This window comes from Hypomesus transpacificus, chromosome 19 (assembly GCF_021917145.1).
Source record: "Hypomesus transpacificus isolate Combined female chromosome 19, fHypTra1, whole genome shotgun sequence".
NCBI lineage: Eukaryota > Metazoa > Chordata > Actinopteri > Osmeriformes > Osmeridae > Hypomesus > Hypomesus transpacificus.
The window spans coordinates 11,257,535-11,361,102 of record NC_061078.1 but is presented as its reverse complement, the minus strand read 5'-3'; the positions used below and the strand labels follow the sequence as shown (position 1 = coordinate 11,361,102).

General features: G+C 46.5%; 6 protein-coding genes and 1 long non-coding RNA gene across 15 annotated transcripts in view; 4 read left to right on the top strand and 3 right to left on the bottom strand.

The window, feature by feature from the left end:
- LOC124481496 overlaps positions 1–5,212 on the top strand; it is a 5,280-nt gene extending 68 nt beyond the window's left edge. Inside the window, exons 2-5 of one of the 4 annotated variants that reach the window (XR_006957658.1) lie at positions 3,367–3,427; positions 3,674–3,711; positions 3,956–4,057; positions 4,273–5,212. This is a non-coding gene — a long non-coding RNA (uncharacterized LOC124481496). Of the gene's footprint in view, positions 1–2,086; positions 2,099–3,366; positions 3,712–3,955; positions 4,058–4,272 lie in introns of those variants that run through there. The other 3 variants (XR_006957657.1, XR_006957655.1, XR_006957656.1) reach the window with 3 other exon arrangements.
- Positions 1–7,282, bottom strand: part of dok4 (docking protein 4) — a 34,070-nt gene extending 26,788 nt beyond the window's left edge. The window contains exons 1-2 of one of the 2 annotated variants that reach the window (XM_047041456.1): positions 7,218–7,282; positions 6,377–6,712 (exon numbers count right to left, since the gene is read on the bottom strand). The gene's annotated coding sequence lies outside the window, so the exon portion shown is untranslated. The remainder of the gene's footprint in view (positions 1–6,376; positions 6,713–7,217) is intronic. The other variant, XM_047041455.1, reaches the window with a different exon arrangement.
- A 9,758-nt stretch (positions 7,283–17,040) lies between these two features.
- Positions 17,041–50,777, bottom strand: ccdc102a (coiled-coil domain containing 102A). The gene is made up of 10 exons (XM_047042504.1): positions 50,630–50,777; positions 35,583–36,042; positions 34,431–34,808; positions 32,630–32,847; positions 32,346–32,454; positions 31,412–31,528; positions 30,749–30,958; positions 23,754–23,924; positions 23,520–23,623; positions 17,041–19,356 (listed from the first exon to the last, which is right to left on the bottom strand). Exons 2-10 carry the CDS (start codon positions 35,919–35,921, stop codon positions 19,227–19,229), a joined length of 1,776 nt encoding a protein of 591 aa, XP_046898460.1. The 5' UTR covers positions 35,922–36,042; positions 50,630–50,777; the 3' UTR covers positions 17,041–19,226.
- Positions 50,778–51,731: 954 nt separating this feature from the next.
- mcee (methylmalonyl CoA epimerase) lies at positions 51,732–53,628 on the bottom strand. The gene is made up of 3 exons (XM_047042547.1): positions 53,548–53,628; positions 52,691–53,037; positions 51,732–52,471 (listed from the first exon to the last, which is right to left on the bottom strand). Exons 1-3 carry the CDS (start codon positions 53,573–53,575, stop codon positions 52,319–52,321), a joined length of 528 nt encoding a protein of 175 aa, XP_046898503.1. The 5' UTR covers positions 53,576–53,628; the 3' UTR covers positions 51,732–52,318.
- mphosph10 (M-phase phosphoprotein 10 (U3 small nucleolar ribonucleoprotein)) lies at positions 53,251–58,009 on the top strand. Its single transcript, XM_047042546.1, has 11 exons — positions 53,251–53,768; positions 54,002–54,629; positions 54,764–54,936; positions 55,058–55,247; positions 55,358–55,499; positions 55,799–55,866; positions 56,073–56,210; positions 56,627–56,737; positions 56,998–57,105; positions 57,252–57,482; positions 57,603–58,009. The coding sequence occupies exons 1-11, from the start codon at positions 53,680–53,682 to the stop codon at positions 57,750–57,752; spliced, it is 2,028 nt and encodes a 675-aa protein (XP_046898502.1). The 5' UTR covers positions 53,251–53,679; the 3' UTR covers positions 57,753–58,009.
- Positions 58,010–58,247: 238 nt separating this feature from the next.
- ano5b (anoctamin 5b) lies at positions 58,248–80,279 on the top strand. Of its 5 annotated transcripts, none has more exons than XM_047041845.1 (22): positions 58,248–58,556; positions 63,313–63,360; positions 65,941–66,008; positions 68,798–68,905; positions 70,687–70,755; positions 71,129–71,227; positions 71,449–71,634; positions 71,804–71,923; positions 72,273–72,388; positions 72,743–72,877; positions 73,072–73,177; positions 73,739–73,799; positions 74,144–74,295; positions 74,642–74,716; positions 75,299–75,527; positions 75,678–75,853; positions 76,140–76,237; positions 76,454–76,584; positions 76,775–76,980; positions 77,195–77,397; positions 77,635–77,740; positions 77,971–80,279. In XM_047041845.1, exons 1-22 carry the CDS (start codon positions 58,481–58,483, stop codon positions 78,193–78,195), a joined length of 2,793 nt encoding a protein of 930 aa, XP_046897801.1. In that variant the 5' UTR covers positions 58,248–58,480; the 3' UTR covers positions 78,196–80,279. The 5 variants fall into 5 exon arrangements, with proteins under 5 accessions (XP_046897801.1, XP_046897802.1, XP_046897804.1 ...); XM_047041848.1 differs by lacking the exon at positions 58,248–58,556 and adding an exon at positions 61,350–61,877; XM_047041846.1 differs by lacking the exon at positions 63,313–63,360 and having other exon boundaries at positions 58,249–58,556.
- A 938-nt stretch (positions 80,280–81,217) lies between these two features.
- Positions 81,218–91,468, top strand: slc17a6b (solute carrier family 17 member 6b). Its single transcript, XM_047042852.1, has 12 exons — positions 81,218–81,700; positions 83,361–83,616; positions 84,096–84,214; positions 85,781–85,895; positions 87,288–87,375; positions 87,525–87,611; positions 88,116–88,258; positions 88,712–88,861; positions 89,069–89,201; positions 89,489–89,599; positions 90,327–90,454; positions 90,780–91,468. Exons 1-12 carry the CDS (start codon positions 81,627–81,629, stop codon positions 91,116–91,118), a joined length of 1,743 nt encoding a protein of 580 aa, XP_046898808.1. The 5' UTR covers positions 81,218–81,626; the 3' UTR covers positions 91,119–91,468.
- Positions 91,469–103,568: the final 12,100 nt, after the last annotated feature.

Here is a 103,568-nt window from a genome sequence, read left to right as displayed (position 1 = left end):
GCATATTTATTGTCTAAAATAAAGTCATGAGAATGATATTCAGAAGTATTCAGACACACAAGTACGATGTAACCTTTATATGTAAGGTGCAGGAATTTGGAGGATTGAGTTTTGAAATTACATGTACAAAGGAATGAAAGTACATTAAGAAGTGCGCAGACACACAGGTCCTGTGTAATACTCAACATGTAAGGTGCAGGAATAAGGAGGACTGAGTTTTGAAATTACATGTACAGAGGAATGAAAGTACATTAAGAAGTGCGCAGACACGCAGGTCCTGTGTAATACTCAACATGTAAGGTGCAGGAATAAGGAGGACTGAGTACTGTACATGAGAAACAAACTCTCATTCAGTGATTGTTCTTTACATCTCAGATCTCCAAAGAGATGCCATGCCAGGCTGAGGATGTGGACGCATGCGGATCCTTTTCAGGCAACACACTAGAGGTAAGTTTCATCTTTTAAGGCATATTTATTGTCTAAAATAAAGTCATGAGAATGATATTCAGAAGTATTCAGACACACAAGTACGATGTAACCTTTATATGTAAGGTGCAGGAATTTGGAGGATTGAGTTTTGAAATTACATGTACAAAGGAATGAAAGTACATTAAGAAGTGCGCAGACACACAGGTCCTGTGTAATACTCAACATGTAAGGTGCAGGAATAAGGAGGACTGAGTACTGTACATGAGAAACAAACTCTCATTCAGTGATTGTTCTTTACATCTCAGATCTCCAAAGAGATGCCATGCCAGGCTGAGGATGTGGACGCATGCGGATCCTTTTCAGGCAACACACTAGAGGTAAGTTTCATCTTTTAAGGCATATTTATTGTCTAAAATAAAGTCATGAGAATGATATTCAGAAGTATTCAGACACACAAGTACGATGTAACCTTTATATGTAAGGTGCAGGAATTTAAAGGATTGAGTTTTGAAATTACATGTACAAAGGAATGAAAGTACATTAAGAAGTGCGCAGACACACAGGTCCTGTGTAATACTCAACATGTAAGGTGCAGGAATAAGGAGGACTGAGTTTTGAAATTACATGTACAGAGGAATGAAAGTACATTAAGAAGTGCGCAGACACACAGGTCCTGTGTAATACTCAACATGTAAGGTGCAGGAATAAGGAGGACTGAGTACTGTACATGAGAAACAAACTCTCATTCAGTGATTGTTCTTTACATCTCAGATCTCCAAAGAGATGCCATGCCAGGCTGAGGATGTGGACGCATGCGGATCCTTTTCAGGCAACACACTAGAGGTAAGTTTCATCTTTTAAGGCATATTTATTGTCTAAAATAAAGTCATGAGAATGATATTCAGAAGTATTCAGACACACAAGTACGATGTAACCTTTATATGTAAGGTGCAGGAATTTGGAGGATTGAGTTTTGAAATTACATGTACAAAGGAATGAAAGTACATTAAGAAGTGCGCAGACACACAGGTCCTGTGTAATACTCAACATGTAAGGTGCAGGAATAAGTAGGACTGAGTTTTGAAATTACATGTACAGAGGAATGAAAGTACATTAAGAAGTGCGCAGACACACAGGTCCTGTGTAATACTCAACATGTAAGGTGCAGGAATAAGGAGGACTGAGTACTGTACATGAGAAACAAACTCTCATTCAGTGATTGTTCTTTACATCTCAGATCTCCAAAGAGATGCCATGCCAGGCTGAGGATGTGGACGCATGCGGATCCTTTTCAGGCAACACACTAAAGGTAAGTTTAATCTTTCTAAGGCTTATTTATTGTCTAAAATAAAGTCATGAGAATGATATTCAGCAGTATTCAGACACACAGGTACGATATAACCTTAATATGTAAGATGCTGGAATTTGGAGGACTGAATTTTGAAATTACATGTACAGAGGAATGAAAGTACATTAAGAAGTGCGCAGACACACAGGTCCTGTGTAATACTCAACATGTAAGGTGCAGGAATAAGGAGGACTGAGTACTGTACATGAGAAACAAACTCTCATTCAGTGATTGTTCTTTACATCTCAGATCTCCAAAGAGATGCCATGCCAGGCTGAGGATGTGGACGCATGCGGATCCTTTTCAGGCAACACACTAGAGGTAAGTTTCATCTTTTAAGGCATATTTATTGTCTAAAATAAAGTCATGAGAATGATATTCAGAAGTATTCAGACACACAAGTACGATGTAACCTTTATATGTAAGGTGCAGGAATTTAAAGGATTGAGTTTTGAAATTACATGTACAAAGGAATGAAAGTACATTAAGAAGTGCGCAGACACACAGGTCCTGTGTAATACTCAACATGTAAGGTGCAGGAATAAGGAGGACTGAGTTTTGAAATTACATGTACAGAGGAATGAAAGTACATTAAGAAGTGCGCAGACACACAGGTCCTGTGTAATACTCAACATGTAAGGTGCAGGAATAAGGAGGACTGAGTACTGTACATGAGAAACAAACTCTCATTCAGTGATTGTTCTTTACATCTCAGATCTCCAAAGAGATGCCATGCCAGGCTGAGGATGTGGACGCATGCGGATCCTTTTCAGGCAACACACTAGAGGTAAGTTTCATCTTTTAAGGCATATTTATTGTCTAAAATAAAGTCATGAGAATGATATTCAGAAGTATTCAGACACACAAGTACGATGTAACCTTTATATGTAAGGTGCAGGAATTTGGAGGACTGAGATTTGAAATTACATGTACAAAGGAATGAAAGTACATTAAGAAGTGCGCAGACACACAGGTCCTGTGTAATACTCAACATGTAAGGTGCAGGAATAAGGAGGACTGAGTACTGTACATGAGAAACAAACTCTCATTCAGTGATTGTTCTTTACATCTCAGATCTCCAAAGAGATGCCATGCCAGGCTGAGGATGTGGACGCATGCGGATCCTTTTCAGGCAACACACTAGAGGTAAGTTTCATCTTTTAAGGCATATTTATTGTCCAAAATAAAGTCATGAGAATGATATTCAGCAGTTATACATTAACTTTATTTAAATCTGAATTCATAAGAATTGCATTCAGCTGTGTATAGATTCACAGGTTTTTGTTTTTTTTTGAGATAGCAATTGAGTGCTTATGCAAACAGACATCCACAGTTGGTTTGCGTTCTACTCGTGGGCCTCTATGAAGTCACATACAAAGATGGCAAAGGGTGCCGTATGCCAATTAGATTTTTCAACGTTTCCTGGCTTATTCTGTGAAAGTCTGCTTTTGTCCAAACTTAACTGCATGTGCCAAATGACACATGCAGTGACATGACATGGCAAAGGTAACTTAAGTTAACCAAACTTTCTCTGTAATACTCATCTTTATTTCTATGTATGTAATGAAGTATATTATATTTTATTACAGGTTGTGCAAGAACTGTTGATGGTCGGGCAACCTGTCGAGGAACCTGCGCCATTATCACAAGGTTAACTCTTATCCTCAGTCTACATGTCACCTTCTTTGATTGCTTTTAGGCTATGAAATAATGCATTGTGGATTCAGACCTTCTTCACTCGTTTCAATGTTGTTGTCACGGCAACAGTTCAGGTAAATGGGAGGCATGTAAGCTAAATTTCAAGTGATGTGAATGTAGATTACAGAAGTAGTAGCTTTAACCGATGACCAGGAAATTATTTTCAATCTAACAATGAACTTTTTGAATACATTACAGTGCAACAAGGAACATATAGGCCTGGCTGCTGCTCTTCAGTACGCACGACAGCAACGACAGTGCCTTCAAAATAAAAGCACTTCTAATCATATCATTCATAATGACAAATCAACTTGGAAGCAAATAATGTTCCAGCCTAAGCGCTTTACAGTGAATGTATTTGTTATTTATTATTCATCCATCAGTTGCTTGAGCATCTTGGACTTCACCGTATTTAAGGACCCTACCCTACAACAAATAAATGCTCATCCATTGTTATTTGTCTTTATTTCTTCATTTCAGCACAAAGTCAACACACAGATGCTAAGGGGGAAGAACCCAACAGAAGACTAAAAAAGAAGGACAAAGGGCCCAGCAGAAAAAAGAACACGAAGAAACATTCTGGTAAATGCGAAAACACATACTCAGTCACTAAACACCAAGTTACTTAAGTATAACTGAAGAATGATAAAAATAAATTATCCATACCACCCAAAGGCAATATGATGACCATTCTCTTCTTTCTGCGCGATACTGTTTATACTACTACTACTATTCCTTATTTAAAACATGTTTAAAGTGGAGTTGGTTTTCATTGATTTATTTGTCTTTTTTTCTAGTATCTCTGGAAAGTGCCAGGAGAGCAAAAAAGCATCTTTGGTCTCCCATGGAGGTTGCCGCAGTCATGAGACATTTTGGCCAACACATCAAAAAAGGGAAACTGGCCACTATGATTGAATGCCAGCAATGCAAGAAGGCTGAAAATCTTGCTCTGGCTGGTCGCTCTATCCAAAACATAAGAGATTTTGTAAGGAATCGGGGCGTAACTTTGAAAAGAAAAGAAAATCCTGGATAGATACAACACCCTGCAGCAGAGCTGGAACATATCCAACATCACATCCTACATCACACCCAACATCACATCCAACATCCCATCCATGACATCTAACACCATACAGCTACAGTACATCACATCCAACATCACATCTAACACCATACAGCTACAGTACTTCACATCCAACATCACATCTAACACCATACAGCTACAGTACTTCACATCCAACATCACATCTAACACCATACAGCTACAGTGCATCACATCCAACATCACATCTAACACCACATCCAACACCAGGCCTGTTGTAACTGGAACACTGTTAGACATGCATTGGTCTAGTAGACATGCATAATTTCATTTTGACATTTATAAATGTTTTCCTTTCTGTTCACAAATACATTTCTGTTGCTCTGATATGTGGTCAAGGCGCTGTAAAATCCAGTCTACTTCTTTCTGTTTAGTCATATTCCATTTATCCATGTTTGGCCTTTTTAATACACATAAACTTCACGTTTGTGTATGTGTATGGCTATGGTCCTGATAAAAAAAGTTGGTCCTGGCAATTACTGTTTGTGTCATGGGCGGAGCTAAGTACCTCATTATCTTGTGTCCTCTTAATACAGCATTCCGTCAGGTTCTTGTATCTTGAGTTCTGATGTGTGTATCTAACTTTTGAAGTGAGATTTGTGCTGTATGGCTCAAATAAAATTTTTGAAGATTCACTACATCTTTCTAGCATAAGTGGAAAGAGGTGTCCGTTTAGTGTTGCAAAAAACTGGTTTGAAAAAATTGTCCCTCTAATACATATGGACCTGTATAGGTGTGTGTGTGTGTGTGTGTGCATGTGTGTGTGCGTGTGTGTGTGTGTGCGTGCGTGCGTGCGTGTGTGTGTGAAATACAGGATACACGTTTTCGCCTAATAATCTCCAGCAGCCTCGTTTGAATTAACGGGCAACCGGTTAATGAGGTCTCAGCTATGATTCTAATCGTGAAGCGGTTTTAAAACCAACATTGCTAACTGGACAAAAAAAACTATCTCCACGCGTCCATCCGTCTCCTCCACGAGATTTGTCAGCTGCGGAACCGACTTATCAAACTCATTCATTACCCGCTTTAGAGACGTCGTTTATGGCCAGTGAGATAAGAAATGACGCCGTTTCATTAGCTGGGCGAAACACCCGTTAATCAGAGGGAAAATACAACAAAGGCGCTATATTGCATTTTAATTAATGATGCCTAGTAGGAGAGTTTTACATATGTGCAATTTCATGTCATTCACAAGGAATCAAGGCTATCCACGGACAGTGTGATAATGTGGAATGGTTGTAGCCGTTTGAAAGGATAATTAGATGTAGGCTAGACCTAATTAAAGCTATCCTATCAAATACAAATGTGGCAATAGGTTTCCAATGACAGTTCCAACTGAAATGTAGTCCAATACTTTCAGTACAGTTTTGTTTCTCAGGCTTGTTTAGGGAAGTGGCTTTATATTCACAAACTATTCTGTTCAACCTGTGAACTGTTCAGACTGAATCTACACTCTCATAGCCTATACCGGCTCGTACGGGCTATGTAATCCCCCGAGTAAGATCAAGTTGTTACGAGGCTCCACGAAACATTATAAATCTACAACCAAGTTTAAATATGTAGCCTCCTCGTAAAAATAAAGTTTGGTCTAAAATGTTCCGTCTTGTTGCTCACTATTTCAGCTGCTCTGTCCCTTTACAGGACCATTGGTTAAAATAATCAAATTATAATCAGAATATAGATGACCCCACATCTTATCCTTAAAACACATCCACCAAAGACAAATTTAACTTTCGGAGGTGTCTAACATTTTTTCAGTAGCAGCCTGTTCAATGATATTACACCATCAAAACATTTACCTGGATGACGAGCGACCGAAGGGGCGCGGTGAGGACGGTCGCTGAAAACGGGATCCTAGACTCCTCTGATAGAATTTTTGCTGCGTTTCCGACCTTCGGCTTGGATGTAAAACAGGCTAAACTAATGTAGTATCTCACGCTCTTGTAACTAAATACTGTATGAACTAACTGATGGTAATTCCATGGATCGCCGGTTTGTGCCGTTAGAGATGTGAGGTTTATCTTTGCAGTGACTGCGCAGCTGCTGTCCGTTCCCAACTGAAGGCTGGCGGCGCTCTCTGTCTCGTGCAGTCCGACTGGCGCTACTGTGCTTGAGGCCGCCCAGACAGAGCGGTGCTGGAAACAAAACAGACACAGCCAGCCACGTTACAGCGGCCCCCTCCCTCTACCGTAAAACTCCTAAGAGATTTGGAATCAACGCTAATGCTCATTTAAAGGGCAGTATAATTCTTACACCATCGGCATTCCACTATGACTTGTTAGCCTACCAGAAATACCCGATTCTTAAACTGATTTTAGAAATGAACGTAGGGCCTGCGAAGTGACCAGTCGAACTCAAATCCACAAGTCAAAACTTGGTGGGTCAGTCTATTATATAGTCTCATTATTCATCTAGTTAAATATTGAAGCCCATCTCTCTCCTCACTGTAGCCCAGTAACCCTATTGAGGGTTTGAATGGGGTCACCTACAGGACTCTGGGGAGGGGGGGGGGGGGGGGGGGGGGTTAGTAACTGAGTATGTTTGTCAGGGATGATGGATGGTTCCGGGAAGAGTAAACTGGCCCAGTTGTTACTGTAACTGCTGATAGGGTAGTTCTGTGGTGATGCTTCACTGCATTACCTTGGCGACATCCTGCTCATCATCACTCAGGATGAAGGATTATACCCAATCAGGTGATGGTGATCCGTCTCCTGCCCAATCAGGTGAAACTATGAGCAGACGTGCAGAATGGTGACTGAATTCTGACAGGTTATTTTAAATATGTTACGTGTGTGTTATTTGTTCTATTAATACATTTTTCCAAGGACACATATTCAGTCAGATAACCCTTCCAAATAAAATACATAGACAGATAGGCAGGCAGGCAGCATAAAGGCTGACAAACCAACCAACAGACAGACATGCAAGCACCCAGAAATACAGGCAGACCAACAGACAGGCTGACAGATAGCTAGACAGTCAGACAGGTAGACGGCTTGACAGACAGACAGACAGACAGAGAGAGAGAGAGAGAGAGAGAGAGAGAGAGAGAGAGAGAGAGAGAGAGAGAGAGAGAGAGAGAGAGAGAGAGAGAGAGAGAGAGAGAGAGAGAGAGATGACAGAGATTCACCTTCATTCCAGAGATGACCAGACAGATAGATCCAGATGATAACTCTTCTTCAGTCAGTGTAAACATGGGCCTCAGTTAAACACACAGCCAGGGAAGCCACACGGGGGGAGGGGCTGGATAACCCAGGTGTTTGTTCATGCTGTCCTACTGTTCACCTTCTGTTGGTTTGACCCTACAGCACAGACAGAGAGGTGGAGCAACGGGAGTAACACATGACGTGTCTGAAGGTGTGGTGCGTGTTGTTGGGGAACAGGTGGCCCGGAGTCAGGTGGCTGAGCGGTTAGGGAATTGGGCTAGTAATCTGAAGGTTGCCAGTTCGATTCCCAGCCGTGTTAAATGACGTTGTGTTCTTGGGCACGGCACTTCACCCTACTTGCCTCAGGGAGAATGTCACTGTACTTACTGTAAGTTGCTCTGGATAAGAACGTCTGCTAAATGACTAAATGTAAGTGGGACAGTGTCAGATGTGTGTCCGACTGAAGGGGTGAGGCACAGGTCAACTAACCCAAATGTGCATGTTGTCAAAACACATTGTCAAAGCCAACATCGTGTCAACCTGCTTCCATTTTGGAGTGTGTACTGTGCGTGCGTGTGCGGGTGAGTGCCCGTGTGTGTGTGTGCGAATGTGTGTGAGTGCACGGGTGCTTGAGTATGTGCGTGTATGTGCGTGTGTGTGTGCCCGTGTGTGTGCGTGTATGTGCCCGTATGTGTGCGTGTAGTAGGACAGGATAGTGATGACACAGTGGAAAGTCTTGGCAGTGGAGACGCAGGAAGTGATGCGCGGCGGAGTCTCACGAGCTCAGAGAGGAAACAGGGCTCATGCTCGCCCCGCTCACATACACACACACATTGTGACATTCACTACCTCTGCTGAACTGAGTGCATCCTCTATGGATTCATGGCGAGGGGGGAGGGGGGAGGGGGGGTTTAGAGAATGATCTGTCCAGAGAGAGAGAGAGAGAGAGAGAGAGAGAGAGAGAGAGAGAGAGACAGAGAGAGAGAGAGAGAGAGAGAGAGAGAGAGAGAGAGAGAGAGAGAGAGAGAGAGAGAGAGAGAGATAGATAGGCTGGTGCAGCAGAGATGATAAGCTCCTGTGATAACACAGACAGAAGAGATGTCAGCGGACAGAACACAGATGCCAGGACAGGCACGGACAGGCCCTCACACTCTGACACACACACAAACACACACAAACACACCCGCACAATAACACACGCAAAACAACAAAACAATCACTAACAGGCACGCCCTGTTCAGATACTAACAAATCTTATGTCTGTACACACCAGCACATAAACACTAGCATATGTACACAAAACATTTCTTTATATTATATAAAGCATGAGTCATGAAAGCTACTGCATGAGATCTCGACCTGTGTCAAGTAGAAGGGATGACTTAGTGTGTCCTTAGGACAGTCTATCTTTATCTGTCCTACCCTCAGCCTAGCTCAGTACTCACCCACAGCTGGCTCCATGGTGTGTGTGTGTGTGTGTGTGAGTGTGGCATGTTTTTGTGCGAGTGTATGTGTGTGAAGAGAAACTGCTGGAGATTCTTTCATCTGTATTAGCAACAGCTACTTCCCCCCCGGGGCTAACCGTGCATGTTTCACACTGTAACCTTTACAGAATAGCTCAAGAGGAACACATGCATTACACCCCCCCCCACACACACATACACACTCACACACTTACACACCTTAATTAAGTGCAGAGGACAAACAGTGTTTGAGCCCAGTAGCACAGCAGCAGTGGAGCCATCCAATGTGGTACGTTCGTAACTGGTGGTAATGGAGGCCATATGGCACTGTTAGAGAGATGAGGGAGACTGGGTAGAGGGGGGGGGGGGGGGAGAAGGGAGAAGGGGGAGGGTGGGGTGGATGGGGATGAGAGGGGAGGGAGGATGAGAAAGGGAAAGAAAAAGAGAAAGCCAGAGACAGAGATGGAGAGAGACAGCGAGGCAGAGTAAGAAATGGGGGTGAAGAATGGGTTAGAGGAGAGGAGGGGGAGAAGGGATATAAGACTGTCTCCTTCACATTTCACACACCGCTGCATGATCAGCCCGCCAGCCCCGTCAGAGTACCCCCGCACCACCACACACACATACACACACACACACATATTCAGTTCACACGCAAAAAAACAGAAATGCACATGCACATACACACAAACATACACACGCGCATTGTTTACCTCTAGACAGAGTCTGTTAGACTGTGTACTGTTTATGTTCATGTAAACATGCAGTGGACTGGGAAACACACTGTTTATTTCATGAGAACAGAGAGAGAGAGAAAAGAAAGGGGGAAGGGGGGAGAGCGGGAGAACATGAGAGAGAGAGGGAGAATGAGTAGGAGAGAGAGATAAACACAGTGAGGGAAAAACAAAGACATGCAACGATGGAGAGAAATACAGGAATAAGTACAGAAATAGAGGGAGAGCGAGAAAGTACAAGATTAAAATAACAACTATCATAAACCAAAACACTTGGACAATTTGTGACCTTGTTAAAACAGGCCATGTCATTACTAAGTCAGAATAAGCTTTCTTTATTTAATAAAATGTTGTGAACAAAGGCAGTCATTCAGCACAGGGCCAGCTAACAACAGGCAATATAATGTAATCTACAGAAAACATGCATTGCAGACACCAGAATGTACACACACACACACACATGCACACACACAGCATAGTGTATGGAGACATTATCTCCATCGTTGGCACCATGTTTGTAGAATGAAAAATTGAAGCCCCAAATGGTTTGTTATTACACTGTATTTATGTAGTAAAATATAAAAAAACAGAAATGGGATTGAGTGGAAGGGGAGGTCTTAGAGACTAGTACAATGTGTGTGTGTGTGTGTGTGTGTGTGTGTGTGTGTGTGTGTGTGTGTGTATGCGTGTGTCTGTGGGTGTGCGTGATGGAGATTGTGAAGAATGCAACAGAAAGGGGTCTATGTCAGTGGTGTGTATTAGCCACAAATATACACTGATAAACAAATCACATATTCATGCAGAAAATAGGAAAATAGGAAAATTATTGAATTCCACACATACACACGAACACCCTGACTTATCTCTCTCATACATACAGATTAGAAAGAAGACAAATTCATCATGTCCACTTTTCCTCTTTTCTTTCACGTTGCGTATTTTCCATTCTCTATTTTTCTCTTCATCCATCCCTCCCTTATGATGTTTAAGACAATGTCTCTCTCCTCTTCTCTTTATCAACCCTTCCCTCTCTCAACTCATCTTCTTTGCTTGCGTCCTTAGATCAAGTAGCATGTGTCAATGAGAGAAGTTTCCAGAAACCCCCCATCTCCACTCCCATCTCTCTCAGAGTGTAAACAAACTGTGAATGGAGCAGAATCAATACAGGGCTACTCACCCTCTGTGTGGCCCTCAGGGCTCTGGCTCTGTCTGTCTCTCTCTCTGTCTCTCTCTCTCTCTCTCTCTCTCTCTCTCTCTCTCTCTCTCTCTCTCTCTCTCTCTCCCTTTCTCTCTCTCTCTCTCTCTCTCATGTTTCTCTGTCTCGGTCTCTGTCCGTCTTTCTATTTCTTTCTCTGTCTCTGTCTCTCTCTCTATCTGTATTTTCCTCTTTCCTTGTCTCCGCCAGTGTGCATGTGAACCACAATAATTTCAGATGTCAGTTCAGGAACATGGAGAAATATGGAAGCAAGTCTGACCCCAAAAATCTGAGTTCATCTTTCTCTCTGCTACCTGTTATTTGTTGGTATCCTGTGTGTAATCTTGTATCAGGGACGGGGGTGTTGTTCTGGGAAGATAACTGCATCTATTATCTTTAGAATGATGGATGGAGGAAGGGAGGGAGGAAGAGCTAGCCCTGCAGTATTCTGAAGCAAAGAACCTTTTGGCTGCAATGGTTCTCAAACTGCCACTGGAATTTCAAACTCTTCTTCCCTCACCCTCCTTCTCCATGCATCAGAGTTGATCTTGTGTAATCTCCCTCTCCCTCTCCCTCTCCCTCTCCCTCTCCCTCTCCCTCTCCCTCTCCCTCTCCCTCTCCCTCTCCCTCTCCCTCTCCCTCTCCCTCTCCCCTCTCTCTCTCTCTCTCTCTCTCTCTCTCTCTCTCTCTCTCTCTCTCTGTCTCTCTCACACACACACACCTCTGTGTTATAGTTCCCCATCACTCATCATCAAGTCACACTTCTGGAACTCACACCAAAGTCACAGGAGTCAACCGTTTGTCATCTCTCTTCTATATCCCACATCACTTCTCCAGCTCTCTTCTCCCATCCCTCATTCCCTCCTCGCTCCTCCCATCCCTTTCTCAACCCTCGCTCCTCTTGCATGAAGGGGATGTCCTGAATGACAGCCACAGTCAGAGATTTGGACCATTTGGGAAGTTGTCCTGGAATAGAGATATGATGTGTGTTGTGAGTGTGTGTGTGTGTGTATGATGACCCAGGCACCATGGAAGTGAGTAGCTCAGCTATCTAACAGACTAACATGGAACAGCTCTCACTGGACTCCACACTGAGAAACCAGATATCCAGACCTGTGGTCACACACACACACACACACACACACACACACACACACACACTCACAAACACATCCTCTCACGCACAGACTCTTTCTCTCTCACCCACACAAAGACAGCCTCACACACCAGGCTGACAGTGACAACTTAGTAAAGTAACACTTATTTACAGTATCTGTCACATCCAATATCTAAACACAAAAATGATGCAACATGTCTTGTGAACAGGCTCAGTTCCAGTCAGAAAGGGAGCTGTTGACAAGCTGTCTGGGGACACATCAGCCTTCTCCTCCACCATTAGAGGGGGAGGGGGAACCGTGAATATATTTCATGGGCCCCCACTCTTCAGCGGTCACGGGCATTCACACTGTTAATGATCACTCTGGACGAGACTGGGGGCCAGCGGGGTGGGGGGGCCAGCGGGGTGGGGGGGCCGGGGGGGGTGGGGGGCCGGGGGGGTGGGGGGGCCAGGGGGGTCTGGGAGGAGAATGAAGCGGAATATACTGAGACACTCGCAGGGGTAGTGTAGGTAGTGGATGAGAGGAGAGGAGGAGTGGAGAGGCTGGAGCAAGGGAAGGGTGGCAAAAGAGAAAGAGATAGATGCCGAGAGGTAGGAGGTTGTCGTTGTAATTAACCCACGAGTCAGGGTTCAAACAGACAAACCGAGAAGTCTTCCCTTTTGCCTCGGTGGTAAAAGTTGAATTTACCCTGTCAGCAGGTTTTTCTCTCTCTTTTTCTTTCTCCAATCTCTCCTTTTTTATGCTCTTTCTTTCTCGCTCTCTCTGTTTTTGTAATCCTCTGGGACAGGGTTCTGTGTTCTGTATTATTATCTTGCTCTTTATCCGACTCTCTTTTTGTATCTCTCTCTTTCTCTCTCTCTCTCTTTCTCTCTCTCTTTCTCTCTCTTGAGAATCCTCCAGGACTGAGTTCAGTTATAACCCTAACCCTGACTCCAACTCTAAATCTGACCACAGAGATTACCTTCTGGGCCAAAAGGACCCATCTTGTTCTGATGGTTGATGTCTAGCAAGTGTGGGGTTCCAGTGTACTCCATGGCGACTGATCGTTAACACCTCTCCTCTCAGGAACAGGAGCACTAGCCTCCCCTGGGATATTCAGAGATGTCAAATGTAAGCTCCGGACCTGGGTCAAACGCACATTTCTAACCTCGTAAATATTTTAGGTGCCTTTCATTTAGTCTGCCTCGCATGCACTTTTGGGACCATTCTGCTGGTTCCCGGGAGCCTCGCAAGCTGAATCAAGCACACCTCAAATTCAAATGTTTATATTAGGTCTGACAGGACTCATAAAGAAAAACAGGAAGTACATTTCCTACAAATACAGTCTCTTCCATTATCAAGTTTCCCTTTATTATGGTGCCTTGTCCTAAAGTAACTTTTGATTATTTATTTTAACTTCAGCTAAACTTTAACACTAACAATTGAATACACACACAAACACACACACACACATACAGACACAGTAGCACAATGTCAGGCTAGTAAGCAGCCTCGCAGCTCTCCTAAACAGCATTTTTACGTTTTTATGTCAGACAAGTTGCCACGGTAATGTTTTTATTTCCGTACCAAACGGAGCGTTGACGCACCACTGGGCTGCTCTGACCATCTGTCACTCCTCCGCCTGGGCCTCTGCTCAGTACACACACACACACACACACCCATACACTCACACACGCACACACATACCCAGTACACACACACACACATACACAGTCAGGCTGATAGCTAGGGCAATGGCCTGGGCCTCTGTTCACCACACACACACACACACACACGCTAACATACTCACACACCCAAAGAGTAATGGGCTGATAGGAATAATGGTCTAGACGTGGGGTCTTTCAAGTAGGCTGGGTTGGGTCTGAGACGACATGTTATGAAGACATAAGTATTTTTGATAACATCTCCTGCCTGAGAAGCTCTGGTCTTTTCCAGGAGACGTGAGGTGTATATACAGTATCATCTCTCATCGATCTTCCCTCTGACAAGCTGCACCGAGGTCATGGGAACATCGATAGGCAGGCGTGATGCACTACCAAGGAGCTCCCTTGGTAGTGCACCCCTTCAGTACCCCTTCAGAATCAGAACATGACCACGGAACCCCTTCAGAATCAGAACATGACCACTGAACCCCTTCAGAATCAGAACATGACCACTGAACCCCTTCTGAATCAGAACATGACCACGGAACCCCTTCAGAATCAGAACATGACCACTGAACCCCTTCAGAAACAGAACGTGACCACAGTTGCCTTCCGTGTCCATATCCACTCATGTTGCTTCCCAACCGGGTGGACAGGTCTGATCGGGACACGGTCATGGCTTAGTATGTCATGAAGCTGGCACACCCCTGGTCAGACCCCCCCACTATGATAAGATCCTGCCATGTATCAGAGCTCACTCATAAGAGATCCTCGCATGCAAACCTTGGGGGATGAAATATAGATGTAGCAGTGTCCTGCATGTCAGCGAGACCTTGCATGTGCTGCCTCTAGACCCTGGGCTGACACACATGCACACACACACACACGTACACACACACACATACACATGCACGTAATACACATAGGCACACACACACTCACGCGCGCGCACACACATCTACACACAAGCACAATATGATCTGAGGCATTGGAATCCATTCTTCACTGGAGAATTCCATCTCCATATTAATGCTGCATGAAGGAGGAACAGAGGTGTGTAGGCATGTATGAAGGTCATAGGCAGAAGAGACTCTCAACCCTGCAGCCTTGAAAACATACCATGTTCTCTCCTCAGTTTTAGAGAGGAATTGAAGGACATAGAGAGAAATAGAACCCTCCCTACCTCTTTGTGTGTGTGTGTGTGGCAGGGCGGGGGGGGTCAGTGCTGTGATTCTGAGCACTAGTCCTACGTGATATGAAATCTCGATGTTCAACTGTGCCCTAAACTGACCTTCTCAGCCCTTACACCCACACACACTCTCATCCGCTCTCCATTTCACTCCCCCTCTCTCTTTCTCTCTCTCTCTCTCTCTCTCTCTCTCTCTCTCTCTCTCTCTCTCTCTCTCTCTCTCTCTCTCTCTCTCTCTCTCTCTCTCTCTCTCTCTCTCTCTCTCTCTCTCTCTCTCTCTCTCTCTCTCTCTCTCTCTCTCTCTCTCTCTCTTTCTCTCTCTCTCTGTCTCTCTCTCCCTCTCACTCTTTTTCTTTCTCTTCCTCTCCCCCCTATTTTCTCTATCTGTCTCTGTATCTCTCATCTCTGTCTCTATCTCTCTCTCTCCCCCTTCCTCTCATTGCGATATGATGTGACCTCTTGACCCACAGACCCTTCTAGAGCCATGCTTAGCTACAAGGCCCTTGGGCCGCGAAATAATTGGCCTGATATTCTAATGCCTCTGTCCTCATCTCTCCCTCTCTCATTCCCTCTATCCATCCCATGTATCCATCCATCTCCCTCTTCCCCCTTGTAGTGTATACTCTCTGCACCATCGTTTACTCTTACTCTCTCCTCTTCTCTTTCTCTACCTTCATCTGTACATCTCTTCCTCTGCCCATTCTAGCCCCTCTGAGTCTGGCCTTGCTTTATCTCCAGTCAGTGGCAAACACAGCCCAGTATCTCCCCAGTCTCCTGGCTCCTTTCATACCATTTAGCTTGATAACGAGAGAAAGAGACCAAGCGATGATTCAGAAAGAGAGACAAAAGTGGTAGAGAGTAAGAGAGCAGGAAAAAGGGAGGAAGAGAAAAACAAAAGGAAGGGCGAGAGATAACAGAAGTGTGAGAGGGACACAAAAGAAAAGAGAAAAAATTGGGAAACACTAACGCACACAGTGGCACACTATCACACACAGACACACACACTGAGGCATGAACAAATGAAGCCATCAAACAATCAAGGGGGATCCTGGGAGTGGGAGGAGGCAGTTGGAGAGGAAATGAGAGGCAGGATCCATGTGAATGTGAACTGATAATCAGCTTCATCAGCATGTCGCCAACATTCCTGAGGCCATTAGCACTGCCGATGAAAAGTAAACACACACACTTAGCTGACACCCGCACCGATTTGACACGCACGCGAGTGCACGCACGTGCTAATGCGCACAACAGACACACGTTCATGCATGGGCATGCACACACACACTCAGACACACACACACACACAAAGAGTGAACCCAGAAGGCAGAGCCTGTTTCTCAAGCTCAGGGGGGTAGTGGAACCTAGCCTGCTACACAGAACAGATGGCTCAATAACATCACTGCTCTCAGCATCAGTGGACAAGACCCATGGTTTGTAGGAGTACATGGATGTCTCAGGAAAACTAGAAAGACAAACACAAACATACTCACACACACACACACACATGCTGACACAAACACACACTCTCACACCCACACATACATGCTGACACACACATAAATAGGAGGAACACCCTGAGTATATTATAGTTTGACAGCCTCTTTTGTTTGTGTGATCTGTCTGTGTGTGGAACAACATAGAGTGTAATGGCAGGGTTGTGTGTGTGAGTGTGTGGAGGGGGTGCGGGTGGGTGTGTAATAGAGGGTTTAGGGAGTCAGGTGACAGGACCTGTAATTACGAACAATGAGCAGACACGCACACACGCTCGCACGCACACACACACACCGCACGACGATGGCAGAGCAGACCCTCTGTCTTCAAGTATGAGAACTAAAAGCAGCTGTTTTGAAAATTCTGAAAATCAAGACCGTCTGGTTCCTCTGCTTGTTCCTTGGCTATCACAGCCATGTTTAGAGCCGTAGAGAAGAATACAGTGGATTACAGCAGACTTCAGTACAGTGTGGTACAGTGCATTCATGTTTAATGTGATACAGTACAGTCTGTTGTAGTGTAGCTCATTCAAGTACAGCACTACATGGTAGTGTTCACGATACAGCACAGCATGGTATCTATAACAGTATAGTGTGTAACAAAATAACACAATATATTAACAGTATGAGTTTTGTTTCTTTTAGAGTAGGGGAGAAGGCTGTCTGAGCGAATGTGCAGGTGTGTGTGCTTAAGGGAGAAGCATGTTAGAGACATCGCTCTTTCAAACAGGCAATTCACTCTTTCCCTGTTCATCTCGGTTTCTCTCTATCTTCCCTCTATTTCCTTCTCTGTTTCTCTCCCTCCTCTCCACTCTCCATCGGTATTTCTCTCTCTATCTCATATGTCTATCAGCATAGGAGATGTGGCTTCTTTCATTTTACTGTGTCATGAATGTGATCAAACGTCGATACCCCTCCTTACTTCATTCTGTCCTCCCTCAATTTTTTCCTCTGGAACTCTGATTGGCCCCTTAGCAGGGCTGAGCAATCAGCCTCCACTGGAAAATGGGCTGAAAAAGAATGTATATATAATTTTAAATGTATTTCCCTGGTCACATCAATCTTAAGCTTTACAGTACCTCAGCATCCATTTTCATATTCATGTGCTCGAATAATTATTCATATTTCAGTAGGTTAGATTGCTAGATTTCTGTTGCAACATACTAAAGGTAATCCCCAAATGATCTCCCTTTCTCTTTCACTGGCTCAGTGTATCTCTATCTTTTTTCGACTGTCTCTCCCGGTCCTCCCTGCACTGTCCTTGGTTCCAGTACCGCCAGATCAGGCCCAAAGGCTTGACTCTGAGGCGAGGCCTGACCTATACGTTTTAAACAGTACTTCTTTCTCTCTCTATCTCCCTCATACACACACACACACACTGTATCCCGAGACAAAGGAGCAAGCTCTCATACGCCATTAAACGATACATATACAAATAGTACATTGGAGAGTGGAACATAAAAACGATTAACCAGTCAGTAACTCCTTCGGTAGATCCAACCCCAGAGGAAATATCTCAACGATCTTATCTTATCTTTCAATAGGCCACTCTGTCCCACAAATATACTGTCCTCTGGTCATCATGCTATGTTTGTGAGACTATTGGGGAATCAGTCATTTGAAGAGGCCATTTTCAAGCAAATGGTGAATCAATGAACCAACCAACTACTGTAGACCATGGCTTCATCCACCTAGAAAACACACTGAAGAAAAGCATTCCAAAAGCTGCCAGGCCGGTCTTAGGAGAATGATGTGTTTGGCTGGTCTGGGATCTTAATGCCGCTAACTCCAACCTGTATGGAGCTGAATCAGACAGGTAAAGCATTCATTAAGTCTCTGAATGAAGCACAGACACACATGCTCTCCAAACACCCCTCCACATATACACACTGACAGACACACACACTGACAGCCAGACACACACAGACAGACACTGCTATAATTAGTGGTGTGCTGGAGGCCAAGCCTGAGTCCAGTGTGGGCTAGAACAGGGAGCTGAGAGCCAGGAGGACGAGTTATCACTGCTCTGATTCTCTCTCATCACAGTCTCCAGAGAGCTGCCATGGAGACAATCCCCCTCCCGTGAGCCTGTGTGTCAGAATTGGGAGAGACAGGGAGATGGAGACATACAAAGAAAAGGAGACAGAGAGAGAGAGATTGTCCATGTAAGTTTGTGTGTGTGTGTGTGTGCTTTAGACAAGCAATAATAAAGAAAGAGCTAGACCATTAGGTTTATATAACATTTTAGTAACATTTATTTAAGCTAAATACAAAACAAAAACACTGTGGTACAGATCAATTATAAAAACAGAACAATAACAATAACATAAATATGTGATGACCGGTAGAAACTGCTTGGTCCCCTTGTGTCTGTATGTAGGACTGTGTGTGTGTGTGTGCTATGAGGTGGAGCTACAGCCCACCCTCATTCTCTCCGACATGGGGGGGAGACAAGGGGCTGCTGGGGGTGAGGAGCAGTGGGCAGAATAGGTGAGGGAGAACAGGGGTAAGTGTGATAGCTGGGCAGTGGGGAGTCATGGACAGAGGAGAGACCTATCTGTCAATACATCTGACAGAGCTCTGTGTGTTTGGAGGGGAAAGGGAGGAGAGGAGAGAAAGAGGGAGAATAGGAGTGTGTGTGTGTGTGTGCGTGTGTTTGTGTGTGTGTGTCTCAGGGGATCTGTATCTGCAGCTCCTCCTCCTCCTCCTCTGGGTCACTGGCCGGGCCGTCGGGGTGGTCGGGGCTGAAGCGAGCCGACCTCATCTTCCCAAACAGACCTGGGTTGTGCTGCCGACGCAGTCTGGAGAGACATCAACACACAGTCCACTACTGTCAGTCTGTACAGACACACCAACACAGTCCACTACTGTCAGTCTCTACAGACACACCAACACAGTCCACTACTGTCAGTCTGTACAGACACACCAACACACAGTTAAGACAGTCTGAACAGGATGGAGGAATCTATCACTCATAAGAGATCTTCCTTGAAGACAATAGAGTGAAAAGATGAAGAGGAGTGACAGAGTGATAGAGTGAGTAAGACCACCAGAGTGACAGAGTGACAGATTGACAGAGTGACAGGTAAAAGGCTCTAGTGTGTCATCTCTGCATGGACACGATATCTGGCTGCAGCCAACCAACAGTGTCTGAATGATGATTGGTCTAGAGATTGGACTAGCCAATCAGAAAACAGAAGCTTATTTTGGACTATGGAGAGCAGGCTATAATAGACAAACATAGAACATATCTCTCGCTCCAGCCACACACATACACACACATGCCCTCATCCACCCACACAAACACACACACACCTTTGAGATAAATTATACAGCAGCACTTAGGAATTGAGCTCAGCCAGTGCTGAGAATGTGTCACTTATTCATACATATAGAGGGGGGGGGGGGGGGGGGGGGGGGGGGGGGGGGGGTAAGAGGGGATTAGGAGGGAAAAGGTGAGGTGTGAAGAGAAAGAGATGAGATGGAAGGATAGCAGAGAGAGAAGGAGAGACCAACCTAGACAGAGAGAATGAGAGAAAGACAGACACAAAGACAGAGTAAGATAGAGAGAACCAGAGAGATGGAGAACGTCTGAAAACAGACAGAGACAGAGACAGAGAGAGAGAGAGAGAGAGAGAGAGAAAGAGAGAGAGAGAGAGAGAGAGAGAGAGAGAGAGAGAGAGAGAGAGAGAGAGAGAGAGAGAGAGAGAGAGAGAAAGAGAGAGAGAGAGAGAAACAGAAGGAGAGGAGAGATTATGCACCAGGCATACTGACATCATTTATCAAATTCTGCAGCAGTTGCTTCTCTCATCATTCTCCACAAAACTTGAGGAACTAATAGAGGACTGCAGCAAACAGGCCAGAAACCTCCCCGGGGACAGGTGATGGCTACTACGTCCTATAATTAAGAAGGAATGAAACTTAAAACGAGAGACAGATTGTTGACACTCCTCGGGTTCCGGCAGAACAGGAGAAGCCACTTATCCTTGTTGTGTCACTAACATTCTAATAAACGATCTAAGAATCATACTAGCACACTACTATACACTAAACCACTATGTATTGAATGCATTATAATTTTTTTAATGATCTATCTCTGTCTCTCTCTCTCCTGTCCTCGTCCTTTCCTTTCCTTCCTCCTGCTTCTCTTCTCGAACCCACCTGTTCTCTTCCTGATTCTGTCTACTTCTCTCCTTTCTCCATCCTCCCATCTCCACATTCTTCTCATTTTGTCTTTATCTGCCTCTTAGATCACATTACAGCCTCAGCACCTCTGCTCCAGTAAACCCACATACACCACACACACCCATCCACCCACATCCACCCACCCAAACACACACACACACACACACGCACACACACACACACACACACACACACACACACACACACACACACACAGCTGTCAACATTGGCAGCTTTAAACCACAACTTTGAGCTCTTACGTCCTCAACAGGGAACTGTGGAAGCTGCATACACACACACAAACACACACACACAAACACACACATCACATTTGCAGTCTGAATCGGCCCCTTGATTGTGCTAAAGAGACAAAGCCACTACAGCGAAGGGAAAATCAATACACAACAACCTCCTTTATTTTTTCTAGTTTCTAATTGGTTGTGGAGGCCAGAGCATTAGGGGCTTACCAAATGCCGGCTGGCCAAAGAAACACACACCCATCAACCTCCACACACAGGTAAATATGAAGATACACACAAAAACATTTTACCACAGTGCACTTGTAGACCATCAACCTGCCATTCTCAAGACAAGCCATATAAATGTCTTGGTTAATGAGGGCTCTTATCTTTAAGGCAGGAAGACATGAGTCTCACTACACTATCATACAGCACACTACCTAGATACCCTGACACATAGAGAGAGCACAAGAGAAAGAGAAACAGTGAGAGAGAGAAGCCAGGAGAGGTAGAGAGGGAGACAGAGGCAGAGAGAGAGAGAGAGAGAGAGAGAGAGAGAGAGAGAGAGAGAGAGAGAGACAGGCAGACAGACAGACAGACAGACAGACAGACAGACAGACAGACAGACAGACAGACAGACAGACAGACAGAGAGAGAGAGAGAGAGAGAGAGAGAGAGAGAGAGAGAGAGAGAGAGAGAGAGCATTAGAAAGAAAGACAGAGAGGAGGAAAGACCAGATGGAGGTCAACAGAAACTGTGAGAAGGAGACCAAACAGACGTGGAAAGAGACACAGAAAGAGAAGAGAGTCTGCTTATGGGCCTCCCCTTGTGTTGCTTTCAGATCATTACACACACATGCCTCAACCCTCCTGGTCGGGCTGGCACCCCTGACCTCAGCGCTGTTATAAGCGCCATAACACTCAGAGGTCAGAGGTCCTGAGAATGTGTGTGTGTGAGAGAGAGTGTGTGTGTGGGTGTGACAGAGTGTGTGTGTGTGGGAGCACAAGAGCCAGACAAGTTAATCCAGTCCACTGTTGAACCTATGAGAAGGAAAGACTAACAAGCCACAATAAAACCCCTATTTGCTGAACCAATGATCTTTCTCTCCACTTGTGCACACACACACACACCCTCTGGTGCTAAGGGGGAATTCCTGAGGGACAGAGTCTTTCCCGGATCACCTGTCTGATTGTGCAGTATTGATTTAGACATCAGCTTTATGGTTATAGACTAGGCAAGCCTGGTAGAGCGCACCACTGTACAGCCCTGGGGAAGAGGAGATGAGGAAAGGAGAGAAGAGGAAAGGAGGAGAGACAGAAGAGATAAGATGATAGAGAAATATGTGTAGAAAGAGTCTCACCCAGGTCTACTAACCCAAGTCTTACTCACCCAGATCTAACCCAAGTCTCTTAACCCTGGTATAACCCAGGTCTACTAACCCTGGTCTAACCCAGGTCTACTAACCCTGGTGTAACCCAGATCTACTAACCCTGGCCTATCCCAGATCTACTAACCCTGGTCTAACCCAGATCTACTAACCCTGGTATAACCCAGGTCTACTAACCCTGGTCTAACCCAGGTCTACTAACCCTGGTCTAACCCAGATCTACTAACCCTGGTCTAACCCAGATCTACTTACCCTGGTCTAACCCAGGTCTACTAACCCTGGTCTAACCCAGATCTACTAACCCTGGTCTAACCCATATCTACTAACCCTGGCCTAACCCAGGTCTACTAACCCTGGCCTAACCCAGGTCTACTAGGACAGGTCTACTATCTTAGGTCAACTAAACCAAGTCTCATCTAGGTCTAACCTACAGATCAGACACACACTCACACATATATACTTACACACACACCAAGAAGACCTGTGCATGGACAAACTATGTGCCAGTGTGGGGATGCTTCGCCATAGCGACGAGCGTGTCAGTGCTGTGATGGCCTGCAGGGGGCCGGCACCATTTAGCAGCACAGAGACTCTTTGTTACTACGGTAACCTGCAGCTAAGAGGCTTGCGATTGGCTGTTGGGGGGCATGAGCTGGAACGCGGGCAGAATGATAAGGTATAGTGAGTGGGAGAGAGAGACAGAGAGAAAGAGAGAGAGAGAGAGATGGCAGAGAGGAGGGGGCAGTCAGAAAAAAGGAGAGTGGGCGAACTAGAAAGGGAAGAAAGGCAGGAGGGTAAGAGAGAGAAAGAGGGAGAGACATATGCATTGTCAGAGAGAGAGAGAGAGAGAGAGAGAGAGAGAGAGAGAGAGAGAGAGAGAGAGAGAGAGAGAGAGAGAGAGAGAGAGAAAAAAAGAACAGAAAGAGCCGGTGGTGGTTAAGCTGGGTGTGTAGCTGATAGACTGACTCTACGGTGAGAGCTAGCGTGGCTGACAGGCTGACACACCAGCCCCACAGTGAGCTAATCTCCTGCTCTACCTCCCATCAGTAGGGCCCAGCTGACACACTGCTACACTGCTAGGGACTGGACAGAACTTAGCTCTTACAGAGTCCTGACAGCAGTGTGGGTGGGTGGGTGTGTGTGACAGCCCTACCTGGACTGCAAGTGCTCCAGTTGGACCTGGAGGTTCTCTGACTGTTCCACCTGCTCATCCAGAGATCTCTGCAGCTTCCTGGTCTGGTTGAGGGCCTCATCCAGCTGGCAGACACACACAAGACACGCACGCACACAGACTCACAATGATCCAACTGTCTTCTTGGATTTTTACCATGCAGAAAGCGTCTAATACATCATTCTGCCTGCGTGCGTGTGCGTGGGCGCACCCCACCTCGTCCTCGGCCTGCCCCAGCTCCTTCTTCAGCTCCTCCACCCTCAGACGGAGCTTCTTCACCTCGGCCTCGTGCTGCTCCACGCGCCGGTTGGCGTGTGCCAGCTCTGTTGTCTTCTCCTGGTACTGCTTCTTCAGCTTGGCCTGCACATGCCGCATGTCTGCCAGCTCCTGAGGACGGGAGGGGGGGGGGGGGGGAAAGGGGGGAGGAGGAGGGGGGGGAATGGGGTGGGAGGAGGAGGGGGGGGAGGAGGAGGAGACAGAAGGGGGGGGAGGTGACAGATCGTTAGGCCATTCCACGTCGCCGCAAATCAGTTTGACGGTAACAAACGCTGACAAAGCCGGCTGAATGTATTTTCTTTGTTTTTCCAGACTCCAGGATGGGATCCATGGAGCGCTCTACCAGAGGGTCAGTCTCACAGTGTGCCACCTTCCTACGGGAGGTAGAGCGCAGAGGTCTGACAGAAGACAGTACTGTACTGTACTCTGCGCTGTAACATTGTCTTATGCAACAAAAATGCTCTTCCTCCTATCATTTGTGTTGTGTCAGTGCCTGATGAAAACATGAGGGCCAGACCTTCAGGAGTAGTCCTGGTGAGAGAGCCTCTCAGGAACACTTGATAGTACACTGAGCACCTTATGAATAATAGAGCTTGCTCTTCAAGAGCACTTACTGCCCATTCAGCTAATAGCCAAGAAGCTCCAATCACTGCCACGGAAACACAGCAGCTCCCTGGTTGCTGCCAAGGTCCTCCATTAGAAAGGCTTTTTCAAAGCATTTTCAGGAACCGTGAGCTCGACAACAACAACGTTTAGCGTGTTATTCTCTCAGCCCTAATTCCTGCAGTCTGAAGACCAGGAGGTTGTATGCAGGCTGCCACGCAGCCAGACAGGAGAGCATGCCTCAGGCCAGAGAGGAGGTGAGAGAAGGACACATATTTCGGTGTGATTACCTGACGTGTTCTGTTTTATTCGTCACATACTGGCCAACCTGGCTGGAGTGAGCCCCCCCGAAGAGAATCCCTGAGAGAAGTGTGATTTCCTTTTTTTGTCAGTCTGAATATTGTTCCCTTTCGTTAAAAGAAACAACAGGCAGTGTTCTTTTCTGTTATCTTTCTCTGAGTCTCTTAAATTGAATGTTTCTCACTCACTTGTGACTGTCAAGGGTTGCTACATCACACACACATGCACCTGCACACACACACACACACACACAGACACACACACCTGCCCACACACGCACACACTTGCACACACATCATGGTTGATAGTGTGTGTTGATATCACAAGGGAAAGGGTTCAAAGGAGACTTCTAAAGATATAGGCTGATTCTCCAACAGAGAGAGAGAGAATAATTCTCTGTTTAAACCAAAAGAGTGGGAGGATGGGAGGGTGAATACAGAAGGGGGATAAAAAAGGGGGGAGGGGAGAGGAGTACATGATTGAAAAGAGAGAAAGGTGGATAAGGAAAGGAGAGGGGGGTGGAGGAATGAAAAGGGGATTGAGGGAGGAGAGGGGGGTGGAGGAAGATGGCATAAATATGTCCAGGACAGAGATGCTGAATAAGAACAAAGGAGATTAAATCAAATGAATTATAAACATGCTAAAGAGGGGAGAAGAGGAGAGGAGGAAGGTAGTTCTGAGCAGCCCCTGGGGTCAGGTCTAGTTTACACCTATCCATACAGGAAGGAGTGCTTAACCTCTTTTGTATGATGGAACAAAGGACATGCATTTTTCAACAAACTGAAGGAACCCATCCCTGTTGTGGGTTTCACCCCCCCTCCAGCAGCAGCAGATCTCCCCCTAACCCCTAACCCACCACAGAGAGGAGAGACAGCGCCTACACAGAGAAACATACCAAGGGACACAGCCAGTGTCCTGAGTGTCAGAACAGAGAAAGAGAGAGAGAGAGACAGAGCGAGAGAGCGAGAGAGAGAGAGGATAGCAGGGATAGAAGGGTGACAGACAGAGAAGAGAGTGTGGGGGGGGATGGTAGGAGAGATGGATTCACAAGCGGACAGTGGTTTCAATAAAACATGTGAGAGGATAGACTGAATGATCTATGTTGAAGAACACGCGCGCGCGCACGCACACATTTCTGCACACTTCAACACACAGGCATGCCACATAATCACATACCTGAGTTTTTATTAGAATGACTGATTTAAGCACATTTGAAAGAGTGTGTGTTTGTATGCAATAATGTGGATACAATCAAGAAGAAGTAAAAGGAAGGAAGGAGTCAAAAGAGGGAGACACAAAAACTGAAAATTGAAACTGTCATAGATAACAATACAATTACACTGTTGCACTATCAACCCCCTTCTGAGACATAGTTAGACAGGGGCAAACACTGCCATATCATCTCTGTAAATATATAAAGAGGGCTAGTTTGAGTGGAGAGTGTGTGTGTGTGTGTGTCACGTGAGACAGGCTGTTAAATATTTCTCCTTGACTGGACAGACCCTGAAGTCTGCCACAACATCTGCTCCGATGAAACAAAGACACACCACACACACACAAATCGCTCAAATAAGTCAACATGTATGAGCAGTTAGAACAGCCTGATCTCCTCAGGGAAGTACACACAGACCAAGTGAATAACAGTATCCTACAGTGCATACTACATACATGTACACTATATACTACATACTGTACACGCAGAAAGAACCAGAACTGAGATTATATATTTTTATATCTTTTTTTTCTTCTTAAACCCTCATATTCCCTCACCCCTTATTGGCTTTTTCATTATATTGAACGTGGGTATAATTCATTCAATCCCACACGCGTACACACATGCATGCGGACATACAGACACACACACACACAAGGAGCAGCTTTGAGCGGTATAACTGGGTTGATTATGAGAAGGCCTGGGGGAGATAGGCCTATTACACTGCTGCAACGGGATTGGTCAGGAACTGCTCAACCCTATGAAGACTGGATGCCAGAAAGATGGAGGGGTGGATGGAGGTAGGAGGGGAGAGGGGGAGGGATGGAGAGAGGGGGAGGGATGGAGAAATTGAGGTTTGGAAAGAGGGAGAGATGGAAGGGATGGAAAGATGGATGGGAAGGAGGGAGAAGGAGGGATGGAAAGATGGATGGGAAGGAGGGAGAAGGAGGGATGGAAAGATGGATGGGTAGTACGGAGGGAGGAGCGGGAGGGAGAAGAGGATGGAGCAAGGAAGGAGATTTGGAGGGATGAGGAGGAGAAAGAGTAGGTAGGAAAGGTAAGAAGAGAAAAAGGAGAGTAAAGGAGAAGAAGAAAGGAAGAAAGGAGACAAAGATGACTCTAGTGAACAATGACAGATATCTAACAGTTACTACGGTTATTCATCTGGTCAGCTCTCTACCGTTCTGAACACATTCACAACAAATGCACTTAAAGACAATATCAGTATTCAACAACAGAAGGAATACATTCAATTTAAGAAGCTACAGAACCAAAAAGGATTTGCCAGTACCTTGAAAGGACAAGATTTTATTAAGAAACACAAAGTTAAATACCTACTAATATCACATATGTTCCACAAATATTTATCACTAGTATATACACCAATATATTACTACATATCACTAGTATGTGTACCTTTACAAGTTAGCCCCAGGCTAGGTTTGTTTGTGAGTCAGCAGAGCAGTTACAGGACAGGACTACCAGCAGTAATTGGCAGAGCAGGTGAACAGCCTTGGGGTTGCCCCCGGCAACTACCGGCAATTTCCCGCCGCACCTAGCCGCAGGGCACCCTCGTTACCCCAATTGCGACACCAGCAGACAGACGTCACTTCCACACCACACAGGAACTCACAAGGCAGAGGTTCCCGGGGCTGCTCCTCATTGGCTAATCCACACAGGAAGTGGGCTATTCTCTCTGGCAGGTACACCCTGCCTTGTCCTCTGACCTTCACTTCTCCTGTCTCCCTCTCCCTCTCCCTCTCCCTCTCCCTCTCCCTCTCCCTCTCCCTCTCCCTCTCCCTCTCCCTCTCTCTCTCCCTCTCCCTCTCTTTCTCTCTCTCTCTCTCTCTCTCTCTCTCTCTCTCATGTTGCTGACATACAGCACACTCCCTCCACTTCCTCTCTCTCTCCTGTCTTCTTCTCCACTCAGAGGATTAACATCATCTTTTCAGAAAGCGGTGGAGAATGTTTGAAGACTTAAAACAGACTCACACGTACACACGCACACACACACACACGCATACGCACACGTAAACACACAGTTATCTCAGTGGTCCAGCCTCCAATGCCTGTTGCCTTCAATTAGCTCAGCTCCTGACTGGAATCTGGATAAGTGCCTCTCTTTGCAGTACAGGAACACTTACAGACTTACTGTAGCAGCCACACACACATAAGCACACGCACACGCATGCACACACACAGAGAAGAGCACACACACGCCAACACATGAAGAAGGGCACACACACACACGTGCACACTGATTGCCTACATGCTACCTCTGCTTGTAGGAGTGTGTTTGTGGCACTGCTCTCTGTTGTTTTCCATTTACAACCTGCTGGGCTTCTGAGAGCCTCTATGTGTGTGTCTGTGTGTGTCAGTGTGTGTGTTTAGGAACTGCATGGGTGTCTGTGTGTGTATGCACCGACACCCATGTCGGTGCATACACATGTTTGTGCTCTTGTGTGTGTGTGTGTGTGTGTGTGTGTGTGTGTGCTGCAGCGTGTGTCAGGAGATGTTCATATATAACCCAGTGGGTAGGTTGTCATTTACTCCTCCCAACCACACACACTACCTGCCTCTAATAGGCCCACTTAGACTGACGAAGGGCACAGCTCTATCACACACACTGGCACACACCAGCAGACACACACACACACACATTGACTCACAGTAGGCATTAAATGGAAAAAAAAACAAGAGAGAAGCCCAAGCTATAATATCATTTCACACCAACTAACCCCAGATGTTGCCAGCACACACCAGGAGAGCACATTTGCATACATACACACACCCATACCCACACACACACACACACACACACTTATATGCATAAGTCTTTAGAGTCCTAATGAACATAGCTAATGTGACCTGTTAGTCATAGGCATCAGTTTGAGTGGCTCCATCTGTCAGGCAGAGCAGCCGAGCACCGAAGAAGAGAGCTCTCTATGGCCTCATCCATCAGAGAGATCTGTGATCGGCTGCTCAGGCCTGAGTCCTGGGGACAGTGGTGGTGGTGGTGGGGTGGGGGGGGGGGCTGTCAGAGTGCAAGGGGAGCAGCTGTGTGTCTAATGTGGCTGTCTTGGCTCTGGGTGGGTTTATCAGTATTAATGGGATGTGGGGGGCAAAGGGGTGGGGGGCACGGGTGAGGAGGGGCGTGGGGGGGGGGGTGGCAAGGGGCAACAGCTTCTGGAGTAGCAATGTATCTTGTGCACGCCTTCATGTGTACAACCATACGAGCATGAACGCATGTGCAAATACATTAGGGCTGGGGGGGGTGTGATCCTGTCTTTGTGACGTTGAGGGTGGAAAAAATATGACCTGTCGTAAACTGCCATCGCCCTTTCCTCATCAAACATGCTCTCTTTCTCACATACACACACACAAACACACCCACACACACACACCCATCTAGGGTGACTTCAGCCTGCATTACAGTAAATGTATGTGTCATGTGTGGCGGTGACTGTGCGTGGCAAACGTAGAGTGGTAGAAGACATCAGGATTTATAGCTGGGCTCCTCTGTCACCTTCAGCACACTCCCAGACTGATGCAGGGGAGAGACAAGACTAGGAAAGCACAAAGAGGTCTCAGAATGAACTACACTGACACCGCCCCACACACACAGATGGAAGAACAACGGTGGGGAAAGGCAGATCTCTATGGGGATGCTGGCCACCGTGTGTGTGTGTGTGTCTGTCTGTGTGTGCGTGTGCATATGTGTGCGCGTGTGTGTTGGCTAACTTGGCATATAGAACCAATGTCACACACTGTCTCCACCAACCACGTCCAACTCTTAGACACACACACACTCACAGAAAGATACACACACAGACACCCACACACACACAGAGAAACATACACACACACACAGAGACACACACACACAGACGGACACACACCACCCCCAACAGGCGGTGGTGTGTGTGCTACAAGGCAAAGGAGAAATGGAACAGAGAAATCCTGATGAGAGAGACCTCAGAGCGAGCTAACGCTGTTAGCCCTTCTGAGAAGGCAGGAAGACGCAGCTCTGCCACCAGCCTGGAGAAGACGCCACGAGGCTGGGATTGTGTTCATGCATCAACACCTCTCCATGTAGTTGGGCCCGCGATGACACTCATGTATCAATACCTCTCTCTTTTACCAGTTCAATCGATTGGCTTGGGCTCAAGATGTCTTCCACACAACAATAACACAAGTTAGATGACACACAAGATGACAGACCGTGCACAAAGAGATACTGTGGGTGACAATAAAGAGTGAACACACACACACACACACCAGACACATACACACACACACACATACAGCAGTCCCATTCCCTGTGTTCTCCCCCAGGCAGTGTGTATTACTGAGGGACAGCGAGCATCAATCTCAGAGTGGACCATCTTGCCCAGGGTCTGGGCCGGGCTGGGCCGGGAGATGATTCTGGTATCAATCACACTTTGGTGTGTGTGTGTGTGTCGGCACAGTGTCTTAATCCCTCGGTGTGTTTCCCTCTCCGTCCCGATCAATAGGCTGCTCTCAACGCCACGCGGAGACAGATCCATCACATACACTCTCCGTGTCCACCACTGTGGCATAACAGGCTGTTTGTCGTGGAGTGAGGAGAGGAATTGAGCCTTATAGAGGATTTAGAGTTGTATAGAGCTTTGAGGAGTAGTGTGTGTATAGGAGGGTATAGAGGAGTTTAGAGGAGGATAGAGGGGTGGAGAGGTGAGGGCTTTAGAGTACACAGTGGTATAGATGAGTCTAAAGGGGTATAGAGGGGTATAGAGGGGTATAGAGGATGTGTAGCATGTTAGCGGGATCTGACCCTCACCTTGTTCCTCTCAAACAGCTCCGTCTGGATGGTCTTGAGGTCGGTGTCGAGGGCGCTGGCGGCCTGGCGGCGTTTGCGCGCCAGCTGTTCCTCCAGGTCCTCGGTTTGCGCACGCAGCTTCTTATTGTCGCGCTCCAGCGCCAGCTTGTCCGTCTCCAGACGCTCCCGCCGGCCCCACTCCGCCGCGTTCTCCACCTGCAGACGCTCCATCTAGAGGGGGGAGGGGGGGGGGGGGGGGGCGGGCGACGAGGGAGGAGAGGGACCAAGAAGGAGGTGAGTAGGGGAGGTGGGAAGGGAAGGGAGAGAGGAAGACACAGAAAAGAGAGACAAGAGAGATTTGTTTTTAGCTATGCACGGACTTTCATCAATGGCAAACAGATGAGATGAGATGAATAATTCAAGCCAACAGAAATCAGGCAATGACTGTGAAAGGTGCCAGAGGTGTTCAGAGAGAACTCTGAATCACGAACTGTTCTGGACTATCTCACCTTCAACTTTAAAATTGAAGGGGTGCTGGGGGGCTCCAGACTGTCATAAGAAAATGTTTTAAGTCCATTCCTATTGGTGTTACCCCCCTCCACACACACACACACACACACACATACACACACCATCCACCCTTGGAGTCTGTCCAGACCTCTAACCCGTGGGAGCGCTGCTCACCTCAGCCCGGAGCTCAGCCAGCTTCTTGTCCATGCTGGTTCTGGCCCCCAGCTCATCCTCCAGGTCCTCACACATCCGGCCCAGCTCGTCCTGGTGCATCTCCTTCAGCAGGTTCACCTGGGGCACAGAGTCCCAGCGTCAGAGAGCGTGTGTGCTTGGGTGTGTTTGGGTGGGTATGGTGTGCGTTCATGTGTATATTTGTGTATGTATTGGGTGTCTTGTGGGCTAACACAGGGGCCAGGGTTCAATTCCGGCCTGGGCCATTTCCTACATGTCTTCACCTCTGTCTCTCATTGTGTTCCCACCTCTCTCTCCAAATGTATGATAATTAAAACCGAAAAAAGCAAGATATTTGTGTGCACAGTGTGTTTGTGTGCGTGTGTGTGCATGTGTGCGTGTGAGTGTGTGTGAACACCTGTGTGGGCCACCTTGTCCCAGCTCAACCTCAGATACTTTAACTTCAACTCATTTCGGATTCACCTGCCCTGCTGCCCTTCACTTCACTCCTCGTTTCATTAAACAGTCATCACTGATCGCTCTCCATCCATCTTATCTCCCCCCTCTATCACCCCGTCATTGCCCTGGCTCTCGCCCCCTCCGCTCGGCAGCCCCTCTCTTGTGCCCCTCAGTCCCATTCAGGGTGTTTCTCCCCCGGCCTCCACAGACAGACAGACCAGCCCTGCACGAGCGTGGGCCAAGCGTGCCTGTCTGTCTGCTGGCTGATCTCAGAGCTCCACCTAGAGCCTGACTCCTGCTACTACACCCTCTACGGGAGCCGGGCGAGAGGCGGACAGAGAGGTAGAAAGGAGTACGGAGGGGTTTAGAGGGTTATAGAGGAGAATGAAATGGATGTATAGGAGTATAGAGGGGTTTGAAGGGGTGTAGGGGAGGATAGAGAGGTATAGAGAGGCAAAGAGAAACATCCAAGCCTTGCCTGTTTAAGGGTCTCCTGCTTGGTCTTGTTTAGCTCTTCATATTTGAGCTTCCACTGGCTCAGCTCTGCCTCCAGCTTCTCTATGTTCTTAATGAGGGCATGTTTATCTCTGGAGAGAGGGAGTGAGGGGGAGAGAAAGAGAGAGATTGGGGTATGGGTTACTTTGAGGGCATGGCGAGAGTCCAACAGGTAACGACAACATTCTCAAACACAAACTGCATCTTCCAGTCTCTCCCACCCTTTCTTTTTTCAACTTTCTCTCTTTTTCTCTCGCCACCCCTTACTCTCGCTCCTTCAGCAGGACCTTCTGTGACTCGTCGAGGCGTAGCTGAAGAGCGTTGAGCTTGCCGGAGTCTTCCTCCAGCGTGCTGATGTCGTCCCAGAGCAGACGACTCCGGTCCTGACGACTCAGCGGCGAGCGCAGGCTGTTGGCGCTGCGGGCGTCCCACGAGTCTGGACCCTCCCCCTTGGACCGCAACACTGACTCTAACAACTCCAAATCCTGGAGAGGAGGAAGGGGGGGGGGGGGGAGGGGGACAAGAAGAGTAGGAGGGGGGAGGAGAGCAGGTGGGAAGGGGGAAAAGGGAGACATATGTGTGTGTGTGTGGGGGGGGGGGGGGGAGTACAGAGAGAGAGGTTGCATGATGTTAGGTCAGAGTTGAAAAAAAGCACATGAATACTGCAGCTGTTCACTCCCACCAGCAGATGGCGCCAGAGGCTTTTTACAGCACTGCATGCTGGCTGCATCTCCATACTGAGCCCAGGCTGAGCCACATGTGGAAGCACTCAGAGCGTGTCTGAGGCTGAGAGGAACAATGCAGGAACAGGAAATGGATGTCGGAGAGCGGCCCCTCCTGTCCAGGTCACAGCACTGTTTATCTAACCTGATTTACTACACATGGCCGTCTGAGGGGAGGTCTGCAGTGGGTGTGTGTGTGAGTGTGTGTCTGCTCCTCCAGGTTAGTTCGTCATTATTTTCCATGTTCTCTTTGGCTCCTGGACGAGAGAAACTGAGAAGTTATCACCATAATTACCCATGCCCGCAGGGTAGCCCTCCTGGTTACACTCCTGAGCGGTGTATGCAATGGGGTGTGTGTTACCATGGAAACCACAGCCCCCACTAGGTGAAGGTCAAATCTGATTGGTAATGACACTGATCTGTATTCACTGCTGCTTCAGCCAAACCTTTGCAGCATTGGTTAGCGGTGTGTGTGTGTGTGTGTGTGTGTGGATGTGTGTGTGTGTGTGGATGTGTGTGTGTGTGTGTGTGCAAGAGAATACAACTAAGCAGTGAGAGCTCCTTGCCAGGAAGCACAGGAGACACACCCATCCTAAAAACAGAAACATGAATCTAAATTGTGTTCCACTCTGGACCCGAATCTGGATCTCAAGTTTCTGGACCTTCTTCTAGATCTGGAGTCTCTAGACCTGCACCTGGATCTAGACTCTGGACCTGATTCTTGATCTGGAGTCTTTATATCTCTACCAGGTCTCTGCTGTGGGGATTCAGTAGCTGTAGCACTGCAGAACTATCTGTCTGGGAGACCCCAGGGGCAGACCATGATATGTACTGTGTGTGTGTGTGTGTGTGCGTGTGCGTGTGCGTGTGTGTGTGTGTGTGAAGGGATTCTATTTTAGGACCAAATCCCCTCCAGAGTAGCTAGTCTCTATTCCGTTTTATTCTCTTCTCTGCTTTTCTCTTCTGTTTTGTTCCCTCCAGTTAAGAGACCTCAGTGTGACACAGTTCTAGGCTCTGCAGGGAACCACACCTGCTGGGCTCACATCGACATGATGTAATGTGTGTGTGTGTGTGTGTGTGTGTGTCAGAGAGAAAATGTGTGAAGGACAGAGAGAGATTTTCATTTAGATGATGAAACACTAGTAAGTGAATTTGTTCTTTTGAAGTCATGTGACCTGGCTAGCACTGCTGGATCTGCACCACTTTCATCTACAAGAACAAAGTTTAGCCCAGTCCAGTAGCTGGGATTTGGTTTAATTTGTGACAGATTCTGATCCAGGAAGCTCTGTCAGAGAAACTCGGAGAGGTGTGTGTTGTAGGTTCTGTGGTTCTAGAATGTGACCCACCTTTTGTCTGTCTAGTTTGTCTGTCCCCACGTCTCTCACTGGCTCCTGTTCCGGCGAGCCAGGCCCCTCCCCCACCCTGCCAGGCCCCTCCCCCTCCGTAAGCCCCACCCTGTCCGGCATACTGTCCGCAGCGGGCTGTGAGGAAGAGGAGGACGGGGAAGGCGGGTTTGAAGAGGGCACGGGGAGGGCGTGGGAGGGGGAGGTGGAAGAGGCGGACTGGTCGGCACGGAGACGCAGCGCGTCCTGTCGGAGGGTCTCGTTCTCGGAGGCCAGTTCCTGTCGCTCTCGCCGTGCGCCCGTCAGCTCCTTGGTCATGGCGTCCAGCCGCTGGCGGAGCTGGCGCACCTCGTCACGGGCACGGTTGCGCTCCGAACGCACCTGAGGGCGGGACAAACTCGGGGTGTCAACAGTGTCTGTCACCAGAGGGGAACGGGATTCTCCTGTACGAGGAGCAGGTGGTGATGAGGAGGAGGAGCTGAGGGTGATGGCTATTGAGCCTTCTGTTTAGCAGGGAGACGCTGCGCCCTGTACCCCGCTACGTGGTGTCCCCAGCCTCCCCATCGTCATTCTCTTCATCAGCCTCATTATCGCCATCCTCCTATTTCACCTCATCCTCTATCATCATCATCCTCTATCATCATCCTCTATCATTATCATCATCATCATCATCATCATCCTCTATCATCATCATCATCATCATCATCATCATCCTCTATCATCATCATCATCATCATCCTCTATCATCATCATCATCATCATCATCATCCTCTATCATCATCATCATCATCATCATCATCATCCTCTATCATCATCATCATCATCATCCTCTATCATCATCATCATCATCATCCTCTATCATCATCATCATCATCATCATCATCCTCTATCATCATCATCATCATCATCCTCTATCATCATCATCATCATCATCATCATCATCATCTCTATCATCATCATCATCATCATCATCCTCTATCATCATCATCATCATCATCATCATCCTCTATCATCATCATCATCATCCTCTATCATCATCATCATCATCATCATCATCCTACTCCTCATCATCATCACCACCATCATTTCCATCATCATCATCATCATCATCATCATCATCTCCACCACCCCCATCATCATCTTTATCATCCTCACCTTGCTCCACTTCTCCCTCCAGTTAGCGGTGCAGTCCGACCACCACCTCATGGTCTTCTCCATCTGGGCCGCCCTAGCCCTGGCCTCCTCCAGCTCCCTCAGCCTCAGCTCCTCTCTGCTCTCCCAGTCTCCCCCCGCCTCCCCCAGGCCCAGGCCCAGCCCCGGGGACAGCAGCAGGGGGGGGCTGGAGCTGGGGGTGCCCCCCGTGGGGCTGGGGGTGTGGGTCAGGCTGTCTGGGGAACGGACCCCCCGGTCAGGGCCCAGTCCCAGGCCACACAGCAGGCCTGAACCCCCCGACTTGGAGGCCTCGGACAGGTGGGGGCTGGGGGTGTGGTTCATGACTGAGCCGATGGTGAGGCCGAGGACGATGAAGAGGAGGATGAAGATCAGGGGAAAGAGGGGGGATCTGAGAGAGGGTCTGCTCTCAGGACTGCATGGCCCTCCTCTGTAGACCTGCTCCCTAAACAAACACACAACAACAACAACAACAGTTAGAGTCTAAACAAATCATCCTTCATCAGTCCTCCACTCGTTGTTTTCTCTACCTCTTCTCTACCTTTATTCAGCTATCCACCCATTCCTCTTTCATTAACATGACCTAGACACTATGGCCTCAATGAGTAACTAGTTACTGCTATGCTGTACAGCGGTCTGCTCAGTTCTTATCAACTGGTCTGATTTCAGTCTGGTCGGGCTGAGTCCAGTTGGGACCTTTATCTCAACCCTGATCCAGGACCAGCCCCAGCAGCCTGGAGAGGAGCAGTCACATGGATGAGATTACCAAGCCCTCCCACATTCTGATGGAACTTAAACAAGCCAATTATGAGTGAGGCATCTACCAATACCATGACAACTGCGTAAACCTAATGACCTGAAGCACGTCCATTCACACCTCAGTCTGACACCATGGCAACCAGGAAATCTAGAAGCACTCACACAGCAAAAGCAGACCAATATACTGTGTGAGTGTGTGTGTCTTTTTGAGTGTGTGTGGTATGTATGTGTGGTTTAATAGAACCCATGCATGACTGACCTCCAGTTTAATTACTTTCCCCTGCTTCAGGGAAAGCCCTTTTCAGTATAATTCAAACAAGAACGTATCTTCAAATGAAACAGACATACACACAAACTCACGCACATTTAAACACACACATAACCATCAATACAAACAAACATCAATAAACATTTTAAGCAACAAAGGATCCCATCTGGACCACAGACAGTGGCTGCTGTCCTCTACACACACACACACACACACACACACACACACACACTCACACACACACACACACACACACACACTCACACAGACTCACACACTCACCCACACACGCACACACACACGCACACACTCACACACACACACACACAGTCACACTCACACACACACACTCACACTCACACTCACACTCACACTCACACTCACACTCACACTCACACTCACACACACACACACAATCTCAAGGAGAATAAGAAGCTCCAGAGAAGGAGAGAATGAAGGGATGAGAGAGAGAGAAGATGAGGGGACGACCAGACAGTAACCTGAGCTGAAACAGGGTCAGACACAGTAGAAACCAGACCTGGAACTGGGGAGACAGAGAGAAGGAGGGGGGGGGTGATTAAAGATGGGAAGCAGGGGGAAGGGAAAGCATGGAGAGATGGAGGGAGGGAGGGAAACAGAGAGGTGAAAGTAGAACATGATGAAGAAAGGGGAGGTGGACAGAGAGAGAGAGAGAGAGAGAGAGAGAGAGAGAGAGAGAGAGAGAGAGAGAGAGAGAGAGAGAGAGAGAGAGAGAGAGAGAGAGAGAGAGAGAGAGAGAGAGAGAGAGAGAGAGAGAGAGAGAGAGAGAGAGAGAGGAAGAAGGAGAATGTCAGGCTGGGGGGTACAGCAGAGTACATGGTTCTGGTTAAGTGTGTAATCTGACCCTCATCAGGGGCTGACAAGAAGGTAGGGAGAGTGGGAGCGTGAGAACAGAGACATGGCAGAATGACTAGGAGGGAAACAGCAAGACCAAAAAGTAAGGGAGCATGTGGAAGGACGAGGGTAAAGAAAGGAACAAAGAAGAACAACTAAGAGACGAAAGACAGAATCCGAGGGAATATGTGAACAAGGAATTGGAGTGGATAATGAACACGCACACTCATACCAGTCACTGGCTGTCCGCATATACACACACTAAACATACACACTTAGAAACACTCTATTTAGCCAACGCTACGAACAAACGTGGAACAGAGTGAAAACAGACAGTGTGTTTCTAAACTAGGACAGATAAACCATATAGTCTAAGAGATGACCGACTGAGAAAGAGGATGAGGAACACTAAAGCAGCTTGTCTCCGTCTGGGAGCTCTTTGCCTGTCAATACAATCCTCTCCTAGGCCGTGGCCCCATGCGTCAGCGACCCCAGAATTAAACGCTTCTATAAATAAGATGGATTCTTCCAGAAGGCTCTCTCCGCTAACCAAGCCCATCTGAAGGAGCCGCGGCTGGGCAGCCGAGCCAGGACACCCTGCATGCAGGACCTCCAACAACGACAGACGGAGAATCTTGTCAGAACCAGACAGGCTCGGGGGCTTACGGGTTATGAGTGTGTACCACACAGGCTGAGGCCTGGGTTTGATCCCTGCCCGGAACATTTCCTGCAGGGGTTCTCTCTGCCAGAGCAGCACAGTGCTCTATTTTACCAGGATAATATACACTGAGGTATGGGAGGCGATACTCTACGTGGTTGTTCTCTACGGTTGCTCTCGCGGGCCCAGCAACACCTGCACCAGGAAATGAGGTAATGTTTGGCTCTGGTCGGAATTGGTCACATGATCACAGGAAGGGTATTGGGATCATGAGCCAAGGGAACGTTCTCCATCCACCCCTCCACCCCTCTTTCCTCATCCCCCCTCCCGTTTGGGTTAGAGTATGCAGGAACAGGCTGAGATGAACATTTGTCATTGCCAGTTCATTCCTCTGGTGAGAAACGAATGTGGCCTACATTCCCAGCTGGTATCTAGGTCTTCTTCTATCCACTACATTGAGAGGGAGGAGAAGGCCCCTGCCCTAGGCTAGTCCAGCCTCCGCAACTGACAGAGGGGGACAAAGACAGGGTCTGACCAGCAGGACAGGGGCCAGGGGTCAAGGGTCAGGGGTCAGGTAAGGGCCACTCTGGGGTCGCACTCCTATGGAGAGGAAGTGAGAGGCACAGGACTGCACAGCTGGTAAGCTGCAACAAAGGATAGTCAAGTTAACGTTTATGTGTGTGTGTGTATGTGTGTGTGTGTGTGTGTGTGTGCGTGTGTGACACACATTGGCCCACACTTTTCAGATGACCCAGTAGAGAGACCGTGGCTCATCCACAGTCTCACTTCAGGCTAACACGAGGGGGCAGTAGTGAGGCAATTTGCAGTGCTGCCCTGCAGGCAAACGTGCATGATTAAAGAGATGAGTGTTAATTAACTCTGATGCTAATCTCGCTAAAGCTAATGGCACAGCATCATGCCGCTGGGCTCTATGAGCCTACAGGCACAAGCCGTCTTCCAATTCCACCAGTTATCAGAGTTGTCCCCTTCTATTCCTGCCCCTCTCTACCTCTCTGTCTCTTTGTCCTTTCTCCTGGCTCTCTATGCCCTGTCCTCTACAGTGTATCACTGTATCATCCTGTCACTGTTCATAGGACAGAAATCCTCTGGACAGCTGGCACAACCCTGGGAACATCCCGAAATAGAACACACACACGCCCAGTCACCATTAAGACCACAGTCCTTTCACTGGAAACTGTACTACTGCAAAAGAGGTTACTGAGAACACATTTGTCTATGACACCAATAACCTGGATATCTCCTGATGGAAGACTGGAGATGAGGGAGGTGGGGAGGTGGGAGGGAAGTGAGGGAGGAGAAGAGGGGAGTGGGAGGGCGAGTGAAGGAGGAGAGGAGGAGATGAGAGTTTCTGAGAGCAGCAGATGGCAGAGGTTTCCCCTCTGGTGATAAAAACACGCAAGCTGGCTGGCTGGCTGATTTACTGCCAAGTCGGCCTACCATCAGCCGTGTGTACAAGCACACAAACACGCACACATCCACACAACAACCCAAGTGATTTACTCTCAGTCCCATTGGTAGAGAAAAGGAGAAGCTGTTGAATAGGACAAGAGATGGAAAGGGAGGGGGAGACAGAAAGATGTGGCATGCGTGAGGACCAGGTTTACCTAAACATGTAGGAATGTGTGAATGAATGTGTGAGTCACTGCAGCCAGTGGCAACAGGACCGTCATGAGGAAACACAGAAGCTGTCTTAATTTCAACACCATGTTCTATCACTTCCAGGACCTTGGACAATGTGTGTGTGTTTGTAGTCTGAGTTTCTACTGTATCATTAATAGATGACGTGACAGTTTTACCCCTCTGCTGAGATCAAATGGAGCATGTTTGGCACCAGTCGCCCCAGAACCTGAGTTCTGGCCAGCTCTGTTCTCGGGATCGACACCAGCGGAGGGAAATAGCACAGATCATGTGACCCGTGAAACAGACCCTGGCAAGAAGGAACACAAGCCCATGCCATGCTGGAGAAAGATGGTGGTGTGTGTGTTTGTGTGTGTGTGTGTGTGTGTGTGAGGGAGAAGGAGAAAGAGAGAGACAGTGATATAGTCAAAGAGAGTGAGAGAGAGATATTTCTAGATTTCTAAACGTTTTTATTGGCCAGTCAAAACTGGTAAAGAGATAAAGAGATAGTAACTCCCTCCAGGTTCCTCCAGGCTACCATTCACCTCAGTATTAATGAGTCAATCAGTGAACAGGGTACTGGGATGCTACAGCGCTGCTGCATGAACAGAACTCCTGCTCATCTATTCACAAACCACATGTGCAAGAACAGGCATGCTCGACAGAGCACATCAATATCTCTCTCTCACACACACACACACACACACACACACACACATACACACACACACACACACAAAGAGTCTCTCTTTCTCAAGCTCTAAATCATTTACTCACTCAGATGCAAGTACACACACATACGTACACACATGCCCAGACAAACACACACACTCACGATGCACCTTCTCCCCACCCTTCCCTTCATGTGAGAGCAACATGCCTACCAGGAATCCACTTGTTTGAATATGACTAATCCCTCTCTCACACACACACACTATCTTTCCTCCTGTCTTTTCATTTAAACTTCACTGTATTCCCAGTATTACACCAAATGGTGTTTGGAAATCTCTCTCTGTCTCTCTATCTCTCTGTCCCTTACCATTCCCCTTTGTCCCCCCCCCCCCCCGCTCCCTTCCTTCTCCCTCTCTCCTGCCATCCCTCCCAAGCTCATAAACTGCCCCCTCGCTCCCCTATTGGATAATAAACTCATTGACAGGCACATCTGTCCTCCGTCCTTGTGCTCGGCCTGGGCTGGGCCACAAACACACCCAACGGCAATCAAGCAGCAGCGAGCCAGGAGGGAGAGAAGCCCCGAGAGTTCTGAGCGACGCGTGTCATTTTGCCCATCTCCCGACACGCATCATCCATCCGTCCCTTCACAAACTGCTTTCCCCTTTAATTGTCTCATCCTTTACTTCTGACATCCCTCCACCTCTCCTTCTCCCGGGATTCTCTTTCTCCCCGTCAGATTCACGCGGCTCACACACGCACACATGTACACACAAACTCCACAGAGGGCCAGGCCCACAGTCAAGTAAGGCTCTGTCTCCCTCTATGCACACCCAGAACTCAGGACTGCTTATCTGGCTAAGATTACAGTAGAGTCAAGGCCTGCTTAGACGTCAAAGTCATGTGGGTTTGTAGTCAGGGTTACACACACAGTCATGTGGGTGTGTATTCAGGGTTACACACACACAGACACACACAAGTGTGGATACATACAGGCCTACAGAGATATGTATGCATGCCTCTCCCCTTAACAGCTCTTGGCTTCAACCATGAGACCCAGTAGGGTCTGACATTTTGATGACACAGGTGTAAACCAAAATTGGAAAATAAAAACACACACAGAAAAGGACATCTCAGGGTTAAATGGTTGTTGGAGCAGTGTGAGAGATGCTGTATGTCTACAGTAAGTACAAGGAAAGGGGAGGGAGTGTGTGGGAATGTGGTGAGAGCTGATTGTAGCAGAGCTCTTTCACAGGATTTCCTCAATCACACACTGAAAACCTTTCAGTGAGAAGCAGCTCTTAGGTCTGGAGCTCTCTGAGGTCGGGGAGCGGGGGTGGAGGGGGACCATGGTTGGACCACAACCCTCCTCCTTCTCCTGAGAGCACCCAGGCCTGGATCGTATCTCAGGGGCAGGTCTTGGGTTCTAGAACGGTTCCCCCAACCGCATGAGTCAGCTGGGCGGGAATGCACCGAGTCCACCGAGTCTGGTTAGTACTTGGTGTAACCATGGAGACCGGTTAGGCCCTGGTGTAACCGTGGAGACTGATTAGGACCTGGTGTAACCACGGAGATTTGTTAGGATCTGGTGTAACCATGGAGTTATACTTCTTAAATCAAGTCTGTTATAAGTTTAATGATCTGGAATATGCATCCATCCTACATTTAAGACAGATTCAATTTAAAGTTTCAACTTTTGAAAGCAAATCAGATACATTTGTGAACATCAAAGGTTTGCATTAGAGGAAAAAACAGATACCAAAGATTCGTAAACAGAGCCACAACTCAGAGCCACAACTCTTCTCACCAAAGACCCCAAACACACACAAACACACACACACACACACACACATCCTAGTCCCAGACACAGGCACTAGACTGACTCATAACTCTGTCAGCCTCTCCTCCTCTGTCCTCCTCCTGCGGCTCCTTTCTCCTCTCTGGAGGGCAGAGTCCCAGCTTGAGGAACGTTCAGGAGTTCAGAGGGCAGATATGAGAGAGTAAGCAGGAATGCCTGAGGACAGGGAACAACTAACACAAGTTAACACAAGCTAATACAAGCTAACATAAAATACCACAAGTTAACACAAGCTAGCACGACTTAATAAAAGCTAACAAGCTAATCGGAAACAGGCAAACAAAAGCCAACAAAAACTACAACATTCTAACACCAATGTTTCTGGACTGACATCTGCTTGTGACACTGGGCCCCCACCCTCTGTAATGACTGGTAGTACTGGTGATCACAGGACAAAGCAGGGGAGGCCAGCTGAAGTTGTTTGCCAGACCCAGGAATGGACTAGTCCTGCGACTTCTCTGCTCTAATATGTATCTGTCAATCCCAGCTGACTGAGAAGCCCATCTTCCTGCTCTTACCCAAGACCCAAAGACAGCCCAACATGTCCTTTCATCACAAATTCCTTTCTTAAAGCTTGTTATTATGGTTACACGATGTTAACAGTGAATCTACAATAGTTTCCTGCACACTGTCTGTCTCTGAAGCAGAAAGACTCATTTTCCCAGAGGGCCCTAGTGTTGAGTGACTGGTGAGGGGGTCTCTATCTGCCATGTGTAATAGTACTGAACATTCCTGAACTATGACTCACCGGACACACACACGTGCGTGCGTACACACACACGCGCGCACCCACACCAACACATCCTGTTGTCACGGCGGACAGAAACGTACATCCATTCACACTCTCGATAAAACATGAAACGCTGTCCTGTTTTTGAATGCACATACTAAACAGAACACACATACTGTATACAAAAATGCTAAGACCCGTCCACTCCGCTCCGTGGGAGGTGGCTGAGGATGACAGTAGATTAGCAGGTTGAGGATGACATTCTAACCCTGGTGCTAAACTGCCAGACAGGAAGTGTGAAATGCTCTTTTCCTTGGTTCTCCCCCCATCATTCCTCAGCCTGTTCTCCCAGAGCTTCTTTACACACAGGGAGACGAGAGAGGGAGCCATTTACAGACAGAGGGAAGGGTGGGATTTACAGACAGAGGGAAGGATGAACAAATGGAAAAAGACTTGCACGCTAGTTCTAGACATGGGCTACAGTATGGAGTTCCATTATGTATGACATGTACCCTCACATGCTGTGGGCGCAATGTTGGTATGTAAAGATTACAGTTAACTCATAAATAAAATGCAATAAACTAATACTCTCTCTCTCTCTCTCTCTCTCTCTCTCTCTCTCTCTCTCTCTCTCGCACACACAAGGACAAATACACAAACCTACAATACACACTAGCACACATACACACACATTAACACACACACAAAACCATGACTCAGGTCCTTGTAACTACTAACAGCCTGTTATCAGCCACATTAAAGGTCTCTTTAACAAGATCAAAGACCTCAACAGGAGAGCAGAGCTGCAGTGAAATTTCAACCGAACACACAGGCAAGCAAGCAGAGTATAAACTAGGTCTAATTAAAACAGTACAACTGCAGACATAGGAATGTGTCTAGTTCTCTCCTATCAGATTTTCAATCTCTCTAAATACACACACAAACACACACACACACACACACACTTACACAAAGACCCATACACACAAGAACGCAGTCCTGTGCAACCTGCACAGTAGTGCGTATTCAGCAGCACAGCAAGACCTTGGCTAATTATATGTGCACAAGACTGTGTGATGACATGTATTCTGTGTGTGCGTCCGTTCACATCTGATGCATATGTTTCAGTGTGACATGGCTCCGGCTCCGGCTCAGGGTCGTATTTCTGTCGAGCTAGATGTCCATCCCAGGACAGCTAGCAGGCGCTGCAGAATCAGATAGCCCTCATTTATTTAGGAGCACAGGCTCAGCCAGGCAGGGATGGAGGGATGAAAGAGAAAGGAGGTGTAGAATGTCACTGTTTGTTTCTCAAGCCTGCTGGGGAAGCTGAAGAATAGAGGGAGGACCATTGAGGTGGAAGGATAGATTGGAGGTATAAATAGAGGGAGGGATGGAGGGGTGTAAATACGTTTGGATGGCAGATTTTGCTCAAGTTGAGCTAAAACAGGAACAGGTCCACAGGGCTGAAAGCTTCAAAGACTCAGAAACAAATGAATTCATAATTCAGCATAATTACCAGCTCTAGAGGTAAATCAATTTGGTACAGATGTTCCATGGCACAGACACAGGGATGCAGCAGAACTGCTGAGGAGATAAGAAAAAGCAGGCTGGAGTGAGACAGGCAGGTCAGGGTGAGACAGGCAGGCCAGGGTGAGACAGCCAGGTCATGGTGAGATATACAGGCCCACCATGCACAACTAGTCAGAGCCACAACATGGCTTTGACTACCAGGAAGAAAGAGAGGAAGGAGAGGAGATCTTACTTTACACAAGTTGTTTGTATGGCCATTAATCAGCTAAAGCCTACAGCCTCACACACTCAAACACACATTAGTAACTGAAGTGATCTATCCAGGCCATCTGGCCAACTGTCCAGACCTGGGTCGACAGGGTGACAGAAGGCCCAAGACTGAGCTGTGCCCCCCCCCCCTCACCCCCCAAACACACACACACACACACTTATGCACACTAATACACGCACACTCCTAGAGAGAGAGAGATGGAAAACAAAAGAGACAGAAAGTGGTGTAAGTATATGACACCTTCACACCAAAGAGGAAAAGGATGCTGATTCGAGGACTCTTAGAGAACCTCTCGGTTTGGATATTTCCAACAATCAGAGTTGTAACTTGGACAGGGGTCCAGGCCTATTAACAAGGCATCATGGGTAAGGATTTTCTGGTGTTGAGGCGGGGGTAATTGGGCGTTAAAGCCCAGTAAATCTGTCAGCTAATGGGCTGAGGGATGGAGCGGGGCGAGGGGGCCACAGCATCAGACGATGTGACAGATTTTTCTAGGGGGACAGATTTGACTGTCGCGCCTGCTGCCAAAAACGGAGGAAGAGAAATGGGCAATTCCACAAACAATTCCAGCCCCTAAACCTCTCTGAGCACTGGAGCAGAGCGGAGAGGAAAGGTTCAACAGGCAGAGGACTGGGCCATTAGCTACGCCTACACAATTATAGAATCAAAAAGTTCCAAATAGGGCTTTGCACCTCCTTCATAACATTAGAAAATGATCATTTTCATTATCTTAGATATCTATCTCTCTGATCATTTTCATTATCTTAGATATCTATCTCTCTGATCATTTTCATTATCTTAGATATCTATCTCTCTGATCATTTTCATTATCTTAGATATCTATCTCTCTGATCATTTTCATTATCTTAGATATCTATCTCTCTGATCATTTTCATTATCTTAGATATCTATCTCTCTTTCCCGAAATCTCTCCTAGTCTGACTCTTTTCCACTCACACACACCAAGGAAGCAGAGCACCCATAAAAGACATTACCAGCATTTATGGGCTCATATAATATCAGTATTGTTTGGCGATGTTAAGACACCACATATTATCAGACCAAGGCCAGTGGTAGCACTGGCTTCTGGTAGGAGAATTATCTCTTCAAATCAACCAGAAAACTGATACAGTATTTTAAACTTGGGTTTATTGTTCACTTTACAAGACTGGCATGTACAATAAGCTCCTCAATCAGACACATGCAGACATTACACCGACACAAACATACACACACACTTCTTACACACAGACCACAGTCACCAGTAGTAGCTGGGATGGCTACATCTGGCTAACTGCTTACAGAGGGCCAGGGAGAGACCGTTGACGTCACCCAGCGGTCCAGCCCTAGCAGGAAGGTCACATGCTGACTTACGGACACTTCCTGTGGATAACACTGACATGCATTCGCACACAGATAGTCTTTCCTGTGTTCTTATACAAAGTTCCCAGTCTATTTTCCTCAGACCACAACATAAGTTACTCTGACAAGCTCACGTGTAAACGCAGCACACACACAGAGAAACAAAAGATTTTTGCATCGACAAACACTCCAGATCGGCCGATAGTGAAGCTCCATTGACAGATAGACTACCAGACCAAAGGCATTCCTCTCCTTAGCCAAACACACACTAACTGCCAAGTGTAGTTAAAAAAGCTAAAAAAACTAAACTAAACAACCCTGCATTCACATCCATTTTGTCGCAACTGAATGAAATGAGTACCGAATGCTGCTGCACCAAGGTCTCAATCTGCAACACTGCTAACCCCATGTGATGAAGCCCCTGGCATGGAGAGTCAGTCCCTGTCATCAGGTTGGTGTGAGTGAGTGTGTGTGTCTGTTTGTGTGTGTGTGTGTGTGTATGTGTGTGCGTGTGCGTGTGTGTGTGTGTGTGTGTGTGTGCGCCCGAGGCCATAGCCACAGCAGTCAGGGTCAACCAGTGTGCAGCTCCCTGCTTGGCCCTGTGATCCCTGCTGTAACAGCCCAGCCTGGAGATGCCAGAACATTCCTGTCATCTGAATAAACCAACAGATATGTCTCCCTTCTCCTATTGTTTCATATTCTATCCTTGTACATCTCTCCTCTCCTTTTCTTCTTTCCCTCTTTTTCACTCCTGTCCCCTCCCCTCTGCTCTTCTCCTCACCTTCCTCCTCCCTTCCTCTCTCCTGTCCCCTCCACTCCTCCTCTCTGCTCCTCACCTCCTCCTCTCTCCTGTCCCCTCTTCTCCTCTCTGCTCCTCCTCCCCTCCTCTCTCCTGTCCCCTCCCCTCCTCCTCTCTGCTCCTCATCTCCTCCTCTCTCCTGTCCCCTCCACTCCTCCTCTCTGCTCCTCCTCCCCTCCTCTCTCCTGTCCCCTCTCCTCCTCCTCTCTGCTCCTCACCTCCTCCTCTCTCCTGTCCCCTCTTCTCCTCTCTGCTCCTCACCTCCTCCTCTCTCCTGTCCCCTCCTCTCTTCTCTGCTCCTTACCCTCACCCTTCTCCTCTCATCTCCAATGCTGATCTGAGCAGATCCCACTAGATTCTGGCCCCAGCTTCTACGTGAATAAACAAAACTGTTGTGGAAAAGCCCTTTCATTCTGTTCCAAGTGTGTGTGTGTGCTATGTGTGTGAGAGAGAGAGAGAGAGAGAGAGAGAGAGAGAGAGAGAGAGAGAGAGAGAGAGAGAGAGAGAGAGAGAGAGGGGGAGAGAGAGAGAGAGAGAAAGAGAGAGAGAGAGAGAGAGAGAGAGAGAGAGAGAGAGAGAGAGAGAGAGAGAGAGAGAGAGAGAGAGAGAGAGAGAGAGAGAGAGAGTGGTGGAAGAGGGGGAATGTGTATGTAGGGAGCATTGTTTCTGAAACTCTAACCCTACTAAAACAGATTATGTTACATTGCAATGGTGTGTTACTGTCACAGAAATGATATCACCTATGAATTCAAATGATGACTAACATTAGCCACGGTCAGAATTTAGAAGGACCTGATTGACAACAGAGATCAGGAACAGGTTGGTAAAAGAGAGGCCAGACTGGATTGACTCTTCCTTTCTGGTGGTATCTGACAGTCAAAGATGGACAGAGCCCTGGTTGACAGCAGTTAAATCCCGAAAATGAAAAAGAGAGAGAGAAAGAGGGAGAAAGAAAGAAAGAGGGTGGAGGAAGAGAAAAAGGGAGAACACGAGGGAGAAAATATAAAAAAGAGAGGGGGGTTGAAAGAAGAGCAAACAGTCTTGACAGGGATAAGGGTTGGGTGTGGGAGAATGGAATGTGTTTAGCCAGAATGACTGGAGGTACACTGTCAATGTGGCATGTAGGCTATGTGCCATTTCTTCTTGATTGCACCAAAATAAACAGACAGTATTTATCCTCGAAAATTCACTAAGAGGGTGGTATGTCTATGGCCTACCATGGTACCATTCAACTACTAACAGTATACAATGTGCTATATTTGAGCTCAGCGTAGCAGTCGAGAGGGTGGAGAGAAAAAAGAGGATGTTGATATTCCACACAGGAAAAAAGACAAAGGGGAGTTCTACTCCAAGCCAAAGATTCAGGCTACATATAGCCAACCACACACAGACACACACACACACACACACTGTCTGCACGCCCTCACAAGCAGATGGGTCTCTTCCCCTTCCGAAAAGTCTGCGTTGCCATGACAACAATACTCAGGACTCATTCGCTAATCCATGTGTATGTGTGTGTGGGTGTGAGTGTGTATGGCATATGTGTAAGAAAAAGAGATACAGAGGTGCCCAGCTGAGATGTTAATAATGCCAGCGTGTCTGTCTGATTGTCCTGCTGACCACTGTATCGGCTGGATAGCCCTGTGCCAGACCCAGCACCTCTTAGAGATAGAAGAGGGGTTTGACCCAGATGTGGGTCAGATGTGTAGGAGGGTTAATCATCAGGACAGGAGAAGGAGACTATTCTACATTACTACAGAAATGTTCGACTGGAGTAGTTCATATCTATTCCACAGGTACACGTTCTGAGTCAGAGTAGCCAAGACATTGGTGGACCATTGTATGTTTCCACCCACAACATGGTGAGAAGGAGACAGGAGGAGAGAAGGAGAAGACAGAGAGAAGAGAGGGAAACAGGAGGACAGAAGCACACAGAAAGAGATGACAGAGAAGGAGGTGAGTGATGAAGACACAAGGGGGAAGTGATGACATCAGCAAGGCTTCAGTTTCCAGATGTGAGATTTCAGAACTTTGATCATTCCAGAACAGGCTGCCCATTCTGGAAGAATAGTAGATCTACACTGCACCTTGGCGATGAATAGTAGATCCAGTAGGTCTACACTGCACACAGGCACCTTAACGATGGGAAGACTCCTTCTTTTAATATGGACTCTCTGGAGTCAGCCAATGAGTGTGTGCCCTTGTTATGCAATGCACAAGATCAACCAGACAACTAACAGTTTCTGTCCAACTTTTGTTAAAAAGAAAAGAAAAAAAGAAAAATAGATCTGTCTCTCGGAAGATGGTGCTTTAGCCAATTGGAGGACATGGGCTAAACCTCTGAGCCAAAAGCCACACATTTGCTGTGATGATGTGCAGTGTGAGCAGCAAGGACGTCACTCGGTCCAAAGACACCATGTTAAACCCTAGGACACGCTTCCATCTTGTCTTCGAAGGGCTTCGTGTATAAGGGCTCAGATGATGTTATGAGGTCATTCACGATAACCCAAATCACATCATCACATTTAACTTGCTCACTGAAAAGGAAGACACTCTCTCTAGTTATTCCAGAAACCCGATCAGTGGTTCTGATTGGATGAGATCCCTCCCAAGGTCTTAAAGCACACCATCTATTTTCCTGTAGACATGGGTGTCTGTATGTCTGTGTCTCCACCCAGCTGTAAACCCACCCAGTTCTCCTCCCAAAACATTGATAACAGGGCCAGACGTGAGTGTATAACCCTGCCAGCACCTATACACTTATAGACAGCAGTGTTTTCACACAATCATGTGTTGGTAAAAAGGGGTACTTTAAGCAAATGGGCTTCCACCACAGTAGGGTATGCTAAATTGTAGCCTTTGCCAGACAACAAATGTAGTATATTAAATAGTAGCCTACCCCTAATCCTAAAGAATCAAACGCCCGTGTTATTACCAAGGAATAACCATTTTACTGGGGCGTTGCAAATCGTCTTTGAAGTCGACGTGTGTGTCCCCAAAAAACTGAATATACAAACCCGTGTTACTCTATCACCAATATACAGAATCAATCAATGCAACATAACGGTCTGCTGTCTGGGCAGTGGCAGACATTTGGTTTCATAATGTTGCTCTACTTCAACTCCATTCATTCTACAAAGACTTACGCCACCACACCAGAGCACGCTAGAAATGTGAATAAGCATGCTGAATCCATTGTTGTACATGCATAAGAAACATTTGTTTAAGTTAGTTTCATTATAACTCTAAACTTTAACTAAAACACCCCCTATTGGTTGTTTGGTCAATGAACAGAGTTCTATTGTATCAACTTTGGATGTATCGCAAGAGCCTTAAACACCGTGTTTAGCAACAATGTGCCCATGCCAAGTTTGTCAAACAAGTACCGTAAGGATTGTTCCCCAGTCTGCATTAGACTACACAACTACACAGACCGATTGTTTGTCAACTTTCAGCTCATGCACACTCAAGGACGTTCAGGGAACAGACGGGATTTTCCTGCATGGAATTCTGCCGTGTTGTCTGTCATTTGACACCCTTGCCATCAAGCTGCTTTCAAGTGAAACTAGCTGTCCGCTGCAGAGTACAATAGTATATACATCATTACGCACACGCACCTTGAAAATTGTGAGATTCCTGTCTTTTTATAAGGTCTCTCTGAAATCCGACTCGCTAGTATTCCTGTCTCAGACACAGTCGTCCCGTTTTGCTTTCTGGAGGAATTTTTGCCTGGGATTCGGAGGCATTGCTCGTGGAACAGAAGACTTGGAGTGAAAAGGGGCGGGACTCCTGTTTAAACAGAAGGCGGCGCTTCAGAGCATCCATCAACTGACAGCAGAAATTGCTGAAAACGCTGATCAATAAATGTCCTCCTCACCTCCCACACTTAATTGTACATACATTAGAAAGACAAAATCACGGTAACGCACCTAATCGTTGTGATTGCGATCAGCATTGACATAATGTAGCCTAGCTAAAAAGTGAAATTTAAGGTAATAAGGACGGCGACAATGTTGTCAAAAAGTAATGTCCAAGGTCAGACACACATTTCACACGATTCTTACATTCATTCGAATCCTTTTCAACACTGTCTTGCAATTGGAAAGTGTTATGAATAGTCAGGATGAGTGGGATTTTTTATATTTTCATGAGTATCTGTGCCAAACATACTTGCTTTATTTGAAACGTTTAGAATCTGTCTCAAGTTCAGTGTTAAGTTGTTTTACCTCCTCTCCAGTCTCACATCTTAAATGAAAGGCACTGTTGTCTCTTAAACTAACACTCAGTATGGGGCACCTGATACATAGAAAACTGCTAGATAGATTGATAGATGATGACAGGCATGGACGACTCTGTACACACACATACCCACACACACATACCCACACACACACTTATATCCACTCACAAGAGAACAGAGAGCCGGCTGCCTGCCAACGTTACTCTGTCTTTCCTCATCTCTGGGAGCCTGTCCATCACTGCGGTCTTCTGTGAGTCTGCTACTAAGGTGGGTGTGTGTGTGTGTGTGAGAGAGAGAGAGAAAGAGAGAGAGAGAGAGAGAGAGAGAGAATGGGGTGTGGGAGGTGCTGAGCAGTAAGTGAAACCAGAGGAATAGTCCATGCTGGACCATGACAGATATATTGTTCTTTCTTTAAAGGCACAGTTCGCTGATTTCATCCTCAGCCAAATCCTCAGGCAACCAGGAACTGACCAGTGATGTCTTGGCAGTGGAAAATTGATTTATTGAACTATTACAGTAAGTTGTTTATCTGTCTCAACTATAAAAATTTGTTAATTTGTACTGGGATTTGTGAAACGTGTAGAGGGTGAGAATTAAAAAAAACAGATATGATTATAGCAAGCTCAAAAACACTATTAAACCATTAATTCAGAACACAGTCAGAGGTGAGCAAATCTTGATGCCATACAAAAACAACTACGTTTACGGCAGAAAAAACACCAGAAAATATCATCAAGATTAAATCAATACAAGGTCCCACATCTCTCCATGAAAACCCATGTTCACTGTATAATGCAAAACCAAAAGCAATCAATAGCATATATAAACTGCAGAAAGTGAAATGGCACAGTTCATTTCCTAGCCAGAGCTACAGAGTCTCTGAAGTAGCTACAGGTGCTCATGCAACAGATGAAACCAAACAGTGTGTTCTGCACCTACACAGGACCAACACAGACAGATAGACAAACTTTCAGTTTGAAAGTTAACAATTCCAGGCCATTTGATGTTCATAAAAAAGTCTCTTGTTTTATTGAAATGTGTTGTTTGAATATAGCTATTTGAACACTCAGGCTTGTTCCAGCTCCACCAGTACCCCGTCACAGTCTTTAGGGTGCAGGAACATGACTGGTTTCCCGTGAGCTCCTATCCTTGGTTCTGCTGAGAGAGTCCTGATCTTCTGGGCCTTCAGGTGCACAATGGCAGCATTTATGTCATCCACCTAGAACACAAGACAAAGAAAATGAATCATAATGTAACATTTGCCAGTACTATACTCATAAATCACTCATTGTATCACGTGCCACTTCATTCATTTACTTTCAAAGTGGAGTGAGCAACAAATTATTGAGTTATTTATTTCTGAACATGCATGGTTTATTAGTAAACGATCAAGGAAAAATAGTGAAAGTCGGGATGAAGGGAACATATAACCTATCACCTCTATGCAAATGTGATGCATTCCTCCAGCCTTGTTCTTCTGAAGGAAGCCAGCAATGGGACTCTTCTCTCCTAGAGGGTGCAGCAGCTCCAGCTTGGTGTTCCCCAACTCCACAAACACGGTGTAGACGCCATGCTCAGGCAGGGGCACTTTGTCACTGACCTGAGCCCCAAGTACATCCCTGTACAGGGCAGTGGCTTTCTCCATGTCAGGAACAGCGATGGCTATGTGGTTCAATCTGCCTAGCTTCCATACTGACCCTGGGACTCCTTGGCAGAGTGGAGTGGTTGTTGAGTGGGTTCTCAGCAAAGGCAACGTGTGACGGGCACACTTCGAAAGACCTGTAACTGAAGATGCACTGATTAATTTATTACAGATCAATCTTAGATATATGTAATGATTATTATCACAGTTCTCAGAGCAGGCTAAGACAGGCTTTGTTTGAGAATGGAGGGATTATGTTTGCTTGATAACATGGTTTAGTCACAACAGCCGCTAGTGGACGCTGTTGGCAGCTTTGGAGACCTTAGAGACGACTGTTATTATGGGCTCTTTGGGTTACTCAATTCAACTTAACTTGAATCAAGTTGAGCATCTCTGCCAAGGATGCCAGTCAAATAAAGAGAACATTATAAAGCAAGAGGAACAACCGATGAGATAAGAGGTTGCAAACAAAGAGGTACATGTGTGGGACTTCGAGGATGGCTCCTGTCAAAATAGCAGGAGAACGCCTGGTATTGTTAGCTACCTTAGGTACTTAACTAACGTTTATACTCGCCCGTTACATTGGCATAAGTATGGTTTCCAAAGAAAATATGTACAGATTAGAGCTTAGAAGACAGAAGTGGATCTCTTACTTGCAACCTTCAACACGGACGCAGCCATATTTTCGAAGAAATGTGTGACGCTACCCGGAACTATATAGCAATGAAAAGTATTTCCGGTGGGACATATTTACACGATACACATAGGTCTCCATGTGAGACAGAATGATGGCTAACGGGGATGTCGGCAACACGTTGCATGGGTGTACTAACATCTTAAGTATCAACACTATCCATCCAGAACAATTTCTAAGGTAAGGTTGACATGTCGTAGCTTAGCTTCATGGCTACAGCAATGAACAAGACTTGTTTGCGTAATCGGGTATTTGGTGCTGGTAGCTTAGCTTGCTAATGTGTTCGCGAACGTTAGCTTACAGCCAGCAGACACTTTTGGTACTGCGAGCTCCAAAGATCACTCGCCTTCTACCTTGTATGTCTACTATACTTGCGGCTTTAAACTGTGTTGTGTGTGCTCTTGTCTCAACAGTGTTCAGGATGCTGCAGCAGCAGAGTTTACCTCTCTTACTAAGGCCCTGTATGACCTGCAGAAGGGCCAGGAGTCTGCGGACTGCCGAGGCAGCCCGCTGTACCAGCTCGTGGTGGAGAACTTCGACGAAGAACAGATATGGCAAGAGCTCGAACTCCAGAACTCTGCTGTGCTTAAGCACTTTGAGACTGCAGTCCAACAGGCTGTCTCTGATGACACGCTGAGTATCGTACAGGAAGAGGAGGATGATGAGGTGGAGGAGGGGATGGGAGATGAGGAAGATGCAGGAAGTTCCAAAGCACTGTTGGCTGACAATGCAGAGAATGTTACAGACGACGACTCAGATGTCAATTTTGACGTAGACACCTTGGAAAAAAAGGTTCAACAAAAGAAACTGCCTGCGAAGAAAGCATCCAAACAGCTGGGTGTTCCGTCGGAGGTGGACGACAGGTTCTTCAAGTTGTCAGAGATGGAGTCCTTCCTGGATGATATGGACAAGCGGGAGGGTAAGGAAGGTGTGGGGGAAGAGGACGTTGATTACTTCCAGGACCTACCCTCTGGGGACGAGGAGGAGGAGGACCTGAACTTTGAAAACTTGCCCCCCAAGAAACACAACAAAAAGAGCATGGTATGTGTTCTGGTTGCGATTCTAATATTATATTTTATGTTTTTATTTGAGTTAATATACATCTGCTTCTAATAAATGTGTAATATAAAGTGTATTGGGTCTTTTTAAATGATAACTGTTATATTTGATTGTAGGTCAAAAGCTCCAGGAATCTGAAGTACAAGGATTTCTTTGACACGGTGGATGGTGCACCAGCCAAGACAGATGACATGTCAGAAGACGAGGACAGCATGGACGGCATGCAGGAGGGAGAGGAAGAAGAAGAAGAGGATGATGATGATTATGATGATGAGGACAATGAGGACGAGTAAGGGCTCAGATTTTGTGGTAGTAAAATACAAGTTGCTAGATATCCTTTTCTTGTCCCTCCATATTTCCTCCGACATTGTCAGGTTTTGACCATCTGACATGTGGCTGTGATTTTACAGGGACTTCATAGAGGACGGGGAGGATGAAGAAGGGCGGCAGGCAAAGGAGGCGCTGAAGAAAGTGTCCTTTGATCTCCCTGAGGATGAGGAGGAGAGTGAGGGAGAGGACATGGAAGACATATTCGGAGGAAAGGCTCAAAAAACAGAGAATCCGGAGCCCAAGTCGACCTTTGAGAAGAGACAAGAGAAGGTCTGTACAAAACGTTGTCCCTGACAACCTACTCTTCTGTATCAAGATAGAGAGTCTGTAGTTTAACCCCGATTGTCATTATCAAGTGTGACACCCTATCCTTCTCCCAGATGAGTGATAGGATTGATGAGCTGGAGAAGGCGGCTCTGGGAGACAAGCCCTGGCAGCTGACAGGAGAGGTGTCGGCCCAGACCCGCCCAGAGAACAGCATGCTGGAGGAGAACGTGGAGTTCGACCAGGCCTCCAGGAGGGGTAAGGGGAGAACATCCACAGTGTTCAACTGTTTCTTTGTATATATCGATTTGAGCCTAGGAGAGCCAAACAAATGAACTCTGTGTATAGATTTCTTTATATAAAGTTGACGTTTTTGGCGTAGGTGTGCCTCACCTGTACCTGGGTTTGTTTCTTTGTTAAAAAGTGAGGGAGTCAGGTGGCTGAAAGGTTAGGGAATCGGGCTAGTAATCAGAAGGTTGCCGTTTCGAATCCCGGCCACGCTTCATGTTGGGTACCTGCTTGTTTTTTCATGTTGGGTACCTGCTTGTTTCTTCCAGCTCCTGCTGTCACAGAAGAGACCACACTACAGCTAGAAGACATCATCAAACAGAGAATCAAAGACAAGGCTAGTACACACTCTTGATAATATGTTAACACATTGTTACTGTTATTATGACACCCAGTCTAGAACTGAGAAGCCCTTTCACGACCTTCAAGACCAGAGCAGAGTCTACTGAGAATCAAACCATGTGTTGTGATGCACAGTATCACCCTGTACCTGGTCCTCTGGTTTCCCTGTGGCTTCTCTCTAACGTCTGACTCGTGTCTCAGGTGTGGGACGACGTGGTCCGGAAGGAGAAGCCCAAGGAGGAGGTGTTTGAGTACAAGAAGAGACTGACTCTGGACCATGAGAAGAGCAAGCTGAGTCTGGCCCAGGTTTACGAGCAAGAGTACCTCAAGAAGACACAGGTGAGTCCAGTCGTGTCCAACAATGCAGTTATAATGAACGTGTTTGCCTTTTTGCCCCAACTCTTCAAAGTTAATGATGACGACACTTTGCCGTCAACTTTTTTCATCCCCCCCAACTCTGAATGACAAGCTTTACATTAACACTGCCCATGACAGCAACACACACATGTCCCTATACCAGTGGTTCCCAACCCTGGTCGGTCCTCAGGGCCACCCCTGTTCTGCTTGTTTAGATGTTTCCCTGCTCCAACACACCTGCTTCAGATCAATGGGTCATTATCCAGCTCTGCAGAAGCCTGTTTATGACCATTCATTTGAATCAGGTGTGGTCCTGAGGACCAGGGTTGAAGACCACTGCCCTATACCATTTTGTGGTTGGTGTTCTATCTTTGACGTTGTTAGTTTCCTGTCCACAGACCAAGACAGAGGAGGAGGAGAGCCCGGCCCATGTAGAGATCCAGAAACTGATGGACACTCTGTTCCTGAAGCTGGACGCTCTCTCCAACTTCCACTTCACACCCAAGCCTGTGAGTTTTTAAAGGATCAATCGTGGTTTTGATTCAAAATGGATATGTAAATATCCAGTGGGATCAAATATTTATTTGGAAGGGCCTGTATAGATGGTGTACTGATTATTATTATTGACTATATCTAACTTCTAAAAGTGTGATAAAGGTCAGGGTTATGAGATACTTAGCTGAGTGTCTGATATTGAGTGGAATTTTCTCCTCAAAGTGCTGCATTAGATTGTATAGAATGGTGGTACTAATGTGTGTGTGTCCTTCAGCCTGTACCAGAGGTGAAGGTGGTGTCAAACATGCCATCCATCACTATGGAGGAGGTGGCTCCTGTCAGTGCCAGCGATGCCACCCTGTTGGCACCAGAGGAAGTCAAGGTGGGTCACCATGAGCTCAAAATGATCCATGAAGAGATGAAACCTGTGTGGGTGTGTGTGAGCCCATGTCTCTGTGTATGTTCATGGTGTGTGTGTGTGGTTTTAGTTGGATCACGTGTTGCATCACTGTTGTCTCTCTTCCTCAGGAGAAGAACAAGGCAGGAGACATGCTGGGAGACTCTGAGAAGACCTCCACAGACAAGAAACGAGAGAGACGCAAGAAGAAGGTGGTGAAGCGTCTGAAGATCAAGGACAAGGAGAGGAAACAGAAGCTGAAGGAGGCCAGCCAGTCTGGGGAGAACAGGAAGATCTCCAAGGCAGAGGTGGCTGAAAACCTGAAGAAACTCACCAAAGGTGGCAAAGCAACATTGCTGAAGGTGAGTGTTCATTTACAATGCATTTGTACAATTGGGTCATTTATAGAATAAAGTTTGATACATTTGGAGTAGTATTTGTAGTATGTATACGGTTTGATGTGTGCGTGTGTGTGTGTACAGGACGAGGGGAAGGACAAAGCTCTCCGGTCCTCCCAGGCCTTCTTTTCCCAGTTGCAGGACCAGGTGAAGAGCCAGATCAAAGGAGCCAAGGACCAGGCCTCCAAGAAGAAGAAGCACAAGGAGCTCTCAGCCTCTAAACTCAAACTGTAAACTCAAGCTGTAAAATAAAATCCATGTTTTCTTATACCGTCAATATTTCTTTGTACAGATTGTTTTAAGATAAAAGGCTGCAATATATTAAAAAACATTTCTGAATAATGTAATTGTCATTCAATAAATCAGATGTCTCGATTTTTGGTCTGTTATAAATGTATTATATCCTTTTGTTTTTCAATTAAGTCTGATACTGATGTTGACTGTTAGATGCAATATAACGTTTTACCACTTGATGTCCTCGTCTACTTTCATTTAAGTCGAGGCTTCCATCAAGGGATTGTCGATGGAATGTGGCAAGAGGTCAATTAAATGAATATATCATAGGCCTACGTGTGTTTAAGTAAATTAAGATTGTTTAATTATAGTGAAAGGGACACGAAAACAAATAAATTAGTGCATTACTGAATGAATCTATCTAAATTCATTGTAGGGGGTAGATCTGTCCCATTCCGACTACGGGCTCACGCACATTCTGCCGACATAAAATGAGTCTTGGTTGACCACTCCCCTTTATCAACCTAGGTGACAACATCTTAACATAACATAGTTTAACAGATTTACCGGGGCATGTATGTCAGAATTGGCACTTTCGGCGAGGATCCTTCACTGCGACGCGATATTAAAGTGGCGTATTTTCGGCTTAGAAAGATTCGGGGTTCATTAGGGACCGTCAAGTCCACGCGCTTTTCAATCCTTGAAAGGGCGACAGTCCGTCGGCCAGGATGAAACGGATAACGGGAAAGGCGAGGGATGAAACTTTAATAGAGATGAAGAGCGCGACGGATTCCCAAATTGAAGGTAAAGTCGGCGAGGTTCAGGCGAAGCTACCTTGCTTATGTGTTCTTGCATTGGAAGCGTGTGGACGGTGAGATCAAAGCAATCTGGTTACTGTGCTAACGCAATTCAACTGGGATTCAGACAATCCTCTTATTTTGTAATCGTATCTATCATGCTATAAACCCAGTAACTTTTGAACATACAGTTAGCTTTGATAAATAGGTGTTATTGAAAGCATGCAATTGCATGCAGCAATGTTAATACGCGTACTTTTAGGAAAGAGTGATGTAACACGTGTTGGATACTTTCTCCATCCTATTATAACCCCATGGAATGATTCGATTAAATACGCATATCATAGTCTAAACCAGGTGACGTCATGAGCTGTGACGATATAGTTTTTGTATTCTAGCTCCGTCTGCACTGCTTACTGGTACAATGTTGACACACTCAAATATTCACCCCTCACCCCACTACAATAGGCGTACTTGTAATAGCCTATTTGATTTAGGTATATTGCGTGTGTTCACTATTCATGATTACATGTGTTCCAGGTGTGATTCAAAGTCCTAATGATGGATGGCTCCAGTTGATGTTAATGTTGCTGATACTGGATAGTCGTCACTTCTCTGCCCACCGTCCATCTATTCACAGAAATTATGCTATTCCACACGTTAGTCTCTCATCAATACACAGGAATGCTGCATGAAGCCTGCCTGCACTGGGTCTACAGCGAGGCCTCCCCTCTAAAGACAGCCCTGATTAGTACAGTGTAGATCACTTTGCTTGTTCTCCCTTGTTCCTGCTAGGACTGTCCACAGCACATTAAATAGCATGAGCCTCAGCCTCCATCGGGCACCCAACTCATAAACTCTTTACAAACTCCTCTCACTTTTCAGAGAGAGGGAAAATGACAATTAAGAAAGGGCCTGTCCTAAGCATAATGGGAGTCATAGAATTGCAATATCTCCAAACCTGATTATCCATGAGTTCCGCAGGGAAAATATTATTGAGCCATGAACTCATTAAGAATTAATGATGGTACAGTCACCCCGACTTTTACCGCAGTAGTTGTAATATGGAAATATGATCCCAGTTTGCAGTGCATGAAGATAAATTGGAGAGCTTCACCATTTTACCTCTCTGACCACACCCTGGTCTCTACAGCAGTCTCATCATGACCCTCGACACACCGTAACCAGCTTTCTACAGCTTCTATGACGGATGTTTTTCTAACTGCGGTCATTGTTTCAATACCCTTTTAGTAACATCTTTGTGTTTTCATAGCGAGATTGTTTGGGTTTACAATTGAGGATCAATTATTCAAACGAGTTCAGCATTGTGAAACAAATAATCTTTTCTCACATACCACTAGATATGAGTATGTTGTTGTTGAGTAATTCTCACATGACTACAAATAACTAACATTTTAACTTGAAGCAGAAAGCTTATCCAGATGACCTTTTTAGCAGAATGGAAGCTACAGTATGTAGAACAGCCTGAGGTAAATAACAGTAAATAACCCGAACCCTAACCCTAGCACTCTATCTCTCTGAGGAGAAGACCTGTTTTTCTTGTCCAGTGATAATGGTGACATTTAGTGAGAAGTAAACCAAGCAGGTTAATTTAATGACAATCTTTCCTCGGTTCCTTTGTGTCCCTTTCTGTTAAAGTGTCTCGGTTAGTGCTCGTGTTAATGAGGGTTCCCTTGTTACTAAAGGCCTTATGTGATGTTTACAGAGTAGCCTCTCCTTCCAGCAGCCTTGTCCAGGCTGTTATCAGCTCTGCCCAAACCGTCAGGCTCATGAAGGGGGTGGGGGGGTGGGAGGGAGGGTGGCGTGCCGGGAAACTGTTCCTTTGCTCACCTCACCTCGTGTGTGTGTGTTTGTGTGTGTGGATTGTCTGGCTGACTGTCACCTAAGGACTTGGCCAAGCCTGCAGAGGGCTCAGTGCAGCCAGGAGAATAAGTAATCTTTCAAAGCCACTGGGTTTTCAATAATGACACATTTATGTCGGAATTGGTTACATTTCATGTTAGTTATCAACTAATACTACAATCACTTTAAGAACTCTTGTCTTCAACAGCAAAATTACTCAAACTAATTAACCCTTGTTCTGCCTTCGGATCACACTGACCCAACGACCCATCGTTGTGCTGCGACAACTTTACCCAAATACAAAACCAAATAAAAAGCATTTTCTTTTAACCTTCGCGCTGTGGGGGACAGCCCGACAATTAAAATAAAATGCTTCACTTTATTTCTGTCTGAGGTCTCAATGACTGAAGGGTCACAATGACCCGAAGATAACACAAGGGTTAAATACTAAGTGGTTTGGTTTTCTGTTGGTGGCTCAATACAGAGTGCTCCACCACAGAGTAGGCTATGACTTACGATCTACACAATGACTACACTGAATAGGCTCTGAGTTGGAAGAGCTGTCAAAGTAGTGCTCACTAATGTGATGGTGAGAGGGGTGTAATCCTCCACCTTCACTCTGTGTCCCCTGGTAACATCAGCTATTCATTACGCCTAAGTGCTATCAACCTCAAGCTCCCTGCTCGGAGATTTACTGAGAGTGTGCGTGCAGTTCCCATTACCCCATTGGTCAACTTAGACGCACAAACCAAGGCTAGCATGCACATCATGTCTTTTCATTTCAGCGCTTACTCCACATAAGGCGATTTAAATAAGAGTTTTCTCTCCGAGGAAGTTTGGACCTCCTTGTTTGGAGCTCTCTGTCTGGGTTGGGAAGGAGGTGAGGGGGGTTGGAGGGGAGGGAGGGGAGGGAGGGCGTTCAGCTTTGGCTCACTGTCTAGGGGAGGGCCGGCCGTTGCTATGGAAACTGGCACTGTAATTGTAAGGTCTCTTTGATAGTTGGTCCATGCAGACAGGGTAGGGGAACGCAATCTGAATATAGACTGAGCTCTGCACGGGACAACCCAGGGACAACCCTGGCGCAACCATGGTACAACGATGGGGAGGCCTCAGAGAGAAAGAAGGATCTCGAGAAGGAAAGTGAGAGAGAGGATAGGCAAAAAAAGAAGGAGGATACTTTGTGGTGTGTGTGCATGAGTAGATAAAGTATGAGCTGTCCTATCTAGCTGCTCCATGACCTGTTGAGTCCCGGGGAGCTGCTGGAGCATTGCTGCTCAGGCTTCCGGACCTCGTCAAGACCCTGGGCTCCACTGGGACTGTGGGATCCTGGAGATAAGGAGATAAAGAGGAGGGCTCCGGTTCCTCAAGAGAAATAAACAGCTATTGTGTGTATGACGGAGGCGCTTCACACACACCGTTTATGAAAGCAAGTGGTTTTGTAGAAGTTTGATTCTCTCTGTGGCAGGTAAGATGTCTTTCCACAGTGCTCTGGTGACAGTCAAGATAAGGGGAGTCAGGTGGCTGAGCGGTTAGGGAATCGGGCTAGTAATCTGAAGGTCGCCAGTTCGATGCCCGGCCACACCAAAATGACGTTGTGTCCTTGGGCAAGGCACTTCACCCTACTTGCCTCGGGGGGAATGTCCCTGTACTTACTGTAAGTCGCTCTGGATAAGAGCGTCTGCTAAATGACTCAATGTAAATGTAAGATGTCTCCTTTCATTATCATGTCTTTATTCATTTTTCATTATGATATGCTTCATTTGTATAGGTTAGGAAGGAGGCTCAGCCTTTCCTCAAGAAAAAAATGTGTCCGGCCGGAATGTTCTTTTTAGTTTTGACTTAAGCTGTACTGAGAAGATAAAAATGTTAGCAATGAAAGGTCATTTTGCGTCCAAGTATAGTGATACCAGTGTGCTTGTACTGGATGGCTTCCAGTTCAACTTGAACCTTAGAGCAGGACCTTGACCTCTGCTCCTGATCTGTCCCTCTCTGGTCAGGTCTCAGGTCGTAGGGGTCACATAGACCTGCAGGGCTGGACACAGATTGAGATCAGTCCAAAACAATGTCTTTGACTGTGTCTTTTTAATTGGAGAATGGTCTTGTAGTTCAACGTTCAGGCTAATGCGTGGTCAGTAAAGCGAGTCATAATCTCGTCTGATCCTATTTGTGATTTCCATGAGTGTGCACAATGTTAGCATTTCCTCAACCCAGTGGTGAAGAGGTCTGATTATTCGTAGTTCGACTCATTCTGATGTGAGCAGCGTGACTCGGGTCTTGAGTTAAACAATGATGCTATTTATAGTCCAGGCTGCCTTGTGGGTCCTTCATTACAGGAAGCAGAAACGTTTTCTTCGAAAATGATGAAAGTTACAGTTCTCCTGTCTGACTGCAGCAACTCCACATCAACAGGACTGAGCACTACGACCACGCGTGGTTCTGTTTGGTACCATTGTTTTCCTGTGCAGGGACATGTGACTGTTGTGTTTGAGGGCAGCAGGGCAGGTGGGGCTCTCTAACAGGATCAGACTTGGTTTCTCTCGACCAGAATGAACAGCTCTGTTTGGGACACGTGGGATTCTGGTCTCCGCTGTCTTGTGTGCACAGCTGACCCACTCCCTCCAACTCCCCAACTTGCCGTGTGTGTGTGTGTTTGCGTGTATGTGTCGTCTAAAGATGGAGTGTGCCGTGCTGACTAACTGTTTGTATCTCCCTGACTTTCTGTGTGTGTGTGTGTGTGTATCTCCTCTAAAGAAGGAGTATGCCATGCTGACTAACTCCCTAACCTTCCCTAACTCTATCTGTGTGTGTGTGGGGGTGTATATGTGTCTCTTCTAAGGATGGTGTGGCTGTGTTGACTAACTATATCCCTAACGTTCTGTGTGTGTGTGTCTCCTCTGAAGATGGTGTGGCCGTGCTGACTTCATTCAGGATGACCCCCCTCTCCTCAGGTACAGCCAGGTCTGAGGCTTCATGTGACACCTGTCTGGCCGAACCCTTCATGTCATCCTCTTCCCCTCCTTCTGTCCTCATCTCATCCCAAGCTCTCCTACTTTTGATGGACTTTTATTTTCCCTTTTCTCCTCTTTACCTCTCATTTTGTCCTATTCTCTTTCTCTTGTTTTCATCTATTCTCCTCTGCTGGTGTCATAGTGTGTTACTGCTGGTGTCATAGTGTGTTACTGCTGGTGTCATAGTGTGTTACTGCTGGTGTCATAGTGTGTTACTGCTGGTGTCATAGTGTGTTACTGCTGCTGTCATAGTGTGTCACTGCTGCTGGCCTAGTGTGTACCTGGACTTGCTCAGTCAAGTGTAGAATGCTGGCTGGTTTGTCTGGTGCTGGCTGGGTCTGGCCCGGGCTTGTCTGATCTTGCTGGAATGTCCTGCTCTGAGCGAGTGCTGTGTGGTTTCTCTACCATCATCTCCTCTATGAAGCAAGACCCTGGCGAGCCTGTGTCCTTCCAACCCCCTCTCTACCCTCCTCCCACACACCTATCACCCATTGCCCCCCCCACCCCCACCTGTACTGCCTACACTTTACCCTGCTGAAGACTCGCTCGCCGTTGAAGAACTGTGCATTGTTCAATGAGCTTATTGTTCTCCATGTGGCACAGTGAAGGACATGATTAGCCTACACGTTCCTGCTGATTCACACTGTCATGTCAAGTACTGGAACTTTAGTGAAGTTGGTGTGTGTGTATGTGTGTGTGTTTCTAATGTGCAACTGTACACTGGTCTCTTTTTTTAACTGATAATGGATGAGTTTACTGTTCCCTCCCTCATCAGGGGCTTAACAGTGTCACCTAGAGCAGTATGGAGCTGGCTGACTGGCTGGCTGGAGGTGTGTTTACTGTAAGTGGGTGTTTCACTGACGTGTCGATCACAAGCACCTCTCCTCCAGCTGGGCTTCATGTCAATGTGTTCCAGTTTGGGACTAAGGTGGTGTTTTGGTGTTACGTCATCATCATCATCACACAGAAGTGTGTGTGTGTGTGTGTGAGCCCCACTGCAAGCCTGTGTTTTATATGGATCCTTTAATGGAGACGCTAACAGAAGGCTGTGTGTTCATCTGCCTCCACTCGTGCGTGTGTGTGTGTTTGTATTCATGTTTGTGTCTATCTCTATTCACATGTGTGTCTCTCTCCATTTGCAAGAGCGAGAGAGAGAGAGAGAGAGAGAGAGAGAGAGAGAGAGAGAGAGAGAGAGAGAGAGAGGAGAGAGAGAGATCCTTGACGCTGCCTGGCCTGGGCTAACAGCTGGTCTGGTTAGCAGGACGTTCATGGTCATTGGGCCCACTGGCCATGATATTTTGTTTGCTTTGCTTTGCAGCAGCAGCAGCAGCACAGTCAACATTACCTCACACAGAGAGAAAACCCCCTCAGCCAGCTCTGCTCTGCTAACGCAGCATTCCACCAGGCTGAGTCTCTTTGCCTTCCTCCGTACTCTGGAGCTGGCCAGCCAGCCCACACCCTCTGGACTCTCATTGGCTCAAGGTGGTGTCCGTCACACCTCTGGATTTTAAACTATGCCCTTCATCCAATCCCAGGAGAGCTGTTGTTTCTTAAGGGTGAAGTGTGTCCAGTCAGGGGAGGCCTGGCTGCACCCCCTCCCCCCTTTTCTGCATGTTCCCATCCTCCCCCACAGGAAGTGCTGCTTCCCAGAGCTCAGAAACAGGAGGAGAATTACTCTGAGCAGCCCCTCTGACACATGAGAACATTTCCACTGCCAGACTGGGGGAGAGAACTGCAAGAATGCTGTGTGTGTGTGTGTGGTGTGTGTCTTGCTATGTAAAAGACTGAGTTAGGTATGAATCTGACATGACTGTGTACTCCAGGTTTCAGTGATTCAACCTCAGAGAGATTACAGAATTCATAAAATGATGATTGTGTCATCCGTACTCGGTAGTACCCATCTCTCTCTCTCTCTCTCTCTCTCTCTCTCTCTCTCTCCTCTCTCTCTCTCTCTCTCTCTCTCTCTCTCTCTCTCTCTCTCTCTCTCTCTCTCTCTCTCTCTCTCTCTCTCTCTCTCTCTCTCTCTCTCTCTCTCTCTCTCTCCCAGCCTTACTCACAAGTCATCCTCAGTGTGTGGTATTAACCCTGCGGGGGGCGTGTCTGTTTCCTACCCAGATGAGAAAAGCGGTAACCTCTCTCTCTCTCTCTCTCTCTCTCTCTCTCTCTCTCTCTCTCTCTCTCTCTCTCTCTCTCTCTCTCTCTCTCTCTCTCTCTCTCTCTCTCTCTCTCTCTCTCTCTCTCCTCTCTCTCTCTCTCTCTCTCTCTCTCTCTCTCTCTCTCCCAGCCTTACTCACAAGTCATCCTCAGTGTGTGGTATTAACCCTGCGGGGGGCGTGTCTGTTTCCTACCCAGATGAGAAAAGCGGTAACCTCTCTCTCTCTCTCTCTCTCTCTCTCTCTCTCTCTCTCTCTCTCTCTCTCTCTCTCTCTCTCTCTCTCTCTCTCTCCCAGCCTTACTCACAAGTCATCCTCAGTGTGTGGTATTAACCCTGCGGGGGGGGCGTGTCTGTTTCCTACCCAGATGAGAAAAGCGGTAACGGGATCAACAACATGGCTGACCGAGGGAACATGCTGCCTGGACACACAGAGGTAAGGAGACCTTACACACACACACACACACACACACACACACACGTGTGTTTAAAACCTCTGCTTCAGGAATACATGTAACAACTTCATACACACACAGAGGCAAGAAACCCTACACCAAAACACACACGCATGAACACACACACAGAGCCAGAAGCAAGGACTCCCTACACACACACACACACACACACACAGCAGGCCTGCACCTCCAGTCAGACCCCCTTCCCAGCCCGTTCCACAGCCCCAGACCCTGCCACCTCTGCAGGCTAGACACCCACACAGCATCCCTCATCTGACCTGCAGGCTTATCAGCAGCACTGATTTCATCATGATGTCATTTCCTCTAGGAGTGTTCATCTGTCTTCCTGTTTCACGACATAGACTTTGTTGACCCACTAGTGCCTGACTGGCTGGCCCTTAATGACATTTCAACAGCAACTAAAGCACAGAGCATGCAGCTTATTTAGCCTGCGTGATAAGGTCTAGGGTTATCATGGGAGCTGTGAATGAACCATTGCCCTCAAGGTTCTGTGTCAGTGTGCGGAGGGAGTGATTGTCTGGCGGAGGTTTAACTCTTGCTCCCTTTTCAACTGGGATCAATATGCCCTACTGAGGCTTCTGTCGTGATAAGGAGAGCTGGAGGTACAGCAGGAGGTTGTTTTGCTCTGCGTGTGTTTGTGTGTGTCTGACATCAGACTCTTGAAACACTGCCCTGCTCAGTCAGAAGATTGATGTGTCTCGTGCGAACTGCTGTCGTGGCAACATTTAGCTTTCCCCATGGTTACACCCAGACTGACAGTTACACTGCCTCTCTGGAACCTAATTAATTATTCATTCAACGGATTTACCCTTTCGTATTTAAAGCTTAGATGTATTTCATATATTTATACTTTCTCTCACTTGATCGTGTGAGTCATTTAGTGAAGTTGGTGTGTGTTTCTGAAAACAATTACCAATTGTACACTGGTCACTGATTAAGTTTACTGTTCAGGAGAGATATTCACATCTACCTGGTCCAGGAGTGTTAGTACCAGAGGATGGTCTGGGCCAGATGATGTGTTCTTACAGGACAGGTTAACAGTGTCACCTAGAGCAATATAGAGCTCACTGACTGACTGACTGAATGGAGGTGTGTTTACTGGTGTCTCACTGACACGTGTATCACAAGCACTTCTCCTCCACTCTGTATTTCATGTAAATGTTGAACCACATTTTGCGGCTTGTAATCAGCTTCCTACCCACTTCCTTCCTGTCTGAGAGTCATGCTGGGGGAGCAGGTGCAGAGGGTCTCTCATGTACACCCATGGAGGGGTCTGCAGGCTAGGAGCTGACTGACTGACTCATGGTCTGACTGACCATTCTGGTCTGTAGGCTGGGTTATAGCTGGGTGGACTTTTTCTTTGTTTGGTGTTACATATCTGGCAACCTTTTAACCTGGCAACCCACTTCCTGTGATATAACCTTAGTTATTTTAAAGGATATGACTATAGGCCTTTCCCCCCTCCTGTGCTCCACCCTGCGTTCTTCAACAACTTGTATGCTCTCCTCTCTTCTTTTCTCCTCTCTTCGTTTGCTCCACTTGACTCCTCAGCCCCTACCCTTTTGTTTGGTTTCCACTTCTCCTTCTCTCCTCTTTGACCTCTCTTCATTTCTAGACCTCTCTGCTACAATCTCTGCTATTCTTCTCCTTTCGTTCCCTCCTCTTTCCTTGTTTCTGTCTGAGGCCCCTTCCTCCCCCCTCAGCCCAGGCTCAACCTCAGGGAAGCTGCCAATAAACAAATGAACTGGCACAGTGCGGTGTGTACCTCGCTGTGGGCACCCACACAAGAGCACTGTCCTGCAGTGTCTAGGCTGTGTGTCGGCTGCCACATCCAGAATGTTAAGTGGGGGGAGACAGGAGGGAGAGTGTGGTGACTTCTGCTAACAATGTGGAAGGGGATGAGGAGGGTGGAAACGAAGTCCAAATAGCACAGATGTTGTTAGCTGCTAGCTAGGGGAACTCGAGCACCAGCCTGTGGCTGTTTGTTTCGGTTTCTACCTCCATAAAAGCAGAAACCAGATGCCAGGCTGTGGGAGTGTTATAGGAGTGTAGACAGATACTCTGAGACCACATAGCAACCATGAGAAAGGCAGACTAATGCCTCCCTCTGGCTCCCTCTGGGTCCTGGTCTGACACCCAGGCACCACAGGGAGGAGACATGCTCCTCAGCCCAGGCTAAGGTCACAGCCAGTCCCCAGTGGCTCGGTCAGTTGGGCAATGGGAGTTATGCTGCTCTTGCAAAATCTAAATCCAAACTTTGAATTCTTTCTGGTTTGTAATGTTCAATTTTGTACGATAGCTCTGTAATCATGGTATTGCATGGCTCTTTGAATTAAAGAGCTCGCTATGGTAGGAGTTCATATATAGATGGTTAACAGTAAGGCCAAAACAACATCATTTCAGACTCTGGTTCTGTACTGTAAGTCCGATTGTGCACCCTAGTCTTGGCCAAGTTTAGTATAATAACAGGCCTGGCCTTTACCAGTCACTGGAGGGAGTCCAAAAGTCACTGCCCGTGTTTGCTTCGGTTGCTTCAAAATAACTATGATCTCGCCTCCGCTCGCTTTCTAAACACACATATCTTTCAGACTAAATCAAACATTCATGTAACTTGAATCTGTGATTGTGTGTTAGTGTTCGAGTGGTGTGTGTTTGCTTCCCAACTCGTGTTTGTTGACGTGTGCCAGGGTTAGTGTGTGGGTGTATGTGCTAGTTCTGTTTGTAACATGTGATTGGGACTCCCCTGCAGACAGACAATCTGAATCAGAACAAGGACACAGTGTTCTTCAGGGACGGAGTCCGCAGGATCGACTTTGTCCTGTCCTACGTCGACGACAGGGACGGAGAGAAGAAGCAGGTGAGCACATGTGACCACCGTCACACTCGTGTCACAGCTGATGGTGACCCACGACCCTGGCACTCATCCCCCTCTGACACTTCAAACACTGCATCACCCTGCTGGGCCTCAATCTGAGCTGTTCCTACGCACGAGCGGGACATCGGATACTTTATCGGGACATGAGATACTGCTCATGATTAATAAATGTGCTGTCGTGTACATGCTTATGTACGTCTGCCCTTTCCAAGAACCAGCGAGTAAATAGTTAACCCCCCGGAGGTCTAATTTAGCTAATACACCAACACACAAAGAGACAGACAGCCTTGTGTGTACACAGAGACCCAGGGCACACAGAATGGAGTGGAAATAAAATCACCCTGTGGACTCTGACAGAGTTCATATGAACATGATATAACCCAGGGACAGGCCTTAGCCAGGGCAGCTGCTGGTGGACAGAACAGTCTGCTGACCTGAAAGAGATAGAAATCATGCCGGGGCTAAACTGTAGTCTCTATTGAAATAGAGTGGCTGTCTAGGAAAGGGATGACTGCACCTGGGAACACCCCACCCACCCACTCACCCCACCACACCACCATAGAGCAGGCCCAACAGGCTACCTTCCTTCCTCTCTTTCTTTAAGAAACCTCTTGAGAGGAAACTACAGAATGTTCTCTGTGTAGATTGCAGTTGTGTGATTAGATCTGAGATTCTAAACTCAAGCACAGCACGAAGACTCAGCTCTGTGTCATGTGATGCCAAGTCACATATTCTGAGGTGACTCACGTTCAGGGTGGAGTAAGGGCGGCAGGGAGGAAGTGGTTGACAGGAAGTTGTCCTGAGATGCGCTATTGCATTCGTTTGGCTGGTTCAGCTGATTTTGGCTTGATCACATGGCCAGGCTTTTCCACAGTTAACCTAGTTCCTGGGCACCATTGCAAAACCCACCTCAAAGGCCGTGACTGAACTGCAAGACCAACCATCAGTCTCAAAGTATTGAAAGAACAATTCATGAATTGACTCAAGGAACTCACAAAGATACAATAATGTGGGTCAGTGGGGGTACGAGAGAGTAGCTAGGTAAAGATGTAAGGTGTTTGAACGGATAGAAAACAAAAGGCCAGCGCTGCCACACAATCAAAGGGTGTTGAGTGGAGCAAGCTCTTCCTGAGGTAGAGGAAGCCAGGGACCGTGACCTGGCCCCGGAGTGCCCAGCAGCACTGGCGACCTCCTCACCTCCCCTCACCACCCTGCCAGAGGAGAACAGAGCATGCAGCACGGCACACTGGGAGGCGGCGGTCACAGAACCACAACACTTCTGCTTTCATACTCAGTCTGCCACAATGTGACTGGCTGGAGACAGTTAACTGTAGCAGGAGAAGGAATGAAGATAGGATGGAAGAAGAGAGAGATACAGTGACAGATTGCCTGGACTCAGAGGGCAATGCATGTTTGCCTTGGCACCTAATTTGCATTTAATCATTTAGCGGGCACTTTTATCCAAAGCGACTTACAAAAAATAACAAAAGGAGCATAGGTCAATGATCATAAACAACGAGATAGTCAACGAGATAGCCAAAACATGAAGCATACATTGTGAGAAGCAAGTTCACAATTTCAAACAAGCCAATGGGAAGAACCACTAGAGCATGTAGTTAAACAAGTTGCAATTAAACGACATGATCCTCGAAAGTGCTAGAGTGTACCTGGAGGAAAGCAAGCAACAAAAATAGAATTCACAGTGAGTACAAGTGATAAATGTGTGTGTGTGTGTGTGTGTGTGTATGTGTGTGTGTGTGTAGGAAAGAAGGAAGCAGTTTGAGGCCAACCTCCTCAAGGCAGGGCTGGAGCTGGAGACTGAGGATAAATCGGTAAGCAACTCAACTGTAGTGTTCTGGCGCCCCCTAGTGGGGTGAGTGTGCAGGTACAGCCCTTTCCCCTAAACACCTTTAAAGGGGAGGACCACTCATCAGCTCTTCATCTCCGCAATTACTAATCTAATCTCATTTCATTTGTATAGCCCTTCATAAAAGGGCTTTGCTTATGCTCAAAGACATCAAATGTGTGTCATCATCATCCTACTGCAGCTTGTGTCGGTTGGAACCTAAGAGATCCCTAGCACAATCTTTCTCCCCCTCTTACTCCCACTCTCTCCCTCTCTCTCCCTCTCTTCCATCCTCCCTCCCCCCATCTTTTCCTTTCTTCCTGTCTCGCTCCCTCCCCCTTCCCTCTCCCCGTCCCCAGGACTCTGATGATGGGAAGACGTACTTCCTGAAGGTCCACGCTCCGTGGGAGGTCCTGGCCACGTACGCAGACGTGCTGAAGATCAAGGTCCCCTTCAAGGTAGCCCTGTTCACGTCCGCGCCTGGGCTCTCCTACACGGTGTACGGCCAACCTTCCTGGTCACCATTTCATTTCCTTTAGGATTTCATTCATTTAATTTTGCCCCTTTCATTTAGGAAATCAAATGCCACAGTGGTCATCAACACAATGTACGTTTGTCCATCCATGTTTAGATGTTTATTTCAGATGAATGTTGAACTTGTGACCCCCCCCCCCCCCAGGCCAGCGACATGATCCACACCCAGGAAGTTCCCCTGGAGTGGCTGTCCCGCCCCTTCCGCCTGCCGGAGAGGGTGATGCGCCCCGAGCCCGACTACTTCACCTCGCCCTTCGACAAGGGCAAGATCGACTTCTTCCTCATCAACGACAAGGAGACCTTCTTCCCTCCCTCCACGAGGAACAGAATAGTGAGTACTGCGACGGCGTCCACGTGGAAGGTCAGAGGTCGCGGGTGTTTTCCACAAACACTGTCTGCCCCTCTTCCACTTCCCCCCCCTCTCTCTCTCTCTGTCTCTCTCTCTCTCTCTCTGTCCAATTGATTTGTGTTGTCAACCAGTGATGTCACTTCCTGTCCAGGTGTACTACATCCTGGCCCGCTGTCCGTACTACAAGGAGGACCGCAAGGAAAAGGACAAGAAGGGGATCAAGCGGTTACTTAGCAACGGGACCTACACTGCCGCCTTCCCGCTTCATGATGTAATAAAGAAACTCTTCTGACCTGAACTTCTATTTCTACTTTTCTTCTATGTTGACTTTTTAGCCCTTTTTTGGGCGGACACTTATGTAAACCACCTCACAATTTGTAAGTTGCCGTTTGTCATGAGTAAGTGAACAAACTATATTCCAGTCATCATCTGTGAAGTCTTCTGAATAAGAACAAGTGGCACAAGCAGTCCCCTTCCTCCCATGCACATACACATATTCATATCAGGAAGGAAATGGGCCCAAGACAGTGTAAACTGTGTTAGGGGTCTTTTGAAATACGAACTTGAAACTTCACAAAGCTACGTTTATGAAATGCTACCTTCCTTTCCTGTGTTCCCAGTGTCGATACTGGAAAAGGGCGAGGAACACGGAGTGTGAGAGTGAGAGATACAACCTGTACAGACACTGGGCCGGGTTCCTCAGCTTCTACAAAGAGCAGCCTCTCAACCTCATCAGGTGACACAGCATCACAGGGGTCACCGGAGGGCTGGATCTGACCTGAGGTCAGATTGACAGAAGAAGTACTACCATGGGTTTGTTTAGCCATGCACTGAGTCAGTGTATGGCACCCATCAGAGAGCTGTGCTAATCTGCAGATCTATAGCAGGTGATTCACCTCAGGTGGCTCAGTGCCTGGGTGGAACCATAATCATGGTAGAACTTCTACTGTCTGGACCTGGACGTTTCCAGCTCTCCATCTAACCTCCATCGTGACTTAGTTACTCATCCAGTTTAAGAGAATGGATCATGTCTCAAGACAAAGTGCCACTCTAAACCCCCACTGCTGTCACCCATATGTGCTGCCCACAGGAAGTACTACGGGGAGAAGATTGGGATCTACTTTGCGTGGCTGGGTTTCTACACGGAGATGCTGTTCTTCGCTGCGGTGATGGGTGTCATCTGCTTCACCTATGGAGTCCTGAGCTACGACGACAACATTTCCAGGTCAGAACCACCAGGGGGCAGAGTTGAGCAGCTTTTCAACTGCTAGGGATCATTTACCACAACAGACTGGCTTTCTCATCATCTCACTTTCTTAAACACACACAAAGCATAAAGAGACTATATATACACACAACCCAGTATTACTGGAGGTCTGTAAAAGTGTTGTTTTCCCAGTTCTGTTCTTGTCACCCCAGTAAAGAGATCTGTGATGCAGACATTGGAGGCAGTATAGTGATGTGTCCGCTCTGTGATAAGAAGTGCAGCTACTGGAAACTCAACTCTACCTGCCTGTCTTCCTGGGTGAGACCACATGGGCCCCTTACCTCACAGGCACTCAGCCCCTTTCCTCACCACCCTCATCCTTTTGTCTCACCCCTCCCCTGTGGAGGCAGCACATATCACCCTCCCCCATCACACTTTACTCTCACCCTCCTCCTCCCCCTCCCCTCTCCTATATTCCTCACCTCTTTCAAACTAGATGCTATCAAACAGTCAAATCAAGGGGCAGATTGATTGGATGTTTTATTGAACAGTGGATCAATATGATTGATTCCCACTCCTGATATTATATGAATACAATTTCAACATCAATAATCATACAATATTCGGCATATAATTCGATTTTTTTGTGCTCTAAATGAATAGCCCATGTATTTGCCTTCTCCATGTTATCCATATTTCTCAGGACAACTCTGATAGAAGTCATTGTTGGAACCGGACCTGTCAATCAAACAGCCCATAGAGACAGTACATGCTGAGACTGCATGCACTGTCTCGCTCCCTGTTGCCAAGCCACAGCGTGTCACTTCCTCCGGGTTGCTAAGAAACTCACCCTGCTGTCCTCCTTGTTCTCTCTTCCAGCAATCCCATCTGTTTGACAATGAGGGAACGGTGTTCTTTGCCATCTTTATGGGGATCTGGGGTGAGTGTGTCTGCTTCCCTGTCTGGGACCGAGTTGAACCTGTTTAAGAGAGAGGAGGCAGCCTGCTCTGGGAGGCAGGCAGATGGCTGCTGGGAAGACTGCTGCACAGCACAGCCTGGAGCCTCCTCCTGGTCCCTAGTGAAGCCCTGAAGCCTTCCCAGAGCAGCCCCACAGAGTATACTCTTTAATCAGTCTCCTCCAGGCTGTTAAATGAGTGTAACTGGCCTGTTCTGATGCCCCCCTCGCCCTCCTCGTAGAGAGTGTGAGCCCAGCTCTGCAGGGAGGGTGCTAACCTGTGTACTGTATCGTCCGTGTGTGTGTGTATGTGTGTGTGTGTGGGTTAGTGACCCTGTTCCTGGAGTTCTGGAAGCGGCGACAGGCCCGGCTGGAGTATGAGTGGGACCTGGTGGATTTAGAGGAGGAGCAGCAACAGCTGATGATCCGGCCCGAGTTTGAGATCAAGTGCACCGGCCGCAGGCTCAACCGGATCACGCAGGTACCAGCAGTCCTCCCAACCAGGCCCAGGGCCTGTCGCTCACCCAGGTACCAGCAGTCCTCAGGCCCAGGGCCTGTCGCTCACCCAGGGGTCTAGTCTGCATGTGCTGTATGCCCACGAAGACCAATCATATGCCCACCATCAAATGATGGCTTGGTATATAGTCAGTATGCTCACTCCTAAACAGTCCTAGACTACAGCAATGCTCTCACACCGAATAGACTGTATTGAATGAACTGTTTATGTTCGACCGCTTTAATTTGATTGCATGTGACGATCTTTAGATGCTACATTTGTGCAACAGTGGGTTTGGATTGCCTTTTAACTGAACTTCTTCTTTGAACAGGAAATGGAACCATATCTCCCTGCCACCAGCAAGTGTGCACGCTTCTGTCTGTCTGGAGCTACCGTCCTCTTCTGGGTAAACTACTACAATACATGATACATGGTGTGTGTGTGTGTGTGTGAGTGTGTTAGATATACCTCAGTGAGGTTCCCAGTACATTGTGTGTGTGTGTGAGTGTGTTAGATATACCTCAGTGAGGTTCCCAGTACATTGTGTGTGTGTGTGAGTGTGTTAGATATACCTCAGTGAGGTTCCCAGTACATTGTGTGTGTGTGTGAGTGTGTTAGATATACCTCAGTGAGGTTCCCAGTACATTGTGTGTGTGTGTGAGTGTGTTAGATATACCTCAGTGAGGTTCCCAGTACATTGTGTGTGTGTGTGTGTGTGTGAGTGTGTTAGATATACCTCAGTGAGGTTCCCAGTACATTGTGTGTGTGTGTGAGTGTGTTGGATATACCTCAGTGAGGTTCCCAGTACGATGTGTGTGTGTGTGAGTGTGTTGGATATACCTCAGTGAGGTTCCCAGTACATTGTGTGTGTGTGTGAGTGTGTTGGATATACCTCAGTGAGGTTCCCAGTACATTGTGTGTGTGTGTGAGTGTGTTGGATATACCTCAGTGAGGTTCCCAGTACATTGTGTGTGTGTGTCCTCTCCAGATGTCTCTGATCGTGGCCTGCATCATCGGCGTGATCGCCTATCGTCTGGCGGTGTTTGCGGCCTTCGCCAGCATCATGAAGGACAGCCCCACCAGGAAGATCCAGCTGCTGGGCTCGCTCATCACGCCTCAGCTCGCCACCTCGGTCACCGCCTCCTGCATCAACTTCGTCATCATCATGATCCTCAACTTCTTCTACGAGAGGGTGGCCATCTGGATCACTGACCTTGGTGAGGCCATGTTCCTGGTGTTGTCACTTCCATAAGAAGGGTTTATACAGGGCTTCTCCTTCTACTTGTAGTCCCACTGAATCGAATGTCTTTGATCAACGTAGAAATGTTTTGTGATCGATCTTCTCTCTCTCTCTCCGTACATCTCAGAGATTCCCAAGACCCACCTGGAGTACGAGAACAAGCTCACCATGAAGATGTTCTTCTTCCAGTTCGTCAACTACTACTCTTCCTGCTTCTACGTGGCCTTCTTCAAGGGCAAGTTTGTGGGTCACCCTGGCGACTACACCTACATGTTTGGGTGGAGCAAACTGAGGAACGAGGAGGTGAGATCTGACCCCAGCTCCACTCTCTGTAGGTTCAGCCCACACCTAGGTTAGAGGATGAGGTCAAAATTCCAAGTGGAGAAAATGTTCAATTTCATCATGGATGTCCATCAATCAAATCTCTTGGCTGTTGGCTCTGGAAGTCTTCCTAATGTCAGTATTTAGTTGTTTGTGACCCCCAGTCTGATTAATGATAGTGAAATAAGTCCTGAAAGTTTGTGTCACACCTGTGCTGCTGAGAGTAGAGTGCAGGAGGGAGTTGAGGTGACTTGTCTGTGTTCCCCAGTGTGACCCGGGAGGCTGTCTGATCGAGCTGACCACCCAGCTGGTCATCGTCATGGTAGGGAAGCAGCTGTGGGGGAACATCCAGGAAGCCCTGCTGCCGTGAGTCACCCCTGACCCCCTTCCTCCTCACCCCTCTGTCTGTCTACTATGAAGTATAGACACGTTAAGCTTGGGCATTAACACTAGGGATCACAAGATCATAGATGGGCATGCAAAATACCCTTATTTTAGATGGGCTACTTTCTCCATCGTGTCTAACGCTTCCCTTCCTGTTCCTACCCCTATCCCTCCTCCTGTCCTCCCCTCCTCCTCCAGTCTGATGCGTAACTGGTGGGGCAGCAGGAAGGCCCGTAACCACCCTGAGCAGCAGTACAGCCGCTGGGAGCAGGACCATGACCTGCTGAACTTCACCCAGCTGGGCCTCTTCTACGAGTACCTGGAGATGGGTGAGGATGACGCTCCCCCAAGCAGCAGAGGAGTCATGCCCTCACACACTTCCTTCCTTCACTCCCTCCCTCTCTCCTTAACTCTGTACTTCCCTCCCTTCTCCCTGTCTCCCTCCGCCTCTCCCTACTTCCCTCTCTCCCTCCGCCTCTCCCTACTTCCTTCCCTCCCTCCTCCCGTTCCAACCTCTAGTCATCCAGTTTGGCTTCATCACCCTGTTCGTGGCCTCCTTCCCCCTGGCTCCTCTCCTGGCTCTGTGCAACAACATCCTGGAGGTGCGCGTGGACGCCTGGAAGTTCACCACCCAGTTCAGACGGCCTGTGGCGGCCAAGGCACGCAACATCGGAGCCTGGCAGGAGATCCTCAACGTGGTGGCCATCTTGTCTGTAGTCACCAACGTAAGTCGATGGCCAGCCATCTTGTCTGTAGTCACTCATTTGAGTGGGAGGTGGCCATCTTGTCTGTAGTCACTTACCTATTTGGGAGGGAGGACAGGACTGGTTGATGATGTCCCTCGTGCATTACAGTCTATGACCTCAGTGTTATAATCTCCTGTGCATATTGTAATTTCTCTCTTCTGTCTAATTCTTTCTCTCCACCCCCCCTCCAAAGGCCTTCATCATGGCCTTCACCTCAGACATGATTCCCCGGCTGGTCTACCTGTACGCCAACCATGATAGTCACGAGGCATCTATGAGTGGCTACGTCAACAACAGTCTGTCAGTGTACAACATCTCCCAGATCCCCCTGTACAGCCAGCCAGAGGAGGGGGAGAGTCCGGCCTGGTACAACAACCAGACCATAACCACCTGCAGGTACACACACACACATTGACCCACACAGACCCAGTGCTGAGTGAGCCTCCTATAACACTTTCAGGAACACACAGAGAGCGGCACAATGTCCCCTTATTGTTGAGTTAATCAGTGTTTCGATCAGCAGCTGCTTTTAGGTACCTGCGTTCATTGGAAAAATAAAATAAAAGGTGTTGACACAGTGGTTTGGAGAGAAGACTGTGTGCGTTGATTGTGTTCTTGTGTGTGTTTGTTCAGGTATAGAGACTATCGCTACCCTCCCGGACACCCCAGGCAATACGCACACACCATGCAGTTCTGGCATATTCTGGCCGCCAAGCTAGCCTTTATCATCATAATGGAGGTAAGACTCACCAAGGTAAAGCCTAACATAATGTGCTGTGGGAGATTGTTTGGTATAGTGTGTGGTGACAAAGTGTCCTTAGTTGATCAATCAATAAGCAATTGTGCAGGTAGGTTAGTAATTAGCCTTGACCAATCCTGTTATACCTCCGTACACCCATTCTGTAACTCCTGTCTCCTTTTTTCCTCCCCCTGCCCTCCTTCACCTCTACTCCCTCCTCTTCACCCCAGCACGTGGTGTTTGTGGTGAAGTTCTTTGTGGCGTGGATGATCCCTGACGTGCCGTCGGAGGTGAAGGCCCGAATCAAGCGGGAGCGCTACCTGATCCAGGAGTACCTGCACAACTACGAGGTGGAGAAGCTGAAGATCCAGCTGAGCCAGAGCTTCACCGTCGACCCCCCGTCCCATCTCAGATCCTCCTCAGAAAAGTGTGAAGTGCTGTCCGAGTGCCTGTAACCCCCCCCCCCCCCATTACTCCTTGCCCTTTGACCCACCCACCCCCCACCCCACCCTTTGGAATCTTTCTGCGTCTCCCCGAATTCACCTTTGCTGAAAATGCGGGATCACATGTAAAGGGCTTCCCTAATAAGGTTAACGGTATATATTCTCTTCAGTTTTTCATATTTCGTTTTCATTTTTTTTACATTTTGTTTCTTCTGTACGATTGTGAAGTAGCTGCCAAACTTGAATCCTATATTAGGACCTGCTTTGAGGCAGCATCCTCACTTCAGTTTCGATTCATGTGAGAATGATTCCTGGAGCTTTTTAAATGAGTGCAATCCTGAGGAGCAGTTGCTGATTGTGGCCCGCAGTAAGCCTGGTGAAGTATGTGCCAATTAGATAAGTCTGAAATCATCAGATGATGATGATTCAGTGGTTTGATAAAAAAGATTTAGTGTTCTCCATATCATAACTGCATCATAAATGATATAATCATTGAACGTATGATTTCAAATATGTTAATGAGTTCAGCACAGACTGCCTTCGAAGAGCAAAATGCTTTGGCTTTCATAGCATCTGCCGTGTACTTTGACCTAGAAAAACGAAATTAATGATAGAATGTAATATCTTAAATATGAAATCCCTTGACAGTAATGCAATGCGTGCAATGTTTAGAAAAATGTTGCTTTTAAAACTCTAAGTAAAGAAGCAGTGACTTCAGCCTGGGGAAAGAGACAACAATGGTGGAAGGATGTGCTGCTGTATGGACCTCTAGAGCCAAAGGGAGGGTTAATGTCAGTGGATCTTAAACTGGGGGTTGGGGGGGTGGCTGCAGGTGGTTATCAGTTTTGAAAAGGGATCCTGACTGAAATTGTTTGAGGACCAAGAAGTACCGTTATCTCCCTCTGGGTTCTGCCATCGTAAATGTCTGCTACTTCAAAAGTGTTGAAGTGTCGACCCACTAACTGCCATAGTGGAAAGGATGTTTGCTGGCGGGTTTACACTCCAAACATTGGGGGTTAGTAATGGGACCAAAATATACTTTTGACAATGTGGTGAGTCGATATATACACTCACAGACTTGTTGAAGGTAGGCATATACACTCGTACAGATCTGTCCTGTCTTAGTCAGACCACTCATCCTAAACAAGCAACAGTCAATGTGTCTACTGCTAGTCTTTGAAGTTCACCATCCTTACCAGGTGTATCTGTCAGTGGACTGTTCAGTCCAGACTTCAAGATAGGAGGACAATATGTTACTGTCTGCTTTCCAACACAGAAACCTTATTGGATATTTTTCTAATTGCAGTTGAGACAGGATCAAATTGCTGAAAAATTATAATAAATGTGTTCAAGATTCCTGCATTGCTGGTCGGTAGACAGGAAGTGAACTTTTCATGTGAATGTGCATATTAAGGAATCTCCAGATTAAAGGCAGACTTGATTGTGGGAGTTGTGGTTTGTAAGTTAGCTTGTTGTACATATTGTATTTGTAAAGTACGCTATATGAAGTTAATGCAACTATATAACATGAATACAATTCACCTTATAATTTATTGCTCAGAAACACAATCAGATTATCCACATGCTTAAGTCCACCATTTACATATTTCAAATAAATGAATAAGCTTAGCAGCTCCGGTGTTTTAGCTAGCACACGGCTGGAATACGGCTTGTGACACTGCTACATGTCTTCTATCTCAGGTTAACCATCCTTCCAGTGTCTGACACACACACCTCTCAGCCATATGCTGAAAGACATGCTGGAGGAGAGAGGTTGTATCTGTGAGGAGGAAGATACAGGACCAACTGACCAATGCCTTAAACATCTGTTTTTTCAGCAGCTTCTCATATATACTGCAATGTCACTTTCTTGTAATGTTTTTAAAAGCATGTTTGTCATATCGTTTCATGGTCACTAACACTTTCTCTCTACTTGACATCCTATGTATGTGATGTGTATTGTCTTGCTTAAAGGTGCATGCATTGCTAGATTGTGCTTGTTTGTCTAGTCCCATTGACAACAAATATTATTAACGTCAGCTCTCAGATGGACAGAGAATGTTGTTTGAATATTACCAATAAATAAGGAAACATAACCGTTTTTTGTTCTCTTATGTATGAATACAGTACGTTTGAAGACTGTGTCAATACTGATGGCCACCAGATGGTGGTCTAACCCTTCATATGAATTTCCATTTTTAACAGAGACCTTTAGTATTGAGTCTGCTCTGTGTTTTATTATTTAAGTTTGGATTAATTTAATAGCCTTTTTTTGTTACATGGTCTGTTCAGATATTGTTATGGACAAAATCATGCTCGCCTGGTTCATTTTGATCACACAGGGATAACATTTTACACGGGAATGACGTACCGTGTAGGCCTTTAGTATGGATTAATAGAAGGTGTATGAACTGAGGTTAAATATTAATAATATTGTTTGTGTTTTGTGAGTGAGACAGAGAGAGAAAAATAGGGAGAGAGAGACTGAGAAGGAGGAGGTTAAATGCCTAAATTATTTATGGTTTCTGCGTTCACGACAGCTCGTTCGTGGAGAATCCACTTCTCATCTGGTTTCCATAGCACCGCCCTCGGGGGGGTTTTACTCCAGCTTTGATGCCCATGTAGTCTAACCCAGTCTGCAGCCATGTTTTGATAAGCACATACAATTGAGAACATTCTTTAGATCAATGGCTTAAAAATCTACCAATCACAAAAAAGGTTTCATCATTTAATTCATTAACTCAATTGCAAATAAATGATTTTTAAAGTATACCTATAGTCCTTATGATATACACACAGCAATGGGCAATTGTCTGAACTATTTTGTATAATTCTTAATTTTTTTTGGTGTTAAATTTCTCCTTGAGTTTAATATTGATTTAAATATGGACAATCGGTTCGCACCTACGCTCAGCTGTTAGGCACGAGGCTGTCGCTGACCTTGGTGCTGAACGGCCAGAGGTTCTCGCGACGTCAGAAAAGCTGGTGCTCTCCACGAGACGTGAGTGCTCAGCTCCGCGATTTATTGAAGCAACTCCACAAACCGCTGGTCTCCGGTTCAAGCGGTTGTTTTTTGTTTGTCATTTTCTCGAGAAAAGAAAATAATAATCTGTCAATAGGCTACTAGTGTGTTTTTTGTTTTAATCGCAGAGCATATCTGATAGTTTCCATTGCCATGGCAGAACGTATTCTTACAGTACACGAGGACAGCGATGGCTTTATACTTCTGAATAGGGAGTCAGAGCATATCTGATTTCTCTCGCACATCGGCTTGGCGTTTTTACAGACGTCGGCGTTTGTAAATTGTCGCTTTTTCATTCAAAACAAATCTGAAATTAATAACAGTGTTCGAAACACTGGATCCTTCCGTCAACATAGCACCATAACATGATGTATAAACGTTAGAAAATACATATTTAGGAGGAAAAAAATCTAATTTGGATATGGAGTCCGTCAAGATGAGAGCTACCGCCGGCGTGAAGGAATTTGCGGGAAAGACTTTGGGGCATATGTACAGGTAAGAAAAAAATATTTAGCCTATATTTATGATATGTTCTTGAATGAAGGCTTTATTTGTTTTGTTCATTTATTTTTGTAAATATAATTTAGGCCGATTGGCGACCTGTTCTCAGTGTTTGTGACTTTATGTCTAGGACAGTGCCAAGCCTTTAGTCCCAAGGAAGGAATTATGTAAATGTGTGTAGCGGGATCTTTCCAACGTTGAATGAAACCTGACTCTTGTTCTGTCTAATGGTTGATTGCCTGATGCGTCTTTACCAAATGATTAATATTAAAGGAGTTCGTTCGATATAGGCTAAAGGCCTAGCCTATAGCCCACCTGTTTTTTCATTTGTTTTCATTTGTTAGGCTCTCTTGCTATAATATTTCTCACGAGGAACAGAAAACTATCTTGAATCAGCCTATTTAAATTGTAAAGACGCGGGATTTGACGTAGCCTAATATCTAGGCATGTAGGCTATTCCTCGTAATATCTAGGCAGGATTCAATTTTGCTATTAAGGTGGGGTTTAATGCCAATGATACATTATTCGTGGTTGCACATGTGCTGTCAATCAATTACAGAAGACCAAAATGCAAAACTTTTATTTTTAATTGAGATTTTTCGTTACATTTTTGTTTTTTTATGATGCTCTGAAAATTGTATTCTTACCTTGTAGCCTAAAACGCTAAATAAAGTAGGCCTAGTCCCTATACAGCCATTAATATAGGAAACCTCCAGTCGAATACAAAATGTATGTAATGATGAAAACAAAATTATTAAGTTGTTTCGGAAATCAACCAAATATATTTTTTCTGATAGATAAGTTATTTTAGAATGTAAGTTGTAGGCCTAGTCTTATTAATTCTCCAGTTTATAAAAATGTCGTCACTTGATATTAGGAATCAATGACAGAGAACTTTAAGAATCAATGCCATGTTTTACTTGTGAGTGGTGGAATGGAATTGTCACAAGTTATCGTGTGGTGCATGAAACATTCTTAAAATATTTTCAGAAAATATTGACGTTATGGCAGGCAAATTGCCTGTTCCACAGACAATAATTTCTTCACATCTTTTGAAAACATGATAAGCTTTTAAAGTTTATATAACAATTAAATGTTAAGAAAACGTATCGAATAAATAGGAAAAGGATCAACAACGTCTGAAATAATCATTGGATACGAAAACTACTGCCCAATCCTTGCATGCAAATGAGGGTGAAGGTGAGCGCGTGGGTTGCTGCAATGCGGTAGGACATGGCGCATCTTCGCTTGTCTTCTGAATCTTCTACGCCTCTATCCCTTCTTTTACATATATAATTAATATTTCGTAATTACATGTGTTCAGTCTATCCATTCACAGCTAAATAGAACATCATGTTCCGGTTTGAAGAGCTGTTTTGGTGATTGTAGGCTATGGTGAACCTGGGCCCATTCTAATATTAAAACTGAAATGATAAATCGTAGTTTTAAGTACGCTAGGGCCTACAAACATTTAAAAGGAAATAATTCACTCGTTGCTCGCCATTAGTGGTCCAACATGTGGTCTGCCATACATCAAACTGCACCCATTCTGATATGTAAAGGCTGTCTTTGAATAGGGAGAGGTTTTGTTAGGAAGTAAGTTGTTGTCAAAGAATAACGGATGACAATGTCAACCGTAATTCCATAATTTCAGGGTTATGGAGAAACGGCAGAAAACTGGTGAGGTGATTGAACTGACCGAAGACGGGCGACCCTCTGAGGCCTCCGTGAAGAAGCCACCCCTGTGTGACTGCACGTGCTTTGGGCTGCCCCGCCGTTATATCATTGCCATCATGAGTGGACTCGGTTTCTGCATCTCGTTCGGTATCCGGTGTAATCTGGGCGTGGCCATTGTGGGCATGGTCAACAACAGCACGATACACGAGAATGGGAAGATCATCATCAAAGAGGTGTGTGCGCTGCAGGCCTATACACGTCATCGACGACTAGAGGATGTAGCAATCAATTCTCCTCCCCTTTCATTTCCTGAAGATCTTTTTATTTCAAAATGAATCCAGATAAACCTTAAAAAGTTTTTCATCTGAAACTGTGAGCCTATTTTCTCCCACAATAATTATACACGTCATATCGGCATCATTCATGGAAGCTACTACAGGCCCACTAGCCTAAGTCATAGCAAATAATACACTACCCTATTGATTATTTTTTATTCTTAAAGCCAAATTATGGTTTATTATCAATATCAATGTATTTTCTGCACAATTTAGTTTAATTAATTTACATTGATTTAACAGCCCTTTATCACCTATCCTATATTTTCTAATTTCACTGCATGCGCAGTTGCTCAAATAAAGACTACAAGCTTAAGAGTGTATAATTTAGTTTTTTTTTATTTTAATTTAATTTAATTTATTATTTTTATTTGAAGAAAGCCAAGTTTAACTGGGACCCGGAAACAGTTGGGATGATCCACGGCTCGTTCTTTTGGGGGTACATAGTGACGCAGATTCCAGGAGGATGGATCTGCTCGAGACTGGCAGCGAACAGGTAACGCCCCTCGAGATTTATTAATACTATAATTCCCTATCTAGGGCCTATTCGTTTGTCCTAATGTAAAACGTATTATTGATATTGTGTATGATATATTTAATATTACAAATAATATTTGATTGGGATTGGGCCACATGTTTATGAAACAAAGCACAATTCTGTTTATTTTTATTGTTAACCTATTATACCCCTTTTTTCTGTGAGATATTGCCCAACATTTGCTTGTATTAAATGGTGCCATTGCCAAGGCCTTTGATTTGAAACCCACTTCCTACCTCTGAAATGTTAATGTTATTTTTGAATGTAAATAAATTATCTGCAATAGGCGGTTTGCAGGTTCTTCTGCAATATCCTGCACTGCCTTGGTAGACATGCAAATACAGACAGGGAAGGAGCCTTCAACTCCTGCAAGGCCAAGGAGATTTGACCATATAGCCCAGTTCCTCGGGGCATTGTGCCACCTGTTAATGAGGTCTCCTGGGGGAGCCGTGACTAATCTCATGGCCTCGCAGGCCATGGCGACCAGCCCGGGTCTCGGCGCCAAAGGCTTTTATTCATGCACGCTCATGTGCATGGGGTGGCTGGTGTACTTAATAAGATTCACACTGGTGCAACGTATGGGTTCTGGCTGCTATAATAGCAGAGATGTGTGATATGTAAAATGAACAATAAATGCGTTATAGGCCTATATATTACGGATTGCATGTATTGTACCATATATATTATGTCGATCACTGGTATAATAATGAAGGATGAAATATATTATCCCACTAAAATAAACCCCTCCATGCCCAGTCTTTGGAAATTAATTGTATTAGGCGGCATTTTTTTTATATCTTGCGTGTTTATTGTCTGTTCAAGTCCAATTGATTGACATAGAGAGATGTAATCGAATGAACCGTCTCGTGCCAGAGAGGTGCCTCAATCGGATTAGGGTTTGCTCCCCGCGTGCCGGTGGGTTGGTGTGTACAATACGTGACAAAAATGAAAAAAGAACTACGTGCTCGCGGTATTCATTAGGGACCGTGCATGCGTTGGCTCAGCTGCTCTCCCAGCAACCATACAGCCTGCTGTCGGCACGCCCTGCCATCACCCTTTCATTTCACCAGCCGCTTTGACACAGAATAATGACAGTTTTTGCTGGATTTAAAAACGACTCGCAGAAGGCCTTAATTCTTCTCGGAATAGTGAAATGATAATATACCAATGTAGGCGTGTATGGTATTAACCGTCCGAACAATGGACCGATAATTGTAAATAAATTATCCCGTTTTGGAGGACAGAGTAGGATGGACCCTATTAAAATACATGTCTGAAATGTTCTACGTTTAGCCTGAAAAGAAGGCAAAGAATGAGTGAATGATCACACTGCAAAATCGTTCTGGAAAAAACTGTAGATCCAGAGATTCACTAAGCATATACTGGCCCTTTTCTAACAGCCATTTTAGAACGAAAGAACCAGAAACCGCATTGGACAAAAGGGAGCCCAAAAAATCGAAATCATGTGAATATGGTGTTCTAACAGATGCTACCATGAGTGATTAATGTTGCTGTTCTCTGCAGGGTTTTCGGTGCTGCCATCCTCCTTACCTCCACTCTCAACATGTTCATTCCCTCTGCTGCTCGGTTCCACTATGGCTGTGTCATCTTCGTGAGGATATTGCAAGGTCTAGTGGAGGTGAGCCCCTTCTCTTAGGGGACACATTCCTCTTTTTGTTATCACTGCTTCTTCCTTTATTCCACTGCAACATAAAGCAATGTGCCAAGCTTAATAACAGACCCTACAATTTGAAACAATCCATGCTGCTTTTTCTTTTAGTGGTGTTCAAAACTGTTATACAATGTTTTGGAGCCACATGGATTTTTGTTAGGTTGCACAAACAGACAAATCAAGGGCACCCAACATCAGAAGTAGCCTGTGGAAATGTGACACTGTTGTATTGATCTGTAGCATGTGTAGGGTAGTCCTTGTGTCACTATAAACTACCATGTCCAGCAGTCATACCACTTGTGTAGCAAAACCGCTGGTCTGGACAGAATCTCACACCATCATGCTGACACAACACAGATCAGAAATCCTGCTGTAGTCTGTAGTGAAACACGAAACTCTCAGCACTTCGCCTGACTCGTAGTAAAACACGATACGTTGACACACTTTAGTCAGCACTCCAAGAACAGTCCACAACCTGAACAGATATGATCACATTTGACATTATTTGGGAAGTGAAACACACAGGAGGATAACTTAACACAGTAATGGATGACTTTGACTTTGACATGACATGACAGACATGTACTGTTATACAACCAGCTGCTTGTATTCAACAGCAGATGAGTACATTGAATTATTATATAAATGAATACATTCAATGAATACATGATAGAAATAGGACTTTGTATGAGATAAGTGTGCTTCCTGATTTCATGAATTAAGACAAGTTGGTGACTTGATCAAATCTGACATGTGGGTGCTCTTGGCTGGAGTGGGTGCAGGGCCTGTACACTGGCCTGCTGGACAGCGTGTGTTGTCACCAGCCTGCTCAGTGGTGATGTACATACAGAGACCTGTGCTGTTGGCGCGATCCATGCACACTGCAGTTTTCCAATAGCACACTCTGTTCCAATTAGTCACTGATGAACACTTAATGTGAGCAGCACTGTCTGTGCAGCGCACAGCTTGTCATGCCCAGAGCATTGACTTTCAATTATTAATGTTAATCAAAAAAGTAATTAACTGCGAATGTTGGTTTTTGTTTGTGCTCACATCTGAGATACAGACACGACAGTTAATGTCTGCTGGTTCATTGTCCATTGGGATTGTCGGTTTAATGTAATGTGCAAACACGTATTTATTATAGCTTGGTAGGCTACATATGTTACCATTTTGGCCTTTTATTCTGTATCTGTAATAGGTGTTTGCGTTTGACAGAGATACCATCAAACAGTGTACCATGCATGCAATGTATGTAATAAGTGTATTACATATATTGGTTTGGTCAAATGTATTATCTAGTCTGTATGGATGTTTTGCTTACACACTATGGTGTGTGTGTGATGTGTGTGTGTTCAGGGTGTCACTTACCCAGCATGCCACGGCATATGGAGTAAGTGGGCTCCTCCACTGGAAAGGAGTCGTCTGGCAACCACTTCCTTCTGTGGTAAACAAGCTCCCCTAGTTCACACATTTATGCATAGACTTGATAGCTGCAGTCACCTTGTTCCAAACTTTTCTAATATTCTAATGCTCCTCTCCTCTCTTCTCCTCCATTTCCCTCCTTGCCCTTCTCTCCTCTCCTGGTCTCTCCAGGGTCGTATGCTGGAGCTGTCATAGCCATGCCTCTGGCTGGTATTCTCGTGCAGTACTCAGGATGGTCCTCTGTGTTTTATATCTATGGTAAGATATTGTGTGTGTGTGTGTATGAATCATCAGTGTGAATCATCATCAGATCTTCTGAGTCTTTTGATACTGCTACAGACCTTTAGCCTCAGAGAAAGCCAAATGGATTTACCAATTCAGGATTGCTATCGATTTACTCTGCAATGTTTTGGTGTGTCTGTCCATCAATAATGATTCTTCCCCCTGTGGATGGCATGCTGGCCTCTAGGTCTGGTCTTCAGGCTGTTTTGGAAAAACAGCATCAGACTGTCTCTGTTTTTTATTTAGCAATGATTGAGTTAAATTCTGAAGAGGCCTTCATCAAACAGTCATTTTAGGGCTAGAGGAATTTACATTGCCAAAAGCACTTTCAAAATGAATTGACCTAATACCCACTAGCAGATCCGAAGTCTTTTCTCCTTTCCTTTCTTTGTTATTCTATTGACTGTCCGACCAATTCTACATTTCTTATTCTCATTATTCTGCTTACGTGTGTTTATGTGTGTGTGTGTGTGCGCGTAGGCTGCTTTGGGATCCTGTGGTACATGTTCTGGATCTTAGTGTCCTACGAGAGTCCGGCTGACCACCCCACCATCACAGACGAGGAGCGCTGCTACATCGAGGAGAGCATTGGAGAGAGTGCCAAACTCATGGGACCGTCCGAGGTCAGGACCATGCCCTCAAATAACCCTCAGTCAACCAATGACATAACCTTCACTTACTTTACTCGGATTTGTCAGTTCTGGGTTTAATGTTAGAGGGACAGTAGGGCAGAGTGAATGTTTCCAGCTAGCTCTTGAATTCATCATAATACTTAAGTGGTTAGGCTCCCCTGTCCTACTTTCAAAGTATCTATGTTTGATCCGATCCCTTGAGGTCTCTCTCTCTTTATTTCTCTCTCTCTCTCTCTCTCTCTCTCTCTCTCTCTCTCTCTCTCTCTCTCTCTCTCTCTCTCTCTCTCTCTCTCTCTCTCTCTCTCTCTCTCTCTCTCTCACTAGCTCACTCGTTTTGTGAATTTCAGATTGACCACTACTGAACCACTGCTGTCAGCATTTAAACACATCTTTCCATCTCGCGAATGCCAGTTCATCAATGATGGCATTTGTTTCCCTCTGCAGAAATTCAAGACCCCCTGGAAGAAGTTCTTCACCTCCATGCCTGTCTATGCAATCATCGTGGCCAACTTCTGCAGGAGCTGGACCTTCTACCTGCTGCTCATCAGCCAGCCGGCCTACTTTGAGGAGGTGTTTGGGTTTGAGATTAGCAAGGTGAGACAGCCCTGAGACAGCCCCCAGCTCCCAGCTCATCCATTCTGTTTGCTTCTGTTGCTTAAAGAGGATTTGGTTGAACTCCTGCCACCAATCCTAGTGCAGTATTGAATGTTGAATGAGCAGATTTGATTTATGTAGGACTGTGTCATTTGGTCTCTTCAACCTCGACAATACAGGTACATTTATGTGTTTGTGTGTGTGTAGGTCGGCATGCTGTCTGCCCTGCCTCACCTGGTGATGACCATCATAGTGCCCATTGGTGGTCAGCTGGCTGACTACCTCCGCACACATAACATTCTGTCCACCACCACCGTAAGGAAGATCATGAACTGTGGAGGTGAGACATGCATTCAGTTAGCATATGTGTATCCAAAGCAACAGATCACAGTACATATTCTGTTGTAGAATAAGTGCAGCAGACATTCAAAGTCTAGAAAAGCACAGTTCCAACAGTATTACAGTGGTTGGATAGCTGTCCATCGGTTGCAAACAGCATTTCACAACAGCAGCTGTGTGTTTCCATGTTTAGTCTGTGTCTGAGTTACACTGTAATTAAATTTCCACCCTGACAACTGGAAATAGCCTTGGGTCATTGTATGTGAATGTGTGTGTGTGTGTCTAAAGGGTTTGGCATGGAGGCCACGTTGCTGTTGGTGGTAGGATATTCCCACAGTAAAGGTGTAGCCATCTCCTTCCTGGTCCTAGCTGTGGGCTTCAGTGGGTTTGCTATATCAGGTCAGTAATAATATAATATCGGATTTAATACTTTAGGTGCACCACATTTATACTTGTACAGCTTTGAATCAAATTATATGAATTTGCATGTTGAATTGTCTCATATTATGTTTCATTTACATTTATTCATTTGGCCGACCCTTTTAGCCAACACAATCTACAAAAAGTGCATTTAGTGAGTGTAGGAGATGTGTGAACGATAAGGGGACTAATGCAAGAAGACCACCACTGCTCTCTGAGTAGCTAGTAGCAGACAAGGTCTAGCCCAGAGCCTGCTCACAGCGAACACTGGGCCAGCTTGGTACCGAGGGAACCAGGTCAATGCCTCACCCCTCCCCTGTTTCCTCCAGCTGGGGCCTGAGACGGAGGACCAATCTGGGGCTGGGCTTACTCTCTGCCTGCTTTGCTCCAGCTTTCTCCTGGAGTGTTTAATAATTCAGCGGACACCCCTGGAGAGTGGGGGAGGCTGGAGAGTGGGGGTGGCTGGAGAGTGGGGGAGGCTGCAGAGTGGCCGGCTGACAGGGGAGCAGGCAGGCAGGGAGGCATGGAGGCAGGCTGGTAGAGAGACAGTCGGACAGACGGACAGACAAGCAGCAAGCAGCAGGCAGGCGGATAAACAGACTGGAATACAGGAAAACAGGCTGGCTGATAGTCAGACAGACAGGTAGCCATGTTGTGCAGCTGTCAGAGAGGACACTCTCTCACCTCTCAATCTTTCTCCCATCAGGGTTTAATGTCAATCACTTGGACATTGCTCCACGCTATGCCAGTATCCTAATGGGCATATCCAATGGGGTGGGCACATTGTCTGGCATGGTGTGTCCTCTGATTGTGGGTGCCATGACAAAGAACAAGGTAAACAAAGAGTTTTAGTAATGCGATTAGTTGTTCATGTATAAAACCAGACCGCATTCTGACTCTTAGCTCCCCCCTCCCCCATCTTTCCATCTTCCATTCCCCTCCCCTCCCCCTCTCCTCTCCTCTTTTCTTTCCCCCTCACCTTCCCTCCCACCCCCACTCCTGCTTGCCTACCTCCTACCCTCTCTTCTCCTCCCACTCTGTTCACATGCTCCCCCCCTCACCAACACCCTCAACACTCTCCCCTCCTTCTTCCTCACCTGCTACTCTCCTCCTCCCCCCTCCCTCGCTTCCCCCCCCCTTCTTCCCCCTCTCCCGGCAGACTCGAGAGGAGTGGCAGTACGTGTTCCTCATCGCCTCTATGGTGCACTACGGGGGGGTGATCTTCTACGGCCTGTTCGCCTCGGGGGACAAGCAGCCATGGGCCGACCCGGAGCTCACCAGCGACGAGAAGTGCGGCTTCATCGACGAAGACGAGCTGGCGGAGGAGACGGGTGACATCACCCAGAGCTACGGAGCCCTGGGAGGACCAGCCAAGACGTACGGAGCCACGACTCAGGTCAACGGGGGCTGGGCCGACAGCTGGGAGAAGAAGGAGGAGTACGTCCAGGAGGAGGCGGGTGCCGGAGGGTACGGGTACAAGCAGGAGGACTACTCCTAGAGCAGAGGGCCATCCACTCACACTCAAGCCCATTGGTAGACTTATTTTGGAGTGTTTGCGAGTTTAGAATTCAAAGCAGAAACAAAAAAAGAGATAACGATCCATTGTTGTATGTTTGCACAAATTAAAAAATCGTTATTTAAAAAAGATCAACTTTAAAATAGAAATTTAATGTAAAACTGCTAAAGAGAACAAATAAAAATACAATAGTGATGTAACACATATCAGATTGGCGAGTTGTAAATGTAATATGAATATAAATTATAGATATATTTATTTGGAGTGCAATCTTGTGTAACGGTGTGAACCATTCCCCCCTGAGTGAGCTAACAGTAGAAGATGCAGGGTTACCATAGTTAAAGTTTAACATATTTCCTGGACAATCCTTTCCTGTACTCTCAGAAAACAAAACGCGTGACTAAGATAAGAAGGGTTCTTTTGTGGTGTGGGAGAACCCCCTTGATTCCGTTTAACAATGTAAGGTTCCACCAGGAACATATAAGTTAGTTGTTTAGAGGGTTCCCCCACATACATGCCCTGAGAACCCTGTTAGAGCCGCTTGTTTTTGAGAGTGCGTCCTGACTCCAGTGCCATGGCCCCTCCTCCAGAGCCAGTGGTTGTCGTGGGGAACAGTCTGTCACTGCAGGTCATGTGACCCAGGACAGAGCTCACATCCATGCGGAGGTCATGTGTCTCCCTAAAGCACTGGTGTGGATGTTTCCCTACCATGCCTGATATGGTTTTATTTTTCTTACCAGCGTTTGTAAATCTGTGTTTCTTAACATATATGGCTAGGTGCAGAGAAAAAGAAAGAATAAGACGAGAAGAAGGATTTGATGACATTCATTACTTGCAATACTCAGCAGTAGAGTCATAATGTCCTTCTTCCATGGTCATTGTGTCTAGACAGGCCATTTAAAGTCAAGTGTTACCAATGCATTGTTGAAACCTTTTGTTTTTATACATGTATGTTTTTTCAGAGGTGACAAAAAATGAAACAATGCAAAACGGTTCGAAAGTACAAAGAAAAAATGGTTTTACTCACAGTCTGGCTTAATGGAAGACATGTCAAACTCAAATGTAAACTAATGTGGAGAGGGATCAGTGTAGTATATATGTCTAAAAACAAGTCTAAATATATTATATTGAAAAGAGAGATTATGTCAATACAGAGTTAATACAACATATAATAAAATGTCCACGCAGAGACTGGAATAAATACCAAATTTGATCAATGTTGCCAGTTGATGAAAACTTAGTGGTGAAGTGGTTGAATTGAATCAACTTTATGCCTCTTTTAAATTGTATTTGAATGGTTTTGAGTGTAAAAAACAAGTCCATGACATGACAGCTAATGCTGCCAGCATCACTTAAGAAATGTTTACCTTTCCAGAAAGCAAGTTGACCAATGAAAATTGCTGATCAAGATAAACAAGATCAGCATAAAGAAAGTAACTAGTCAGTGTAACTTTCATGGACCTTGTATGAATATTCCAAAAGTGTGTCATTCCTTACTTTCTTACCTCTTTTGAGGTCATCTCTGATCTAACAGGATTGGGTGAATATGTGAGCCTGCCTACGTTGCTCCAATCAATAAGATCAGATCAGTGATGTCACAGCTGAACAGAGGAAGGAAGCTTTAGAAGTATTTGAATGGGGTCCAGTGTTTTAGAGTTCTGTCAGAAGCACAAGCAGACACAAGGACCCTAGCCTGTCCTCACACTAACTGTCAGCGGAAACCTCAATTGAGCACTTAACTATCTAAAGTAGATGTGTGTGTGTGTGCGTGAAAAAATGTATTTATGCATGGAACATTGAGTAGTTTGTGTATTTCTTTTTCTTTCTTTTTTTTCTTTTTCTTTCACAGTCTTTTCGCTTTAAACTGTTACTGATGTGTCAATTTCTTTGCACAATTAACCAAAGGTGTAGAGTAGAGATGGGTATAAGCTTGGTGAGAGAGTCTATGATGAAGATGCATTTGGGAGTTAGCTGTAGGGCTGCTGGGAACTAGCTGGAGGCAGAGCTAAGCCAAGGAGAGATTTGGTTGTCAGCTAGGCGGGCTGAATGCTAAAAATTGACCTTCTGTGGAAATAGATGTTTTCCATCTTGACCTCCTCAGACAGAGTCATCCATACTTGGTGTACAAAGCAATAAAGCCATGGTAACAGTTAACCTCCACCATTTCAACATGTGAAACACTCACATTATGTAACTATAGTGGGGTTTTCTTTTTCCCCCCATTCTTTTGGAGTCGTGTTTTTGTGATATCAAATGTAGAAAATGACAAACACAAGTACTTGTTAAAAAAAGAAAAAGAAAATACATGAAAAATATAATAATATGAAAAAATATATATAGATATATAGTAATAGAGTCCAACGCAAACCTCCTTGTCATGCTGACCATGCAAGGAGTTTGCGCATGGACTGCTCACCAGATGAGAATGATAACCTGGGCTGTACTTTGAGGAGATGCCCTCCTCCATATCTCTGTACGGTTCCACTCCTGTTGGTGTCTGCACATCTGTTCTTGTTCTGTACGGTTCCCTTTGCTTGTTAAGGAGGGTGTGCTGTTGTTCTCTTCTGTTCTCTCTCTCTCTCTCTCTCTCTCTCTCTCTCTCTCTCTCTCTCTCTCTCTCTCTCTCTCTCTCTCTCTCTCTCTCTCTCTCTCTCTCTCTCTCTCTCTCTCTCTCTCTCTCTCTCTCTCTCTCTCTCTCTGTCCTTCTCTCTGTCCCTTTCGCTAACCTTTTTAGTTTGATTGATGTGTGTTCTATCAGTGGCTGGACACTTCTTGCCCCCTCAACCATTGTGCCCTCCCCTTCTCCCTCTTCTCCTGTCACTCATCCATTGTTGCAATATTCAATGACGTAAAGATTGTCTGTAATAGGTGATCAAACATTTACCAAGCTGTCAGAAGTACAGTGCATCCTGAGTATCAGTACCATGTTCCTGTTTTGTACCTCTGAGTAAAGTTGCAGTGTGATTCAATGGCTTATTTTGCTGTGTCAGTTGAGAGGTCTGTTGATGTCAAAATGAAATGCTCTATATATCCTTTTTTCATAAAAAAGACAAACAAACAGAGCACTCGTCTTGTTGTTTGTGAGGAAGAATCACAATCTGGTCTCAAACATAATTATTCATGGTTGCATATGTTTGTGATTACATAATCAAATGTATTTGAAATATAATAGCAAGTTCCCTACAAATGAAATCCAACATTTGCTGTACAACATGAAGCTGTAGATAGAAAGGAGAATGTGTTCTAGAGACTCCATATCACTCCTTCCTCCTTCGGCTCTCCTCTCTTTTCCCTCAACCTCCTGTCCACCCTTTTCTCCCTCTTTCCTCCCTCGCTATCCTTCTCTCCTCCACCCTCCTTCTCCCTCCGCCTATCCTCCTTTCACCTCGGACTGGGGGATCAATGCAGCCAGTCCCCAGTGCCCAGGCAGACCTATTGACAGTTCTAACCTCTTAATGGAGATGGGGAGGGTGGAGAAGCACTTACTGGGCTATTTGGAGAAGCTGCTTCATTCAGACGTAGTACCAAAGGACCCCTTACCCCGCCTCCCCCTGACTCCCAGCCCCCCCCCTACCCTACACACGCACAAACACACAAACACACACACAAACACACACACACACACACGCTATACATCCACAGTGCTTTCCTATTGTAGAAACCACAGAGTGAACCTATAGATACAGATATACTTTCTATTAGAAGACTACAGACAGTATTTATTAGTATTACGTTATTTTAATATCATCTTATTGCCTGGAATCTTCAAAAAATGACACTATGTAGATTTGATTGGCCCTTGGAAACAGGTGTCAAGTACAACTCTAGTCTGGATAGATATGACTCATGATCCTTTTAAATTCCACACAGACTGGCTTTGTAGCACATGACTTGTGTTTTTGCAGGCCCTGTTTGACCTTCAGATCAGGGTTGAACCTGGTATGACAGGCTCGGTTGGAACTCTGCACGTGGCTGTACAAGGATGGGGAGGAGCTTTTTCATAAAGTCAGGCCAATTGAATGAGCAAACCTGTCAACTCTTCACCTGATAATTAAAACCTTAGCACAGACAAGCACTCAGACAAGCACCCAGATGAATGTGTTACCTTTCATGACATGTCTTCCTCATCACTGGAAAACACACATGCAGGCTTTCCACTGCTGCATATACCAGCCTTGTTCCATTCCCATTTAGATTTTTTAACCCTAACCTTTGTTTGAGCGAAACTTTGCATCTTGTTAGCCCCCCCTCTCCCATTGATTAGACTGCATAGTAAAAGGCGTACTCTAACTCTGAATTGTAAAAATAAACCTATTCCAACAGTTTACCACAGATGTCAACGCACATCTGGCCTCGCTTGCTGACTGTTGCCCTGGAGAGATCTGAACTGCTACCTTCAAATGAAATTTATCTGTGGCCCTGCTCGATATTGTTTTAACACCCGATGAGAGCTGGGTGAGGCCAGGAAGAACTGTCAGAACACATCTATCTGGACCTGATTGATTTAAGAAACGTTATGAACGTACATTTGTAAAGGATTTCACCCCTCTCAAGACAGATGTGCAAGAGTGGAGTAGATATCATCTGTATTTTTACCTAACTACATATCTATCTATAATATATATCTATCTCTCTCCATGTCTGTCTGTCTGTCTGTCTGTCTGTCTGTCTGTCTGTCTGTCTGTCTGTCTGTCTGTCTGTCTGTCTGTCTGTCTGTCTGTCTGTCTGTCTGTCTGTCTGTCTGTCTGTCCAACAATACTGTAACAAAGCCTGAGATTATGTAATGAATCTATATTCTCTAACAATGGACATGTGTGAGGCTGCACCCCTGTGTGAAGAGAGCTTCCCGTTTCTTTGGCAAACAGGAAATGGTTTTGTTTTTCTTTCCATGGGTTTCATTCTTTACTAGACAGTAGGAATGAGAAAAAGTCTCACTGGGATCCCCAGTAGGATGGGATCTTCTGCCCGGTGATATTCCTGGTACACCAGGTTGCCACACCAACAGGGGTGTGCATGGAAACCTCCTGGTTGATTGATGTGGACCTTCTGTATCTGTAGAGGTTAAACAAGCTTAGAGGACAGGAGGGAGAGAGGAGAGGGAGGAGAGGGAGGAGAGGGAGGAGAGGGAGGAGAGAGAGGAGAGGGAGGAGAGAGAGGAGAGGGAGGAGAGGGAGGAGAGGGAGGAGAGGGAGGAGAGGGAGGAGAGGGAGGAATGTAGAGAGGAGGGATCGGAAGGGAGTTTGTGTTGGCGCAGACATGCAGCGATTACACCCCTAGTCTTGTCCTCAGCCCATTGCTTTTGTTAATTTGACAGGCTCAATAAACGTGTCACCAGCCCCCTTCAATGATATTCTCTCACAGCCAACCAGCCAGAACGGTCATGGTTCTCATCCCACGGCAAGTGAGTGCCGTGACCCGTGACTCTGTTCACCCATCAATTCATATTCTAACTTGGCTGCCATTTCCTGCTTTGCCCAGCCTGAACATAAGGGAATATGAGAGGAAAATAATGATTTGTGTGTGTGTGTGTGTGTGTGTATGTGCATATGCTCAGCGTCTTCTGGATGAATGCTCATCTCAGGGTGGGGGGCAGGTGTTGCCGGGTTCCCAGGGGAACCAGGGGGAAGGGGAGGGGTTGGATGGAAGGACCAAATCTCTTTTTGATGACTGATGGAGCATAGGGGCACAACCAGGGTCCACAAGAGCTCTGAGCACCATAAACCCGCTTGGTCTCCACTCACTGCCTCCTGCTCTGGGCAGGGAAGCAGGGCTGAGGCTTAGGGCTATAGGGCTTTGGAGGGCTTGAGATCATCATCCCTGAGCAACACACCTCTTAAGAACACCACAAACGTTCCTCATGTCTGTCCCTCCGGTCTCACGTGGCAAATGAGACCACAAGACTAATTGGGGGAAACCATAGTGATCACTAAGGCAGGGAATGAGTCACTGAAAGCGTATATGAGTGAGTGAATGACTGTATTCGCTCTGTTTACACCAGACTGCCACCCCAGCTGAGCAGGGTTGCAGCCCACCCCACCCCCCAGCCCCCACCTCCCAACCCCTACCCCCAACCCTTCTAGACCACATTGGGAGGGTCATTAATTATTACTGAGGCTTCATTACACTGGGGCAATAACACAGTCAAACCTTCAGGCACACTGTCTCATTTGATCTAATTCCCGTGGCTGTCTGGATATCGAGGCTTTAACAATAGAATCAGTCCTGGAACAATAACAATAAAATCACTTTAGTTGTAAGAGATCCTGGTGGCCGTTACCTTCAGTCGTCTCCTGAGGAGGATATATGACACTTCTCAGGCTCATGTTGCCCCCCCTTTCCTCCCCCTTTCCCCTATTCCCCTCCTCCATCTCCTCCCCCCACTTTTCGCCCTCCACTTCCTGTCCCTCCTCCTCCTTCCCCTCGATGCCGTGCGGTGGTGTAGTCAAGGTTTTTTCAGAGGTTCACACAAAAAACTGTTTTTCCATGAGCACTGAGCAAATGTGTTATTAGAGTACCGTTACACCCCGCCCCCCCCCCCCCCCCCCCCCCCGCCCCCCACCTCGAAATGAAGCCATAGTAATTGTAGTGCAGCATGCTTGTATATCAGAGGAACCACACCCGATTGGCTGCTGCAGAACACGAGGGCCCACCTCCTGCAACTGGCAACGTGACAGGGGAGCGGGTGAAGCGGATTGGTGGAGCAGGCTGGCTTGCATCATCCCAGATGTTAGTTGTGAACCCCCCCTCCCCTCCCCTCCCCAACCCAACACCTAGACCCCCCTTTCTGCGTCCGAAGAAGACCGCCCTCCCCTCCTCAACCAGTGATGTGCGTCACAGCTTTGCTGTCGTGGGGAAGTCACTGAGGCGTGGCCCACTAACGAAAGAGACTCGGCTTCCTGTTTCTCTGTCTTCAAGGATACGCACACACACACGGATGTGCATGACAAACACACACAGGTCAGATGGACTTTCTAATATAAATTCATAAACAGTGTAAGGACACAGGTTAATATGCACACACATACACAGAACAGCATACATAAAACACACAAACAAACCTGTTCCCCCTGACACACACACACACACCACTTCCCTTGATACACACGCACACAGGCCACTGTTGCCAGGTGTCTGTCTCTCTGAGTTTGAAGCTTTCTTGCACCTGTTTGGTCGACCGTTTCTGTGAACACTACAGATGTTTTTCTCCTTCTGCCATCCTGCTGTCAGCCAAGCTGCCATCAAAGGACATGTCCACCGCGGAGGAGGGGGAGCTCTCAAGAGGATGGGTTTTAGGAAGGATGAATATCGAGCACTCTGACCTAGAAAGGGATGTGAAGGACTTTGTGTCTGTGCTGGAGAAACAGAAGCTTTTATTATCCCGTGAGGGACACAGCACTAAGGTCTCTCCTGGTGATCAGGGAGCACGGAGAGGGGGAAACGATCTCTTGGTCTCTTTCTCATTCTCTCCTTCTCTTTGAATCTCTCTCTCTTCTCTCCCATTCTTTGACTCTCTCTCCCTCTCTCTCCTCTCTCTCTGTTTTCTCTCTCTCTTCTCACAGAGAAGGATTGCATGGTTACAGACAGATAAACCTTCTCTTTGGAAACAACTCTCATTCCACCTGGAGATTGACCATGGCCTACCGTACAATTCATTCCATTGCTTCCTAAGGCTATAAAACAAGACCATCACCAATCATCCAGTGGACAAAGACACGATTAGTAAGAATATATGACAGGCATGAATATTTACATTTCCATGGCACTAAATGAACAGCGTTTGTTAAGCAAGTATATGCTGTATGTGTCTAGCTCACTGCTCCTCACGCGTCTCCCCCGCGACAGATTTTTCAGCACTAGACAGCTCCGCAGTCGCCCTTGTAAGCATGAGGTAGACAGAGAGAGAGGAGGGCTATGTGTGTGTGGGTGTGGTTGTGTGTGACTGTGGGGTTTGTTGTTTATGTTGAATTAACAGATATCAGTGTGTTTCTGTGTGGTTGGTTGGTCCATGCCAAGTGTTTCTCATTTTGTTTAGCCTCTCAAAAAACCCTCTACCAGATGGGGGCTTGCAAGGGGTAGATGTGGAGACCACTGTGTGTGTGTGTGTCTATGAGGGGGTCTCTGCCTACATTACAGGCTTTAGGACTCCTTTTGTCCTCTTGGCTGTCAGTGCAGGTTGCCTGTAGAGACACAGAAACATTGAAAATCTCATTACAAAGTGAGGAAAGAGAGAAAGTGGGGAGGGGGTGAGGTGAGGGGGGGGCGACAACGATGGGGGAGTAGCATGTTAAATTCATACACGCTGATGTGAGTCTTACTAATTCAGACATCCCACCTCAAAGTGTACACCAGGGCCAGAACACACGGATGTGCACTCATGCACACACACACACACACTTCTTTTTATGCTTTATTGATTTCCTGTTGTTGCTTCTCCTCCTTCACTGATTTAATTAGGCACAGTGAGGACATGAAATCCCTAAATGAGAGAGATTTGAGATGAGGAGAGAAGTAGAGCAGGAGAGGAAGAGAAGGTAAAACGGTTGCTTAGACACTATGATTCACCCCCGTCTTGATGGAGAGATCTGAGGGAAGGAGAGAGGGAGAGAGGGGATGAAACGCAGACACTATCACTGGCCACCATCTTGTTCAGGGTCACACCTGAAGAGACCCACTGCAGAGTCATGAATCATGTTGTCATTACCCCAGTGAGAGCTAATAGACATATTGTGTGGTCACTATTGTGATTTAACCGTCTAATGGCAGGGTGGTTCAACGCTGACTGTGGTTAGAATGAGTGCGAGCAGTGGTTGTCCCATGAATGGAGATGTGACGACCCTGTAATTTAACTGATTGCGAGATTATAGCTGCCTCTTCACTGAGTAGGTAATCACCTGACACACACAGACACACACATATCTCTCTCAGTGTCTCCTAGTTTCCAGGGAATCTTTGTTGTGTGGTTCCTAACAGACACATGCAAAGAAGATCTATTTAATTTGGTATGTCAAATTGTTATCTAGGACCAATTCCATTGAGATAAAAATGTAGTGGATACATTGGTTCATCCTTCATCTGCAACACTCATCCAAGTCTCAAGATCTGTTTGAGCTCTGCTGCCTTTCCTCACGTCCTCAGCCGCCATCTTGCTTTTTGCTGCTTTGCAGCACAAAGTCTTTCTAATTACTGTTAGGGTATGTCGTGATGGATCATCAGGGGGACTGTGTCTTTAAGGGGGGATCGCGCTAGAGCAGACACCTTTGGATGAGTGGGAGGGGGAACTCACAGACAAAAAACACCTACAGGAGCGCTAACACACAGGGCTCTGCCCTTGACATTTACTGCAGGCTGCAGGGAGAAGTGTGTGTGGCTCTGACTCTCTCCCACACAAAGGCCTGAGCAGGATAGCTAGCTGTGACGTCCGGGAGACAGAGGCGCTCCACGCAGACGCTAGATAAGGATATTGTCAGAGGACTGTCTGTCAAGGAGGGAGCAGAGTCACAATAAAGACACAATGAGAGGTGGATTGAAATAATGAGATAACATAACTACTGACACTTTCATTCTTTTATTGCATTCACTTTATATCTGGTTTATCTGCCATCTCTGTTGCCGCACGACATCCACTCTCGGTCTCGGTTTCTCTCCCTCTTTGTCTCTCTATTCCTCTCACATGCTGTCTTTTTATCTCTCTTCCTCGCTATGTCTCCCTCTCTCTCTTCCTTTCCCTCTCTCTCGTCCTCTCCCTCTCTCTCTCTTCCTCTCCCTCTCTCTCTTCCTCTCTCTTTTCCTCTCTCTCACGCTCTTCCTCGCTCTCCAAAGCTTTCTCTCTTTTTATTTGTCACTGCATGGTGACTCAGACATTGCAGATATCCAAGATCTAAAAGATAAATCAAGTGAGTCACACTGCAACCAGACATGATCTGTCTTTCTCACTCTCCCTGTCAGAACACACACAGACACACACATAGACACACATACAAATACACACACACACACAGCCTAAGTGGGATACTCACTGCCTACCTTTTACTCCAACTGGATGCAGACAGGGAGCTGCCATTCGTATACATAAACATCCTTCCCAGGCTTGCTCCTTCACACCCAGACAGCTGAATAAACAAAAAAGCCGAACCAACAAACAGGTTTTAAAGCCGCTAGCTCTTTTCACAGCATTCTGACCATCCACGTGTGAGGGGTTGACTGTACGCACAGGATGAAGCTGTCAATCAACAGAGAGAGAGAGAGAACTAGCGAGAGACTAAATGTCTCCCTCTCTCTCCCTGTCCATCTCCCTCTGTCTGTCTCTCTCCACGCCCGCCCGCTCTCACAAATTGAAAGTCAGCCCTTCCGCCTGCCGTGTCAACAGTGAAGAAACACACTTTCTACTCCAAACTCTCGTCTGGCCTGAGCATCAGCCAGTCACTCAAGCAGAGGCCTCGAGACTGTGGATCAAGGTGCCCTGGTAGGCCTGACGCTGTAGCGACACGCACCCTGCGGAGCGCAGGGAGCAGCCTGACAGGCAGCTTGGCGCTCCATGCTCCTTTCTAATTGCTTTGATTTGCTCGCCCAGTTCAGGGAGATAACGAGAGCACTGGGACAGGTGATGTGCTTCTAACAGCCACAAGTACACAAGCTGTGGGTCACGTCTGGCTTCTCCAAACCTTTCCTCTCTTCTTCTCTGGTCAGCTTCTCCTGACCTGACCGGGAAGGAAGAGATTGGAGCTCTCACCATCTTGATTGTACAGGGTGCTCTTTCAGAGCAGATTTCCATTCCCTGGAATTACGGGGAGGGGAGGGGGAGAAGGAGAGTAAAGGAGGGAATAAGGAGGGAAAGGAGGGAAGAGGATGAGAGGAAAGGAGGGATGGGTTGATGTGGAGAAGCCTGGTTCGTCAGCGAGATCCAAGATACCACCCTGCAGCTTTTTAGAATCAACATCGAGGGAGGGAGGGATGGAGAAAACAGGTACAGGAAGTGGAGATGGACAGATGTGTGGTCGTGGAGAGAACACTCAGCCAGTCAGTGGGATTCCCAAGATCCTACCCTGCTGGGCGTGGCTCCACACCACCAAGTCACATGACCCCTGGAGTCTAGCCAGTCAATCAACGCTCTGGGAGCTTGGAGCACTGAGGGGAAGACACAGGAGGCCAGAGACAACAGATGGAGTGGTTGTGGGATGAGAGACAGAGAAAGAACCCAATACTGAGATAGTGAGGGAGTGAACAGGAGGGAAGGGGAAGAGACAGACAGGGAAGGTTGGAAAAGAAAAAGAGGAGAAAACAGGCAATTCATAGATGACCAGTAATTCTGCAGGATTCACCAGAAGCATGTTACAGAGAGCCAATGGGCGTGGCACTGCATTAACGGAGAGACAATAGGCAGAGGAAAATTCTCTCTCTCATTGGCTACGCGGAAGAAGGCAGTGTGATGTCACAGACATACACCCATTTCTCTGTGACAGTGTGTGTACACATGTCTGTGTAGGCGCCTGTGTGTGTGTCTGTGTGCATGTGTGTGTCTGTTTGTGTGTGCATGTGTGTTTTGTCTGTGCATGGGTGGTGTCATACAGACTTGTGTGTCTGTCCTTGGCAATATTTCTCTTTTTCTAAACACCTTTTGTGGATCTTTCTAAAGGGGATATGGGTTTCCATGGAGACCGGGACACTTAGGAACAAGCGAGAACTCTGGTCGTGAGGAGATACTCTGGTACTGTGAGTCTGGGGTGAGGAACGAGGGAGAGAAAGGGAGAGGGGGAAAATAGAGAGAGAGAGAGGGTGGGTGGGTGGGAGGGAGGGGGAAGAGAATGAGCGGAGATATCCTTGGGTCTTTCCGAACAGCGTACATGTATAGAAACACAGTATCTGCAAGTCGTGGACAGCCCGTACTGGTCTGAGTCATTAGATGAGAGCAGCCGTCTAATCTCTCACCTGACGACAGGGTTAAGAGACTGCAGGCTGATAACACAGCCATCAGAAGCACTCCGTCACATGGTAATGACATTATCCTGACACTCCATTACATCCACGCTTTCACTGTAATCTTGTTAAAGGCCCAGTGACAGAGAGAGCAACGCTCGCACACACACATACAAGCACACACTGACAATGCACGAGGACCCACGCACACAGAAATGTCTGAATGAATGGAGATGGTGAGAATGGATCAGGAGGAGGAGGAGGAGGTGGAGGAGGAGGAAGACCAAAATGTTGGATGTTTTTGTGAGTTAACCTTGCTGCTAGAGAGGAACTGAAAAATAAAATGGAAAACAGTCATTGTTTCCAGCGACTGTTTCAGTCCTATGTAGCCTAGCTTGGCATGCACCTTCACTCCTCTTCTCTGCCCTCCCCTCTCCCCAATACCCCATGTGGTGACCATGGAGCTGCTTTTTCTACAGAAGTTAATAGTCATAGAGCCCCCTGGTGGATGTTTGAAAC

Excerpts from the sequence above, each read along its gene's own strand:
- mphosph10 (XM_047042546.1), top strand. The coding sequence starts at position 53,680 with ATGATGGCTAACGGGGATGTCGGCAACACGTTGCATGGGTGTACTAAC. Across the intron at positions 56,211-56,626 it reads AGTACCTCAAGAAGACACAG|ACCAAGACAGAGGAGGAGGA; the intron begins GTGAGTCCAGTC and ends TCCTGTCCACAG. Across the intron at positions 56,738-56,997 it reads TCCACTTCACACCCAAGCCT|CCTGTACCAGAGGTGAAGGT; the intron begins GTGAGTTTTTAA and ends TGTGTCCTTCAG.
- ano5b (XM_047041845.1), top strand. The coding sequence starts at position 58,481 with ATGAAACGGATAACGGGAAAGGCGAGGGATGAAACTTTAATAGAGATG. Across the intron at positions 72,878-73,071 it reads TACGACGACAACATTTCCAG|TAAAGAGATCTGTGATGCAG; the intron begins GTCAGAACCACC and ends TTGTCACCCCAG. Across the intron at positions 75,854-76,139 it reads GCAAACTGAGGAACGAGGAG|TGTGACCCGGGAGGCTGTCT; the intron begins GTGAGATCTGAC and ends TGTGTTCCCCAG.
- ccdc102a (XM_047042504.1), bottom strand. The coding sequence starts at position 35,921 with ATGAACCACACCCCCAGCCCCCACCTGTCCGAGGCCTCCAAGTCGGGG. Across the intron at positions 30,959-31,411 it reads TGGCTGAGCTCCGGGCTGAG|ATGGAGCGTCTGCAGGTGGA; the intron begins GTGAGCAGCGCT and ends TCCCCCCTCTAG. Across the intron at positions 23,925-30,748 it reads AGCTGTTTGAGAGGAACAAG|GAGCTGGCAGACATGCGGCA; the intron begins GTGAGGGTCAGA and ends TCCCGTCCTCAG.
- mcee (XM_047042547.1), bottom strand. The coding sequence starts at position 53,575 with ATGGCTGCGTCCGTGTTGAAGGTTGCAA. Across the intron at positions 53,038-53,547 it reads GTCCGTGTTGAAGGTTGCAA|TTACAGGTCTTTCGAAGTGT; the intron begins GTAAGAGATCCA and ends GTGCATCTTCAG. Across the intron at positions 52,472-52,690 it reads TGCATCACATTTGCATAGAG|GTGGATGACATAAATGCTGC; the intron begins GTGATAGGTTAT and ends CTTGTGTTCTAG.
- slc17a6b (XM_047042852.1), top strand. The coding sequence starts at position 81,627 with ATGGAGTCCGTCAAGATGAGAGCTACCGCCGGCGTGAAGGAATTTGCG. Across the intron at positions 88,259-88,711 it reads AACTCATGGGACCGTCCGAG|AAATTCAAGACCCCCTGGAA; the intron begins GTCAGGACCATG and ends TTCCCTCTGCAG. Across the intron at positions 89,202-89,488 it reads GAAGATCATGAACTGTGGAG|GGTTTGGCATGGAGGCCACG; the intron begins GTGAGACATGCA and ends GTGTGTCTAAAG.